This window comes from Brassica napus, chromosome C6 (assembly GCF_020379485.1).
Source record: "Brassica napus cultivar Da-Ae chromosome C6, Da-Ae, whole genome shotgun sequence".
Taxonomy (NCBI): domain Eukaryota; kingdom Viridiplantae; phylum Streptophyta; class Magnoliopsida; order Brassicales; family Brassicaceae; genus Brassica; species Brassica napus.
Genome location: NC_063449.1, coordinates 24312344 through 24420718, shown reverse-complemented (window position 1 = coordinate 24420718; position 108375 = coordinate 24312344). Strand labels below are relative to the sequence as shown.

Here is a 108375-nt window from a genome sequence, read left to right as displayed (position 1 = left end):
TTCACGCCAAAATATCAGACCAAAGGCAAGGGCGTGGTTGATGAAGAAGGAGAAGATGAGGCTGCACAAGCCATTCCAGATGATTCACAACCCCATCAGCTACTCCCATCAGACTCCAGCCAGTACAAGCTGCAAGAGCTTCCACCGAACGCCACTTCGCGCCAGCAACAACATTGGAGAGATCAGAGCATAAAGACAAACAACGACATGCTACACAAGATCTGGGCTGCCATTTCACGTATCAGGCCGTGTCGTTGCCAAAAGGATGATGTAGTTCATCGGGACAACTCTCCATCCACCTCTGGTTCGGGTTCGAGTGGTACACACAGGGTAAGAAAGAGGTCCAAGAGACCCAACGATGCAGGAACATCTGGAGCAGGAGACGAGGAGTAGGAGCTATCACCATCTATTTTATTTTCTTTTCTATTCTAACGTTTTATGGTCTTATTTTCTGTTAATTTTGAACTGAGTTTTTTTTTGGGTTTCTTAATTATGAGTTCGTATTTCTTTTACATGGTTTCTTCGTTTTATTTGGTTGTGTTCTGAGTAGTTTTTAATTCGTATTCAGCTTTGCCTTGCTAGATAAACCAAATAACTATTATTCGAGGAAAGAGGTTATATCAAGTGTTCCTCGGAATTTCCTCGGTATTTCTTTAAAAATAAAAACAAATAAGTTCAATGGTAGTCTGTTTCCGAGTCATCATCACCAGATGAATCTGAATCTGGATCTTCGTGAAACTCTCCAATCACTGGTTCATCCTCTACGTGAACGACGGCTTCCTCTCCAAAGTCGGTTAAATCGACTACAAGGCCAACTCCAGCTAAATCTTCTGCTGCACTTAAGTTGCCGGATGTGCTTGGTTGTAGTGGGTCTTCCAGCTCAGAACTTCCCTGAACTCGGCCTCTCGGGTTGAGTCTTGTAACAGTAACCCATGGATCATCTCTGTTTCTTACCCGGGGGTACTTGATATAACAAACCTGTAACATTTAGAAAAATTATAAATTAATACACATGATGATGAATCATTCTGAATAATTAACATTTAATTACCTGATCGGCCTGAGAAGCAAGAATGAAAGGATCATAATATTGCAGCTTTCGCCTCGAATTTACTGATGTAACACCAAATGCATCTGTTCTCACACCTCGATCTGGGGTGTTGTCGTGCCAATCACAATAGAAAACAGTACAGCGCAATCCAACCATGCCCAAATACTTAATTTCCAAAATCTCATGTATGTGTCCGTAGTATACATCATCTCCTGATGCAGAACAAACGCCAGCATCATAAGTCGTACTCGAACGTCTCCTCTTCTGAGTTGTGAATGCATATCCTCGAGTACAAAATCTCGGATATGACTTCACAACAAAGTTTGGTCCAACGACCATCTCACGTATCCAATCGTCAAATGTTTCACCTCTGGCCAAACCAGCAGACACCTATTAATAGCACATATATATATATTATATCAATAAATGTGAATTAGTATAAATATGTGATAAAATATATTTTAATTTGTTTAAAGCACTCACATAAGTAAACATCCATCCACTAAATTCTCTCTGCTTCATTTCTTCTAGTTCGTCCTCTGTGGCGTATCTATACTCGAACCGCTTTTCTGCCATGAAAATCCTGTATATGATGACAATAATGTAATTAATTAAGATTTAAATTTCAACTTGTTAAAATAAAAATTTGTAAGCTCATTTATTTACCTCTCATATTGAAGAACGTCTTCGCAGTTGGTGAGCAAATATGTTTGCAAATGACTGCGCTCCTGCTCAGTAAGTCGACGGTCCTTTGGTTTTCCGCTAAGTCGTCCAACATCTGTGAAAATGTCTGGAACCGTAACATGATATGCTGCCCGTTCGCCTCTATCATCATGCCGAGCAGGTCTTCTGTTTTTGGTCTGAACTTCTGCTGGAAAGTAGTACTCGGCAAAGTTTGAAGTTTCTTCATTGATCATCTGTGCGACTATAGAACCTTCCACCCTACTTAAATTTTTCACCATCTTCTTCAAATGGAACATATACCGCTCATACAGATACATCCATCTATACTGCACAGGACCACCAAGTTCCAATTCTCTTGCCAGGTGAATAACAAGATGCTCCATAACATCAAAAAATGAGGGAGGAAATATCTTCTCAAGGTTGCACTGAATCACGGCTATGTTAGTCTTCAAATTTTCAATACCTTCAAGAGTCACTGATCTCGTGCATAAATCGCGGAAGAAACCACTTATCCCTGCAATTGCTTCATGAACATTTCGTGGTAATAGTTCCTTGAAGGCGAACGGAAGGAGGCGCTGCATCATTACATGGCAATCGTGGCTTTTCAAGCCAGTAAACTTTCCTTCCTTTCTGTCGATACAGTTACGCAAATTTGATGCGTAACCGTCTGGAAATTCCACATCGTTTGAAATCCAATCAAAGAACGCATCTTTTCCCGCTGCATCAAGTCGGTATATGGGAAAAGGAGCCCTACCATTTCATCAACATGAAGTTCTGAACGAGCACATATATCGACTAAATCCAGTCTTGACTTCAAATTATCCTTTGTTTTACCTTGAACATTAAGGATCGTGTTCATGAGATTGTCAAAAAAGTTCTTCTCAATATGCATGACATCTAAATTATGCCTTAGCAGATGATCCTCCCAGTATGGCAGATCCCAGAAAATACTTTTTTTGTGCCAGTTATGTAGTTCTCCAACAGCATCTACCGGAAAACGCTCATGTCCACCGACTTCTGGCGTCCTTTCTGCACCAAAATCTCTTAGTTGTATCTTCAAATCTTTCCCACAAATTTCCGGAGGTGGACTGTCAAACACCCTCTTGTTCTTCGTAAACAAATTCCTACTCCTACGATATGGATGATCAGGTGGTAGGAATCTCCTGTGACAGTCAAACCAACACGTTTTCCTTCCGTGTTTTAGTTGGAAAGCATCAGTGTTATCTTGACAATATGGACATGATAGCCTTCCATGCGTTGTCCATCCAGACAACATACCATATGCTGGAAAATCACTTATTGTCCACATTAGTACTGCCCGCATTTGAAAGTTTTCTTTACACGAAACATCGTATGTTTCAGCACCTTGAGCCCATAGTTGTTGCAACTCATATATTAGTGGCTGAAGAAACACATCAAGTGATCTCTTAGGATGCTCTGGTCCGGGAACGAGAATCGAGAGAAACAAAAACTCTCGTCGCAAGCACAAGTTTGGGGGGAGGTTGTATGGTGTAAGAATGACGGGCCATAGAGAATATTGTCTTCCACTCTTGCCAAACGGACTAAAACCATCAGTACATAATCCAAGGTAGACATTTCTTCTCTCATACGCAAAGTCGGGATACTTTGATTGGAAATGCTTCCACGCTTTTGCATCTGAAGGATGTCTGATCTCACCATCTGTTGAGTGCTCCGCATGCCATCTCATTGGTTGCGCTGTGCGTTCAGACAGATACAACCTCTGCAACCTTTCCGTCAAAGGTAAATACCACATCCTTTTATATGGCACTGGAACTCTTCCACTCGTATCTTTATAACGAGGCTTTCCACAAAATTTGCATGTAACCCGCTGTTCATCCGCCCTCCAATAAATCATGCAGTTGTCGCTGCATACATCTATTACCTGATACGATAAACCAAGACCAGCTACGAGTTTCTGAACCTCGTAGTATGAACCAGGAGCTACATTATCCTCGGGTAGAATACCTTTTACAAAATCAGCAATCGCATCCACACAGTCTTCAGCCAAATTATAATCTGTTTTAATGCCCATCAATCTTGTAGCAGATGATAAAGCTGAATGACCATCTCTGCAACCTTCGTACAATGGTTGCTTTCCAGCATCCAACATATCATAAAATCTCCTAGCTTCTGCATTGGGTAAATCTTCCCCTCTAAAATGATCATTTACCATCTGCTCAGTACCTACACCATAATCTACATCCGTTCTAATTGGTTCTTCTAATCTAACCGCTGGCTGAGGTTCGCTAGTACTACCATGTTCATAATCAGTTTCCCCATGATGATACCAAATTTTGTAACTTCGTGTAAACCCACTCAAATATAGATGAGTCCAAACATCCCACTCTTTAATAACCTTTCTATTTTTACAATTAGAGCAAGGACATCTTAACTTACCTGTTTTTGCTTCCGGTTGTCGGTGAACTAACCCCATGAATTCGGTTATACCTCGTTGGTATTCTTCCGTAAGCAATCTCGTGTTCGGATCCAAATGAGGTCGATCGATCCAAGAACGGAAATAATTTGAAGAAGACATATTTTTTATGAATCAAATTCGTGTGTAAATAGAGTAAGAGGGAGGATGAAGATATGGAGTGAATGAAGAGGAAGAGGAGTGCTTGTTTATAGATTAAATCCTGCCGACATACCGAGGAAATTCCGACAGAATTCCGACGGAAAAGGCTAGTTCGTCGGAATTTCCTCGGAATTTTGTAAAATCCCCCAACAGCTCTCCAACGGCTATAATATTTCCTCGAAATTCATCGGTTTTTTCCGAGGAACACATTGTTCCTCGGAATTTCCTCGGAATATTCCGACGGACTGAGGTTTCCTCGGAATTCCGTCCGTATATTCCGAGGAAATTCCGAGGAACCCCAATTTTGTGTTACCTCGGAATTTCCTCGGAAATTCCTCGGTATATTCCGACGATTTCATTTTCCGTCGGAATGTCCGTCAGAATACCGCTGTTTTCTTGTAGTGTATGGTCCCTATAGAGTTGTGGAACGCATTGGTGCAACAACTTATACGTTGTTACTACCATTGGCGGCTCGTATTCATCATGTTTTTCATATTTCTCAATTAAAGTTGGCAGTTGGACAACAGGATTTGAGTGATACGCTTCCTCCTAACTGCATTACGGCGGCAGAGGAGATAGTGGTACCAGAAGATATATTGGACAAACGTTTTGGAAGTAAAGGCGAGTTGGAATTGTTGGTTCATTGGCTAGACAAAGCAACTTTGGAAGATTCGTGGGTCTCTTATGAGGAGTTCAAGCAGTGTTTTCCATCGTACCAGCTTGAGGGCAAGCTGGATTTCGTTGGGGGAATTATTGGTAGACTCAAGAAGGGTTATTATCGAAAGAAGAGAGGGAAAGAAGTGTTGGACGTGGAAGAGAAGGAGAGTTGAGTAGTATTGAAGATTAAGAATAAAGAAGTGAAGGGAAAACTTCTATTTGAAGTGGAGTCTCTGCAGTTATGGTTATTGAGTGAAGAGTGGAAGTATAAATAGAAGTGGTAGTTGAGCTGAGCAGATTATGCTTTGATCTTGAATGTATTAGACGATATGAGTCTTTACTTCACAGTTGCTATGAGACTGGTGATTTGTACTTAGTTCGTTATGAGAGCTTGAGTACTTATCACAATCAAAGTGTATCTCTTTCATTGATTCAATAAGAAGCTACGAGCATTATTCAGTTACATAGATCGAGAGTCTATCAAAGAGAAGCTGAGATGATGTGTGAATCAAATCCTAGACAGAGGTTCTAACTCTTTCATCGTCTTATTTTCTTTATGGTTGCATGTTTTACTAGTCCATCAACACACATGTAACTTTAGGAATCATTGGAATGTTTGTTCAAACAGTATCCGAATCTCTTGTTCTAACTGTATCCAACATGCAAAATTCCACGCCTGAAATGTGTTATTCTGGAGTTTGTTGGGTCCTGGGGGAAAGACTTGTTTGTCTGCCACATCGAACAAACATGTGCTTTTTGTGAAGCAACGCTTCCATCCTTTGCAGAGTTCTGCACGCAACCATTGACACTGTGGAGGTACTGCAATCCATAATGGACCCAACACAACATTTGTATCTTGGAAAGGAGGAGCGGTGCCTAATGTACACTTTAGCACGGTTACCATTCTTGAATTATGCATGGCACTGAGATGATGTAAGTAATGGAGACATATATAGGGACTTCTCGACATAAGGAAATAAATATAGAGACACTCGTTACATTCTAGGTAGGGCTGGGATTTCGGGTATTAATTGTTTCCAAATAAGACTCCGTAGACTTTCTGTTCGGACTTGGCTTCCTTCCTCTGCTTCTTTAAATTCAACTTGATCTCTCTCTGATAGAATCTAAGGTTTCAAACACATCTTTGGCTATGTTTGTATATTGTTTAGTGTATTTTGGGTAAACCCACATTCATGGTAACTGTTTCGGCTTTTATGTTTCATGGTGTACACACGTTTGAAAGATCAAAGGGTACTATATCAGATCAAACGGTACTTTATTTACTTCCAATATTAGAATAGTATATAAAGACATGTGCATTCGGGTACTATATCAGATTCAAGATTTATTTAAGATTTCAGGTATTTAGAACTAAGGAATTTGGTACTGTTCGGGTAGTTTAAAATTTCAAATCTGGTTTGGTACCTTTCGGATCCGGTTCTGATCGGTTATATCATAAATTTCCGAAATTTTATCGGATTCTATATATATTAACAAAATTTTAATCCAAAAATCAAATCTATCCAAAATATCTGACTCTAAAGCATAGTTATTCACATTAGAATTGGACAATTCTTAATAATCTCAAAGAAACACCAAATCAAACGAAATCAAATTATCTTAACACAATAACATGCAAAGTTAGTAATAATAATCAAGGAGAATTGAAAATGGGAATAGCATTTAGGTTTAGAAAGTTACTTTACGAATCAATATGTCAGATCTATTCGGATATTTGTTCGGATTCCGAATATAATCTAAACCGATCCGGTACCTGATACATTTTGCAACCCCTATCCAATCAGATATTTGTATATCCGAATCCGACCCAAAAACCGATTTTTCGGATTGATACTAGTTTAGATCTTCGGATCCGGAAAATATGCCCACGCGTAAGTACATACTCACTTAAACTCACTTATTTTTCTGATATTGTGTTATGATTTTTATCTAACTTCAAATCATCGGATATGCAACTATCAAAATCATAAACTACAATGTTCGAAATCAATGTTTTTACTATCAGACCGAAACTCTAATGCTTTTATTGCTTTAATCTATTGGTTGTGGATAATGATAAAATATATCTCGAATAACCAAGTTGTAATTTATAAATGAGTCATAAGTTTGATAGAGATCTCCTTCCTCTATGAAGTTTGTCATAACTGGACCACATTTTTGACAATCACAAACGATGATCTTCTTCATCTTTTTCTGTAGTTGAAGTTTATAAATGCTATGTTCAATAGCCCATGTTCGTGCTTGATTTTTTGCCTAGGTTAGGTCCCCACAATCCCATCAACCGATAGAGAAATTAGTCAAATGATTGATTCATTTGGTTGTCTGAACATTGATTGAAATGTTTCGGTTAACCAAAAAAAACTAAATACTGTATACAGTAATTTTTAGTTGTAGTGATTTTTCATATATCACTAGACACTGGAGAAATATAATCGTTGGAAGAAACACATCACTATAAACCCATAACCGTTAAGACGTTTATGAATAAAGCGATTAGGAATTTCAAAGTATATAATATAATAGATTTCCTTTATCCGATTTTCACATATTTTGCTAGGTTATTCCCATGCCATTAACTTGATTTGTGTAAAGATCCAAGCCTAATAGTTACATACAAGAAAATCTAACAAGAGTTTGAGTGTTCGAAAAGAACAGATTATGTTTGTCACATTTAGCAGATTATGTTTGTCTTGTTCCCCTGCAATTAGAGAAACTCTAGAGGCCCCGGTTACAAGCACAGACATCCAAGCAGCTTTCTTCTCCTTACCGAAGAACAAAGCTCCGGGTCCTGACGGTTACCCAGCTGAGTTCTTTACGCATCATTGGAAAACAGTTGGGCATGAGATGATTATGGCGGTGCAAGAGTTCTTTGTCTCAGGGAAGATGCTGCAGCAGTGGAACGCGACGATTCTGACGCTTATCCCTAAGAAACAGAATGCGGTGCTGGTATCAGACTTCCGCCCCATCTCGTGTTGCAACACTGTTTATAAGGTAGTCTCAAAGCTACTAGCAAACAGGTTGAAGCAAGTTCTTCCTTCAGTGATCTCCAAGACACAATCTGCTTTCATTCCGGGTAGATTGCTGGTGGAAAATGTTCTCATGGCCACAGAATTGATTCAAGGCTACAACTGGAAAAATATATCAAAGCGTTCTCTCCTTAAAGTTGATCTTAAGAAAGCATTTGACTCCCTCAACTGGAGTTTTATTCTGCTTATTCTAAAGGTACTGTGCTTTCCTGAGTCGTTTATAAATCTGATTTCCCAATGCATCACTACCACGAGATTTTCGGTTGCGGTCAATGGTGAGTTGGGAGGATATTTCAGAGGTGCGCGGGGACTACGCCAAGGCGACCCTCTCTCGCCGTATTTATTTGTCCTCGCTATGGAAGTTTTTGCGCAGCTACTGAACAAGAATTTTCAAAATGGCGATATTGGTTATCACCCGACTGCTCAAAACCCGGATATTTCTCACCTTGCTTTTGCGGATGATATAATGGTATTCTTTGATGGACAACATAGCTCTCTGCAACAGATTGTAATGACTCTTGACAGCTTTTCATCTTGGTCTTGTCTCTCAATGAATAGAAGCAAAACAGAGCTCTATGTGGCGGGATTGAGCCCGACGGAAACCTCAGACCTGACAAGTCTCGGTTTCTCTCTCGGATCACTTCCCGTCCGCTACCTTGGTCTCCCTCTTATGCACCGCAAGCTTCGCATTTGTGACTACAGGCCCCTTCTAGACCAGCTCAAGAAGCGTTTCTCTTCATGGACATCTCGAGCACTCTCCTTTGCAGGAAGGCGCCAGCTACTATCTTCGGTAATATTTGGCACTCTAAACTTCTGGTTCTCCTCCTTTATTCTCCCTAAAGGTTGTATCAAGGCGATTGAATCACTCTGTACTCGATTCCTTTGGAATGGTAACATCACAAGTAAAGCGTCTGCTAAGGTCTCTTGGAAGGTAGTTTGTCTCCCTCGCTCTGAAGGCGGTTTGGGACTCAGGGACCTCTGCATCTGGAACAAAACCCTGTCGCTGAAACTTGTCTGGCTACTGCACAGTGAATCTGAGTCCTTATGGGCAGCATGGACAAAGCAACATCGCCTTAAAGGAGCCAGCATATGGAGCTTAGATGCAAAGAAACAGTCATCTTGGATCTGGAAATCAATCTTGAAGCTTAGGTCCATAGCTGAAAGGTTCCTAAGATGTGACATTGGCGATGGAACATTAGCTAGCTTCTGGTTCGATTATTGGTTACCAATTGGGCCTCTCATCAACTTGTTTGTGCCTAGTGGTCCTTCACAGCTTGGAGTCCCACTTCATGCTAAAGTAGCTGACTGCTGCTCTAGTTCGGGTTGGGTCCTGAGACCAGCGCGCTCTCCTCAGGCAGAGCAGCTTCACATCATCCTCTGCTCTATCCAAACGCCATCCCTTTCATCAATCAAAGACAGCTACAAATGGTATGTTGATGATCTTTATCTTGACTATTTCCCCACTTCAAGAACTTGGGAAAGTGTTAGGAATAGGTCTGATCAAGTTGACTGGGTTTCTGTGGTGTGGTTTGGTGGTCATATACCGAGACATGCTTTTCACATGTGGGTTACTCATCTGGATAGACTGCCTACAAGAACACGTATCGCGTCATGGACTCCAAACACAGTAACAACCTGTCTATTGTGTGATGTGTGTGAAGAAAACAGGGATCATCTTTTCCTCAAATGCAAATCCAGTGAGCAAATCTGGAAAATGGCCACTACGAGGCTAGGATATCAGCCATGCTTGTTCCACACATGGACCTCTCTCATTGAGTGGCTTAGGATTAAGGACTCTATTTGCCCTGGGACGCTCAGAAAGCTAACTGCTCAAGCAGTGATCTACCATATATGGCTGGAGAGGAACAATCGCTTGCATAATGCAGTTAACTCCACTCCTCAGCGTATCTTCAAGGAGATCGATCGTCAGGTCAGAAACATAATTCTAGCTCGTAAGGGAAGGAAAAAGTTCGTCTCCCTTATGTGCATATGGCTCAAGCATTCTTAGAAGTGTGTAAGTGCTGTCGAGGTCAAACCACCTCTTCATGAAAGTCTCTTTGATGTTTTTTATTCTTTTTTGGCATCATTAAGCTTTATCTATTTTGTACATGTACAAACCTGTTTCATTTTTAATGATAATTCACATACTTATCAAAAAAAAAATGTTTGTCTTGTTCTTTTCATGGAGGATGGACATTTGACATTAATAAGCAAAAACAAATTCCGTGACAAGACAGAAATAAAAATATTATCTATACAGTAAACGTAACTACCGAGAATTACTAAAATGTTATTTTTATGTGAATCTCATCAAAACTCTAGTCCTATATCTTTTGTTTTGATTAACAATTTTTCTTTGGAGTATATGGGTACTAGGTCTGAGACGGATCGGGTATCCGGACAATTTTAAGGTATCCGGATTCGGATCTTTATCCGGATCCATAATTTTACTATCCTTATCCGGATCCGGGGTTTTCGGATATCCGGATGTCGGATATCCTTCTAAAAATTGTAATATCCGGTGGATATCTGGATCCGGATTTGGATCTTTAAAATAAATAAAATAATATATTAATATATATAAAATATTTAAAATAATTTAAAATAAAAAATATATAATGTTTTTAATTATTTGTATGTATAATATTACACAATTTACATAAAATTTACATATACTATTATAAAAATAAAAATATATTAAATAAAGTTAGTTTTTATATATAGATATTACTATTTTTGAAATAGTTATTAATAAAACTTACAGGTCCGAATATCCGGACTAAAAAATCAAGATATCCGGATCCGGATCCGGTTTTGACGGATCTAACATTTTACTATCCGGATCCAGATTCGATCCTTCCGGATATCCGGATTTTCGGATCGGATCCGGATCGAATCTCGGATCGAATCCGGATCTCAGATAAAACTTATGGTACTCAGTTTATTTCTTACCTTACTATATTTTCTAGCTGACCATAACTAATATGATCGAAAGCATAACCGCTATAATAGTATTTACGATCAGCGATTATCACATAGGTCAAGGAATCTGCTTTACTTACTTTTATCCTTGTCTTTTGTTACCGTTTTTCTTATTACCGTTTTATTTTAATTGCTTTTTCTACGCCTGAAAACTTTTTCATAATTAGATATTACGACTTGCTTACATATTTAAGATGGATTATTTACTGGGATACTTTATTGACTTGCGAGTACTGGTTTACGAACAGAATGAATCGTAGAACATGTTTAACTGGGATTCTTAAGGTGGGTTCTTACCGGAATATAAGAATTTGTCTGTTAACTTTTAATTAAAAAAAAGCTAAGAACCAGTTCTTATATAAGAACCTCAGCCTAAGAACCTTTGTTAAACATGCTCTTAGACCATGATTAACCGCAGTCTCTTAACTGGGGTTCTTAGCTTCGGCTAAGAGACGATTTTTAGCTTTTCTTAGATTTTAACTAAGAAAAGCTAAGAACCGTCTCTTAAATAAGAGATATAAGAGCTGTCTCTTACCCGAAAAGTGTAAAAAAATAAATAAAAAATATCAAATCATGAGTTAAGAACCTCGGCTAAGAGACCGGGGTTAATCATGCCCTTAGGTTTTCCATGCAGCTGAGCTGTTCTTAGGATATTTCCAACTTCACTCTATTTTTCACTCTAAAATAGAGTTTAGAGTAAAAATGCTCCAACGGTACTCTATTTTTCACTCTATAACAGAAAAAAAAAAATGGGGTTACTCTATATATATAGAGTAAGTTGTTTTTTTGTTTGTTCATTACTCTATTTTCTACTCTCACTACAAGAAAACGTGCCCATAACAACGAACATTTACGACGAAAATATTTCGTCGTAAATTTACATGGTGTTTACAACACAGTTACGAGGAATCCAACTTTCGTCGTAAACGCCATGTAAATTTACGACGAATTGTGTTCGTTGTAAAATCCATGTAAGTTTACGACGAATGTACGTGGAATGAGAAATACGTCGTAATCATTACATCGACATTACAACGAAACATGTTACCGTTATATTTAGGTGAAAACATGTATTCAATGTGCTTTAACTTACCTAATTTCGTCGTAAAGTCGTTGTAAATATTATGTTAAAACCATGTAAAATCCATGTAAAATATTCCTTGTAAATTCGTAGTTATATTTCAACTACCCAACTCGAAAATTTCTCTATATATATGTCATTTCCCACAACTCTCTTCCTCACAACACACAAACGGAAAAAAAAATCCGAAAAAAAATCAGAAAAAAAAGATTTCAAAAAAAAAATCTAAGAAAAAAATGGCCGGTGGCGGTAGTATTTACGAGTTATGGAGTTGGATGTATTTGCACAAAGGTTCCGACGGGAGGGTGACGAACACATTTCTGAGCGGGCTAGAGACATTCATGCACCAGGCGGGCTGTACACCGATCACACAGGAAAGCAGTAAGTAAGATGTCTGCCCCTGTCGGAATGCAAGAATTCAAAAATGCACGTAGTGAAACTGTATGGAAGCATTTAGTAAACAGAGGATTTACACCACATTACTACATTTGGTATCAACATGGAGAGGGTTATGGGGGAAATAAAGCTAGTAGTAGTAATAATAATTTTGAGGATGGTCATCATAGTGAAGAACCGAATCATTTGCATAATGAATATAATTATCATCAAGATCATGAGCAGATGGTAGATCATGATAGGGTTCAAGATATGATTAGTGATGCATTTTTAGAAACAACTACAACAATAGCTGATGGAACTGGAAATGTAGAAGAACCTAATTGGATGCAAAAAGGTTTTATGAAATGCTAGATGTTGCAAATCAACCAATCTACACTGGTTGTAGAGAAGGTCTCTCTAAATTGTCTCTAGCAGCTAGGATGATGAATATTAAAACGAATCATAATTACCTGAGAATTGCATGGATGCATGGGCGGAGTTGTTTAAAGAGTATTTGCCAGAAGACAACGTGTCTGCTGAATCTTATTATGAGATTCAGAAATTGGTTTATAGTCTTGGGTTGCCTTCGGAGATGATTGATGTTTGCATCGACAACTGCATGATCTACTGGAACGAAGATGACAGTTAGAAGAGTGTCGATTCTGCAAAAAAACCACGATTCAAACCGCAAGGCCGTGGGAGGAATAGGGTACCGTACCAAAGGATGTGGTACCTACCATTACAGACAGATTGAAAAGATTATATCAATCTGAGAGGACTGCTGCGTCGATGAGGTGGCATGCGGAACATGTCCAGAGAGATGGTGAGGTTGCACATCATCTGACGCAAGAGCGTGGAACATTTCAACAAGGTACACGCAGATTTTGCTACAAATATTCGGAATGTCTATCTTGGGTATGCACCGATGGATTTAGTCCATTTGGAATGTCTGGTAGACAATATTCTTTGTGGCCAGTCATTCTTACGCCGTACAATTTACCGCCGGATATGTGCATGGAACAAGAATTTCTATTTTTGATAAAATCAATCCTGGGTGCGCCGTTTTTTTGAGTAGCGATAGGTTCTGGTAGCGCGCATGTCTGAGGAAGTGTTCGTGCTAGAATCATTTACAAAAAATGGTTTACACCAATCGTTTTATATTCAAATTCCAACAAGATGTTCTAAGTGATTTGTAACAGAGGATTATCATGTCATTACAATGATGACTTTTGTTGTAGATAGTCCATAGTCTGGAATTATGTCAGAGTTCGTAATGCTAAGTCTGTTCTGTTCTAAGCGTACATGCCAGTGCAGTTTGGAACTGTCAAGAAAAATTGAGGTACATCATATTAGCGCTTGAATTGCAGATAAAGATAGGATCAGTGGCAAAATGTCGAGGAATAGCAACAGTACAATATTGATGGTTGGTAACATGTTCAGATGTTGCTGTTGTAAAACGAATGATTCTTAGATGGTTGGCTATGTGGCTAGTCATTGAGATTGATATGGTATGAGTGGCATTATGTTTATTGAACTTCCAAATTGCTCGTGTGAAAATAGACATTAATTACTAGATTGTTCTTTTTGGTTAAAAAAATCAAGATTACGTTAGAACTAGATGGCATGTGGTCATTGCCAGATCTGGTCGGATGCCAATGGCGGTTGAAATCACTGGAAGTAATATGAAGAATATCTATTGGCGAGCAGTCGCTGTGGATGGACCAATTGGAACAGTGATATTCCCTGGCCGATGGTTTTGTTTTTTCTTCAACCGTTGATAGAAGAGCTAAAGCAATTGTGGTCAGAAGGGGTGAGGACGTACGATTGTTCCTTGAAAAACAATTTTACGATGCGAGCAGTTCTGTTGTGGACGATAAGTGATTTCCCTGCTTATGGGATGTTGTCTGGCTGGACAACACATGGAAGATTATCTTGTCCATATTGTTTTGGATCGACGGATGCTTTTCAACTGAAGAATGGTAGGAAGAGTTGTTGGTTTGATTGTCATCGTCGCTTTCCTCCACTTGCCCATCTGTACAGAAGAAATAAGACATTGTTCTGACACAAAAAAAATTTCAGAGACGGTCCTCCTCCATATCTCACCGGCCAGCAGATCGAAGCAGACATTGATTATTACGGAGCTCAGGAAACATTTAAAGTTGGAGGAAATTGGCATGTTCCTGGAAATATGTCTGATGGGTATGGTGTGTCTCACAATTGGCATAAGAAGAGTATATTTTGGGAGCTACCCTATTGGAAGGATCTTCTCTTACGCCACAATCTGGATGTCATGCATATTGAGAATAACTTTTTTGAGAACATCATGAATACATTACTTAACGTCCCTGGGAAGACAAAAGATAACAAAAATTCAAGGATGGACTTACCTGATATTGCTCAAGAAGTGAGTTACATATCAAGAGCAATGGAAAACGTTCCTGTTCTCATCTTCCGGTTGTCATCAGAAGCCAAAACAACCTTGTTTGACTGGGTTGCATCAGAAGTTAAGTTTCCTGATGGTTATGTTTCAAATCTGTCAAGATGTGTTGAACGAGGTCAAAAGTTCTCCGGAATGAAGAGTCATGATTGTCAGGTGTTTATGCAACGACTACTTCCATTTGCTTTTGCCGAGCTCCTTCCAGCAAATGTCCATGAAGCACTTGCAGGTAATTATAATTTTATAATATATATACATATGTTATGAAATGTTATTAATTTGATTACTTTTGCAATATACAGCCATCGGCGCTTTTTCAGAGATCTTAGCACACGTACGTTCAAGAAAGAAGTCATCGAACAACTTCATCGTAACATTCCGATCATATTGTGCAACCTGGAGAAGATATTTCCTCCTTCATTTTTTGACGTCATGGAGCATCTAGTTGTCCACCTATCGTATGAAGCATTGCTTCGTGGACCTGTTCACAACGGATGGATGTATCCGTATGAGCGACTGATGAAATATTTGTAGGGGAAAGCAAGAAATCTTGCAAAGGTGGAAGGTTCAATAGTTGCGGGGAGTTTGACAGCCGAAACATCTAACTTCACATCATACTATTTTGCTCCAACTGTTCGTACGAGAAAAAGAGTTCCTAGAAGATATGATGATGGTGGAGTACCGACATCATATCCAATTGATGGTGTTCCTGACATTTTCTGCGAAATTGCACGGTTTGGTGGTAAAACGAAAGAAGTATGGTGGTCATGTGAATGGGATAAACATAGTGCCCACATTTATATTCTGCTCAACTGCGAGGATGCAGTGACCCGTTACTTTGAAAGGTAAATATTTTTGTAAATGTTAATTATATGAATTGAAGTTAATTATGTATGACTTGATTATTTGTTTAATTTGCAGCATGTTTGTATCTCAAGTTGAAGAAGCAATACCAGGAATATCTGCAACTGATGTGGACATACGTAAAGATAAGCACTTTGTCAAGTGGTTAAAATCACAGGTACGTAATATATCTCATACATTGATTAATTAAGTAAGTGTTTTGATACTTTAATATTAATTAAGAATAACTGCTTTTTGCAGGTTGATTATGACGATCCTTAGTATCCCCTATGGTTTCACGAATTGGTTCAAGGTCCAGTTGCAAAGGTCACCACATCACCTATGTATTTCACACGAGGATTTACCTTTCACACATACGAGTATGGGAGTCATCGGGCAACGAGTAACTACGGAATATGTGTGAAAGGTGAAACGGACTTTTACGGGATCTTGCAGGAGATTATTGAAGTGGAATTTCCGGGGTTATTGAAGCTAAAATGCGTCCTCTTCAAATGTGAATGGTTCGATCCTGTTGTGAACCGAGAGATTCTTTATAACAAATTTGGTGTTGTGGATGTCAATTTTGGGAGAAGATACAACAAATTTAAGCCTTTCATTTTAGCTTCACAAGCCGAGCAAGTTAGCTTCCTTCCTTATCCTCGGCTTCGAACTTCCGGGATAAACTGGTTAGCTGCTATCAAAATTACACCTCGTGGACGCATTGTCGCTGGAGAGGAACAGCCCTTGCAAGAAGAAGACGCTATCAATGAAGTTGAGGTACCAGAACAACCAACTGATGAAATCCTTTTGATCGACCAGCAAAACTTTCAATATGAAGATACCCGAAGATGCGATAGATGAAGCACGTGAAGAGAGTTCGAGAGAAGTGACGATGATGATTGTAATGATAATGATGAGAACGAAAACGATTTAGAGTGATGTAATATTGATGAGAACGAAAACGATTTAGAGTGATGTAATATTGATGAGAACGAAAACGATTTAGAGTGATGTAATATATGTAACAAATGTTGTATTTCTCTATTGTAACGTATGTTTAAAGAAATATTGTTTTTTTACCATCCTAATGTATGTGTAACAAATGTTGTTTTATATAAGTATTTCTTTAGTTTTTAAAAAATTATTTGGAGTCTTAGGGTTTTAGAGTTTAAGTTGGAGAAAGAGCACAAAGTAGTAGAGAAGAGATATGATGTTAGATGATATGTGACTTTGGGGTTTAGGGATTTCATTCTCGGCGTTTAGGGTTAACCGTTGTAAAATCGTCGTAAATGTATCTATTCCACGTAATTTCGTCGTAAATGGAAAAATGCGGGCCTGGTAACTTTGTCGTAAACGCAGACCTGGTAAATTCGTCGTAAACCGACGTTTCGACGTAATTTCGTCGTAAATCGAAAAAAGCGGGCCTCGTAACTTCGTCGTAAATGAAAAAACGCGGGTCTGGTAATTTCGTCGTAATATTACGTCGCGTTTACGACGAATCCTATTCTATATATTGAGACGCCGAGACGAGACTTCCTCGTTCATTCCTCCCAAACTTTTCTCCTCTCCCTCTAAGGTACACTCTCTTTCCTCCTTTTTTATTTTTAAGTTAGTTTAGGTTATTAGTTTAGGTGATTAGTTAGATAATTAGTTTAGGTGATTAGTTAGATGACGGAATACTATAGTTTAGATGATTAGTTAGGTAACAGAATAATTTTTTAATTATGTCGTCATAATTGATTAAATTTATTTAATTTTTTTTTAGATGGTTCCTAGAAGGAAACCAGCAGCACCTACTTATGCCCAGTTGTTTGGCGATGGTTCCGGTACATCTTCTTCCGGTCCATCGTCTTCCGATGCAGTTCCAGACTCTCAGACTTTTCGGAGTGTTTTTTCGAGTCCTCCTCTTCCACCGCAGATGCCTCCACCTCCTCCTCCAGCGGCTGCAACTCAGCCTGTCCCAGAAGGTGCAGTTCATCCGGATTTGCGTGTGCCTTCATATGCTCCCTTCGCGAGATATACGGTGGAGGATTTGCTTGCCTAACCTGGACGGGAGGGTTTGGATGTTCTAGACCCCGATACCCCGAGGAACTTATTGGTAAGTTAATAATTTTTATTACATTAAAATTTAATTAGTTTTTATTTTCTAACGGTTAAATTGTTTTTTTTCAGGTTTGGGGCTAACAACCGTGTTAGCCGGAGCGTTTCGGCGACGATTAAGGGTTACTACGACGGGGCATACCCGAACTGGAGCAAGACACCAAATCACGTTAAGATCACGTGGTTTAAATGTTTTGCGGTAGGATTTTTAAATTTAATTAAATTTTCACTTTTAAATATATATATATATTTTTAATATTTATTATTAATTGTAATTTTTTCAAAAATTTTATGTTTCAGCAAAAGTGGCATTGGTCTTTGGGAATCACCGAGAGGGTGAAGGCGAAATTCGTTGCAAAGGCAAAGATACGCCTCTGCAACACAGTCTCTGATTGGAAGGACAAGTGGGAGATCTACGGGTATGAGGGAAAGCCCACTGAGCTCACGACGGATGTGTGGGATGGCCTCATCGCCTATTGGGAGCACCCCTCTTCGATCAAAAAGGCCAATTCGTGCTCGGCTTCTCGAAGGACGAAGGATAAAGATGGTCATTTGCCCATGCTTCACAGAACCGGACAAAAACCTCATGCAGGAGTCCGTCTAGAAGCTGTAAGTTTTGTTTTAAATATATATTTTAAAATATTCAATTAATATAATTTATAATATTTAATTTAATTTTTTTTTGTAGTTCGAGAAGACGGGAGTCTTACCTTCTCTGTCTGACCTATTCAAGATGACTCACGCCACATCCGACGAAGTTTTTGTGGATCCTGCATCTGAGAAACTCTTCCAAACAGTGGCTGGTCGGATTGAAGAACGGGAGACGCAACTAACTCAGGAGTCTCCCGATGGATTACCATTCACATTGTCCACCGAAGAGGTCGACAGAATCTTCGAAGAGGTACAACTTAAAATTTTTGTTTACATTATTTTAAATATTTTAACATAATTAACTATATTAATATATGTTTTGATTTTATATGTGACTCCTAAAAAGAAGGGACGGGTAGTCGGTATAGGCTCTGTTAACGAAGTTGCAAGGGCAACTTCGTCATACACTTCGAGACGGGATGAAGAGACTGCTCAGATGAAGGCTCGAATGGATAGCCAGCAGGTTCGTTTAGACTCTCTTGAGGATTTGCTAGACGTGATGGCCGTGGGAAACCCGGTTATGAAGAGAATGTTGAGTGAGAGACGAGCCGCTCTTGGAATGCCACCACGAGATCCCCAAGAGTCCGATCCAACCCGTCAACAGCCGAGCAACCCCACCAACTACTTCGAGAATATGTAGTTTTTTTTATTTTTCTGTTTGTATTATGAATTTAAATATTATTGTATGACTTTTTAAAATATGTTTTTCAATTTCATATTTCGTTTTAAAATTTAAATTATTTTAAATTCTGAATATTAAATATAAATTAAAATTTATTATATACTAATTAATAATAATATAATAAAAACGATGTAAACTCCTCGTAAACATTACATGGAGTTTACATCGAATGATTACGAGTGATTAACATCGAAATATTTACGAGGGTTTTACATCGAAGAGTTTACGAGTGATTTACAACGAAAGTATTTACGTGTGCTTTACATCGAAATAATTACGTGGGCTTTACGACGAAAGCTTACGTGTCGTTTACGACGAATCATTTTCCTGCGCTTTACGAGGAATATATTTCGTCGTAAACGTAACGAGTCGTTTACGACGAAACCTCCGTTACGACGGACGTTTAACAACGAAACGTCTTTCGACTTTAATTCGTCGTAACACCCCGTTTACGAAGAGTTTACAACAAATACTACCCTAGTAAAAAATATGTTTTCTTGTAGTGTCTAAAATAGAATATCATTGAAGTATATCACAATTCTATTATAGAATTATTCTATTTTAGAGTAAAATTTAGGATGAACCATTGGAAATGGTGTTAGTTTTTTTTTGGGTACATAAGCTGTTCTTAGGTTATACCCTAAACATTGATTTTTATCAACAACGTGTCTCAAAACAGTCCAATATTTAAAAAAAAAAAAAAAAAAAAAAAAAAAAAAAAAAAAAAAAAAAAAAAAAAACAGTCCAATATTCAAATATTTAATCAAATGTTAGCTGTTAATTGAAGTAAATTATATATATGACGATTCTGAACTTTTTTATTGTATACTTATTTTACCAATTTTTTTTTTTTTAAGGAAATTTTTTTTACAAATTTTTTTTACGAATATTTTGAGGAACTTATAAAATAGAGATGGCCAAGTTTTTTTACGAAGAAAACCGTTTTGTTTTCTTTATTTAACAAAAAAAATACCAATTCAATCCTTTCTTGTAGCTTTGGAAACATTCCAAAGTTAGTGCAGGGGTACTTTACACAAAAGTAAGAAAACGTTTTGTCCCCCGATATTAAAAAAAAAATTCTCTAGTTTAAAAAATTCTCTAGTTTTTTTAAAAAAATTCAAATTTAGTGCATGTTATTTCGAATTACTAATTTAAAAAAAAAACTTCAGTTTCCTTCTTAAAAAAAAGCTTCATTTTTTATATTGTAAAAATAACAATCATAAAAGTAATGATTGCGTGTGTGTAGGCTAAGCCATATAGGCAATATATCATCCACTAGGTGTCTTCCTGCACCAAGTGCAGTAAAAAAGATTAAAATACTTTTTAAGAGATAAATATAAATATATTTTAAAATAAAATTTTATTAATATTATTAATTTTCTTTTTCGTATCAATATTTTAATATAAATTTTATTTAATTAAACATAAAAATTATATTTAAGAATATGCATGTATATATTTGAAATTATAATCTTAGATAGATTTTTCTATCTATTTATTTTAATTAAATATATTAAATAAATTTGTAAAAGTTGTATAATTACCAAAAATTAAAATTAAACAATATTTATAAAATTTGTAGATATATAAGAAAATTTGAAAATTTTAGTAATAAAATTGTATAATTAAAAATATATAATTAAATTATATTTCGAAATTTATAGTGCCATATTTGAATATTTTATTTTAACGATGATTTATAAGTTATTACCATATTCTAAATTTTTTTTCAAAAATATAGATTGACGTTAAATGTAATACTCCCTCTGTTCCTAAAAGATCCATATTCTAGTTTTTTCACACATTTTAATAAAACACATTAAATTTGCATAATTTTTTGTGTTTATCTTCTTTCCACAATTTTAGGCCAATAAAAAACCAATTAGTGCAATTAAGATTTTTGAAGTTTGCAATTAGTTAATAAAACTTGCATTGAAAATGTAAAAAATGAATCTTTTAGAAACAAATTTTTTTTCTAGAATATGTATCTTTAAGGAACGGAGGGAGTATATGAGTTATTACTATATTTTAAAAAGTTTACCAAAAATATAAATGAACATTAAATGCAATTATCCATGTCATATTAATGTATAAGAGATGTCATCAATTTCAGTAGCCATGTTATATTTGTTTTGTGAAATTGATTGTAGGAAGGACATGTGGCAAAATCACTTTGCAAATATAGTCTAGGGGATACCATAAATCAAGAGAGATATATCTAAAACGAAAGTTAAAGATTCATCTGCGTTTAATTTTGTTCTTTTCCATCTGATTTTCAATATATATTTTCATACATAAGCACATGTATAAAATTAGTATTCTTCTCGGAGAGATCAACAGAAATAGTTTTGTCAATGCTAGTTCTGAAATAGTAAACCCAGTTAGTGAAGGCATAGTGAATGCTACTAGTAAAAATTTGCATTTAAATCGTTAGGATGAAACACCAATACTATAGTAGTTAATTTATAATCTAACCGATACGAAGTAACTTTAACGGCTTGTTTCGGGGGAAAATGTTTCAGTCATTAAACCTATTTTTGAGCAATGTGTCGGATTAATTACCTAGGTAGCGAAGGCTGCAAGAATCTTTGTCGTTTTCTAGCTATTAATATTTGGTGAGCTCAAGTACTACTTCCTCAATTTGTCAAAGCACATACTAGTATTTAAGAAGACTTCTCCGTAGGCATGGGCATTCGGATACCCGTTGGCGTTCGGATCGGGTTTTTTGGATTTCGGTTATCTTTTGTAACACCTCCTAAGTCCTATTCTACTAAATTTGCAAGTACGGATCGGGTTGGAATATAACACATCGGGTTCTAATCGGTTGTATCACATCATAGAACTCATAAAGTAATCATATATCATTCGGATGCGGGTTATATCGGATCGGTTCGGATATACCTGAAATAAAATCTAAAATTTAAAAGTAAAACATAAGAAATATATATTTACTTATATATAATTAAGTACTTAAGGTAGTTATTTAAATTTTAAATACTTATTGTTAGATAACATATCAAAATAAAAATGAAATTGAATATTGAAAGTATATATTTATGTTTCATATAATTATATTGTATATTATTTTGGACATTCAGATCAGTTTCTTCGGATATTTTTGGGATTTTTCGATTTTTTTCGGTTTTTCGGATTACCCGTTCGGGTTCGGTTAATAACACTTTGGGTTCAGATATGTTTTGTACCACCTTACAAGATCCATTCAGATATTTTTTATATTTCAGACCGGATATGGACAGGTTTTTCAGTTCGGGTTCAGTTCAGATTTCGAGTTTCGGATATTATGCCCAAACCTACTTCTAGGTACATGATTTGGGTTAGAGGTAATATAAACATTAATACTATAAAAAATCTATACTATTGGGATTCTGTATTTAATTTTTAGGTTATTTACAGAGGAACGCCACTTCTATATTTATTGTTAAAACATTAATTATTATTTACAAAAACAATTAAACAAACGCATTGCCTTATTTAAAATCTTAAACCAAGCGTGTTTACATATACACATTCAAATTAAATTTGGTTTAAATTCGGACATGGTTGATATATTTTATACTTTTCTGTTTTATAACTTAAGGTTCTCATACTGAAATTAGCTTCTTCATATAACATGTCCCAACACATAATGCCAAAATATAATGTCCATCGCTATTATATCACATTGTATATTCTTTTTAAAACATAATAATGTCACCACCATCACTATTTTTTTTTAAAAAACAAACCGGATCATTTATGTGTAAAAAAATACAATGTCCGGTATTGCTTTGTTTTATATAAAATGTAAAATGGAATAGTATAACCCTAAGCCCTAAGTAACAAAACCCTACACTGTAACATGACGTGTAATATGAAGAAGCTATTTTAGTTATAAGCATCCCAACTAAATTGTAAAATATGTAAGCATTTTCTCATTTTCGTTATCATTTATGATTTTTAGCATCAATATTGTGTGAAGATATCCTTACGAATAATTTGAAAAGCACGATTTTGTGCCTTAAGTTTCGAAGATTTACCATATATGAAAATATATAACTTCAATAACTTCAAAGCATATATTACTAGGAATATCTCTTGTGGACGACTATACATCATTAAAGCCACGATTTTTTAAAAATTAAAGTTTGAAAATGTTAGGATTCACAAAATATATAAATTTTCATATATTCTACTAAAATATTACTTAGGAATATCTTTTGCATTTCTAAGATCATCAAATACACTATTTTAAACGTGTTGGATCCACAAAATATATTAACTTCCTGTTATAAACCTGAAAGAGTACGTAAAAGTAAATGTCAATAAACAACGCACCGAATATTGACATTTACGTGCATACGTTTATTATGTGGAGCCCACGTTATTATGCACACACAGTAACTTTAATTTTTTCACTTCTATATAAATCGATCATTTCGATCGATTGTAATACGCCATCTCTTATTCTTCTTATAACACATTCTTTCTTATTATCAGTATTATATTTTTCCTGCGGATATAAATTTTTGCCCTTATTTAAATTTCTCAATACTATAAAATTATAAGTTATTTTATAACATGTTATCAGCACGATCACTCTGTGATTCGGTAAAATTTATTTATATCATTTATACCACGCTATAATGGTCGGTATACCGTCTCTACTATTATTTGTATCATGTTATAATGGCCGGAATACCGCATATATTATTTATTAGTAATTTAATTAATTTATTGGTCGGTCGAGCCGCCTTATATTCTATTTATTGTTAATTGGCGGCCGAGCCGCCGTATAATTTATTTATTACTCTGCATTGACCGGCTGAGCCGTCGCATGATTTGTTGTCATAGCATAAATATTTCATTGCCACAATTTTTACATTTATTAATTTTATGAAATTTTATAGATTTGATTGACTGTTTAATACGATATTTTCAGACTGATTTTTGGTGCACTCGATTTAATCCCAACGGTCAGAAAGAAAAAAATTCAAAATTTTTACCCTTTTCAGACGGCTATGAACAGTATTTTTCATCTATAAATACACTCATACTTCACTCATTTACTTCATCCAAAACATTTCATCTTCTCTCAAATATTTTCAAATCGCTCCATTCCGGTTCTTCATTGCAAGAAAGATGATTCGCATATTTTTGGTCTTATGTGCAATTTTTATTTTTGCTTCTGTGTACGGTCTTTTTATTGGAGAATTTGCTCCTGGAGAATTTACGCTTAATGTCGGTTTACTTTTCGTGCGTTGTTTCTCTTTGTAATTGCATATATTATTAATATAAATGGTTCGTTTTAAAATTACGAAATTCTAATAAAATATATTATTTTGTGTTTTAAAAATACAAATGGCAAACATCGAAAAACTCCAGTTCCCGGCTCTGAAAATAACTGGCGAAAATTACGTCGGATGGGTCACAAACGTGAAACCATATCTGGTGATGAAAAAGATAACCGAAACAATTGTAATCGGTAACAAATCACCACCCGAGCATATAGCCGAAGCGATAATCTTCCTGAAGAAGCATTTAGATGAAAATCTAATGCACGACTATGCAAACATAGAAGACCCAGCTGAACTGTGGCAAGTTTTAAAAGAAATGTTCGATAACCAGAGACAAATCAACCTCCCTCACGCTCTAGAAGAGTGGAAAAATCAGAGGTTTCAAGATTTTCAAAAGGTTGAGGATTACAATTCCGCTGTCCTGAGGATAGTTTCACTCCTGAAGTATTGTGGTAACCCTGTCTCCGAGGCAGAAATGATGAATAAAACATATAACACCTTCCACAAACAGCTTTACTTCTTGCCCGAAATTTACAGAAAATGTGGGTACACGAGATTTTCTGAATTGATGGTTGCGCTCATGTTGGCTGAAAAGAACAATGAGCTCCTGATAAAAAACCACAATTCCCGACCTACGGGAGCCAAAGCATTTCCTGAAGTGAATGCTACGGCGATAGAAAATTCGGAAAGAAGAAACCAGACCAATCGAGGTCATGGTCGCCATTTCAACAACAAATGTGGAAAAACTTAAATCCCAAATGGAAGAGATCTAACAAGTGGGTTAGATCCGAACAAGTTTCTAAGGGTAAAGAAACTCAAGAGGATACCACCCAGAAGCGTGGGACAGTGTGTTACAGATGTGGATGTAAAGGACATTGGTCCCGTGCCCGTCGTACTCCTCCACATCTCTGTAAGTTATATCAAGAGTCCACGAAAGGTAAAGCTAAAGAAGTGAACCTCACTGAAAACTTTGAAGGGACATCGTACCTCGATGCCTCCGACTTCGCTAATGAGCTGGACTAGATTACTCCTGAAGAGAACCGAAATGCCTATAATAAGACTATTGAATAGTTTTCAATATTGTCATGTATAATTATTACATTTCCTGTTTTAAACAAATAATGATGTTTTAACATCACCTTAATGTATAATTATTGTGTGTTTCTTTATGAATGAATTTTATGTTTTCTATTATTAATGTTTATGACAATTTTAGAAATGGATCAGAATGCTAATGGAGCAAAATTCAAGAAACAGATTCGTGAAATATGCATACCAGATAGTGGAACAACGCACACTATTCTGAGACAAAAGAGATTTCTCCGATATAAAACCGACAAGAATTGTCGTCAATACAATATCAGGTCCTGCAGACGTGATTGAAGGAACTGGTAAAACAAACTTTACATTGCCGAATGGAACAAAATTTTCAATAAATAATGCTCTATATTCTCCGAATTCTAAAAGGAATTTGTTGAGTTTTAAAGACATATATCTTCACGGATATGATACTCAGTCTGCAACTGAGGATGAAAAGAAGTACATGATGTAACTTCTGAGAAATGTGGCAGAAAACACATACTGGAGAAGTTTCCAGAACTTCCTTCGGGACTACATCATACTTATATCGATGAGATCGAATCAAACCTTGTAGTAAAACAGAACCCAGAAGAGTTCACATTATGGCATGATCGCCTTGGCCACCCAGGCATTACAATGATGCGTAAAATCATAGAAAGTTCACATGGTCATTCACTGAAAATCCAGGAGATTTCTCAAGGGAATAAAATGACATGTGTTGCATGTTCTCTAGGAAAATTGATCGTAAGGCCATCGCCAACCAAAATCGATAAAGAATCACCAAAGTTCCTTGAAAGGATTCAAGGCGATATATGTGGACCTATACACCCACCTTGTGGACCATTCCACTATTTTATGGTATTAATTGACGCATCCAGTAGATGGTCACACGTTTGTCTATATCATCTCGAATTGTGGCATTTGCGAGATTTCTAACTCAGATAATCAAACTGCGAGCACAGTTTCCTGATTATACTATTAAAAGAGTTAGACTAGACAACACTGGTGAATTCACATCCCAAGCATTCAATGACTATTGTATGGTAATGAGAATTGAAGTTGAACATTCGGTTGCTCATGTTCATACGCAAAATGGTTTGGCCGAATCTTTAATTAAGCGTCTGCAATCGATTGCAAGACCATTGATCATGAGATCAAAACTTCCAACCACTGTATGGGGACATGCCATTTTGCATGCAGAATCACTCATTCGGAACAGACTAAGTGCATACCATAAGTATTTCCCACTACAGTTAGCGTTTGGTCGAGAACCAAACATTTCTCACTTTAGAATCTTTGGTTGTGCGGTATATGTGCCTGTAGCACCACCACAACGTACAAAGATGGGACCACAAAGAAGATTGAGAATATATGTTGGTTGTGATTCTCCATCAATTATACTATATCTAGAACCACAGACTGGTGACGTTTTCACGGTACGTTTCGCCAATTGTCATTTTGATGAGAAAGTATTCTCAGTTCTAGGGGGAGAAAACAAAAATGTAGAAAATGATATCAAATGGAGTGTACCTTCGTTATTATATCTTGATCCTCCTACTAAAGAGTTTGAACTAGAAGTTCGACGAATCATGCATTTACAGAGTATAGCTAATCAGCTACCTGATGCATTTGCGGATACCAAGATGGTAACTAAATCTCATATACCAGCCGTGAATGCTCCTGCTTGTATCAAAAATATCAAATGAGCAAGGAAAAGCAGACGATACACGAGAGTCTAAAACACACTTGCAGCGTGGCAGACCTGCTGGTTCTAAGAATAAAAACCCTAGAAAACAGAAGAATGTCAAGATTAATGACACATCCAAAATAGCAGAAAGTATTTTGGAAGAAACAAATAATGAGGATGCTGAGAAAGTTGAGCATCATGAGTCGGAAAGTAATCATGAAATTTCTATCAACTACATCCATAATAAGGAGATATGGAATAGAAATGAACAAGATGATCTTGATGATGCTTTCTCATATATTGTGTCAAGTGAAATAAATGAAGAAATCGATGATCCAGAACCAAAATCTGTCTATGAATGTCAAAAGAGACATGATTGGGAACAATGGAAAGATGCAATATAAGCCGAACTTGATTCGCTTAATAAACGAGAAGTATTTGGATCTATTGTACTCACACCTGCAGATGTGAGACCAGTTGGGTACAAATGGGTTTTCGTTCGAAAGCGAAATGAGAAAAATGAGGTTATGAGATACAAAGCTCGTCTTGTGGCTCAAGGTTTTTCTCAAAGACCTGAAATCGATTATGAAGAAACGTATTCTCCAGTTATGGATGCCATCACGTTTAGATTTCTGATGAGTCTAGCAGCTGATAAAAATCTATAGATGCGTCTCATGGATGTTGTTACAGCTTATCTATATGGATCATTAGATACTGATATCTACATGAAAGTTCCTGATGGATTTAAAATGCCAGAAGCATTAAGTTCCAAACCTAAAGAGTTATGTTGAATAAAATTGCAAAGATCACTATATAGGTTAAAGCAATCTGCACGTATGTGGTATAATCGTCTCATTGATCATTAAAAAAAAATGATATGTGAATGATCCTATATGCCCATATGTTTTTATCAAGAAAACAATATCCGGATTTGTAATAATCGCGGTATATGTTGATGATCTTAACATTATCGGAACTCAAAAGAAAATACAAAAGACATCAGACTATCTCAAAGAAGAATTTGAGATGAAAGATCTTGGACAGACACAGTATTGTCTTGGCCTACAAATAGAACATTCACAAAATGGTATATTTGTGCATCAATCCACATACACTAAAAGAGTGTTGAAACGATTTAACATGGATAAATATAAATCAACTCCTCTTAGCACCCCGATGGTCGTTAGGTCACTTAATATTGAAAGTGATCAATTTCGACCACCTGAGGAGAAAGAAGAGATACTTGGTCCGAAAGTATTATATCTAAGTGCAATTGGAGCGCTGATGTACCTTGAAAATTGTACACGGCCTGATATATCATTTGCTGTGAATCTTTTGGCAAGATTCAGCTCATCTCCAACTCGAAGACATTGGAATGGAATTAAACATATTTTTCGTTACCTCCAAGGGACCATTGATTTAGGCTTGTTTTATCCTAAAAGTTCAAAATGTCAAATGGTTGGTTTTGCAGATGCAGGATATCTTTCAGATCCAGACAAAGCCCGATCACAAACAGGATACGTTTTCACGATCGGAGGCACTGCTATATCTTGGCGTTCTCAGAAACAAACGCTCGTGAATACTTCTTCAAATCATGCTGAGATCATTGCACTCCATGAAGCAAGTAGAGAATGTGTATGGCTAAGATCAATAAGCCGACACATCTGTTCAAGCAGCGGGATTGGCGAAAATACGGAGCCAACTATTTTATATGAAGATAATGAAGCATGTGTTGCTCAAACAAAGAACGGATATATCAAAAGCGATAGAACAAAGCATATTCATCCGAAGTTCTTCTCATACACTTAAGAGCTCGTGAAAAAGAAAGAGATTGAAGTAAGATATGTCCGATCATGCGACAATGCAGCTGACCTCGTCACAAAATCACTTCCGACTTCGGTATTTAGAAAACATGTCCATAACATTGGAATGCGTCAACATAAGGATCTGTAACTGCTCATTCGAGGGGGAGCTTACGTAGTTGTACTCTTTTTACCTTATTATGGTTTTTCCCATTTGGTTTTCCACGAAAGGTTTTTAACGAGGCAACAAAGACGTCAAGCAAGTAGCGATAGTGACACTGGTCTCCAAGGGGGAGTGTTATAAACGTGAAAGAGTACGTGAAAGTAAATGTCAATAAACAACGCACCGAATATTGACATTTACGTGCATATGTTTATTATGTGGAGCCCACATCACTATGCACGCCCAATAACTTCAACTTTTTCACTTCTATATAAATCGATCATTTCAATCGATTGTAATACACCATCTCTCCTTCTTCTTATAACACATTCTTTCTTATTATCAGTGTTATCTTCTTCCTGCGGGCATAAATTTTTACCCTTATTTAAATTTCTCAATACTATAAAATTATAAGTTATTTTATAACACTTCCCTTATTTTCTGCCCAAATATTCCTACTCATATTGTGTACCCAACTTTATTTCCTAGCCTACACTATTAGTATAAAGTTTTTAGTTGGCAATACTAACTGATTTGAAAAAACAAAAAAATTAAAATTTATAACCCAAAATAAAAATCAATAATTTATGGATATATTCAAAATATTCCAATACCATAAAATTTTATGATTTTAAATATTTATTTGAAATGTCTGAATAACTTTGTGATTTTGTACGAAGTGAGTTGAACAAACATATTAATATATTTAAATAAATTTTGATCAAATGTGAAATGATTAAAAATATGGATTATGTTATTGCATTTTAAATTAATAAAAGTAAAATCAATGTAATAAATACTTTAAATAAATAGATTACCATAATGTGGGTTCGAATAATTTGAATTTTCCAAAAGTTTAGTCAGTCTAAGATTAATTAAAGCATACAAATTAAACAGAAATTATATTATTATTTTTATAAAAATAAAACTATTATGTATACAAATTATAATTTTCATTGCATAAAAATATTTTAATCAAATGGTAACCCCGCGTTTTAAAAGCGCAGGTCTTAATCTAGTCTTTGCTTAAAGTAGGAATCGAATGGAATCGAATTAGTTTAAAAAAAAAGTAGGAATCGAATTTTCAGTTGAGCTTTAACAAACTACGTACGATGGACAAGTTTTCTACTCTATAATTAGGTCACAAGTACAATTATGACATATAATTGACATGTTAGAGGACAAAAAAATCTATCTTATGAATTCGAGTGAAAACATCTTAAACTATTTTTCAAACTTAAGAAGGAAAAAATGTTGTCTGACTTTAGCAAAGTTAAAAATAGATTAATTTTGATTCAGTTCAACCTATAATACCACTTAATAGAGTATAGATTGGATCATAATCTTCAAAAATCATTCATAGATTTTTCGCTCTCCACCGGAACTTTTCCTCTTTAATCTTCCTCCTCCTCAACGGGAGTTGAGCTTCCTTCACCGGCAAGTTTTTGCTTTGGTCTCTTATTTCCTTTCTAAGTTAAAAGAATTTTCCCTTTCCTTTTCGGAGTATTTCATTACTTAGTTTTTTTTTCCTTAAAATTCTTGACCCGTAATCTCAGCAACTTTCCTTTCCATTCAAAGCATTCATGATTTCTCAAAAAATCATTGGTGAACTAATGGCTCTTCCCATTCAATTCTAATTGACCTCTTGCCTCTTGCCTCTAAACGAACCTCAGCGGCAGACCTATCTCTTCGATGAACTCTCAGACGGCCTTTCTATGGCTAGCTACCTCAACAAAGCTCTCAAATCAATGACGATCGAGGATGATGAGCCCATCTCCCTTCCGGATGATCCTCGCTTCAGGGTTTTCGATTAGAACTCTCTGAGCATTCTGGGAAGACTCCTCAACCCGGATTGCCAATCCATGTCAAGAATGATCACAAATATGCCTCGCCACTAGAGAATCTACAATCGAGTAAGAGGCATAGCCTTGTCTCGAGACAAGTTCCAGTTCATATTTTAGCTGGAAGAAGATCTCCTCACGGTCCTTAACGATCGCCCTTGTTCTTTCAACCAATGGACTATGCTTCTTGAGCGTTGGACTGCCTCTCCTCCCCCAGACTTCCTTACCAAGTTTGAGGTCTGGATCCGCATCAGAAACATCCCACACAACTACTACACGATAGAGACTATGGAGGAGCTCGCAAAGGACATTGGAAAAGTTAGAGAGATAGCTTATGACCCCAAAGTCTCACAAAGATCAGACTATATCCGAGCAAAAGTCCTCTTTGATACCTCTAAACCTGCTAGAGATGAGAAAGTTCTTAACATCAAGGATGCAGATCCGGTTATCATCTCTTATGAGTATGAAAAAATCAGAAAGAAGTGTTTCCACTGTTTCCAACTCACTCACGAGAAACCGCAATGCCCTATGCTCAAGAAAAACTACAAGAAACCGATCCCAGCCATCACAGACGTCTGTAACAGAGGGAAGAGTTCGAGACAAGGAGAAAAGCTTCCTCTCATCTTGAATGCTACAGATGGACCCCCTGGATTCCCCATGATGTTCCTGGAGCTCTCTACAAAAGATCGGCAAATGGCTCTCCTATACATATCTCATCCTAACGACGTTGAGAGATCAGCTCGTATCAGAAGAGTCGAAATGGAAATCGAGGATAACAAGCTGAAGGAAGCTAATGCCATCCCAACCCTCACCCATGATCTCAACAAGGACTTAGGCCTCATCTTTGGTTATAAGGAAGGCAGTGACCACATACATAGTATAAGCCTTGGAGGTGCTCATCAAACTCTTTCGACTAGGCATGCCTCAAGTGAATCATCAGACCAAAGCTATGCTTTCTCTTTGGCTGATGGTTGTCCTACGGGTTTCACAGTGGGTACATCTATTGTCCCTGTGTCCAGGACCTCTGGTCAGCTAAAGAAGCCTCGTAACAGACCTCCTCATGGAAAAGAAGAGGCCGCGTTACTCAGAAGCTGCATCCAAGCAAGGCTGCAGGAACGTTTGCTGACAACGAGGTACATGGAACTTGCAAGGGTAAAGCAGAGTTAGAAGAAAGTGTCCCAACCAAACGATCTTACACAAAACCAGAACATACGGTGGCTTCCATTTTGAAACCGTTGCTCCCTCCAATGAGCATATTGAGCTGGAACTACCAAGGTGCGGAGAACACCGAAATAGTTCAACATCTCCGGAAGCTACGCCGTGTGTACTTTCCGGATATCATATTCCTCATGGAAACTAAACAAAAGAAACGCTATGTTACTGGTTTGAAAAATACGTTGGGTTATGATAATGTTTTCAATGTTGAGCCTATTGGATTGAGCGGTGGGCTGGCTTTTATGTGGAAAAATAGTTTGGATGTTGTGATTCTGTCTTACAGTAAAAGAATCATTGACATCAAGGTAAAATTGGGTTCCTTAAACTTCTTTGTGCCATGTGTGTATGGCGACCCAGTGCGTGCTCGTAGGAATGTCGTTTGGAATAAACTCTCCAATATTGGTATGAGGAGAGATGAAGCTTGGATGCTGGTAGGTGATTTCAATGAACTTATGGAACCCTCTGAGAAAGTAGGAGGTGCTGATAGACACGCTTCTAGATTTTGGGATTTCCGTCTAATGGCAGAAAAATAAGAGAAATTCGAAGTACAGGAAACACTCTTTTGTGGGCTGGTCGTCGTGATCTTGTTTGGGTTCAGTACCGTCTGGACCGAGCCTTTGGTAATGACGAATGGTTTAACCTCTTCCCGAAGTGCCAAGCTGAATACATGAGTATGTATCATTCTGATCACATGCCTATTATCACCTGCTTCTCGTTTGAAGAAAGTCAAACAAAAAAAGGAAGGTTTTATTTTGATAAACGGATGCTTGAGAAAGAAGGAGTAGAAGACACGATCATGCAAGGTTGGCTTCAGGGTGGTGAGAACGCTTCGCTCCTAGATCACATCTCAACTTGCCGCAAATATCTAGCTCGTTGGAAGCGCACCAGCGACTTAAAATCTAAGTCCAAGATGGAAAGACTCCACTCTGAGTTTGAACATGAGATATGTCAAGCTTCTCCTAACTTCCAGACTATGAAACATCTAAAGCTCGAGCAAGCTGAAGCGTATCAGTCTGAAGAAAGATTCTGGCGGAAGAAGAGTCGTCAATAATGGTTGAAGTCAGGAGACAAAAAGACTAGGTTCTTCCACAACTCTGTAAAAGGTAGGAAGAATCTTAACCGCATACTGATGCTGCTTGATGACCTCGGGGTTGAACACTTCTCAGAAGGTTCCAAAGGAGATATTGCAGTGAATTTTTTCAAAGAACTCTTTCAGAGTAGCAAACCCTTTGACTTTGAAAGCGTTTTTGAAGGTTTTGAAAGCAGAGTATCTGCTGAGATGAACTCTCTGCTTACCCGTGAGATCACTGACAATGAGATCAAACACGCAGCCTTTAGTGTCAAGGGGAGTAGCGCCCAGGTGAGGATGGTCTCTCAGGCCTTTTCTACCAGAAATTCTGGCACATAGTAGGCCCTGCTGTGCTGAGAGAAGTCCGCCTTTTCTTTGAAACTTCCTCACTCCCACCTGGTTGGAATGACACTCAATTATGTCTCATACCGAAGATCAGACACCCCACTCAGATGAAAGATATGAGGCCGATCAGCCTATGCTCGGTGCTAGGCCTGGGCGTTCGGTTTTCGGTTCGGTTCCGGTTCGGTTCTTTCGGTTTTTGGTTTTTTGGTTATAGGGATATAGGAACCGTTCGGTTATCTATGAAATTCAGTTCGGGTCCGGTTCGGTTTTTTTTGGTTTCGGGTCGGTTCCGATAACAATTATAAGAACCGACTAATATCCTGTAAATTTGTGGTTCCAATTCAGTTACGGTTCGGTTCCGGTTTTTTTGGTTAATTTTGGATAATTCGGGGTAAACAACAATTTGTTGGAGATTTTTCGGATATAAATCTGGTAATTTAGATAAATTTTAATATTTTAGATAAAAAATATTCGGGTAATTAAGTTTTTTAGGATAATTTGGATAATTTAAAATACTCTAGATAAAAAAAAAATCGAGTATTTCGATTTTTTTGGATAGTTCGGTATATAAGTAGCAAGTTTTGAATATTTAGTATGTTCAATACTAAATATAATGAATATTTTTAGGTTTATAAATTTTATTTTGGATATTCGGATACCCATTCGGTTCTCGGTTCGGTTTCGGTTTTTCGGTTATAGGATTATAGGAACCGTTCGGTTATTTTTGAATTTTGGTTCGGTTTTGGATTCGGTTTTTTCGGTTCGGTTCCGGTTCGGTTTTCGGTTTTCGGTTTTTATGCCCATGCCTACTCGGTGCAATACAAGATCATCTCAAAAATACTTTGTGAACGCCTTAAGCTAACCTTGCCGCAGATCATTTCAGAGACCCAAGGAGCTTTTGTGGCTGGTCGATCTATCCCAGATAACATCATAATAGCTCACGAGATGATTCACAGGTTGAGAACCAACGAAAAGATCTCAGACGACTTCATGGCCATACAAACTGACATGTCCAAAGCCTTTGACCGCGTTGAATGACCATTCCTTGAAACCTTAATGGTACGCATGGGTTTTGAACGCAAATGGATCAGCTGGATCATGTCATGTGTCTCTTCAGTCTCATACTCAGTCCTTCTAAATGGGAGATCCCATGGCTTCATACGTCCTGAAATAGGGATCCGTCAGGGGGCCCACTCTCTCCGTTTTTCTTCATCATGTGCGCAGAAGCTCTTGTTCATTCTCTCAACCGATCTGAAGCTTCTGGTAAACTCAATGGCATTCGCCTCTCTACCAACGGACCATCAGTGTATCATCTCCTATTCGCTGACGATAGCCTTCTGCTATGTAAAGCATCTGCTGAAGAAAGCATAGAGATCAAACGTATCCTTTCGATGTAGGAGGAGGCGTCTGGCCAGACCATCAACCTTGTAAAATCTTCAATCATATTTGGGTCTAAGATTGAGGAACCTCGGAAGCAGAACATAAAAGACGTCCTTGGAATCACAGCTGTAGGAGGGGAGGGTACTTACCTCGGGCTCCCTGAGAATTTCAGCGGCTCTAAACGTCAGCTCTTGAACTACATCCAAGAAAAATTGCAAGGAAGACTAAATGGCTGGTTTTCGAAATCACTATCTCTAGGCGGGAAAGAGATTCATTTAAAATCAGTAGCTATGGCTATACCAGTCTACGCCATGTCTTGCTTCAGACTCTCTAAAGATCTCTGCTCCAAATTAAGAAGCGCCATGATTGAATTTTGGTGGGGAAATGGGAACAATCGCCATAAGCTTCTGTGGGTTGCTTGGCATAAACTCTGCAAATCTATAGAAAATGGAGGGCTCACCTTCCATGACTTAGAGCTTCATAACCAGGCCCTTCTTGGCAAGCAGACTTGGCGGATATGGAGTTCCCCTGACTCGTTGCTCTCCAGGATACTAAAAGATAGATAATTCAGAAATGCCTCCTTTTTGGACTGCAGTGTGGGCACTAGACCTTCCTATGCGTGGAGAAGCATACTGCATGGTAGAGAATTGCTGAAACAAGGCTTAGTAACTGCAGTAGGTGATGGAATGTCCTCAAATGTCTGGTCTACTAACTGGATTGTCGATCCCCTACCTAAACCTTCGCACTACCATCTGACCAACCACATCAATCTAGCTCTTAAAGTTGGAGATCTGTTCATTGAAGGAACTAGTTTCTGGAACATACCTCTGGTTAATATTACCTTTGCGCAGGAAGACGTTCCTAAGGTCCTTGCCATCAGACCCTGACCCTTGCATGAAGATAGATTGAGATGGGCTTTCACTGGCTTCGGCTCCTATACCTCGCAAAATGGCTATCGTCTTCTCGAGACCATAAGAGACACCCAATCCCCTGAATCAACTACTCTCCCCCCATAGAGCAGCAGCTCTGGAGAGATCTCTGGAAGACAAAAACGTCCCCAAAAATTTGACATTTCCTCTGGCGCATGCTATCTGGAGCTCTAGCTATTAATGAGCGTCTCCATTCGAGAGGTATAAACGGTAACTCTAGATGTGTCTCTTGTGGACACTACTCTAAAACCATATGCCATGTGCTCTTCACTTGTCCGCTTGCTCAGGAAGTTTGGTCTTTTCATGGTCCCTTACTTCCTCTGCAAGGCTAGTCTCTAAACTCAGTATTCCTCAACTTGCACTTCCTGATGAGAAGCTCTTAAGCTCGATCTGCAGACATGGAAAGCATCAGATCTTTTCCATGGATACTTTGGCATATCTGGAAAGCTAGGAACTCTCTTCTTTTTGAACAAAAGTCCACATCTTCCTCATCCATCCTGGACAGAGCTAGAGAAGAGATTGACATCTGGTTCCATGTTAACTTTCCTGTTACCCAACTAGATACATCTCAGTTACAGAGGAACATTGACATCTCCTGGAAAAACCTGAGCCCAACTCCGTCAAATGTAACATGGCTTCTTCATGGCTAAGTCGCACAGGTATGGGTGGAGCTGCTTGGATACTAAGAAATCACAATGGAACTCCTTTGCTCCACAGTCGAAGAGCCTACTCCAGTGTTGTCTCACCTCTTCATGTTGATATCTTAAGCCTTCATTGGGCCGTTGAAAGAATGCACAACCTTCATCAAACAAGAGTCATCTTCGAATTCTCTTCAGTAGAGCTCAGAGATGCCCTGCAATCACCATCACGTTATCGAGAGCATCATGTTCTCCTGGAAAATATACACTATCTTCTCTCGGACATTGACTCGTGGTGCCTCAGATTTTCCTCCCCGTCGGAAAACACAACTGCAAGAGAGCTAGAGACAACATATCCCACTCCTGTGTAGCGGCTTATGGTCAACGATGGCTCCCACCCTTATGGCCGTGGAATCAGTCTCTTGAAATCTCTTGATTCTAGCCTTATCCCCTCTATTATCTCTCTTTTCTGTCACCTACTGGTGTTTCAGTATCTCTTTTTTGTCTTTATCTCATCTCTGAGTTGTATACTCTGAAACATTTTTATATTTTGAATGAAACCAGCGTTAAAAAAGAGTATAGATTGGATCCAATCCATGACTAATTAATAAGGCTGATAAGTTTCTAAAAAGATGATATGTGATAAGGGCTAAATTAAAAGGTTAAGTAAAAGCGGTCAGTGTAAAACGAATATTCTGGCTCAACATGCAAGAATGTCTCGCCAGTAAAGATTTACCCATTTATCCAGGGGTGAATTGGTGAAATAACAAAAAAAAAACTAAAATTAATTTGTTAGAAAAAAGATAGAGAGAAAAATGAAGAAAAAGTAAGAGAGAGAATGAGGATTCGGTTATTTTGTGAATTATTATTTTTTGTTGGTTATAGAATGCAATTTTCCAAATCCAGATTAGCCGTATCCTTTTTCGTATCCTTTTTCCTATTTACAAAGTCGACAACTAACTTATAATGTACATAGCAATAAAGAAATGTAGGAAACAACCTTTTTAAATTACGTAAAGTAAACCGGTTAATGAAAACATTGTATCCTTTTAATGAAAGCAAAATATAAAAGATTCAGGACATAAAAAAACACCAAACTTGAGTTTAGTAGTAGTAGTTTGTTTTTTTGGGTTATAAATAATTCATCAATGTGTTGATAGTTGTATTAAAAAAAAGTTAAATAAAAGAGACGGGTGCAACAAAAGAGAGGGAGAAACAGAATGGAGAGGAGAGACAAGTGGCAGTAAATTACGGATGCACAGAACTCAGTAAGTTAGTATAGTACCAAACACGCACCATTCTTTTTTTTTTTAACGTCATAGTTTCAACCAACACGCACCATTCACACCTTCCCTTTTATTTATTATATAATAATAATAATATTTAATTTAAATGTTTTAATTTGTCCTCTCATTTTAACATTTTTTGAACTTTCAAATTACGAAGGAAGCCTCCACTTCTTCTTCCTCTTCCTCTTCCTCTCTCACTTTCTTTCTGCAATCATTTGATTTCTTCTAGGATACATTCGATCTCCCTCTTGTCCTTGAGACTCGCTTGCAAACTCTTACTCTAAAATTTCTTCAATTACCGGATCTAAATTCAACGTCTCTTCGTGTTTCAACCAAGCTCCGCGAAATGATCTCGAGTGAGTGAAAGATGAACAGATATCGACTCTCTCAGCACAGTTCCAGAGATCGATTAGCTTCGCCACTGCCCACTTCTCCTCAAGGTTACTCTCTCTCTCTCTCTCTCTCCCACTTCGTGTTTTCTTTGTTGATGAGAAAACGCAAAAACGCACCGTTTTGTTTGGTTACTTCTTCGGGTTGTTCGATTTATTTTTTATTTTTTATTTTTTTGAGATTTATTCTTTTCGAGAAACAACGTAGCATCTAATACTTAGTTTTGTTTGGTTGGTCGTTCTGAATGAAGGTTATCACTGCCGTAATTGGTTCCAGAAGTTAATAGCTGTAGAGATGAATAAAAAAGCATGGTAATTTATTTTCTTGTGGAAAACTACAGTTAAAGCAGTGTTGTTAGAGAAGATGAGATTAGCTGCTTTTATGTTAAAGTAAAGTAGAAGAAAAACAAAAAAATCTTATGGAAAAGTTTGTTGGGTAGCCTCTCTCATGATTTGGTTTGTTTTTGTGTTAAAAATTTCAATACTTTCAACAGTGGTTGGTTATGCTTTTAATTTTTTTTTACATGTAAATGACTAATGAGTGCACTTAACCTCACTGCTTTATTACTGCTTTTATGTTCTTCACCACCCCCACATTTGGTGCTTGACATTACTCTTTCTGTCTCCCAAATTTTCATTTCTTTTTAGTTTCTTCCGATTTCTTCATCATTTATCAACACTTATAAAATTCATCTCATTAGTGGATTCATTTTCCTTCAGGAAAGAAACAGAGTCACAAACTCAAGTCTCCAAGATCCTCATCATCTCCTGAGTTTCATTCTTTCCACTTTGAGAAAGCTCTAAGTGAAAACAAGGTATGTATACTCTTTAAGATTATATGTTTTGGTTCCACTTGTTGTTTGAAAGTGACTTCTTCCTCCTCACATTGTAGCTACATCAAGATTCTGCTCATCAAACCAACACTGGATTACCAATGAAAAGTTTTTTAGCCCAAGAAATGTCAAAGCAGACAGAACCTAAAAGGAGATCACCAAGCATTATAGCAAGACTGATGGGACTCGATGTCTTGCCCCCTCAGAGTTCTTCCCACAGGCAACAAAAGTCTGTAGAGTATCAGCAAGGCAGTTCTTGTGATGGTAATAAGTCTCTGACAAGAAGGAGCTCAAAGGAGGAGCAAAAGTTTAAAGATGTTTTCGAGGTTTTGGATGCAAAGAGGGCAGAGGGCAATGGAAACTTATATCACCAGGGGAGGGTGAAAGCTGCTAATCTCACCCAGGCAGAGATGGCTTTTATAAGGCAGAAGTTCATGGAGGCTAAGCGTTTATCGACTGATGAGAAGCTTCGTCATTCTAAAGAGTTTAATGATGCGCTTGAGGCTCTGGACTCTAACAAGGACCTCCTGCTGAAGTTTCTCCAGCAACCAGATTCTTCATTCACTAAACATCTGCATGATCTTCAAACCACACCTCACAAGCCACATTACAGTCAAGCTCCGTCTCTCAAGTGTCCAAACAGCCAGAGGCATGTTGATAAGCTGCCTCATCGGCACGGTGGTGGTTCTCATACTAGGCATGCTTCTTATGACACACTTGACTTACCAAATGTGGAGCTGGGAAAGAAAAGTGAGTTGCAGCCAACCAATATTGTTGTTCTCAAACCTAACCTCGGTGAGCCACGTTATGCTGGTAGAGCTTTTGCATCGCCAAGCTCTTCTTCCGATGAGTTCAGAGCAGATCGTAGGCTTCTTCCATGCACCACTAATCATGTCAGGCAGAAAAGTAATGAAGACAACGGCCTTTCAAGACGGAGTTCTAGAGATTCTGGAGAATTATCCAAAATAATGTCTAGGCAAAGGAAGGCGAGCTGTAGTAGTGCCATGAGCTTTGAGGCTTCAGGATTCAGAGGATACGCAGGTGATGAAAGCTCATCAGGGAGTGATTCCGCCAGTGAATCAGAGCTAGTGCCAGTAACTTCAAGAGCAAGAACCGCCTTTAACCGCAAGAACTACCATCGATCTTTGCCTTCCAAGTCATCATCAACAACATCATCTGTGAGCAGGGAAGCCAAGAGGAGACTCTCAGAGAGATGGAAGCTGACACACAAGTACGAGCAAGAGATGGAAATTAGTAGAAGCGGCACATTAGCTGAGATGCTTGCAACCTCAGATAGGGAGGCAAGGCCAGCAAGTTTTAATGGACTCAGTTTTGAAGAAGGGATTAGTAAAAGAGATGAGAGAAAGGTCCAGTTGTCTGAATTGCCAGAACCGGTTGGAATCAGCAGTAGAGATGGTTGGAAAGGATCATCTTCAAGAAGTTTTTCAAAATCCAAAACCATCATGAGCCAGGAAAGCACTTATGGTTACACAATAGTGCTTCCTAAGGAGTTGATTAGTAGAGATGGATTAGTGAAGGGGAGCTCTTCTCATCACTCTTTCTTGTCAAGCAAATCTTCTAGACCTGATAGTAATAGTTCGCCAGAGGTCAACAGGAGACCAAGTTTAACCAAGTTTCTTTATATGAACCACGAGATTCATCAAAAAGAGAAGCTCTCTCCTTCTAAAGCAGGTTGCAGTTTCTCAGTAGATGCAGATTCAGACACTGGGGATAGTTCAGCTTCGGGTGATATTAAGACGGCATTGTCTTCTGAAGCTCCAAATTTGTCAACTGTCACTTCGTTAACTGACCCTGTAAGTGAACGTTATGTTTCAAGATCATGGATACATGTTTGTTATAGCACGTGTCTAATTGTTCAGTGTTGTTCTAGGATGTCTCAAAGATGGCAACTGAGGATGTAAATCATTCTTCGGTTCCTGAACCACAGTCTCGTGAAAGCTCAAAGGAAGGAGATCAACCAAGTCCGGTTTCAGTTCTAGAAGCTTCTTTCGATGATGATGAGGTTTCATCGAGTTCAGAATGTTTTGAGAGTGTTAGCGCTGATCTCCAAGGTAGTCAGTCAATCGATGCTTGTTCCTTTATTGATTCTTTCATGCATTATAACATTTTCATATCTTTGAAATTGTTGTGGTGCAACTGCAACTAGCGCTAGTCTAATATATCAAATGTCCGTTGGGTAACTATAAATGTTTTGACGTGTTCACTGTTATCTCTATGCTGCAGAACTTAGGATGCAACTTCAGCTTCTTAAACTAGAGTCAGCCACTTACAATGAAGGTGGAATGCTTGTTTCGAGTGATGAAGACAAAGAACAAGAGGAGGAGTCAACAATAACTGATGAGATTGTGATCAGCCAAGAGGACTGGAAGTCACTATACTTAGCTGATCTTCTAGCTAACTCCAGGTTGAGTGACTCAGACCACAACACCGTCATGGAAACAACACCTGTAGATCCATCCTTGTTTCAGGATCTTGAGAAGAAGTACTCCACCTTGAAAACCTCAACCCGTTTAGAAAGAAAGTTCCTCTTTGATCAGATCAGCAGAGAGCTAATGCAGATACTAAAGCAGTTTTCGGATCCACACCCTTGGGTTAAACCCACAAGGGTTTGCCAAAAATGGGATGTGAACAAGATAGAAGAGATTCTGCTCGATTTGGTGACAAGAAAAGAGGAGAAACCAAGGAAAGATGATGTGGAGAAGAGGGAGTTGGAGTGGCTGAGTTTGGAAGATGACATTGAAATCATAGGTAGAGATATTGAGGAAATGCTGACAGATGAACTCATAGCAGAGCTTGTGGTAGATGCAATCTTCTAGAATGTTAAATATTATCTCTGTTTTAGATACAGCTAAATAAACTGGAAAATGCAACATGTAATATGTAATGTGACAGTTTCATCATATGTGGTGATGGATAAACGAGCATCACTCATCATCAAGTTTTGGCCTTCCTTAATGAACAGTGGAAATGGAGTAGGTTAAGTCTTAAATTTTACCATTGATTTGATTCAAACAAATGGGAGAAAAGAGAATTAGAAATACACAAATACTGAGTGTGGTTTTTAGTTTTCCGGATTTGCACTTGGGAGTGATGATGGAGGCGGTGTCCAGAATTGGGCATTTTTTACTTTTGAGAGGAAACCTAGTACTTCCAAGGGAGTGACGTCTCCAGTCACAGTTACCTTCTTTGATACAAAATCTATGCTGAAAGATGTCACACCTATGTATAGCCAAAAACCATAATAATTTAGCTTAAATGCGGTTTTGTACTGAGATTTATGGAACTTTACGGATCGAGATTAAATGATCAATTTACATTTTTAATCAATTTTGGAGTCGGATGATCTACACATTAACCACTTCAATTTTGGAGGTCAAGACCAATGTTTTATGCTATGATATTTAAACTAGATCCAAAAGGATGTGCATTTCCCATTGGAGTTACAAGTTTATAGGTCAATTATCCCATTTAAAACCAAAACTAACTTGCTATAGTTTGTGTTAATTTTGGAAGTGTATTAAAATCTTTCTGTACGGTATACTTTTTAGGATTAGGTCATTATCATAATAAAGATATTTTCCTAAGAGAAATTATTGGGATAAACCTCTAGATTCACCGATCAATAGTGTTTGAGTATTTGATATTTGATATCTTTTAAGAAATGAAACAAAATTGAATTTTCAAATAAGATTATATTTTTAAAATAAAACAATAAAAATACATAAAAATAATTACAAAAAAAAATAAATAAATATTGTTAAATCATTAGCAAAATACTAAATCATATACCCTAAATCCTAAACTCCAAACCCTAAATTATAAACCTTAAATATTGGATAAAACCGTAAACCATTGGAAAATTTTAAACCCTAAATCATACATTAAAAACTAAATCTTAATAACACTAAACCCTAAACCCTAAACCCTTGGATAAACCCTGAACCCTTGGATAAATCATAAACTCTTAATCAAAAATATTTAAAATTAAACCCTAGAGTTTATTATTTATCCAAGAGTTCAGAGTTTACCCAAGGATTTAGGGTTTAGGGTTTAGTGTTATTAAAATTTAGTTTTTAATGTATGATTTAGAGTTTAAGATTTTCCAACGGTTTAGAGTTTATCCAAAGTTTAAGGTTTAGGGTTTAGTATTTAGGGTATAGGGTTTAGTATTTTGCTAAAGACTTAACAATATTAATTAATTTTTTTTATAACTATTTTTATGTATTTTTATGTATTTTATTTTAAAAACATAATCTAATTTGGATATTTAATTATATATATATATATTTTTAAAGATATCAAATATCAAATACTCAAATACTATTCGATGGAGGTTCATTCAGTGCCGTCCCTACCATAAGGCAGCTAAAGCTTGTGCTTTAGGCCACATATTAATCACAGTTCTTAAGGCCACATATTAATCACAGTTTTTAAGGCTACATTGCAATAAAATGATTGTAGTTCAATGTCTAATGCAACATCTTGTTACTCTTTCTTTATTTCAGTGATGTGTTTTGTTTTGGACTTACGTTCCAATTTTCGTTGGTTAGCGTGGTTTTCTTTTGAGTAATGTTTTTTCTTCTTTGTGTTAGTTGGCTTTTGCTACTATAATATTATCTTTTTCATTCGATTATTTAGATGTTTATCACAATAAATTTTCATCTTTCATATATAGTTTGACAGTTTTATAATTTTTATTTAAAAGTTATTTTATCCTTTTTTTTTATAAAATAACTCCCTAATATTTATTGATGATCTAAATTAATATACATTTTTACATAAGGAAACTTTCAAACAAAAGTTAACCACTATTTTTAAATATGCTTTAGGCCACAGATTTTTTTGGGACGGCACTGGGTTCACTCCCAAGAATTTCTCTAATATAAATACAGATCTAAGGAATTGTAAATTTATTAATTCACATAATCAATACAAACTCTAAACAAGTATTTGATTCAATAACATTTTGCTCTCTTAAATTTCTTTGATTTTTTTTCCAAAGTTAACTGTTGTTTGTTCAGAACAGTTTGCTAACTACATCTAATATACTAGAGGACAAGACTTTACTATGTAAAATATGACTAGTTGTTGATAACAAGAAGCAAAACAGTTGTTGATAAGAGACTGACCTTGCATTCTAGATAGATGTTTCTTCACTTTGCCTTGACAGCCTCTGCAGTTACAGCGAAGAGACACTCTAAGAACAACCACCTGCATCCAAAAAGACACAACCAGCCCTCATGTCTCTCTTTTTCTTACATTCATACTACTCATTGTACACTAAACGACAAACTTTACTTTACTTGCCTGGTCTGAACCAGAAGAAGTCATCTTCTTCTCTTCGTCGGCAGCACCAGAGCCTCTCTTCGCCAAAGAAGGTTCACCCTCCTCCGTTACAACCGTATCCTTACCCGAAGAAACCGGTTCGGATCCAAGAAGATACCTAGTAGAACCAGGAGGTGTGCTTTCAGTAACGTCACACGCAGGTCCCGCAACACATCCAAAACTCTTCCTCGCTAAGCTGATGTTAACACTGAGCTTCAACAACGACCCTGAAGTGCTCTTTCTTCCTTTCTCCAACACCTGAATCATCTTCTCTTCACCGGAGGAGGGTATCCTCGTAACTTTCGAAAGCTGACGGTATGGTGCAATGTAGTCGTCGCCGGAAGAGCAAGGTGCCGCGAAAGATCTCCGACCATCTTTGATAATGGGATTATGACGGTCGATGGCTGCAACGCTCCGTTCGTCATGGCTAGCGGTAGCCGTCGATGCTTGCGATGCACAAAACATATTGGATAGAAACTTAGCAGAAACAAAAGCTCATTAATATATAGAAACAGACATATATTACGTTATAAATGTATGTGTGTCTAATTGATAATGCGTCAGTGTGTCACATGAGTGTAAGGTCAGAGTAACAGAGAGTTGAGAAGAAAGGCTCTTGTATTGTCCACATAAAAACACACATTATAAGTTGAAATGTCACTATTAACTATTTATGTACTCCATTACATTTATTCTCTCTTGGATATATTCAAATGGCTTTTTTGCGTATTTAATTCGACCGATCAGTCTTTGTTCAGAAGAGGTAAAACGAAGATAGAGAAAGGAGTATAAATGAAAGACTTTAACTCCAAGTTTCAAATTTTAGCTTAAGGTAAAAAGTTAATGCATATGGAAAATTATAAAGCTATTAATTCCTTATATGTCAAGTTCTAACAGACTGAACCACTATATCCAATAAACACTCATAGTGGAAACAACTGATATAGGGCTGGTATTTAATCCGTTAAATTTGATACAATTCGTTATTCCTTTCGATTCAATCCAAAAAATGATATCTTTCGTAGCAAAGCATTAAAAATAAATATCTGTTAAAAACAAAGCAAATCACAAATATTAAAAAATTCAGGGTTGGATATCCGCTCCGTTCCGTTTCTAAGAGAAATTAAAGTATATTTACAATTAAATATAGAGTTGTAAATGTTCAATTTATATAATTATTATTTTAACATATAATTTAATAATTTCATTTATAAAATTACTTATAAAGGTAATAAATTAAGAAATAAATAAAAAGTATTCATAAAAGCTACAATTTTTCTAAAATTTTATGTTTTATAAAAAATTAATAAATTTTAAAATGTATGGAACATATATTTTATTGCATGTTTGATACTACTACAATGGAAGATGCGCGCCAGCTTGCAAAGGAGCTTAAGAAACTTGAAAGAGGATCAGGGGGAGGAAGCATTTGGGGAGTAGTGAGCAGAGTGTGGGTTGAGTTGATTTGCTATGCAGCAAATCACTGTGAGTCTAAACAACACGCCGCTCACCTTAGTAAAGGTGGCGATATTGTAAGCTTTGTTTGGCTCTTAATGGCTCATATGGGACTTGGTAAGCATCACCGAGCCTGACTATTTGCATTCGAAATTAAACATTTTTCCACTTTCAAACCACTGCTCAGTGTTAACTTTTTATTGACCGTCAGTAGAAACAAACATTAATAAAAATAAGTAAAAATAAGTAACTTCAAATGATGTTTTGTTATAAAATGTTAAATCGCAATAAGCAATGTAATCTTGGAAAAATAGGGCTTTTTATTATGGGCTTCCAACTTAAAACCAATTGACAATTAATGGATTGATCATAACTCTTTATATATTACTTAATATCCGTTAGAATTCCCGATGTGGAATATATATCCCTAATACTTTTATTAGTTAGAAAATGGTCAACTAGGTCTGTAATCTACCTGGTGTGATCCAAATCAGTCATGGTATTGGTTGCGTTGCCAGAGCAATCACTTAGCTCTACCTTTCTCTTGCACCCTTTTCTTCTACCATTCACATCAACTAAATCAAAGTTAATAAACGGACACAAGCAAATCGGATTAGTATCATTGTAACTATAAAAAATAGTATTAGCTAATACTTATACACAGTAATTTGCATCTTGGTGGATAATAAAGACTTAGCTGAGCTCAATAAAAAGAGACTATTCTTTGTGTGACTCACTTGGAGACCTTTGCCTTCGTCTTCATTCAAGATTCGGTTACGGAAGTCGCTTAGAGAGATTCGGTTACCTTAACCGTCTTCATGTACTTATTCTTCAAGTTCTGGCCTCCATATGCACATTCCTTGCCTCTTTATCCTCCTCCACAATTCCTCTGCTTCATCAATCGTAGTGATTTCTTTAAGACTGTTTGTGCTTGGGATTCCCAAGAGACGCATACCCCGTTGGTGTTGCGCTTCTTTAAAATGCATCTTGAAGCCTCTTCTTCCTTTATACCTTCTGTTCCCACATATCTCACATTTAAACTCATGCTGAAGTTCACGGAGATTCTTGAGCCAATGCGGATGGTAGACTCTTAATTTGGCACAAGCGTCCTGATCCCTCTCACGTTCTTCTTCCATCTCTTTGAACGTCAAGCCTTGTTTCTTCTCAAAGCCTTCCACTTCACTAAACGCAATAACTGGTACTTCCTTTGTCACAAGTGCTATATAGTCCTCACTAGCATCATCATCATCAACAAGATGCCCAGAAAGATGAAGCTTCCTATGATACTCACGTATCTCCTCCAAACGATCGTAAAACAAATCCGTTTCACCAAGCATTGCTATCTCAGTTTCCATCGTCCTATCTTTATCTTCATAGGTTTCAACAAGTTTCTTAGTTTTAAGCATGATAGACTGGACCATGTTACGTACACGATGTCCCTTGACCAATCTCTCCATACCGGACGCCGGTTCTGTCGTCTTTCGTAACTCTTCCACAATCAACCGCTCCAATCTTTCAATCTCCTCGTGTCTGGAGCGAGTTTGCTCGAGGACAGACGATGACATCATCTCTGTTTTCTACACTTTTGGATTCACGATCTCTCTTCTCCTTAAATAGTCTTTTCGTTTAATTTGATACTAGAACTTGATCGGAGGATATTTTTTTTTTTTTAATTATCTTATATAAATGGTAATATATATTTATAAAATTTATACGTAGTTCAAATCTCTAAAATAGCATCTTTCTGAGTTTATATCACAAAAATAACACTCAAAAACTAAAATGACCAAAATAGAACCTTTCTAAGTTTATCCTTTGAAAATTTTAATTTTTTTATTTTTCAAAATTTGAAATCTTATCCCTAAAACCTCATTTCTCAACTCTAAACCCTAAACCCTAAACCCTAAACTCTAAACCCTAAACCCTAAACCCTAAACCCTAAACTCTAAACTCTAAACTCTAAACTCTAAACCCTAAACCCTAAACTCTAAACCCTAAACCCTAAACCCTAAATCGTAGACCCCACCCTTTAACTCTAAACCCTAAGTTCGTGACTTTTGATAAAACATTAAGTGCTATTTTTGTGACTTTTGACCTTGAGTGCTAGTTTGAGAACAAAAACTTAATTTAATGTTATTTTTGTCTTTTTCTCTTATATGTATTAAATAAGGACAAATCTGTAAAATAGCACCTTTCTAAGTTTATATCACAAAAATATCACTCAAAAACTAAAATGACCAAAATAGCACCTTTCTAAGTTTATCTTTTGAAAATTTTAATTTTTTTATTTTTCAAAATTTGAAATCTTATCCCCAAAACCTCATTTCTAAACTCTAAACCCTAAACCCTAAACCCTAAACCCTAAACCCTAAACCCTAAACTCTAAACCCTAAACCCTAAACCCTAAACCCTAAACCCTAAACTCTAAACCCTAAACCCTAAACTCTAAACCCTAAGCCCTAAACCCTAAACCTTAAACCTCACCCTTTAACTCTAAACCCTAAGTTTGTGACTTTTGATAAAACATTAAGCGCTATTTTTGTGACTTTTGACCTTGAGTGCTAGTTTGAGAACAAAAACTTGATTTAGTGTTATTTTTGTCATGTTCTCATTAAATAACTGTTTAATATATTTCTAAACCCATAAATTTTATAATTTATTGTGAATTATTTTATTTTATTTTTTGATCCGTCAATTATTATACCCATATTTTAAAAATATAACCCGTGTATTGGCGTAAATGTATTTTTTTATGGATCAAAAATTTAGGTAAAATAAAAATGTTGGCTATGGTTATATTTGATTTATACGATCAAATGATCGAATATATATTATTTATAAATTTGTGTGTTTTATATGATGTATTTTTTATAACATTTTCTATGTTTTTTAGACATAGTTAATATACCAAAATAAAAAATAACCAGTCCGTATAATGAACATTTTGTTATATTTTTGGTATTGATTAAGTGTAATTTATTATTTAACTTGATTATAGAAGGTATTCCTTAAATAAGTAGAACATAATTTGTTGTATTTCATTTTAGGAAAATGCATTCATTAAACTATAAAAGATAAGAATACTAAAAAGTAGGTAAATTTATTACTTCACCGGCATTGAGATGTAAATAAATTAAAAAACTAAGAGTTAATTTATAAGTGTATTTCTATTTTAATAAAATAGATGTGTTTTATATTATGTATTTTCTTATAACATTTTCAATTTTTGTAGACATAGTTAATATAGCAAAATAAAAAATAACCAGTCCGTATAATGAGCATTTTGTTATATTTTTGGTATTGATTAAGTGTAATTTATTATTTAGCTTGATTATAGGAAGTATTCCTTAAATAAGTAAGACATAATTTGTTGTATTTCATTTTAAGAAAATGTATTCATTAAACTATAAAAGACAAAAATACTAAAAAGTAGGTAAATTTATTACTTCAGTGGCATTGAGATGTAAATAAATTAAAAAACTAAGAGTTAATTTATAAGTTTACTTTTATTAAATAAGATAGATTTCTTTTTTCTTCTATTAACTTTCCTTATTTAGTTATGGTCAGGTAATGATAATTTCGTTTTTTCGTCTCCTTGAATAGTTATAAAATATAAAGCTAATTTAATTATATAAATATTAAAAAATAATAATATGAATATTTTTTAAAAATAGTTTGATATTTGAAAATCTTAATTTTAACTAAATTTTGCAAACACTTGAGTTTTGGTATTGAATCGGATAATCATTTGAAACAAATTTGGACCAATTTTAATCGGGGTTTGATGATCTTATTCAAATCCGGTTTTTAATACAGTTATGAGTTTGACCGGTCCAGTCCAATTTTTTTTAAAAACACTAGTTTTGGTCAGCGATTAATTCTTATATTGCCTTATTTATGTTTTGGGACCCTATCGATGTCTTTGGTCAGCGGGTAATCTTATCTTGCCTTAAATGATGCAGGGAAAAGACGAAATTATCCTTTTAATGGGCTTTAAAATTTAAATAATAAGCCCAATATTTATATAGGTGTAAATCTGAACCGTTGATTGAAACGACCACATCGAATCCTTACCGTTGCATCTTGTCGGTTTCTAACATTTATAGGATATGGGGATCAAAGAGTATCATCGTCCGCGGTTCACTTGCTTCTTTTCGAAACCGTATTAGGGTTACGGCGATTTGGTACGCTCATCCTTCTCTGTTATCATCTCCAGGTATTAAGATTCGTGTAATTGGTTTCGATTTATTATCGTATCTTTTCTCCTCTTAATTATTGGTCTCAATCGATTCCTCGATGTAAACTTGTGTTCTTACGAATTTCTTTTGTATATAGTATTTGATTAGAGATTTATATAGATTATGATTACGAATGATTTCAGATTGAGAATGCCTCGCTTTGATGATCGATATGGAAACACTCGCCTTTACGTTGGTCGCTTGTCATCTAGAACTCGTTCCAGAGACCTTGAGCGTCTTTTCAGCAGATACGGAAGGTAAATTTATCTGCTTTGATTTATTTATTTTAATTTTCGGTGTCTGTGGGGGTTATATTGTTGTGAACTTTATTTTTTCCCGTTGGTATGAATCTGGAATGATTCTTCTTGGGAGATGTGTGCACAATGTTAACACTAGAATCTAATGGGCTTGTTAACATCTATGTCTTGTATTTATAGTGGATAGGTTTAGTGTTTTCTTTCCTTTCTCAGCTTGAATCATATTGTTCAAGGTTGCCTAACGTGGAGATGTTTGATGAGTGTGTGGACTTGGTGGATATTTTCGCCTGGTGTATAGAGGGTGCATCGGTGATTTGGTGTTTTGTTGATTTATTGCATGCTTTTAGTGGACTTGAGAATTTATCCCTTGATTGATGTTTTTTTGGTCTCTTGGTGTTTGAAATTTATCATCTTTTCTTTGGTATGATGAATCTGTAATGATTCTTCTTGGGGGAGATGTGTGCACAATGTTAGCACTAGAATCCAATGGGCGAGTTTACATCTCCTGTCTAGTATTTATAGCTGCGCATATATGGATCTAGGTTTAGTGTTTTGTTTTTTCTTTCTCAAGTTGAATGATGTTGTTGAAGGTTTCTGGGGTGTTTGCCTAACCTGGAGATGAGTGTACTGTGGACTTGGTGTAATTGGTGGATATTCTCTCTCTCCTGGTGTGGTGTATAGAGGGGTGCATTGGAGATTTTGTTGGTTGATTTATTGCATGTTTTACTTGGCCACAAAATCTCAAAATGGTGTTTTGGTGTACGGAAGTTCCTTATATAATGATGGGGCCTTGATTTTCTGGTTCCACAGAGTACGAGATGTTGATATGAAGCGCGATTACGCCTTTGTTGTAAGTTTAATTATAACACCTTTTTAACATTCTTCCCAGGGTTTGCTCTTTTGTATATTCTCTGGCCCTCACATTTTGAGAACAGGAATTTAGTGATCCTCGTGATGCTGATGACGCTAGACACTACCTTGATGGACGAGACTTCGATGGAAGTCGCATCACTGTGGAGGCTTCCAGAGGGGTTAGTTGTTTTCTGTCTCTATATCACAGGTCCATCCACTGGTTCGATGTAAATGACTAATGATGATGTCCTGCAAATAATTTATGTTAAGGCACCTCGTGGTTCTCGGGACTCTCGGGATAATGGTAGTAGAGGTCCACCTCCTGGTTCTGGGCGCTGTTTTAACTGCGGTGTCGATGGTCATTGGGCTCGGGACTGCACAGCAGGAGACTGGAAGAACAAATGTTACCGCTGTGGTGAAAGAGGACACATTGAGAGAAACTGCAAGAACAGTCCTAGTCCTAAGAAGGCCAGGTACTTGTCATTCTTTTAAAGTTATAAACCCTTGTTTTTGAACAGTTTCTTTATTAAGCTTCTTCTGATATCCTTTTGGTTTGTAACTATCCAGGGGTGGTGGAAGCTACTCCAGGTCACCAGTTAAATCACGCTCCCCTCGCCGCAGAAGAAGCCCAAGCCGTAGCCGTAGTTACAGCCGTGGTCGTAGCTACAGGTTAGTTTTAAATTCGAGCCTCAAAAGCATGCGCTAGATAATTATGTAGGTATTTTCTTATTAACTGATGCATCTTTGTTTGACCAGCCGATCACGGTCGCCAGTGAGAAGAGAGAGAAGCGTGGAGGATAGATCACTCAGTCCTAAGGCAATGGAGCGATCTGTATCTCCCAGAGGCAAAGGCCAAAGCATGAGTCCAGAGCGAAGGGTCGTAGATGCAAGCCCAAAACGGGAAAAGCAAGACGGATCAGACTATGAAGGTAGCCCAAAAGAGAATGGTAATGGGAAGAGCTCTGTGAGTCCCATTGTGGGAGGTGAAGAAAGTCCTGCTGGACTTGATGGTCAAGACAGGAGTCCCATTGACGATGAGCCTGAGCTTAACCGTTCTTCCCCTAAAGGCAGCGAGTCACCTTGATGTCTCTACTGCCCCCCAACAGGTTAAAGCTCAATGCCATGTCTGTTCCTTCCTTGACTTACTTTCTTTGTTGGCTCGTTGGTGTGTCATCAGACAGCTTTCAAACTATGTTATCTTTCATACATTTGTTTTTAGCAACACATTTATTTGTCTTTGACTCCTGTAAGAATAAAGCTTCGAGTGTTTATGCTTCTTATTTTTTTTTTTTTTCGTCGACAATATTTATGCTTCTTATTATATTCTGTTTCTTTTTAATCAAAGTTGGTAATGAAAAATATTTTTTATTTTTAAAAATTATTGACTTAATTGGCAGCCTAATTCTTTAGCCTCTTTAATTGCCAAACATTTACGACATAAAGAAAAGTAAACAGCATCGAGTTTGTCTTGGGATGTGTTTGTAACTTTGTATATGTTAATTAATCACTGTGATTTCCTTTTTCTCCTCTCTACTTGAGACCAAAACAAAATGTACGTGAGATCAAGGAGCTGTGTATGTACACAGAGGTGACACTGAGTTGCAGTAACTCAGTTACTAGACCACACTGAGCTTTAGCTTCACAGGGTATTTTCAAGGCCAAGCTCGTCCTCAATTTCGTCACCATCTTCGAACAGCTTGAGAAACCGGGCCTGTTCTTGTTGCCGCTTCTTCTTTCGCCAATACTTGTAACCAACCACAAGACCCACCGTAACCACACCTAACACAAGTACCACAATTAGTACCACGATTGCAGGATGCATTCTGCGCCTTCCCTCTTCCTTATCAGAGCCATCTTCTTTCTTCGAACCTGCAAAACCAAAACGCGCATAATTCAAATGTATAGCAAGCGCAAACAGACAGACATGGGAGAGTTTTGTTGTAGTTGGATGAAATAGTGTTCATCATCCCACTGCTTGTGGTAACTCACCAGATCCGAGCTGTGAGCATCCGTGGCAGAGAAAAGTAGCATTGAACTCCTTGTCCTTTACGTGTGTGTATCTACCCTCAGCAGTGAAATCAGAAGGACAAAGCTCCCATTCGTCAAACGTATCATATTTGAAGGTGTCGTCCTCGTAGATTCCACACCTCTTGCACTTTATTCCGTTAAGTCCGGTTAGTGGCTGAAAACATATAAAAACAAAAAACAAAACACAACATATGTCTCAAATAAAGTGATGATACCCTCCAAAATAAGGCAGCCTAGTCCATTTTAGTGGGTCTTTTGTAAAGGAGCAGTGCAGTATCTATCTACACCTGAGTCCTAAGGACATTAGACAATATCTAAGAACCAGGCAAGGAGAAAGGCAGCTCTTTTAACACTGGTTCAAGATCAAACAAACCCGTTACAGATATCAAAAGTTCTTGCTAGAGCTATGGAATTCAAGATATGATACGTTTCGAACCTGCCAAGATTCGTGGCCTTTGAAAGAGTAGGGGACATTGGTTATCTTCACATCAGGAAGCACCGTCTTGTTCCCTCCTTTGCATTGGAAATAGACTATAGGCTTGGTGGAGAACCACTCGTGCGTCGTGAAGATCTGAATCGTGTCTAGTGTAACTTCTTGTGCTCGTATTGTTCCTGTCAGATCATCACAGTACAATTCGAAACTCCTTATCATCCTCGAGAAAAACAGTGAGATACAAAAGATAAAAGGAAGGGGAGATCAGATTAAGATCTTACAAACGGTGAGAGTATTGTGTTTTTTTTACCTGGGAACGATCCGAGGAAGATGAAACATAATACGAAACCTCGAAAGTCCCAAGAAGCCGATGGGATTCGGATTGACATCACGAATCGCACCGATCAAATGTTAAAAAAAGAGGAGGTGTGTTGTTAGGATTTCGATTTTGCTAGGAGAAGGCTTAGATGCAATCAACACGCATTGATCTCACGCGAGCTTTTTGGCTATGGCGTTGGAGAAAAGCGTCTAGGAACAAGTTAGGAACAGATCGAGCCTTTTCCGTTGACCGGTTGGGTTTGCTTGTTTATAATTTTCTTAATGTGGTCAAATGGAATTTCTAAAATTAATTATTCGACCAACCATCTTATACATAATTTTAAGATAATTTGTAATCCTACACACAGCTTCCCCCTATTTGCGCTATATACCCTATTTCCCTTCAATTTTCTTTCCCCCCATCATTACCATTTTCCCCAATTCAATGGTATTCCACTCTTCTTAGGATATTGAACTAATTTGCTATAATTTTAAACAATACAAAAAATTCAAAGTAATAGAAATATTTGTATATATCTACTTATTTTTTTAGAAGATTACATAAAATAATTAAGTAACATAAACTGATATATGTTTAATTGACTAAAATAGTTTATAATTAGTATTATTGAAGTGTTTTATTTATTTTTCATATATTTAGTTGACTATAATCTCTTTCAATCAAACAAAAAAATATCGATAAAATTATATTTTACTTATATAATATTATTTTCCAAATACAATCACAATTTTGTTTACTGTTATTTTTAAGAGATATTAAAAAACTAAAAATAAAATTTAAAAATAAACATCGTTTGATCAAATAGTTACAAAATAGTTTAATGAGGTAGATATATAATATTTTATCATTATTAAAGTTATTTGTTTTTAGTATTAAATTTGCTTTTTAAATTTCATGTTTTTATGTTTGTGGAACTTAATATAACCATAATCAAAATACCAAAACAAATCTGAATTCTGATTTTAAGATTATTTAAAATAAATTTCAGTTTCCATTCAATAAATCAAAGGCATAAAATTATTTAGAATTTATAAAATATTTAATTATTGTAAATATTGATATGTGTTCATGACCTTCCAAAAATGTATCAGCTACTTATGCATGTAACTTCCTATTGAGCATTGCGTTATTTTCTAATATATTTTTTAAAACATCAACATATAATTTAATAAATATTATGAAAATATGTGCGTATTTAAACGATAAATAAAATTGATTTGATTTGACTTAATTATAATAAAAATAATTATACTTCATTTTGAATTTGAAAGAATATATGTAACTCAATATACTCACAACATGAGTGACTCGACTAATCCAACTTATATCTAAAATCATAGATTTAACTACGATAAAATATATAATTTAATAAAAATAATAATTTATTTTATAAATATAAATCATAGCACAACTCAAAACATATTAAAATATTAACCAACTGTTACAATTTAGTTCTTCTGTAAAATTTATATATGCACGAGACTTCATAATATTATTTTTATATTAATTTATGTAATTTGGAATCAGACACTTTAGTTTATTTTTTCATTTCATTCTAAGCATAATATATATTAAGTTATACATAATCTTCATAAAATACATTTACACATCTAAGACAACAACTACTTAAATGCAAATAAGAAATTAATCAAAATTTTAATATATTTACCCAAATGATAACTAAATTGACTGTAAAAATAACAAAATCGATTATATATAACATATATAAAATCATATGTATAATTAAAGTAATATAATATTATTAATATAAATGATGCATACATATTATAAATTAATTTAAAATTAAAAGTAAATAGCAATCAATTATTATAGCATATTTACTTTAGAAATATTTATACCCGTGCATGAGCACGGAAAAATCACCTAGTGACTAATATTTAAGCAAAAGGCATAATACCAGATTTATTGAACTAAATTTTATACAGATATACCAACCAAAATTTCCATAAATATTTCCTAACCAAATATAAATATTTCAGTGGTAAATTTTTTGATTTTCTTAGCATCTTTAAATATTCCTTATCTCTCAATTAGTTTACATCAATGTTCTAAAATTCAATTTAGATTGTTCCTAGTAGGGGTGGAAACTTCGGTTATTTTCTCGGTTCGGTTTGGTTAGTTCGGTTCTAGTATTTTTCCAACTGAAATAAACCATAGTTAGCTTGATTTGGTTTAGTTTGGTTTGTGTTCAGTTCGGTTTATATTCGATTCGGTTTGTATTTGGTTTGGTTAGGTATGTTTTTTGGATCAGTTTAATTAGGTTCTTCTTAGTTTAAATTTTTTTTAGAGAAATTATGTTTTAAAACATAAATTATGTAAACTGTGAACTAAATTCAATATAAAACTAAAACAAAAACCTTTAAAAAATCACAAAAAAGTATATAATAATTAAAACAAATGAAAGTTTACTAAAATAAAAAAAATTAACATCATTAGTAATATCTCTTATATCATCATTATTTTAAAACATGCAATGAATCATCAATGTCTTTTATATTATTATTTAAAAGCATGCAATGAATCATCTTCCATATGACGTTGTGAAGAAGAACTTTTGTTTTTAATAAAATTTTATTTAGGTTTTAGGTTTAGATTTAACATCCACGTTTACATATATAAGAATATAAAAATACAAACTTTTTTTATTTCTTTTAAATCAAATATTTTAATGATTACATATTCGGTTAGAAGAATATATGTTAATGAATGAAAATGGAAAATATGTGGTTTGGTATTAGAATTTCAGTATATTGGTATTACTAATATTTTTAATTTAAATAATTATAAAAACACATCGGTTTCTCGGTTCGGTTCGGGTTGGAAAAATCTTCAACAAAATGGTTTGAAATAGACTTTAGTTCGGTTTGAATCGGTTTCGGTTCGGTTGGTTCGGTTTGACCCGATTCGGTTCGGGTTTTTTGCCCACCCCTAGTTCCTAGACAGAAAATTGATCATAACCGAAATGATTTACAAAAAAATTAATTTATACAACTCAAGTCAAAACCTGTCTTAATAGCTTAAATTGGTCTAAGTTAGTTCACATTAATGTAAATTAATCTAATCCGGTTAAATCAAGTAACATAAGAATGAGTTATAACTAATTTAGTTATATCGTCTTCACCATCAATTTGTTTATAACCAACTGATGATTTTATCTAATTTTGTTTCTTAATGTAAGCTCACAATTTCTTTTCTAATATATCCAACTTTTATTTTAATCAAAGTTATTTAGTAATTAAACCCATAAAAATTTTAAATTATGTAATATAAATAAAGATATATAATAAATAAACCATATAAATTGATGATATAAATTAATGTCTTAGCCCTAAATAATCAGCTAAACACTAGTCGTATTTAAAATTTCTAGTTACCATCTAACCATTTTTTTAAGAGAAAAAGACAAAAATAACACTAAATCAAGTTTTTGTTCTCAAACTAGCACTCAAGGTCAAAAGTCACAAAAATAACATTTAATGTTTTATCAAAAGTCACAAACTTAGGGTTTAGAGTTAAAGGGTGGGGTTTATGATTTAGGGTTTAGGGTTTAGGGTTTAGAGTTTAGGGTTTAGGGTTTAGATTTTAGGGTTTAGGGTTTAGGGTTTAGGGTTTAGAGTTTAGGGTTTAGGGTTTAGGGTTTATGGTTTAGGGTTTAGAGTTTAGGGTTTAGGGTTTAGAGTTGAGAAATGAGGTTTTGGGGATAAGATTTACTTAGAATTAAAAATAAAAAAATTAAAATTTTCAAAGGATAAACTTAGAAATGTGCTATTTTGGTCATTTTAGTTTTTGAGTGCTATTTTTGTGATATAAACTTAGAAAGGTGATATTTTGGAGATTTGCCTTTTTTTTAAACCTTGGTTTATTTTTTATTTTAATTTTATCTAATTCATTACTCATGAGATGAGTTTAGGGATCGGGTTAAGAGTCTGTTTTTAATCTTTTTTAAAAATTAGGTTAAAAACCCTTCTATTTGGAAGAAAAAAAGAGGAATGGATTCCTCAAGCCACATTTTAATAAAAAGAACTTAAAGCTATACAACAACAACAAAACAAGTTATATGTTTATTTTCACAAGAAACAAACAAACTGTATACTAGGAAGATGAAAATCGCCAAGATCATCATCTTCTTTGGAAATTGAGTTTGCCAACAAAGAATGCAAACATCAAAGCCAATGCAATAGGAAAAGCGATTTGAACAACCGCTGTAACTGCCAAACGGTCATGATGGAATCCAAAATAGTCTTCTAAGAATTTTGAAGCCGTCGTGGATTCTCCAAAGACAATGATCTCTTCATGAATATTTTCATACTGAGCCGAGAAAAAACCGTTGAGTGTCCATGACGTTGGTGTTATATAATATAACCAAATCCACCACCTTGGAACTTGCTGCACAAGAGACAAACACATTATTAGATAAAAAAGTTCTTCCGACATACTCAACGTATTTAAGATAAAAGATCATACCGTTTCAGGAATCAAGAACCCGGAAAAGAGGTTAAAGTTAACAAAGAAGATGGACTGAAGAATCGAGGCAACCATGAAGTTTGGTGTGATGGAGATGAGGAACATTGCGAGATAGTTGTAAGTGAGAAGTGAAGTGAACATAGAGTAGAGTGCCCAAAAGACTTTGTATGTCGAAGGATAGAAACCGATCATAGGATATGTTATGATCACAAACTCGGCTGCTTGTATGAACAAGTAAGGTATCTCAGTCACAACTTGACCTAATGCATAAGCAGTTGCTGAGTACATCCCTGCAAATCTTTCACGGTACATAACATTACGTTCTGTTTCTAAATTCCGAAGAGCTGATGCACAATTGTTAATTCCTAAGAAAAGCACAGCCCCATAGATCGCTCCAACTACAGTGAACACACTCTGTTGAGTATCTCTACAACAAAACAAGCAACATTAAACTTACATAACATATTTGAACATTCTAAGGTATAAATATATCCAAAATCTCATAGTTACTTACATTTTCTGGCCTTGTTTCCAGAAAAGAGCACCGAAGATCAAAGAAGAGATTAATGTGTGAATCAGACGCATTAGGTTATAAGAAGGGTTCCTCCAGTAAGACAAGTTCATCTTCCATAGGATAGATTTGAATTGTCCATACCAACTTTGTGCATATGTTCTTTTAAACTGTAAATCATTTGACCCTGAATCTGGTTGGCTTAACTGTTTCACAAGCTCTGAGTTGCTCCTGTAAACAATCACAAATGTTTTAGAACAACACGTTTTGGTCTAGTGCATAGATTTAAAGATTTACTCACTTGAAAAGAGCGGACTCATTGTAGATTTTAGCGAAATCGACACCAAGTTCAACTTCAGCAGATTGTGAACTAACATCAAGCATCCATGTTGCTGGATTGTGGTTGTCTCTTATTTTGGGAACTCCAGGAACATTCTGTTATTTTATAACCCAACAACATTTAAAAACACAAACTTCTAATCTGTTTGGTAAGAACATCATACATTAAAAAAACTATGAAACTTACCTCAAAATACTCGATAATGTGACATGAGTTTTGGCCTAGTGGTCCTGTGTAGATCATGCGACCACCTCTTTTAAGAAGGACTAACTGAAAATTCAAGTTAATGTTAAGACTTCGTTAGATAAGTTAAAAACATTTGGGGAAAATATGAAAGATATATAATTTTAAGAGAATATTTTGCAATTTTAATTACCTCGTCGAAAGCTTCGAAAATATCGATGCTAGGCTGATGAATAGTGCAGACGATGGTTCGTCCAGTGTCAGCTACGTTCTTCACAGCTCTCATAACAATGGCGGCTGCTCTTGCGTCGAGTCCCGTCGTAGGCTCGTCCATGAAGATGATCGACGGATTCGCCACCAACTCCACCGCGATCGTAAGCCGTTTCCTCTGCTCCGTCGATAATCCGCTCTCTCCGGCGACTCCCACCAAAGCATCCTTGATCTCGTCTAACTCGATCGTCTCCAGCACTTGCTTCACGAATTCCTGTAAAGATTGGTTTGAGATTGGTGTCGAATTGCTCTTTGATTTGTGTGTGGAAGAAGAGAAAGGGAGGTTACGGTTTTGGTTGCGGACTCGATCTCAGGAGCGAGACGGAGCCAAGCGGAGTAGATCACGGATTCTTCGACGGTGATGTTTGGTGAGTGAATATCTGTTTGCTCGCAGTAGCCTGAGACTCTAGCGAACGTTTCTTGGACTTTAGGGAAGCCGCTGATTCTGATGTCGCCTTCTATGTATCCGCTGGTCTTTCTTCCGGCTAGGACGTCGAGGAGTGTGGTCTTTCCGGCGCCGCTCACTCCCATCAACGCCGTTAGGATTCCCGGACGGAAAGCTCCGGTGATGTCTGTGAGAAGTTGCAGCTTCTTGTTAGCAAATCCTTGCTCTCTCATCTCCTGAGAATGATCATCATTAGAACATATCAAAGATAGAATCAAGAATCATTATGTGATTGGTTATGATGGTTTTACCACTGGAGTGTCAACGAAGTAGTTCAGTTCTTGAAATGTCACAGTGAGGGGCTTGAAAGGTAACACCATCTTGCCTGTGGTTAAGCCAAAGTATGAGTGAGAAGAGTATGTAGAACGAGAGGATTGAGAAGAATGACGACAAGGTTTTCACCTTCTGTTTTTACAGGGGAATCTGTAGTCTTTTTCTTGATGGATGAGTAGTCTGTTGTATCTTCTGTTCCTTGCAGCTCAGAGAGTTTTTCTTGTGAGATCATGGCTCGTGATGATGTCGGTGCTGTCGTTTTGGTGAATGAAGTTTATAAGGCTGTTGTGTTTCAAATAATATAACACTTGTGTAGTAGAAGATGAACTTACATTTCAAAAACGTCAGCGCCAGAGTGAAAATTGTGTTGAAGAGCACAGTGAAACCCACCAAGGCACAGAGTGATACCCAATACATATAACCATCGTAGTTCAGTCCACGGCTTTCGAGTATGGTTCTCCCCAAGGTAAGATTAGTACTTGGTTGTATCTACAAATGGGGATGTAACAAGAACAAGCTGATTAGTGTGAAGAGCTTATCTAGGATTTGTGTGATTAAGAGACACTTACCTGGCTCCACCTTGGAGCAAGAAACTCATTTACCGATAGCCCAATCTCACTGTAACTCAATGGATTTGCCCAGAAACCCCACTTGAGCCATGCCGGCATAGAAGCTGCAGCAAATACAAAACCTTAAGAGTCGTCCTTGTATGGTACAACGTTTGAGGCAAGGATTGGGGGCAAAGTCTTACGTGGTGGAATGACAAAACCGGCAAAGACAAATGTGATTAATATACCAAAACTGCCAGCTGTGACTGAAGCAACTACTGTCTGGAAGATTGCAGCTAGACACCGGAACATGGATATCGAAGTGAAGTGAACAAGAAATAGTAGAATGAACTGCTTGAAGAACCTGGAACATTAAACTTCATCATGTTACAGCTGTATGAACATTTTTCTAGGTTTTAAGTCCCAAGCAGCAGAGTAGAAGAAAGCTCACCTGGAGGCTTCAGGGGTGTACCCAATGACATAGTAAGTGAGTCCAGTCCAAACGAATGATTCAAGTAACGAGAGTGGGACCTTTAACACCGTTGCAGGGATTGCATAAGCCCATGCTGGATAGAAACACAACTGCTTCTGTTTGTAAAATACAGCTAAGCGTTGAGCCGTCATAGCCAACTCAGGGAATCCATCAACAAGAAGGATAATGACGGCGAAAAAGAGGGCACTCATGTAAGAGTTTCCATGAAGGATATCAATACCCATCCTTGTTCGGATAAACACAGTCATAGTAATGAATGCTGCCATCACAAGCTGCATACATAAAGCTAGAACGGTCAGGAATAGTATTAACATAGAAAGAAGATCAGAAGGAGAGAAATGAAAACTTCACTGTACCTGACCCGTCTTGAATATATAGACGAAATAGTTTCTCTTCATGAGAAGATACTCTCTTGATATGCAAGCTATAAACATCTCCCAGTTTGGTAGAGAGTACACGCTGAAGGAAAGAGCATCCTTATGGCTTTTTGATCTATCATATGGTTTAGACAGAGCTTCCTCAATCTTTTTCCCTATACTGAAGTCCTTGAATTTCTTCGACAACATGTCTACTGAGACAAAGCTATAAGGTAAATCCTCGTGACGCCAGTATTGAACTTGGTCTTTTCTTGATATAACCTTCGAAGCAGAACAAGAGAGGATCAACAACTCATGAAACAAAAGGTCACTTTAGGGAACGAAGCTCTGGCTATTACCTCCTGGAGATAGTCTGCAACACCTTTCCTTTCAGGGCATTGGAATCCACACTCCTCAAAGAAGTTCAGGACCTCACCACGTGGGCCATGATACACTATTTTCCCCTTGGCCATCAGCATAACGTCATCAAAGAGGTCAAAGGACTCTGGAGCAGGTTGAAGAAGCGAAACAACAACAGTAGCGTTTGATATGTGAGCCAGCTGCTGAAGAGATTTAACAATCTGAAAAGCCGTGGAACTGTCTAAGCCGTTTGTTATTTCATCCATAAACAGTGCCTTTGTTGGACCAACGATCATCTCGGCTGCAAAAAGTTAAAGGAGGTTCAGGTACATGAGCAAAAGTTGACAGTATTGCATGTTCCAAGCTATGAACAAACCTGTGGTAAGACGCTTCTTCTGGCCCCCTGATATGCCTCTCCTCATCACATCTCCAATCAAAGTTTCTGCACAAATGTCGAGTCCAAGAATCTGCAAATGCGACCGAAGACATAAGAACCAAACAAGAAGGGGCAGAGTTTCAGCCGAGCTACCAAAGAGACTATAATACCTTCAAGATGTAATCTGTTTGCAGACTTCTTTCAAGTCCTTCAACAGATATTGCCTACAGGAAACAAAAAGTTCTAATCAACCACAGAGCTTAAAGGTTAGGCTCAAGGGATAAGAGAGTGTTAGAGGAACGTACTTTCATGTAAGCATCCACTTCTGTGTCAGGAATGATTCCTGCTTCCTTTTCTCTTTTACTAACTTCCATCATAATTTCTGTTTCCGCAGGAAACGAAAGAATCATGATACATTTTTCTTAATGCACTCTGAGGAGACATTGATTGGTTGGTTTATGAATCCTACCTGTTCGGCTTCCAACACCCTGACAACGAGCTGAGAAGTCGACTGTCTCCCTCACTGTCATCTCAGCAATGTGCAGATCATATTGGCTTATGTACGCCGATGTTTTCTGAGGAACAAACTCGTCAAGTCTATGCCCATTGTAGGAGATTTCACCTGAACACTGTGGAAACAGAAAAGGTATACACTTCATAAATCTGCAGTAAATGAAATTGATCGAAATAAAAACACTAAAACTATCTGCTTTCATCATTTGAACCTTTAGATTATTTTCTAAGTTTCCTGATAAGGCCTTCAACAGAGTCGTTTTTCCACATCCAGGAGGACCAAGCAACAATGTTAACCTGCAAGAGCAAGAAGATTTATTAAACACACTTTGATGGCATAAAGGTTTGATCAGAACTTGCAAGAAGACGACTACTAACCTTCCCGGTTTTATAATGCCATTGACATCATTAAGAATGCTTATCTTGGCTTCTCGTGTTTTTGCACCAGTGAGCTTCACCAGTTCCTGGATAAAATCAATACAATAAAAATTTCAAACTCGGAGGCTTTAAAGCACTCACAGAATCAAGACAGCAACAGCTTTTTGAGTGTGCAGAAGTTGTTACTCACAGACAAAACACGCGTAGCAGTGTTCCACAGTGTTGGAAGTGCCTTCCCTTCAACAATCTCGCACTCTGCCTCCACTTTTAAACCCTCATACCTCACTTCTATGGTCGGTAACTCCATTCCAACTCTGCACAACCCAGTTTTAATCTCAAAGTCCAAGAATCCGAAAGAGTTAAGATTATTACTTACCTGTCTATTCTTCTCCTGATTTTCTTGAGCAACTTGAGATTATCATTCTCAATGTGTTTGATGAGTTTCTCAATCATCAGATGGCGTTCCATGGCTCCAAGCTTCGTGACATCAACGACTCTTTTTCCTTTCTCAGTCATGGACTCATCACCATCATCAAGGAGAGTCGATCTCATGCGTTTCACGGTTGGCAATCTCTCGATCTCAGCCCATTGCAGAGCATACTCTGCATTAGTATCATTGCCCTCACCATCATGATCAGGTTCATACCTCGAAGAGCCGCTTCTGAAACTCGAGGTGTGTCTATGGAACGATGATCTGATGCTTCTTCCAATCTCTGCAAGCTCCACTCTCAACGACTCAATCTCGTCTGCTCCAGCCATATTAGCCATGGCTGTGGCTTAATGAGTTTGAGCTCTCTGTTATCAGAAACTCAAAAGTCTAATTGATATGTAAGCCTAACTGTTTTGACTTGCAGACATATATATAGTTATACATTGTTCAAACTGATACGCTTCAATGATGTAAGTGAATACATCAGCTTTTCTTCTTAGTTCTTGAAATTATCTGCGACTTTTTTTTTTTGGTCTAAAATTATCTGCGACTTCCAAGGTCAAAAGATATATTGATAATAAAAACACATGCTGTGATACTCAAAAAGTTATTGTGAACAGCTGTGTGATCATGGAGGGTTGAGTATCAATTTTATATTCCTTGATAATTCGAGAGCTGGTTCTGGGCCATGTCTTCGTGCGTTTCTCGTTCTTCAAGTATATGTCTTCGTGAGTTTCAAAAAAAAAGATTCCCCTCTAAGAAAGTCTTATGTATATATATACACATTTACTTGTTATTTTTTTTTTTTTGTTTAAATAAGGGTTAAACCCGGCTCTATTAAAGACACAGACCTAACCCCCGGGTGGGAGGTGCAACCTACGGATGGATCCTCTCCCGGATATTCAAATGGGCCGTAAGCATGGACCCATATCCGCGTGGCCACATGTGGAGCTAATAATTTCGCAATAGAAGAGAATCGATCCCTGCCCTGGACCAATAGGGCAACTCATTCTCCAGTGGAAACCATTAAATCACCACGATGTGGTTTACTTGTTATTTTATGTAGAATGTAATACGTATGTTTTTATTGTGACATTTCCAACCAGCAGATGCAGCATGAAACCCGCTATTTTTTACTACAAGAATAATAAGAAACCACTTGGAAACTATTAATAAGATCAGTCACGTTCTGTACCGTTTGGATTCAAATTTGTGGTTGAAAACCAAGATTCTTGGAATTGATTTTGAAATTAAATCACAATCTTATCATGTCACTATAATTATATATTTTTTGAATCTTGGTTTTAGTAAACTATATATGTAAGCTCAAACTTTATATATACCTATCATGACAATCTTTGCTAGTGCATATGTACAGATCTTTGATGATTCCTTCAAATTACAATTAGTGTATTCTTTTTCTACAAACAATAAATTCCATAAACACTAGCTTCACTGAATAAAAAATATTTATCAGCAGCGAATGCAGTAAAAAAACATATGATATAATTGAATGCTCTAATTAAGGTGAGCAAATGATTTCTCTATACACACACACACATATATATATGTGCATCTTGTTACAAATAAGAAGCAAAAGGGACAAGGAAGATGAAAGCAATGACATAACAAGATGTTGAAAGAAAAGTTGGCACCAAAATCAAATTAATAATCTATGAATAAGCATGACAACGCCCTCTTCAGCTAATCCTCCTTTTTGTTTATTGAACTCATTAATTCATTCTATTTATTTTTTTTTATTTTTTTGGTCTAAATGTCAAAATTCATTATATTTCTTTATGTATATATATTCAAATGTTTATCTTTCACCATTTCCAATGGTATATAATAATTTTCTCTATATTTCATTTCAAAATAAAATAATTCTATTATAAAGTTGAATTTGCTCTAATAGTTTATTCTACAATAGAGTTATCTTATAATAGAGTGAAATATAAAGTAATATAAAGTAAAAAAACAAAATTACTTTATATTTCATTATATTATAAATTTACTCTATTATAGAGTGAATCATTAATGCAGATTCAATTTTTTTACAGAATTACTTTATTTTATAATGAAATATAGAAAAAATCAATGTGTATCATCGAAGATTTCCTAAAGATTAAACTTAAGGTTGGAGTAAATCATACGCATTTCATTAACTAGCAAAGATCGTGAGCATTATTATAATTATATTTCACATTGATCGAAGACGGATCACTATGATGGTTAACTTCTACAAAAGGCAAATTTGTTTGTAAGGTTTCATCAAGTCGTGGCGGACCGGGTTATAATGAGGGCTGGTCCTGAACAAGCTTAATGAAACGGTGGCTTTAGGTTTCCAGAATTTTTGAAAAAAATCTTATATATTAAAATAGAATTCACAACCTTGATTCATGTGTGATTTTTTAAAAATTAGACCTAATTGACCTAATTGACCTATTCCTAGAAAATCATGTTACATTTAATATCTAATCTTATCATTTTAATTTTGGGCCTACAAAAAATGTTTATTGGGCTATTAATAATTGGATTTAAACAATAGATGATCCATTGGACTTATAGATAATATAAATTAAATAGATATCATTTAATGTTGTAATACTATACCTCTATATGCTAAATATTTAAATATTTGTCGATGTTAACTTTTAAAATTATAAAAAAAAAATTTAAATAACAAAAATCATATTATCTAACAATATTTTATTAATCTTTATATATATAGTTATGATTGTAATAATGAAATAATAACCGAAAATATATATATATAAGAAGATACAAATACATGTGAAAGTTTGAAACAATCTATTCAATGAAAAAATATACAGTAAACTTATTATGTTTTAAAAATTTATAGACACATATATATTATAATAAATACCAATTTAGAATTGAAAACAAAATATTTATATAAAAATAAATGAAAACAAAAACCCGCGCGGTTGCGCGGATCGAAATCTAGTTTATATTAAAATAGGTTCTCAAAAAAATATTTTTAGGCCTAGATATTTATAAAAAAAAGTTTAGTTCAAATATTTAATAAATTGTCTAAGGTCCTTAAATTTCAGAGCCATCCCTGGTTGTAATTCAAACTTCATTTCCGTTTTGGATTGAAATTTATATAATATATCTTTAAAATAAAATTAAAAAGAAATCTTTAAAATATTTGTCTCAAAAACATCTTAGATGTTTTCGTTTTGTCTAGTTATTGTAAGAATACTGCATGAGATTTTATAATGAAAAATTTACTTCATATAGTGCAGAGGAAACAACGACAACTTCAAATCGTTTCCTTTTATAACTAAGACATATACTCATATAGTGGTTGAGTCCCACGACTAGGTCGGGTGTCTACTGAAATGTAGCTTTCAGACAATTTCTTATTATTATCATTTAGATCGCCTTTTAACAACTGTCTACCATCTCTTAGAAAATAGAGTAGAAAATACTTGTGATGATAACTTTATAATATTTATACTTAGATTAAACCATAGATACTTGACCAAAAAAGAAGAAGATTAAGCCATAGATCACTTGCTTTATGTCGGGATCTCTAAGAGCATATTTATCTTAACAAACAACGGCCAAAAACACTTTAAGCTCTTGTACAATGAATTTGTTTTTTTAATTTTTAGTGAGTTCTCTAAAAGATATTGTTATTTATCTAAATCATTAAAAATACTGTAGAAAAGTCATAGTTGTACCACTAATTAGAAACTTAATCAATTAACCTAAATTAACTCTTATATGATACTATCTTAACAAAACGTAATATAGATCTAAACTAAATTTCCCATAAAAGTTAAATATATTTATGTTATGCAATTATTGTCTATTGTTGTTAAATTACTAGGGCAAGCGCGGGGTTTGTGAATGTTGTATGTCACAGTAATACTGATTCCCAATATTCTCAATAGAAATGCTCGGGTTCGTGAATGTTGTATGTCACAGTAATACTGGTTCCCAATATTCTCAATAGAAATGCTCGGGTTCGTGAATGTTGTATGTCACAGTAATACTGATTTCCAATATTCTCAATAGAAATGCTCTCATAACATGTATAGATACTGCTGAAGATCAAAACTCACTGGGAAAAGATATGTAGTAGATTAACTCTTATGAAAATTGTAATGTATATTTAGCTTTTTGTCATTTAGACTGATTTTTTCCTTATCAAAATAAAATTTAGGCATATTACGGCTGTTTATATTGGAACTGCTTTTCTTTTCGTTGATGTTACAACATTTGTTTTTTATAGGGAAAATGACAATTTAATACCTAACATATAATAATATGTTCAATTCATACCCGACTTATACCACCATGAAAAAACATATCTGAACTTTCGAAAATTTCAAATAACATACCCCTTGTTTATTTTTTTGGCAAAATCATACACTAATCGACACATCAGCTGTCACATCATCTAATTTTGCCAACGGGAATGCCACGTGAACAATTTTTTTTTATAAAAAAAGTCATTTTATAAAAAATATTTTTTTAGAAAATGTAAAATTTTATAAATTTATATTATTTAGTTAAATTAACAAAAAATAATTAAATAATAAATGCTGTCAAAAAAAAAAATTAAATAATAAATCTTATACAAGCGTTATATTTGTAAATTTTCTGATCCTATCACAATACCGACCTTATAAGAGCTACATATGTGTTGTAATGATTCAACTTGATTTTGATCCGCGCTTAGAAAGCGCGAGTTTATTTTTGGACTTAAATAAAAAAAATGAATGCTATATTCCCTCATTTTCAATTTAATTGTTGTTCTAAAATAAGATTTATGTTTCAAAATAAGTATCGTTTTAGAATTTCAATGCAAAATTTATTAACAAAATTTTTCTGTTTATTTTTCTATTGGTTGAAATATGTTTAGATGTATATGTAATTATGTTTTTATTTTGGAAATATACAAAATCATATGTTTTATTAATTTGTGTGCATAAACCTAGACAATTAAAATGAAACAGAATGAGCATAAGATAGTATATAAGTCTGGGAATACTTATTCGGAGTCGAGGAACCAAACCATACCAAACTGAAAAATGAAATAAAAAATGAACTGAATTTCATAAATAACCGAACAGATCCTATATCTATGAAACAAAACATTGAAATTGAACCGAGAAATGAATGAGTATCTGAAGTTTTAGAATACAAATTATTTACCAACAAATATATTATATTTAATTTATAAATAACCAAATATTTTTAAAATACTATTTATAAACAGAATTACCAAAAAATATTGCACGAATAATTTTTATTCAAAATATAAGCAATTTTTTCAGATCCGATCTGGGCCCGCGGTCAAACGAGTAAACCCAATGGCCGTATATAATTCGGATATGCTTATGTTCTTTATGTAGCATTCTATTAGATGTTCTACCAACTGATATATATTCACAAAATTCAGATGTATGAATTTATTAATTAAAAATATGATAAAACCCAAAAAAAATTCCATTAACCCGTGAACCGACACCGGCTGACCTGGTCAAAACCCAGAAAAAAAAACTTAATATGTTCTTATAAATTGATTTAACCTCTCATATATTTTATAATAGTACATAAAACTAAATAAACTATTTGATTTGTAATATAAGGTAAATGCATTGTATTTATGTTATGTATTTTAATTTATAAGATTTTAGTGATTATCTAAAGTTACATTTATGTAAAATTAGTTATGATTTGGTTTTTCATAAAAAAATAGAACAATGTTATCACACATTTGAAAAAATATGTTATACCATAAAATAGATATGAGAATACAAAATTTATTATCGTGATCATGGTTCTCTTACAAAGTTATTCAACTTTTATACTTTGAATAAGAGTTTATGATATAACGATTGATAGAATATCACTCACGCATGATACAAATACACATGAGTTTTTTTTTTTGGCAGCATACACGTGTGTTTTTATTATATGGTATATAGCGGTATATATGAATTTATGTTTTCGATATTATAATGTGACATTGTCTGTAAATGGAGTAAGATAGAAGAATGTGTTAAGATATATTTAGTTTTGAAATTAAGTAAACAAAACTAAGCACAAATCATAACTGACCGATTTCAATTAATTTGCTTTGATATTATATATTGGATTTATTAAAATTAGGTGTATTAAAAGGCAAAAAATCAAAAGATAAATAAAATCATTTAATATGATATAGTTAGAGAAATATAAGGGAAGAACAAAAAAAAGGTTAGTCTAATAAAGAGTCCAAACAACTTTCATAGGTATATTTTTTTAGCACTACTTTCCTTTTAATAGTATAGATGCAATGCTATTGGTTTTTCATAAGTATATATTTTTATGATTTTCTTAGAAATTTTAGATTTTACTTCGGGTTATCCGAACTGATCTGATATAACCCAGATCCGAATGATATATGTTACTTTATGGTTTCTAGGATGTGATAGAAAACTGATCCAACCCCGATGTATTATATTCGATCCCGATCCATACTTACAAAAATACCATTACGGGTCGTAAGATGTGTTACAAAATATAACCTAAATCCAAAAACCCGATTTGAACCTAACGGTACCCGAACATTATATTTAAAGAATTTATGATGTAAATTGATTATATAAGATTTACAAATATATCTCTCATGTAAGATTAAAATTTATTATTTAAATAATTTTTGTTAATTTTACTAAATATACAAATTTATAAAATTTACATTTTCAAAAAAAATATTTTTATAAAACGACTATTTTGTTTTTTTTTTGGAAAACAAAGTGTACACGTGGCATCTTCGTCAGTAAAATTAGATGGTTTAGCATCCACGTCAACAAAATTAGATAACGTGACAGCTGATGTGGCGATGTAGTGACCGCTGTATAATTTTGTCAAAAAGATAAACAACATGTATGTTGAAATTTTCAAAAGTTTATGTATGTTTTTGCACGGTAGTATAAACCGGGTATGAATTGAATATTGTGATACTTTGGATATGAAATGGTCGTTTCCCATTTTTTATAATAGGGAAAAAAGCGAATATGGAGCATGATTCTCCATTTTCCCTCATTTGTTATACGTCTTCATCTCACTGTTCTTCTTACTTAACGCCCACATTAAGCCATCAAGCAAAATACATAACATAACTTTTTATATATATTCTCTTCTTTCTTATATTAATCTACCTTTTCTCCGTTTAACTACACCTCTTATATTCCAAGGTCTCTGCTTCTACTGCTTCTCTCTATTTTGTATAGCTACCTTGCTTTCCGGTTCTACAGTATCTCCTTGCTTGACAAGAAGCTGCATAAAATGATAAAATCAATTAGGCATATAAACAGCCACAGGAGGAGAACCATAGGAACTAAAAACAACATAAATATTTTACCTCTTGGATCACACCATGGGCTAGCAATATCTATTGTCACCTAAAATACATAGAAGAATCAAACCCAAGTTATAAAAACTACACCAGAAACCTGAAAAACATTAAATATGTACAGGAACGAAACGGAAGAACATAAGAGAGGATAAAGCAAGTAATTGTTTTAACACCTTGTCAGTTTCAATTTGTGCAATAGCCTCATCAGCCTCTACTCTGTCACCAGGTTCTGCAAACACAATATCAGGAGCACCAACAATAAAATATTATTAGATACATACGCTACATGCACTGGAAAGAAACGACAAGATGATAAAGCTAAGAAAAATATATATAGAGCTGAAAATTGGGTTCCATCGTTTGCTAGGGTTACATCGTTGATTGATTCACCCATGTGAGGCACAACGGCTTCAACAACATCTCCTCTTATAACAAATACAAAAAGCCTATCAAAAAGTCTAGAAACACAAATTACGGTAACAATAGAATAAAGACCAAAACACAATTAAGTCGCACACTTCATAAAAGTATGAATCAGAAATGAAATGAATATTGTCGGTTAGCTGAGATGTATCATTTATCCAAATATGAATAGTGCAGTTATAAATGGTCACTTGGCTAAGCTACATGTGGGTCCCAGAGCATGTGAAACAAACATAAAAAACGAAAAACATAACAATATTAAGCTAGAGTGTAACCATACCACTATCAGGTGAAAAAAGCCTGACCCATCTTTGTAGTGTTGTGCCTTGGAAGTTGCTAAAAACAGTCCTGCACACATGGACATAAAAAATCCTATACAATCGTTTCTCAGAAACCTCAGATCATGCCAAAGCCATTTGTTGAGCCAAAATGACTTGCTCAGATTCGTTCACCGCGCAAAATCCAATAGAGAGAGAGATAGGAATCTAGCCAGAAGAGATAGAGAGAGAAAGTTTCACACCGAGTGAGAAAGCTAGGGTTTGCTGAATTGAATGACAACTGGGAAACGCATATGACTTTTCTGTAAGAGCTTTGGGAGACGTCTGTTTGATGGAGTCAAGAGTTAATGTTTGGGAGACGCTGTACCTTTTCATCTAGTAGCATAAAGGTGATACCAATGAACTCACCATTTTTCTTGATGCTATGTGAATCCAAAGGGGAGGAGCAGCCAACAATCATATGAGCAGAGCGGCCAAGACAGAGATCGCCGAAGGAGGAGTTGGGGAGGACTGGGACAGCGGCTTGGGCAGAGAGTAGGGAGCACTTCAGTCCCAGGAAGAATCTCGAAGGGAAGAACGTAATCCTAGGCGATGACAGGGCCAATTATTGCGAATCCCACCGAAGAATAAAACATAGATCCAATATTTGATGCTTACCGGGTCAAATACCACAAAGCCCAATAAAGAATAGAACATAGAGCAAATATTAAAGTCCACTCATTTAAAAAATATATAAATTCGGGCTCGCAATCTGCCCACCTCATTATATTATAGATTATGCCTTTTGTACAGAGGGGATGAATAAACCTTTTTAACCTGTGGTTATCTGTATTATTAAAACTTAAGTACACAATGAATTGTTTAGAAACATGGACAATAGTCTTAATAAAATTTGTTCGGAAATATAGATAGCAGTTTAAAAAAAAAATTTGTTTGAAAACATTAATAGTAATATAAAAAATATAATATTGTTTGGAAACATGGATAACAGTATATTAAAAAAAAAAGCTTATGTTAATAATAAAAATTGGAAGTCCATTATATTATGATAAACTATCTATTTGAGCAAAATTTAAAATATACGTAAATTGACTAATATAATTACCTACAAGCATTTTTTTGTGTAAAATAATCATAAAATAAAATTTAAACTTTATATACATATTTCAAATCAAAATAATAATTTAAAGTTGATTTATATCAAAAATTGATTTAAAATATACATATATTCAAAAATTTATTTTTACTAAAATATTTTCCAATAACCATTATTAAAATAATGTTTTCAATATATATAAGAAAAATACAATAAAAAGCCCAATTTCATATACCAACTTAAATTATGGTTTTTATATTTTACACTAAATTTTATAAATATTATATATTATTATTATATGATGAAACATATAAAATACTATTAATTATATGATAACTTATATGATGGTACATATAAAATACGATTAATTATTTGATGACATATATATGATATATAATAGTGACTAGGGGTGGGCTTTCGGGTTCCATTCGGGTTCGGTTCGGATTTGTTTGGATTTCGGGTTTCCGGAGTCAAAGATTTCAGATCCATTCAGATATTTCTAAATTTTTGTTCAAATTATTTTCAGATCTTTGCGGGTTTGAGTTCGGATAACCTATTAAATTATTTTTTAAAATTATTAATTTATTATATACTTTAAATTTCTCAAAATATATAAAAAAAATAAAATATCACATATAAATTTGAATAACATATGTTAGAATACCTAAATTTAACATATAAATTGGTTTGTTTTTATATTTGGATCGAGAATCAATAATTATTTTAAATATTTTTGGTGTTTTGAGTATACTTTAAATATTTTAGATATTTATTTTTGACTATTTTTGTAGATATTGTCAAGTATTTAAAACAACTTAAAAGTATCATATGTATTCTGGATGTCTTTATATACATTAAATCTAAAAATAATTAATATGTATAAGTATATAAAAAAAATTCGGATATAAACTTTTTTCGGATGCATTTGAGTATCCGAAATACGGATCAGATTTCGAATCTCTAAATATCAAAATTTTGAATAATTTAGATATTTAATCAGTTTCGGTTCGGTTTTGGTACTACTCTTTCGGATTGGGATTGAAATCGGTTCGGTTCTTCAGATTTGGATTTTTTTATCTAGCCCTAATATTGACATGAAAAACAAATAGCAACATATTTTTGAAAAATACACCCGTGCGAGCGCGCGGGTCAAAATCTAGTATTAGTTATTTCTTCTACCTAAGTCTAACAATACTAAAAAGGAGATATGCTCGATGGAGAGGCATGCCACATCATTTAATTAAATCGACCAATAATGGAGAGTATTTTTGCCACTTCAGTTTAGCTAATGTCGATAATGATAAAAGTGAGATTTTGTTTGGGTTTAAATTAATTTGCTATCTTGGCCCAACTATTATCTCATCTACCTTTATCGGTCTCGTTTCCCCTTCTTCCATTAAATCTGCATGCCTAGACACTAATTGCAGCCATTATTCTCCTCTTCATAACAACACAAAAACCTAACAATTTCCTCTTCCACTTCTCCTCTTTCACCCAATATAAACTGATGTAGCGTTCAAGCTACCACCAGGAATCGAATATCTCATGGAACTCCTACATAAAACGAAATCGAATACTGCATGGAACTCAGAAGAACATAATTACATCAAACCTATCTTTACTCCATAGAGCTGAAACGTTTCACCTAAGGGATCTCCTCTCAAAATAAAAAACTCCAAGCCGATTGTAACTGATGCCAGTTTCACGCCTCTTCCCTTGCCGATTCCGCCGTCGCCTCCTCCTCCTCAGCTTTGGCCGCGACGTCAGAGAAATGCGAGAGGTTGTCTGTCATGTGTTGGATCACTTGAGAGAGGAAGGTCCACAGACTACGACGAGAAGGTTGGAGGCCGTTAAAGTTTTGCGTCTTTTAGGTGTGGAACTTTCTCTCAATCGATTTCTATCTCTTGATTTCAGATTTAAGAAGTGATATCTTTTAGTTTTGTTTCTTAAGTTCTTTTGTCATATACTAAATTACTTTGGATATATATATGCAGGCAGGCTTACTCCTTCTGTTGGATCCCCAACTTACGACGACCTCGACCTTTTTTTTATTCCACTGCATTAGTTGATGATTAACCTATTTATATTGTGTTGCAGAGAATTTGATGGTAACAGGAATTTGTTGCACGAGATCACTAGACTTTCACCTAAGGCGAAGACAAGCTCTTTATTAGTTCTCTGGACATATTGCATTACAAGAAACAACAAAAAGAATCTATGGCCTAAATCACGAGGCATCTCCTTCTGCTATCTATGGACCTAATTTATTTAGAATTCTGCTGATTCTGTGTTTTAAAAGGCGAGCGCCTTTTGCGCCAAGGCGCAAGGCGCACTCAGGCGACAGTCCCATCGCCATGCACCTCCCAGGCGAGGGTATGGTCCCTAAGGCGCACGCCATGGTGCGCTTTTAGTTTAAATCTAAGGCATCTAAGGCACCAAAAGCGCTTGAAAGGCGCGCCTTGTAGATTCCTATCAAAACATAATGTTTTGACCTAACTTTATTTATGTCCTACGTTCTAATCGTGACATGATGGCGGCCGTTCTGTTACATACTCTAAATGAAGAAGACGACTAACTGTAACCTAATTAACTCTAATAATAACTCAGCCCGGTTTAATTCACTAAACCATGTGCATTTCAAGTTATTTTAATGAACCAACTCAATTAATAAACTAATTAACCAAGAAGAAGGTTTGTTGAACCAATTTAGAACCAAATGAAACAACTTTCCGGAACTGAGAAACGTCCCAAAGGCGAGCGATTTAATGCGCCATGGCGCAAGGCGCAAAGCTAGGAGCATATCCCCTTAGTGCGCCTAGCGCTTTTTAAAACACAGCTGCTGATAATTAGGAAGAAGTATTCTTGATAGAGTAATATCAATGTTCAATATTTTGTATGTCTGTGTTTTGTCTAGGATTAGTCTCTTCAATTTGTTCCAAGTGCTTCTCTTCAGATTGATCACACTACAAGAAAACATCAATATAGTAACTATTTCTGCAACTCTAGTCTTTAGTTGCAAATATATGTAACCCATCTTTAACGATTTTTCAACAGTTTTGCAACTACAATGAAAACGTCTTAAATAAGTTGCAAATGTGTAACCAAATTTCGTGGTTGTAAATGAGTTGATTTATTGTGACGCTTTTGAGACATATTTGCAATTCTATTACGAAGTCGCAACGTAGTAGCAATAAGGCAACTAAAGGGCAACCACGTTTGTTGTTGGAAAACCGGAGTTACAGATTAGTTGGAAAGATATTTAAATGTTGTAGTTGCAAAATTGTTGCATTTTTGTTGTGATGAATTGTAAAAAAGTTGGTGTACACATGTTTTTTTGCACGGCGTTAGGAAGTATGTACAACTAACTTTAGCAACTATTCTTTTAGTAGTTGTAAAATAGTCTCAAGTATTTCTCTATTTAAATCAATCGTCCATTCTCTTCTCATTTGTCCGAACAATTATTAAAAAAACATTTTCTTTGACGGTTTTTTATTGAAACAATCCACTGTTCGATCTTTGAAGGAAAATATAGTCATAATATTATGTAATTTGGAGAAGATCTTCCCATCTGCTTTCTTTGACGTCATGGAACACTTAGCTGTACATCTCCCGTATGAAGCTAAACTAGGCAGTCCTGTGCAATATAGGTGGATGTATCCATTTGAAAGGTTTTTCAAAAATTAAAAAGCAAAGCTAAAAAAAAAAGATATCCTGCAGGATCGATTATCCAGTCATATATTAATGATGAGATATCTTATTTTTCGGAGCACTACTTTGCCGCACATATTCATACCAAATTAAGGTAAAACTTAAAAGCATTTACTGTGTAAATAAATGTTATTTACATGTAGTTTAATTTTTTTAAGGTTTTTTGGGTCAGGTCCACAAGATTCGATGAAGGCGAAGCTCATGTTTATCATGTCCAAGGAATACCAGATATATTTACTCATGTAGGTCGTCCAAGTGGGAAAAGAAAAGAAGTATGGTTTTCTGAGAAAGATTATCAATGCGCACATGCGTATGTTTTGCGCAACTGTGAATATTTCCAATCATATGAAAGGTAAAATCTTTAGTTTCAGTTAAAAAAAGTACTTGAGTAGTGAATAATATTGTAAAAAAATATTCATTGCTGTGTAAATATTTTTTCTTTTTGGTTTTAGGTTATTCGAAGAACAAATTCGTTTTCAATATCCAGAACTCTCTGAGGAAGATATTTCAAGCAAATGCGATGAAGAATTTCCTACATGGATTAGAGATTTTGTATGTGTATATACTTAACCTTTATAGTTAGAAATATATATATATATATATTGATTCGTAATTTTTAATAATGCAGGTTGCTTCAACAATCAACTCTAGTGGCGCTGAATCTTTTCCTATATGGGTTCAAGATTTGGTTCAAGGTCCTCTGAATAAGGCATCAACTTGACCCATCTATTTCACAAGAGGCTATTTGTTTCATACTCGAAATTATGGACAGAGAAGAAAAACATGCAACTATGGAATATGTGTCAAAGGAGCAAACTATTCAGATGCATCCGATGAAGTTGATTTTCATGGGACCTTAACAGATATCATACAACTTCAATATCCAGGATTGGTCAATTTAAAATTACACTTTTTAAATGTGAGTGGTATGATCTTACGATCGGTAAAGGCACACGAATGAGCATGAATGGCATTGTTGATGTCCTTGCTTCAGGAAAATATAACAAATACGAACCGTTTATTCTAGGTAAATTTGCATATATCATTATATATTAATTACGCATTCAATATAAAATATTTATTATATTAAAATTTTTCTTTTTACACAATGCAGCTTCTCAAGCCGACAAGTTTGTTATATTCCGTATCCATACATCAAACAACCGAAAAAGTTGTGGCTCAATGTTCTTAAAGTCAATCCAAGAGCAAATATTTATGGAAATTATAAATCTAAAGAGCCAACTCTGCTATAACAGGAAACTGATGATGATGCCATGGTAACAACAATTGAAGAAATTGTAGTTGATCATTTGGCAGACAAAAGAAATCTGTTTGAAGACATTGATTTTGATGCTGGAGATGCCGAAGTAGAAGATGAATCTCAGTGTAATCTTTCATCTTCTGATGATGAAGATGGCGATGAAGAATAATATTTGTCTAGTCTATTAACATGTATGTTTATGTAAGATAATAGATTGTGTTGAACTTATTATTTATGAATAATTATCGTTTCCAACTATTTTGTAACCCGCAGTCACAAATCAGTGACAAATTTTCAGATATACATCATTAAAACATTTGTGACTTATTTACAACTACTTTAATTAACGTAGTAGTAAATTAGTTATGGATAGTAGTAATATTAAAATTGACGTTAATTAGATTGATCATATGCACTTAGTAAACTAATAAATGAAAACAATAAATATAATTTGAATCAATTTGAATAATACTATTTTTATGTAATGTCACATGGTTTAGTAAATATAAAACAAATTGCTTTTGCGATATAGGATTAAGTGCAACTAATTTGACACTAATTTGTGAACAAGCGTGGCAGTTTAGTTATAAAACGGGGCTTATATAGTTGTTTTGTAACATATTGCAACTACAAAGATTATTGTCATTGCTCTATAGTTGCAAAGTTTTTACTCTAATAGTCTAATAAACCAAATAAAATCTATATTGCTTAACAAGTTTGAGTTTATTTTATAAAATCCAGAGATCCACAAATTCACAAGAACTAAATATTACTAATTTCATAATAATATAATAGCAAATATTATAATATGTTACAACTTTTTCTTAAAAAGGCTCCAAAATAATAGAAAAATATTTTTTTTAATATTACAGTTTATTTTACGCAAGAAAATCAACCATAATTCATTAGAAAGGCTCCAAAATAATAGGATATTTATTATAATTTGTTACTAATTTGCAACTAGTTGTTAGAAGTAGTTGCTCTTTGGTCTCACAAATTTGGCTCCAAAAATTTATCCCTAAATTTTGGCTAATTTACATTAACCCGCCTAATGTTTTGAGAGTAAATATTTTACCCACCCTAATACGACTACGTTTAATACATTTATATTAAGAAACCCTTAATCAACACCCCTTTCTTCCAACCTAATCTCTACTCACACAAAGGTCACAATGTCTGGAATTGGTAGATCAGTGAAAGGTCGCGGTGGTGGTGGTGGTGCGAGTCGCGGTAGTGGTCGTGGTGCCACTCGTGGTGGGAGTCAAGCTGGTGGCGTTTGTAGCTCTTCCGGAAGAATTTACTTCGCCTCGAACCCTAGCACTTCTAATTTAAGAGACTCGGTGTCTGCCCTGGAGAATTCACCGCCGTCAGAGACTCTGCGTCAGTCCCCAGCCGTGTCTGCTTCTTCACCGACTCGTGATGGTTCTTCTTCCCCGACGGAACAGCACCCGCATCAAACTCAAAACCCACATCCTCCTCCCCCTCAAAATCTGATGACTTTGGATGACCTGCTTGGAATTCCTGGACGTGAAAACCATCTTCCAGTCTTATCTCTAGTTCCAAAAGTGGGAAGTACTTGGTAAAGGATCTCACTTTATACATTGAGTTTGGTTTGTGTTTGTATTTGATTTCATTTGGTTCACCTTAGAATTTCATTTTTTTTCTTTTTTTTTTGCTTTGGTCTCATATCCATAGTTGAATTTCCTCTGTTTATATTTGATTGTTTGATCATAGATTCAAAGTTACGTAACACGTTTTTTTGAACACGTTCCATATTGATTTTTGGTTCTTCTCTGTGTTAGTAACACTTCTGTGAACACGTGTTTACTTTGGTTTCTTACATTTAGGTATTTGTCTTTGGTGTTTCTGTTTTGAACAATTGGATTTGAGTTATGGTTTTGTTCCTTTCATTTTGTTGTTCTGTCTGTTGTTAACTTTGCTTCAATGCCGTATATTTAGTTCTTATGTCACTTTATGGTTTCTATGCCTTTTAATTGTCAAATTGTAAAGAAATCTTGTTTGTATTTGCATTCTTCTCTTATATTTTTATTTCTTTGAATTTATAGCAAACGTTTTTTTACTTGTAACCACTTCTTCTTTTCATCTTCAAGGTTTGATCGTGATGGTGGGAAGCTGACTTGAAAAATCTCAAAGCTCTTGAAAGCTAAGTTTGATGATGCGTATTACTGCTGGACAGTAACGCCTCCTGACATCCAACGTCCCTATTTTGAAGACTTTGCGGTATTATATTATTAACAGATTTTTATGTTACATTTGCTTACTACTTACATACAAATTTGTTGATGTATAGCAAGGACACCACTGGGATCGCTCAATCACCACACTTGTACGAGATGAGTTTGAAATCATCTGTCTTAATCGGATGAAAGGAATGGTGTGTCAAGCAAAGAGGAAAGGCATACGACCAGCTTGGATTGGAGATACATTGTGGAAAAAAATGTGCGCTTACTGGGCCACTGATGCAGCAAAGAAAAAGAGTGAAACCGCATCAAACTCTCGGAACTCTGACCGTGGTGGACTTGGGCCATTCAAGCACTTCGCAGGACAAATGTCCTTCTTACGGATTCAGCAAAATATGGTAACATACATGAACAATAACATTGTAAATTATAAGGTTTCATATTTATTTGTTTCAAGTTCATTTTATTATTGTAGGAAGCAGAATAAGTAGTTGCCATTTGTATAAAACAAAAATCTTAAGTATTTTGTATTTTAAAGTTTAAGGAATTCAATGGATGTTCCAAAATTAGTGTCAAAACTATATTTTATTAATATTCTACTTTCAGATTATAATTTAGCAACTAAATATACAAATAATGTTGTTACAAATCAGTCAGCATAATCCCAACTATATTGCCACAACATTACAAATAATATAATTGCAAATCAGTCATTATACTTTGTGACAATTTTGCAACTCTCAAAAGTGTGTAGTTGCAAATCAGTCGCTCTACTTATAACAATGCAGTTGCAAAATAGTCACTATATTTTGTGACTTAATTGAGACTACCTAATATTATACAGTTGCTTATATGTTACTAATATTTGTGACTAAATTAGGACTGCATTAACCAAAGTAGTAGCTAATTAGCGATAAACATTTTGTGAAATAAATTAGTTGCTAATTGGTAACAACAATATAAATATTTGCAACCTTTTTTCGAGTTGTTGTATAGTGGCTAATGTACCACTAATTTTCGTAGTTGCAAATTAGTTGCAAATTATTAACGGATTTGCAACCATTTCTATTTGCGACGAAGCTTTTCTAACCGTATAAGGTAGTTGCAAATGAGTTACGAAATTCTTATTTACAACCATTTAGTGACTAATATTGTAGTTGCAAACTCAATGTTTTCTTGTAGTGTCATATAATTTGGAAGCTTAATTAAATCTATTATATTGGCTCCGTGTTTGATTATCTTTTCTCTAGGCACTTCTCTCCCAGGATGTTCAGTCCAACATTGCTCCAGCAAGTAGTGAACCTTACGGCATAACAACAATACGAGGTACTAAAGCTGCAACAAGCTCTCAAGCATGACCCCATGGTGCAGCCTTATAGCACTGGGGTTGTTGTCTTATATGCTATGCCATGAAATGAATCTCACCTGTCTTAAGAGCTGCGTTGCTTTTCCTATATTTTCTTCCTTCTCTGCGATCTAATTCTTGCTCGGTTTCCTCCCTCTTCAATCCAAGGGACAAGCAACTGGGTTGGACGGTTTCATTTGACTGAAACTTGCAGCAATGAACATGGTTTCTCACACTCAAATTACCAAAAGAAGAAGAAGCTTCTCTCTCAAATATACACTGCAGGCAAGCATTCTCTGATGTTTTAAAGTGATTTCAGTCTACAGCTCTTTTTTTTGGTATTATCATCAAATCTAATATGTATGTTTCACTGCCACAGAGGACAGAAATTGATCGGGTCTTCTTTTGGAAATCTGGAATACATGGATGGGCCTTTCTGCCAGCAGAATTATCTATGAATGTGGGTTTTGTCTTTTTTTTATAGAGAAGGAATGATGAGAGACGGTATTTTGTTTCAGATTCTTAAATACAGACTGGAATAGGTGAGACGTACCATTTGCAGACCTGAGAGAAGGGGAAAAAATGCTATATGAGTTGAGACTATTTCCCATTTATCTCCACAATTATGTATTTCTCTCTATCTCTCTTTTAACCAAGGAAAGGATTTGTGTTGCAGCTGTTCAAGATCAGTGAGAAAGTAGTCGTTGATGCTACAAATAAAGGGAATATAGCTCGGCTTATCAACCATTAGTAAGCAGTTCTACGACATGGTGTGAATTTTCAAAGTTAGGAGTGATTGCGTTAAGACCCTTTTAGGAGATTTTGTTACACTGCAATAACTCATTGAGACGTTTTTACTTCTACTCCCTCACAAGGTAACACTCAGAAGGCATCTTACTTTGTTCCATGTAGTATTTCTTTTCATTAGAATATATGCTTGGTTTCATCACTCCTCCTTTAAGTGTAAGATGCAGCGGTTTGTGACGTGAAATAATGGTGGTAAACACACACATGCGTTGTGTGAAGAATATTTAATAAACTTTAGTGAGACCGGTTTTATGTAAGCTGGAATTGGTCAAAACCATGTAAACAAATTATAATGTTCATCTAACGTTGTGTGCCGAATATTTAACTATGTGAAATAAACACATGCGTTGTGTGCCGAATATTTAACTATGTTTTATATGTTGATGTCATAGCCAGATAAAAGCAATAAATAAACACAAGAAGTTATCAGTTTCCATGTGAAAATCAGTACAATATAGATTTCAGAACATTTGTACAGTGTGATTGGTTAGATATCGGAGTAAAAAGGTAAAAAAATTTGGTGAAAATGAGAGGGATAAAAATAAATAAATTTGAAAAAAAAAATTATTTCATTAAATTTGAGTTAAGATATACTCTATTTATTGTTTTCTCACTTTTTATAATAAACGAGTTATAATAAAAAAAAATTGACTGGGTAAAATTAGAGTAAATAAGCTAAAAATAAACTGTCACCTACTTTAAATTACTCTAGCTCTATCCCACAGTCGTACCCGTAATGTAATATACTAAAATTGTTAAGATTTGAGAGAAGATTTGTGAGAATGTGTTGTCTATTTCTTATTGCTTACACCACTATATATAGTGGTTCATACAAGGTGGAGTCAAAGGGAGAATTGATTACAAAGATACTCTACATAATGACATGGTCAAACTCATAAAGACATAAGGTTGAATGGGTCTTCCATGTGGCTGGATGTAAACCCCCAATGGACTCTAGTCTTGAACTTGTATGGTCTAGGTTATGGACCATCCACTTCATGATTCATAACACTCCCCCTTGGATGCCATAACCATATAGGGTTTGTAACATGCTAATGTTGCCTCATTAAAACCTCTCCCGGAAAACCCAAAACCCAATGTGGTAAAAATGAAAACCAGAGAAAGGAAAAAGAGTACAACACACATTACTCCCCCTGATTTGGACATCACTGAAGGTCCTTGAGTCTACGCGTGCCAATCTTGTTGCGTGAACTTCCTGAATGTGCAAAAGGGCAATGATTTGGTGAAGAGGTCGGCTGAGTTTTTACTAGACCGGATCTGAAGGACGTTGACCTCTCCAGCTTTCTGCAACTCATGGGTAAAGAAGAACTTGGGTAGAATATGTTTGGTTCGGTCACCTTTGATATACCCGTCTTTGAGTTGAGCAATGCAAGCTGCATTATCTTCATATATGATGGTCGGACCCGTTGGGTCGCATATGGACGCATAATGTGGTCCTATACCTTTTGTTCAAAGATGAACTTCGATCTTATAGCTTATCTTTATGATAGCTTATTCATTCATACTATAGCTTGGTTGGTTCATGCTGAGAATTCGACCAACCATAAGTATTACCAAAATTTGGCTAATTTGTGGTGATTGTCTATAATATTTTCTAAGGTTTAATGAATAACCATTTAACCTATCTTAGACTGGTTAGTTTAAAATACAAGAAATTTAAAATTCCTTTATGGACTGATTTGAATTGTTCTTATAGAACTCTTTACTTTCTTACATGTAGTAATTTAATTCAGTCCATGAACAACTTTAGGAAAATGATGTTCAAGAGAACTTCTTTTCTCATCTTTTGATTCTGAGCTCAATACCGTTTGGTAAACCTTTTGGTACCAATAATATTATCATCATCATCATCCAGTGAGTCATATATAGCATACTATATCTTTTGAATTTCTTCCAGACATCATATGCAGTGAAATATGTAGTAGTATCCACCACATTGGATTATATAGACCTTTCCCGGTCTGTCTCACGATTTATCCTTCTTTCAGGATTTGTATATTCACTGGGCATCATATGGCGTTTACATATTCATGGCCAATACAATACGCCTTTTATATATCACTTTAAACCCCACGTTTCTTTCATTATTCATTATGAGTACTCTTGTGTGAGTTTATGATCCTCGATACATATCTTTGTATTCATGTGCTACATACTTGCGCATTTTCTATGAATGTATGTGTCGACACACTTATATATATATATAGTTCTTTTTAGATCCAGACATGGTATAAATCAATTTGAGATTTCATTATCTAGGACCTTAATAACCTTATAACTTGGCATCCCAAGCTATATGGTATGGTACCTAGTTGTTCAGCTGGCCAGCCTTATATCTTAATGTCTGGAATGATTTCCTTTAATAAAACTCGGATTTTATCTCATGCACCTTTCTTTCTTTCTGAGGTTCCTTAGAATTTATGAAACTTTATTTGGAACATTTATTTGGTCTATCTTATATAGACTTTGTAGCAACTTGGTTGTGTCTTTAAGACATCAAAACCGTGTGGTGCTAAGCTGGGATGACATAGTCATTCTTTCTCTCGGGTCAATGTGTCTGGCATTTTATTTTGCTATCATTGTAGCATGTGGACGTCTATAAATTATTTTCTAGTCCGAGGATCTTTGCCAAGACATTGATGGTTGATACCAGATGGTAGATACCATTCTTTATCATTCTTTATACCAGCTTATTACTTTTCTCCTTTCATTGTTGGATATTCGGATTCATAAACCTTATGTAATCCTTGTTCCTTGGCATATAATTAGATCACCCATTTTGGCTCAAGGTTTTTTTTAAACTTATGGAGAAAGTATATTCATAATATATATCCAACATATATTTTTCAATCCTCTTTATGAGATTCTAAGATCACATGATCTTAGATGGCACATATATTTGTGGTGGATTCTTTCATAATATCTTAAGATGATATATGTCTGGACTCATGACCCGTATCAGTCTGAGGTGAGAATATCTATGATCACTTATATGGCCTGATATAATTACTATGGCATGATGCAGGTTCATTCTTTTATAACTCATGGTGTCCCCAAGCATATGGACTTTTAGAATTTGAACCTTATAGGTAATGGTCTTTATATCGAATTCAACCAATATGTAATATGGTTGTGGACCATGTTTCACGGATTTTAGTATGGCCATGTATCATGGGATTTGTCCTCACCCCCCTCATGAACATACTCAAATTTGTGGTTCTTGGGACAATAAATTCCCTTGTGCATAGATATATTGCACACACGTGAGATCTTATGGGATAACATTTGTGTCCTTTTAAATATTTGCATCATAATCCGAATGGCTAAGTATGGTAATGCCATCTAAGTGATAAATTTCGTGGGTTAATCAAACATGATTTCCCTGGCTATTTGCCTAATATCATATTGATCATTGATCACTAGATCAATAGAGAATGTAGTCTCGACCACTTAGGCGATTTTAATTTAGGTACTCTTATTCCCTTTTGTCCATTGTTGGAAACCATTTTTTCTTCTTAATTCAATGGACCTTATAGGGTGAATATAATGCCATTTAGGCAAAGCCTTGGTCGAGCTTCTTTTCTTTTCTTTCAAGGAATGTCCAGTTGAGTTCAAGAGTATTTTATAACTGAGCCCGGATGGCAGAGCATATCGTGCCATTTGTCAAAGGCTTCTTTGAACTCTTTGGAAAAGTGAGTTGGGGTATTAATCCTCAATCATATTTATCTTGGCACAATAAAGGTATATAGATATAGTTTCTTATCAAACAACAGTTTGAATAAGATAATGATGAACTCAAAGTAATTCATTTTATTAATGAAGTCGTGTATAAAGCAAAGTATCAAAGCAATTCATGAAACATAAACTCAGGAAACATGAAAATGAGAATGTCAAAAGACAATTATATAATATGGCCTTCACAATGCATGTGTTGCCATATGGCGCTCAACTTCAGCTTCATCAGCTATAGGAGGCCTCATCTCATTATTCTTTAGCTCAATGTATCTTTTCTGAAGCTTGTCAAATCTGTTGATGGTATCTTTGATTTTCTGCTTTCTTTGTTCAGAAGCCAAAAGATATGACAAAAGGTCATTATAAGTGGTGAACTTCTTAGCCGTGTGTAGCAACAGCACATCCTTTGGATGGAATGTGGAGTAGGTCTTATATAATAAAGAATAATGTGTTATCCTTTCACCACATAGTTCAAGACTATAAGCAATATCCATCAGAGCAGAATTATATTTGTCCACGGATTCAAAATCCTGGAATCTGAGGATCTCCCATTCATGGTTGGCCTTTTGCCACGATACCGGTTTGAACCTTTTCCTTAACTGTAACCAAAGGTCACAAGGATCCTCAACATGGAGATACATGTCTCTTAATTCCTCAGTGAGATGATAACGAATAATCGTTATAGCTCTATGCCTTTCACTGTCAATGATATCATTGTACTCATTGATGCATTGTCCGAGTCCTCTGGATCTCAGGGCAACAAGAGTATTCTTTACCCATTCTAGGTAATTATCTCCAGAGAGATTTAGGGCAGAGTAATCTGAGGGTTCAAATCTCGACATCTGAATATTTAACGAGTAATTCAAGCACTCAAAATTCTATGTAAGAAATATAATAAATCAATGTATATGATTTCAATAAGGCTTTCCCCCAAATCATATAATCTATTTGCTTAAGCAATCTTAGTATGAGAATGATCAATTGATCATTGCATCTAGTAATCCTTTTAATTATAATTCAAATTGGATTGATTATATATATAGGGTATTAAGGCCCTTTAGAATTTGAATAAGGATCAATCATCATTTTATTAAATGAGATCAAGCAAGATGGATGAAATCAAGCAAATGCATGGATCAAGAAATAGCTGAATGCATGTTCAGAACTAAGCATTGGACTTAAACAATCTATATGTGATTCCTAATGCATGAGGATATTTGGTTTTCAAAGATCATAAAGCAAAAACCGATTCCTTCCCCCTTTTACAGGGTAAACCAAGACAAGAAAATTTTATAATTTTCAGGATATGTCTAGAACAAATTCAATTAGATTTTCAATCAATCGGTTTCAAAGCTGGTTTATGTTTTCAAATTAAACAAACATGCTTAACTTTAAAAATAACCGATTTAATCTAATTAGATGCAAGCAATATGAACCAATTTAGATTTTATTTTAAATGCCCCATGATTAGAATGATCTATTATATGTATGCATGCTCAGTTTTAATAAAACTATATGACAAGCGGATGCATGGAAATGATCAGTTCATGATATGTGTATGATCTAACAATTTACTAATCCATGTTTGATCTAATAGATGCTATCAGGTATGTATATATGATCAGTATATAATTCAATCATCACAAAATCAGTTTTCAAGGTTGGTTTTTAGATCAAGATAAATTTATATCATTTGTTCAAACTATAATGAACCGATTTCAAGGCCGGTTTAGATTTAGATAAATTTTGACAAACAACTATGTGATCAAATGATTTCAACTTAGTATTTATTTTAGCCTATGTCTTAACTATTTAAATCAATACTATATGTTATAATATTTTGATAAATACTACCTAGTCAAAGATATGCATTTAAAACAATCATAAAAGTTTTAAATTTTGATCAGTTACAATATAAAACATCAATGGTCAAAGATATGCATTGATTAGGATTTAAGTTTTGATATCTTTGGGTTTGACTGAAAGATTATGGCTGAAAAGATTGTGGCAGGAAAAGGTCATGGCCGGAAAAATCATGGCCGGATTTGGATTTAGGGGTTCAGCCGATTATTGATTAGAGTTTAGGGGATTGATAAAAATCAAGCAAAAAGGATTTAGGGAATTGATATGTATAATGGCCATCAAGATACATATCCGGTTATAAAACAAACAAGAGGATTTGAAATTTTGATGTGGATAAGGGCCGATTTGGATCGGTAAGCACATCGAATGGGATTAAGATTTTGATGGCCAGCTTATTCATCCGGCTATACAGCCGGTAATACGGCCAAACAAAGATTATGGGTTTCAATCCTTTAGTCAACCCGGATTTAAGGCCGGATCAAAATAGGAGAAAAGGGAACCGATTTTAAGGCTTGCTAGCTAAAAGTGGTTTATGATTTTCTCTAATATCTTTTATAATTTCAAATAGTTCTTAGAAACAAGATTCATATAGATCTTAGATTATTAATAAGTTTTATAAGTTTTTAGAGATTCTTAGATCTTTAGAGATTCAAATAATTTTAGAATCAAGATTCATATGGATCTTAGATTCAAGATTAATATTTGTGATAATTTTAGATCTATAGATTTTTATAAGTTTTATGATTCAAATAGATCTAATAATCAGGATTCAGATATGTGGTGTTCTTAGATTTTATGGATAGATTAGTTTACCTTTTTAGAAAACACCAAATTGATCTGAATGGACCACCGTGAGAGAGAGCTAATCCGCGGATGAGCTGGTTGAGAGAGAGGTGGAGGAGCTGGCCAGAAAACCGTGAGAGGGATAGACTTGGCCGGCGGAGCAAGGCTGAGGGCCGGAAGAGATGGCCAGAAAAGAGATGATCGCCGGCGGATGGGATTGCTCAGGTGGAGAGAGTCTCGTGCTGATAACGTGTTAAGATTTGAGAGAAAATTTGTGAGAATGTGTTGTCTATTTCTTATTTCTTACACTACTATATATAGTGGTTCATATAAGGTGGAGTCAAAGGGAGAATTGATTACAAAGATACTCTACATAATGACATGGTCAAACTCATAAAGACATAAGGTTGAATGGGTCTTCAATATAGCTGGATGTAAACCCCCAATAGACTCTAATCTTAAACTTGTATGACCTAGGTTATGGATCATCCACTTCATCATTCATAACAAAAATCTATTTATAACTGATCACATCAAAAAATAATTTGCTTATATTATTAGCATCGTACTCCAAAATCAATACGTGAAAGTACATATATATAATTACCGTTATATTGTTAGCTGAATAAAACATTACTGCAAACTAAACTAAAGTCATTTATATAGTTTTTAAGGAACTAAAACATCTGAAGCATATCTATGTAAAAAAGTAGTTCTTGAAATATAAGAACCTGCACTCATGTTACCTGATTAAATTTCAACTGGTCTGATCTCCAGATTTAAAACGAATGTGTAACAAGGTGTGCATACGTAAAATTGTACACAAATTTGGTGTTAAAAATTCAGGTTATAATTAACGGGGGCATTTATGTCTCTTCAAATCATTTCCATGCATTTTTTTCTTTCTGAATGCATTATGAATAAGATGTAGCTAATAAGCCAGCAAGAAAACCACTTCGTTAGTTTTGACAACTAAATTTATTACGAAGATCCTAGAGCTCTACTAAGGAATTAAAACCAACCAAAAAACTTTAAAATCTGCAAAAACAAATTCCTGTAAACGGAAGCTTAAAGTTGGATATTAAGTCTCAGAAAATAATTTTACCTCCCAAAAGAAACAATTAAAAAAGAAACAAATATACAAAAAAAAAACGACGAGCACATTGGTTAATAACTTATTACCATGGTTGCGAAACCCACAACCGTACGTCATCCTAAAATAAGTCAAAAACGAGAAAAATAATTTTAGAAGATGTCGGAGTTTTCTCTACTACACCTTAAATATATTACTACTTCTATTCATGTTTATCAATTGAAAACTTCTACTACCAATATTCCATGAATTCCACATATTTGAAAATATGGCATAAATCTAAAACGTTTTTAAAGTCCATTTTTTACAAAGTTACGAAATCTATATAAAGAGAGAACTTACACATCTTGCAAGCATAATTCTATACCTCATGCATACGGTCTCAAGTCAATATTTTATAATTTAATTTTGTTATACTCTAATTTAAATTACGAGGAGCCCCAATTTTGAGATTTTTTCTACGATGCAACTTTTATTGTTTTTCTTTTGCTATCATTATATATTCAGATTATTTTTATTCGGTAACTTTAAAGTTCAGGAAGTGATGGAATCTAAACCAGTTTTTTATTTAGTTCAAAAATATAACCAGAAACAAATTTTAGAGGAACGAGTAGATATAAAAAAGTAGAGACCAATGAAAGATAGGACGAAATCGAAATGCTTCAGGTTTTTTTTTTTATATATATAATTAAGACATCTATTAGTAAGAGATTATGTAAGTTTTGTTATAAAACGAAAATAAATACAAACTTAATTTATATTCAGCTTTATTTTTAATGTTTAAATGACTACATTATAATATATTATTACAATTTAGATATTCATATTTAATAATTTAGTCCAATTACATAAATGTAAAAGTGTAGCTTTCAATAAATTTAAATAAAACTTTGTTTTCAAAAAAAAAATCTTATATAAGAGAGAATTCTAATTTTAATAATTTAGAATACATAAACCGCGCGTAGCGCGGTTAAAAGATCTAGTTAATATAACATTTCTAAATGAGTGGTTTATATATGATTAAATAAACAAACAAAAAAAAGAAATGGTTGATATACAATTTTATCAAAAACAAATTTCACAGAATATAAATTTAAAATAATATTATATAAAAAACAAAAATTGATATAAAAACATATATCCCTTTAGCTTATTTTATATTCTAAACGTTAATTTAAAAAAAAAAACATATATCGGCGCGGACGCGAGTTCAACCCCAATTGTTATTTAAAGCACACATGTTAAATTTTTTAAACTTCTAGCTTAAAACAAATTAACAATTAACAGATTGGTCCAAATCTTAGGCCCGAGGGTTCGGGTAGTTCGGTTTGTTTGTTTTTTGGGTAGTACGGTTTGGGTAAAATTTGCCAAATTGAACCCTAAAAAAGTTTGGTTTTGTTCAGTTCTTGCGTAGTTCGGTTTCAAAATTTTTACCAAAGATTTCGGCTTGTTCGGTTAAATTTTTCAGTTTAAATTGAATAAAATTCAAAAAAATTGGTTAATTTCGGTTAGTTTAGTTAATTTGGTTCTGATTTTGGTTAGTTCGGTTCGGTTATTTTGGTTAGTTAGGTTAGTTCGGTTATTTCGATTCGGATTTTGGTTAGTTTGGTTCAGAATTTCGGTTAAGATTGATATTGTTTGAATTTTTTTTGAAAACATAACTAACCAAACCGTAAACCGAAACTTTTTTTTTTGTTACTGAACCGAACTAACAGAAAATCGAGCCATTTATTGCATAAAGATTAACATGCATGCATGTAAATTTTCTTTACAAAATCATGTAATGTTGTTGTAAAGAACCATCAAATAAATCAATCAAAATAAACCTTCGCATGCGAAACGAATGATCTTACTTAGTTGAGACACTTTCAGAATCTGATCTAAATGCTTACACCATCACAATAACAAATCGACTTTTGCAGTGAATGAGAAAAGGTTAAAAGAAACTATTTCACTTGACAAGAGCAAGTGGTGTAGAAAAAGAGGAATGAGACAATGATAATGGCTCCAACTAATGTAAATTTTGGACTTGTCGGGTTTGATGTCAAAAGTACACACCACAACAAGCGACCCATTTTTTCTCTTTCTTCTTTCCTCTTTCCTCTCGAGTTCTCCAGCAAACAAAACTCTCATTTCTAGCTCCGGCGTCGGTTGACGAAACCCCCGGTGCCGGAGGCTCGTCCTCCCATCCTCTCTGTTTTTCTCTTTGCTTCTCCTTTTCTGATATATTTATGATTATGGGTTAGAATTTCGCGACCGTGTTCGACTTTTGCTCGTGAGGAGGTCGCTCTGGTGGAGGATATGCTTTCTATGTTCTCTTGTTAGCCGAAAAATAGATGTTTGATCTGAGAACTGTCAACAAACTAGTGAATGAAAGAGACGAGGACTCGTCGGTGGGGTTAGGAGAAGTCTTCATGCTGAGCTTGAACTTGATGGAGCTGACTCAAAGAGAAAAAAAAAAAAAGTGTTTAATGGTTATAGCTGGACCCGTCGAAGGGTTGCCTACGTACCCCGATAAACCAGTCGTAGTTCTAAAACAAAGGATCACAAGTGCCTAAAAAACACAAAATTAAAACCAAGATGAAAGAAAGTGTTAAAAGAAGTCAAAAAAATACAAAGAAATCAAAGACCAAAAAGAGTTAAATACCAAAGGCCCCCTTTTAAAATACAATAAAAGAATCATTATCATAACCCCAAAAAAGTCCATCCAAATAAAAAAAAAACAATACAAAAGTTCTTTACACAAAAACAAAAAAAGAATAACCAAAAACTTAGCAATAAAATGAAAAAAAAACATAAAAACCAATGTCCAGACACAAATCCAATAATAAACTAATACCAACCAAAAACTGCACAACAATCAATACCGAAACCACCAACTTCCAAGTTCAACAAACTTCAGGTGAAGCCCCATACAACAATAAAAAATACAAAACACAGTCTATAGAAAAAAAGCACAACTTCGAAAACGAACCACAAAAAAAAAGTCACAAAAAATCCAAACGGTCACCTCAATTAGCAAAACATGAGATGAGAGACTCGAAGCAATTATCAAATCCAACCGAAGAATGATCGAAACGCAATAGACTAAGACGAAGATCAACCCAAACCTAGAACAGAACAATAACAGAAACTACGAACCTCCTGAAAAAAAAACCCAGTACAAAAAAAACGATCACCAAAGTCAACTGAAAAACGATCGATCCAAACGATAAAACAAACCATCAAAAAGACTCCAAGCTCGCTAATTAGACGAAACAAGACACAAAATAACGACCATCTACAAACAAACAAAACGAGTCCCCAAGAACGATCGAGATCACAAAAACGAACGACAAAAAACATCAAAATGCCCGAGAAAAGATAACAAACACAATCAAGTTCAAGTACAGAAACCAGACACAAGACGATTGCGCCCGAATTAAATCACCTCCAGCTCCGAAAAACTCAACAACAAAAACACCGAATGACCACCAAAAAAGTCGAGCGAACTCGAGCGAAAACCCCGAGATGAAAAAAACCTATGCGAAAAACGAAAACACATAAAACACAAAACCTCCTCGACAACTTCGAAAACCACTGACAGAAACCCATCTTCTGAACAACCACAAACCAAAAAAATTGTCGTAGAACTGTAAACAAAGTAGAAGAAAGAGAGAGGATTACTTGAACTTGATGAAAGAGAAAAAAAAAGTGTTAAATGATTATAGCTGGACCCGTCGAAGGGTTGCCTTCGTACCCAAAGGGGATCAAGCCAATCGTAGTTCTACAACAAAGGATCACAAGTGCCTAGATGAAAGCATGGTTGAAGTGTTTCTCTCTCTAGAAGTAGAGAGATGGAGGAGAGACCAAAGAGAGTCCCAGAGAGTCTCAAAGGAGGTTGGCTCCATATTTATAGAAAGAAAGGTCTAGGGTTTCCTAGTGACCCCCTTTTTTAAATGGTTGAGCCCATTATCTTATAAGCCTTGTTGGGGACAAGTCCATGTCCAACAGTAGCCCCCAGTTCGTTGAGAGAGATGGAGTTGATCTCAATGAATTTACGAAGAGGTTTATAAGACAATGGACTCAGTGCTTTTTACCCATGTCGCAGACGATTATCATGAAGGGCCGTCATGGTTAGGTTGCCATAGATGAAGTGTCATAGACGGACCGTCTCGGGCGAGCTGTCATCGACATACTTCTGATTTCCGATCAGACTTCTTGCCCGGGATGGTTGCGGAACGATCTGTGAGGACAGTGTTCTGAACCACAGAGCAAGTTGCCAGGATGAAGTGTCAATTGACAACTCCAGAAAGTCGCCATAGACATCATCATGATGTACCGCCATGAGCGAACCTCACAATCAAATCGTCAACGGGTAGACGTGTCTTCGCGGTATCACGTCATGCTCGAGACTTGCGAGCAATCCGAGTGACTGTGAGAGAGCGATCCAAGCCGAGTAACTGCGAGAGAGCTATCCATGACGAGTAACCGTAGAATCGAGTCGAGTGACCGCAAGAGAGCGAGTCGAGTGACCTCGAGAGATCAATCCGAGTGACTGCGAGAGAGCGATCCAAGCCGAGTATTACGAGAGAGCTATCCATCCATGACGAGTAACCCGCAAAGAGCGAGGGGGGTTGACGTGCAAGAGAGCGAGTCAAGTGACCGCGAGAGATCGATCTGAGGGACTGCGAGAGAACGATCTGCGCCGAGTAACTGGGAGAGAACGATCTGTGACGAGTAACCGATAAGAGCGAGTCGAGTGACCGCAAGAGAGCGAGTCGAGTGACCGCAAGAGAGCGAGTCGAGTGACCGCAAGAGAGCGAGTCGAGTGACCGCGAGAGATCGATCCAAGTGACAGCCAGAGAGCGATCCAAGCCGAGCATCTGCGAGAGAGATATCCATGACGAGTAACCGCAAAGAGCGAGTCGAGTGACCGCAAGAGAGCGAGTCGAGTGACCGCGATAGATCGATCCGAGGGACTGCGAGAGGACGATCTGCGCCGAGTAACTGCGAGAGGACGATCTGCGCCGAGTAACTGCGAGAGAGCTATCCATGATGAGTAACCGCAAAGAGCGAGTCGAGTGACCGCAAGAGAGCAAGTCGAGCGACTGCGAGAGAACGATCTGCGCCGAGTGACGACAGAACGGTCGAGTGACGACAAAACGATAGAACGATGACAGAACGGACTCCAGTTTAATCTTCTTCGAAGATACTTCCCCATGCCCCACGGTGGGCGCCAACTGTTTGATCTGAGAACTGTCAACAAACTAGTGAATGAAAGAGACGAGGACTCGTCGGTGGGGTTAGGAGAAGTCTTCATGCTGAGCTTGAACTTGATGGAGCCGACTCGAAGAGAATAAAAAAAGTGTTTAATGATTATAGCTGGACCCGGCGAAGGGTTGCCTTCGTACCCCGTAAGGGGATCAAGCCAATCGTAGTTCTACAACAACGGATCACAAGTGCCTAGATGAAAGCATGCGTTGAAGTGTTTCTCTCTCTAGAAGTAGAGAGAGATGGAGGAGAGCGCAAAAGAGAGTCCCAGAGAGTCTCAAAGGAGGTTGGCTCGACTCGACTCGCTCTTTGCGGTAACTCGACTCGACTCGCTCTCTTGCGGTCACTCGACTCGCTCTTTGCGGTCACTCGACTCGCTCTTTGCGGTTACTCGTCATGGATATCTCTATCGCAGATACTCGGCTTGGATCGCTCTCTCGCAGTCACTTGGATCGATCTCTCACGGTCACTCGACTCGCTCTCTTGCGGTCACTCGACTCTCTCTTTGCGGTTACTCGTCATGGATAGCTCTCTCGCAGTTAATCGGCGCAGATCTTTCTCTCGCAGTTCCTCGGATCGATCTCTCGCGGTCACTTGACTCGCTCTCTTGCAGTCACTCGACTCGCTCTTTGCGGTTACTCGTCATGGATAGCTCTCTCGTAGATACTCGGCTTGGATCGCTCTCTCGCAGTCACTCAGATCAATCTCTCGCGGTCACTCGACTCGCTCTCTGCGGTTACTTGTCATGGATAGCTCTCTTGCAGTTACTCGGCTTGGATCGCTCTCTCGCAGTCACTCGGATTGCTCGCAAGTCTCGAGCATGATGTGATACCGCGAAGACACGTCCACCCGTGACGATTTGATTGTGATGGTTCGCTCATGGCGGTACGTTCATGATGATGTCTATTTCGACTTGTCTTTGGCAGTTTGTCGATTGACACTTCGATGGTTCAGAACACTGTCCTCACAGATCGTTTGCGCAACCATCCCAGAGTAAGAAGTCTGATCGGAATCAGAAGTATGTCGATGACAGCTCGCCCGAGACGGTCCGTCTATGACACTTCATCTATGGCAACCTAACCATGACGGCCCATTCATGATAATCGTCTGCGACATGGGTAAAGCACTGAGTCCATTTTCTTATAAACCTTCTTCGTAAAATTCATTGAGATCAACTCCATCTCTCTCAATGAACTGGGGGGCTTACTGTTGGACATGGACTTTGTCCCCAACAAGGCTTAAAAGAGGGGTCACTAGGAAACCCTAGACCTCTTCTTTTTATAAATAAGGAGCCAACCTCCTTTGAGACTCTCTGGGACTCTCTTTTGCTCTCTCCTCCTTCTCTCTCTACTTCTAGAGAGAGAAACACTTCAACACATGCTTTCATCTAGGCACTTGTGATCCTTTGTTGTGGAACTATGATTGGCTTGACCCCCTTTCGGGGTACGTAGGCAACCCTTCGCCAGGTCCAGCTATAATCATTAAACATTGTTTTTTTATTCTCTTCGAGTCGGCTCCATCAAGTTCAAGCTCAGCATGAAGACTTCTCCTAACCCCACCGACGAGTCCTCGTCTCTTTCATTCACTAGTTTGTTGACAGTTCTCAGATCAAACAATAGATAGACCGACAGCAGAGACCGAGGAGCTGAATCCAACGCGAGGTGTAAGGTTACTCGGGCCTTACGGTTGTTGTGACTTGCAAGTTACGTGGCCATGTGGCTGAATGGGTCAAGAAAAAAGATGTTTTTGGTATAGAGCCCAATGGTATTACAAACTTTTAGGCTTCTTTTATTCAATATTGTTTTCAAAGACAATAACATAACAGTTGATATGGTACATCACATCAAGAAAGCCAAAACAACCTTTTAAGAAAATAATATATTCCAACAAAAAAATGATATTACAATTACGATTACGAGAGAAATCAATGATGAAATCCAGACCGAATATTTGTTGGATAATGATAATACATTGATATCAAGCTAATCTTGTTTCGCACTTGTTAACAATCGAAGGGCTTTCCCGCATCACAACGGGCTGCAGTCACTTGCGTTGCCTACACGAGAAACGTTCTCTAGATAAAGATAGATCTTTTTTCTTTGGTTAAAACTGTTTCAGAAGAGATCTCTTCCGAAAGTTTACTCTTGAACCCGTGGAACAATCTGCGATAACCATTACAACAACAAAAGGAGCAAAACGAGCACATCTCCGATTATAAAAGCCGGTGGAAAACGAAAATATCCCCGAAAATTCAGGGAAAAAGTCCAAAATAAAACCATAATACTGAAGAACAAAAAAAGAAAATACTATTAGAAAAGAAATCTTAGCGCAGGTGCTCAAAAAGTTCTAATGGTATAACACACTTAAAACTCTCTTTCTGGTTTTACGTGGATGCAGCTCGAAATTATGTCCTAGTCCAAGAATGTATTGAGATAAACCTGAAATTAATAATTTTCCAAGTAGGTTAACTTAACACTTACGAAGGATAAGTTGAAGATCTATGATGGGGCATATCTAGGGCTGGACATTTTATCCGTTAAATTTGATTCGATTTGTTATTCGTTTCAATTCGATCCGAAAATTCCGGATATCCGTAAACTTTCGAATCAAAACAAATACAAAAAATCAATATCCGTTAAAATCGAGGAAATCACAAATATTAAGTTTTGGAAAGCGGATATCCAATCCAATTCGACAATATATAAATACATGTATATCTTGATTATATTTAAAGTTTTTAATATATAAAATTATATAATTATTATTCTAACATATGATTTGATAAATTCTATTCACATTATTACTTATATAAAAGTATTACATAAAAGGAAGAGAACACATTTATGATAATTATAATTTTTTCTTAAGTTTTGTGTTATTATAATTGTTAACTAAGTTCAAAAAAATTTACAAAATATGTAGATTCACTACATCTTTTAATTTTAATCATATATATCATGCAAAAAAATATTTTACAAAATAAATTTGTATCAAAATTTTAAGATTATTTGTATTAATCAAAATATATAAGATACCCGTAAGTATTCGTAAATATCCGCAAATATCTATTTATTTTCCGGATACCCGTTTTTTCGAATATCCGTATTTTTCCGAAACAAAACAAATCGAAAAATTAAATATCAGTGACATACGAAATAAATCACAAATACTTTCAAAAACCCGGATATCCGATCCGTGCCCAGGCCTAGGCATATCAGTCTAGTTTTTTTTTGCTAAAATTTGGTGCGGCATATCAGTCTAGTTGCATTGTTCATTTGGCTTTTACCCTTTTAGTTATGTTTGACCTTCTTACTATTCTCCACTCTCCATACTTAAACGGATACCATTCAGTAAAATTTTCTCAAGTGCGGTAATATAAAATTATTAAGTATATACTGCATAGGAAAATGCTCTCAAATGATCCTAAAATATGTTTTTTCATTAAAAAAATTATAAAGAAAAAGAATACCAAAAGATGTTTCATTGAAGAAGTAAAGACATTTCTACTCCTACTTTATAGATATGAGTGGGTCGTCCGACCCGGGATAAATCCTGGATTCTGTTGACGGTGTTCAGATCCGGTTCTAGTAGGTTATGTGCGAAGAGGCGATATGACATTAGACGAGCTGACGTTGAGGATGATTCGATCGGTGAAGATGAAGAAGACAAGGTGGACTTTTTGCGGTTTAAACTAGTGACACGTGTCCAAAACTGATTGTATGATTCTGTTCGGAAGGCGTTTGCATATTACGTCCACGTCATCACCAACTTTGGGACTTGAATTTCCCGAAGCTGTATGAAAATATACAGAACTAGGGTCGGTTCGCGCTTCGTGCGGAATGTTTACTTCAATTGGTTGAGACGAAACTATTTGTGGTCTAAGTTGTTGGATAAATTGTTTGCATGAAACTACATGTCCTGGGATTTTGGCATATATATCATTGTCCTTTTAAGGTTGAAGGTTGTGATGCTTGATTCACTTAAAAATTTTTGCGTCTAGCAATTTGTAGGTTTGTTAGTTGGTTTGGTTGAAGTTATTTGAATAGTTCTTTACATGGTTATATATAGGCATGTTTCCTTTTTTTTACTCGGCGAATTATTGGACAATGATTCCATAATTGTAACTGTGTTATTTAGGTTACAAAAAAAGTCAGAACGCTCTCTGACCCGGTTCCCTATGCAGAGCTGTTGGAACGTTCTTGGCCGTGCCTCCGTCATGTCTCTGGCGTCACTGACCTCCGTTGAAGCTCCTCCTGAACCCCCTTGCCCTCCTGACCCACCAGACCCCGAATCCCCTCTCACCCAAACAGCTTTCCCTCCCCTAAAGAACTCAAACCCCCACCAAAAACTAAAGTCCAAATCCCTTAACCCGCGCTTCCTTTCTTCCCCTCCCATCACTGCTGCATCTACTTTAAACCCAGCTGTTAACCTTTCTTCTCCTGATACCTCCATGGTTGATTCAAAAGCTACTACCTCGAAACCTACTTTTGGATCTAAAATTACTGTAGATGGACCTGAGGCTACAGTCAGATCTGGTTCTGGATCTGCTCTTAATACTCAACCACAACAAAAAACTAACCCTTTGTTGATAGATTCATCAGTCACCAATCGGGTAGAGTACTCTGTTTCTTCTCCCAAAGGAAACGCTCCACCAAAAACACCATCTCCTTCCAATACTCACCCTACTCAACCCCACCGTCAAATGCCTGCTCCCACATTGGTGGAGAGACTCCGCGCTAAAGAAAATAAAACTCTGCAGCGATTAGCCCCAATATCCTTATCAGAAACTGGTAGACCTAGAGTGCTTATTCCAGATGCAGTGTTCCATAAAGGTGCTGAGATGCATAAGGATTTCATCATCTGTTATTTTAATGGAAGACCCCCTCCTTTTGCTCAAATCCAAAGCGTCCTAAACCATATGTGGGGGAAAAGGAAGAAAACTTGAAATCTACAACAATCCTTTAAACAGGTCTGTTCTTGTGAGAATTTCTAGTGATTACCTTAGAGAAAAGATTCTTGAGAAAAGCATATGGTATGTGGGTGATTCCATGTTCCATACAGCCCTCTGGTCCTCAGCTCATTCCTCCTCTACTCCGCCACTTAAAGCCATACAAATTTGGGCCCATCTTACTGGTGTTCCGCTTGACTTGCGCCACACTGAGGGTCTAAGTCTGGTTGCAGGTTTGGTTGGTCACCCGAAAGAAACAGATGACTTTACCCTGAATCTTGTCAGCCTCACCCTATCTCATGTAAAAGTGGAAGTTGATCTCACTGAACCTCTTCCCAGCGTTGTTGAGTTTGAAAGGGAAAGTGGAGAAGTCGTTGAGGTGCAAGTAGTCTACCCTTGGGTCCCTCCCACTTGTTCTCACTGCAAAGAACTGGGACACATAGTTAGAAACTGTCTCACATATATTCCACCCCCAAAAGACAATGCAAAGAAAGTGCCTGCACCGAAGAAAAGCTCTCAACCTGCTGTTGTAGGACCCTCCCCTGTCCCTGCACCGACTATTGTTAAGGACACTGTCCCAATACCATCACCTCCTCCTCCCCCTCTTTCACCCAGTAACCTCCCTACTCCAGATAATTCTCTTCCATCCACACCACAAAAAACTCTATCCTTCACTTTTGGAACCACCACTACAGAGATCTTAAACCCTTCCCTTAGAGATGCAAATATCACCCTTCCCTCTTCTGAGCAAATAGTCACTCCGCAGAAAGTTCAGAAAAACAAACAAACTCATCTCAAAAACTCTTTTGGTCCCCTTTCAAACCTCCCCCCTTTTGATCCCTCTCCCTTCACTCCCTCTGAAAAACCTTCGAGGCCTTCCCTCAAACGATCCAGATCGTCTCCTACGCTGTCTCCCCCCTTCCCAGCAAAAGTCCCAGCCATCACTTACAAAAATCCTGAAGTATCCTCCTCTTCTCAAGGAACTTTAGTTGAAACCACTTCATTTTTAGCTTTAGTTTTAAACCCACCAAACTCATCCCCACCAAATTCAAACCTTTTCTCTGTTGATCCTAAGGGTTCTCTCCAGCCTCTGGGAGACCCTCTTCTTCCTTCCCAATGAGTGTAAAACTCTTTTTTTGGAATGTCCGTGGACTAAATCATCCGGACAAGCATCGGCCTTTTGTTGATTGGCTTAATAGCCATAAGCCTCTTTTTGGTGCCCTTTTGGAAACACATATTAAAGAATTAAACCTCTCCCATCTTATGTCCAATCTATGTAGAGGATGGAGCGTGTCTACTAACCATTCTTCTGATGATGATGGTCGGATAATCCTCATCTGGCGTGATCCTGTTAAAGTGGTGACTCTTGCCCAGTCAAGACAAATGATGACCTGTGAAATAACTATCCCGAACTCTCTGCCTATAGTCTACACTGCCATCTATGCTTCGAACCTTGGTGAAGAGCGTACTGACCTGTGGGTGGAATTAATGAATCTGCATACATCTCTGATGTTGGATACTAAGCCTTGGATGATAGGAGGAGATTTCAACCAAATTCTTTTCCCCTGTGAGCACTCTTTGAACATCGATAATCACAGCCCATCCCAAATGTACGGATTTAGAGACTGTCTGCTCCAACTTGGAGCTTTTGACCTCAGATTCCAAGGGCCTCTCTTCACCTGGTCCAACAAGCAGTCTGATCAACCTATTGCAAAAAAACTAGACAGTCAGCTTGTAAACAATCATGTCATCTCAGCCTTTCCTCATGTAACTGTTTCCTTCCTCCCTCCCTATCTGATCATACTCCCTGCCTCATAGACCTTGCATTTCAGCTACCTAAAGTGGGCACCCGTCCTTACAAACTCCTAAACAGCCTAACCAAAATCCCAAACTTTGCTCAGGTTGTCAGTGATACATGGACTCAGCTCGGATGCTCTGCCGTTAACCTCTCCACTCTTTGCTGGAAACTGAAACTCATAAAATCTACTTTAAAAACACTTCAAAGAGACAACTTTTCTAATATACAAGAGAGAGTTAAAGAGACTTATAGTTTGCTCCAACTTGTGCAGGTATGTGCCCTCCAAAATCCAACGACTGAGACGTTTGAAGAAGAGCGAATCGTCCACCAAAAACGGTTGTTTCTGCGAGACCTGGAGGAGTGTTATTTTAGGCAAAAATCAAGAATCAACTGGCTCAAAGAAGGAGACCTAAACACAACATACTTTCAGAGGATTTGTCAGACCCGTGCTAGTTACAATGCGATACGTTCATTCCTCACACTGGCGGGTGTTACCATCACAGACCCTATCCAAATGAGCATTCACGCCATCCAGCATTTTCAGTCTGTTCTCGGCCCCCTTCTTCTTCCTCCTCCAGCCATATCGTCCACCACTGTCTGGTTCCAAGCGCTTAACACTTTTGTCTGCAACCTGCAACAACAGACCTTGATGATCCAACAACCTACTACAGAAGAGATCACAAAGGTTTTCTTCAAACTGAACCCAAACAAGGCACCGGGGCCTGATGGACTCTCTTCAGCTTTTTACAAAGCTCCGTGGGGATTCTTGGGGTCTGAAGTTGTTATCTCGATTAAGCAATTCTTTCAATCAGCTTTCCTCCCCAGAGCAACAAATTCTACAATCCTGTCACTAGTACCTAAGTTCCCGGGAGCAACAACTATCAAGGACTACCGCCCAATCTCTTGCTTAAACAATACCTATAAAGTCATCTCCAGACTTCTGGTTTCTAGACTAAAGCCTATCCTATCTGATCTCATTGTCCCAAACCAAACGGCATTTGTCAAAGGAAGACTCCTAGTTGAGAACAATGTCCTTGCAAGTGAGCTAGTAAATGGATATCATAAAAACAAAGGGGAGAAGAGAATTACCATCAAGGTCGACATAGCAAAGGCCTTTGACACTCTGTCATGGGATTTCTTGTTCGCCTGTTTGGAAGGACTTCAGCTACCGGATTTGTTTCGACAGTGGCTAAGGGCGTGTGTCTGCACATCAAGCTTTACACTAGGTTATAATGGAACTGTGAATGGCTATTTTAAAGGGAGAAGGGGCTTGAGACAGGGTGACCCAATGTCTCCTTACCTTTTTGTAATGGCTATGAATAACCTCTCACTGATGTTGAACAAAGCGGCAAGAGAAGGGAACTTGAACTACCATCAGCATTGCGAAAAAACGAAACTAACACATCTATCTTTTGCAGATGATTTGTTAATCTTCATTGATGGTTCCTTAACTTCTGTCCAGAGGGTACTTCAAATCCTCCATGAGTTCGAGCAACGTTCAGGCCTATCAGTAAGCCTACAGAAGTCGAGTTTCTTTGCTTCAGGACTGTCGGCTGAAGAGATCACAGCTATACAATGTTCCACGGGAATGCCTTGTGGATCACTGCCAATGAGGTATCTTGGTGTCCCCCTCTGTACAAAGAAGCTATCGCTCTCCAACTGCGAGCCATTAATCCAGCAGGTGAAGGCTCGGGTTTCATCATGGTCAGCAAAATCACTCTCTTTTGCAGGTCGCCTGTTGTTGATCAAGACTGTAATCTCAGGCATTGCAACCTTTTGGTGCTCCACTTTCATCCTACCAAATTCATGCATCAAAACAATTAACACCATATGTGGAATGTTTCTTTGGAAGGGATCCACAGAGGGGCATCACACAACAAGGGTAGCCTGGGAGACTGTGACAAAGACTAAAGAGCAGGGAGGACTGGGAGTAAAAGACTTACTGACATGGAATAAGGCTTGTGCCCTTAAACTGATTTGGCTTATGTTTTTTCGAGCTGGTTCCATTTGGGTGGCGTGGTTCAAAGATATTGTCTTGAAGGGGCCTGAAACGAACTACTGGAGTGTTAAACCAAGCCAAAGGAACTCATGGTTTGTAAACAAATTGATCAAGTGGAGAGATATCATTTACCCGATGATCAAGAGGCGTTTGGGGAACGGGATGTCAACACGCTTCTGGTATGACAATTGGTCACCTTTTGGGCAACTGGATTCCTATCTCAAGCCATCAACTTCTAGATTGGGAATCTCCAAAAACGAAACTCTATCCAACCAGTATCAAGGAGGCAACTGATTAATACCTCCTGCAAGGTCAGATACTCAACTCATGCTTCAAATTCACCTGACAACTACAGCCCTAACTACAGATGATGATTACTATGAATGGGAGATGGAAGGAAAGGTAACTGAATCTTACTCTATGGGTGGTATGTATATGTATCTGTGTGAGGATACAGGCTCGGTTCCTTGGGAAAAAGTGGTATGGTCTCCTTTTGGAATACCAAGACATGACTTCTTGGCTTGGCTTGTTGTCCTAGATAGATGCCCAACCAGAGACAGACTTCTCAGCTGGGGCTTGACTGTGAACCCGCTATGCCTCCTCTGTAACTCAGAGAATGAATCAAGAGATCATCTTTTTTTCAACTGCGATTACACTCATGCTCTCTGGTCTGAAATTGCCCAGCGATGTAACCTGCTTGCACTTCATTCCTGGAATGATACTCTTACGCAACTGCAGGGTCTCTCTGCGAACCGTTCTATCAGGCGTTTGACTCTCATAGCGGTAAAGGCCACCATTTACTGGATATGGAATGAACGCAACAGCAGACTTCATAGAGGTATCTTCAGAGACAAGGATTCCTTATTCCTGACCATAGACAGGCAGATCAGAAACAGGATATCGTCGCTTCGAGTTTCTCATCCGACGACTTCATCTACTATGATGCAGTGCTGGCTGACGATTGGGTAGTAGACAGCATGGCAAATCATCATCTCTATCTCGTCTGGTGATTTCTTCTCCACCCTTCTCTCTGTTCCGCCAAAACTACGGAGAAACCAAAGGGGCCATCACTATTCGACTAATGGGCTTACACCACTTTAATTTTTCACCTGGGCTGACTTTAATTCATAACTATGTGTTTCCTTTTGAATGGGGCAGGACTCGTTAAACACTAAAGCTGGGCTTGTAATATTTATTTTTTCTTTTTGCTTTAAATATGAATGCCATTTACAAAAAAAAAAAATAAACTCTGTGTTATTTGCTTGAAATTACATTTTGGATATATGATTTTTATTGTATGTAATTTGAATTTCACTAATAGTGGAGGTGACAATCAACACGAACTTTTAACTTGAATTTCATAGACTTCTATATATTTATTGTTTGATAACTTTTAAGCTTATCAACTAAATCTTTCTCATACAGGTTATAGATGCTACGTGTCAACTGACTTAATTACGGATTTAGGTTAGTTTCAACACGATAAAATATTGGTTTTCACCCTAGTGGTGATTAGGTTGCGTTTTTTTGGATAATTTCGGAAAATCTAAGTAAAAGACCGTTTTTAGTTATTTTGGATTAAATATCAGATATTTTATATATTTTAGATATATATTATTTGAGTAATTCAATTCTTTTGGTTAACTGAAATAATTTAAAAACATTATGATAAAATAACATTCGGGTAATTCGTTTGTTTCGTGTATTTCAGTTAATAAGTAGTGTTTTAAAAATAATTGGTAATTTTAAAACTAATCATAATTAATAATTTTAGGTATAACTATACTTTAAATACTCGGGAACCCATTCGGTTTTCGGTTTGGTTCCGTTTTTTTTCATTTTTTTTTATTTTTTCTACTCTACAAACATATGAACCATTTGGTTATTTGTAAAATTTGTTCTGGTTTAAGTTTGGTTTAAGCAACAATGTTAGGAATAGACTAATGTCCAATAAAATATTGATTCCAATTTGGTTCCGGGTTTTCGGATAATTTCTGATTATTCGGATAATAAATGAGTTTTTAGTTATTTTGGATTAAATATCATGTAATTCAGATAGATTTGGATATAAATTATTTGGTTAATTTAGTTCTTTCGGCAATTTGGATAATTTTAAAATATTTTGGATAAAAAAAGTTATGGTAATTCTTTTTTTTTCTGGTTGTGAGTGTATAAGTAGTATTTTAAAAAAATATTGGTAATTTTAAAACTAAAAATATTTGGTAATTTTCTTGGTTCGGATTCGGTTTGGGGTTTTCGCTTACATATATATGTGAACCGTTTGGTTATTTGTGTAATCAATTCGAATTTGAATTCATTTTTTTTTCTTCTGTTTTGGTTTGGTTATCAGTTAATACTAAAATAAATTAATACTAAGTAAGGATAATTACTGTTCGATTTAGTTTGTGTAATTTTATATCTTAAATTTTTACACTGCTGATTTTCTTATATTCTTTTTAAGAATATAAGAACCAATTCTTTATATTCATCTACTACCTTTTGTGAATTTCTCCAGAACTTTGATCATAGCTTTTAAATTCTCGAATTGCTATTTAAGCAATGCCTTCGTCCATGTCACTCATCCACCAGAGTTGTTTATTCAATATCTATCACCTCGTGTAAATCTTCTAAGTCTCGGATCATACTTTTTGATCGCTTGATTCCAACTCAAGTTAGGCTTTTTTCCCTTGAACTTAAATACCTGTTTTTTAGCATCCTCATCTTTGATCTTTTGCCTCTTTTTCAAGTATTGAATCTTAGACTTTGACTGTTTGAGTTGCAACCCAAGTTGTGATTTACGTCTCTGCAACTCACTCACCTATTTTGATACATCTTTTATATTATGCGTTCTTCCCAAGAAGTTCTCCATGTCTCTGCAGCTCAACAGCCAGTTTTGCTTAGTCATATTTTACCATTTGTCTTTGTTCTGAAACCTGAGTCTAGCATTTGTTTGTTTGAATTACGGCTCAAACTGTGAATTTTTCTTCTGGGACTCTGTTGCTTGATTAACTTAGGAAAGAGAGTAAGAGAAGTTTGTATAAATAATCGATAACTCAGGAGTACATCACGTAAGAGTTTCGATTGTGGTGCCTTAAAACTGTTTCAATTGTTGAGAGCTCATAAGAAAACTGAAACATGAAGTCTTTGAGTCTATGTGACTTTTTCAGATCTGGAAGATATTAGCACAATAATAATGCATAATACTGAGAAGACAAAATATAGTTTTAACTGGTATTAATGTTCAGTTTTTTTTATCAATAGTAATCAAGCTCCCTCCTTTCAGAGTGTACAGTTATTCCGTAGGAAAAAATAAAAGTTAACACTATATTGGATTTAAAAATGGAGATACGGAGCAATTCTAGTTTTTAATTTGCCATTACCCACACATCTAGAATATGAGAACCAACACGTGAATGGAATAAAAGACGTATATTATTTATGGAAGAAGAAGCGAACATGGTTCATATATCATAATTAAACTTGATGGAGTAAACTAAACATGGTAGAAAAGTCATAAAACTTGAAGAAAAAATATCATAACGTCAAAGATGGTTCAAGTAAATATTAGGGTCTTCAGTTCCATCACTTAAGCAACTAATCCGTGCGTGCTTTTTAGTGCATTTCCTGCTGCTGGAACCAGATATTCCTCTGCATTGCTTCCGTCAGAAGTGGGCTGCTCTGCAGCGGCTGTTGCATCCGATGCGCCAGGGTGGTTTGAGAGGTTGTCGTCACCTCCGGTGATCTGAACAGTAGCTGTTTTCTCACCATCTGAGCAGTTGCAGTTGATACATGTGGCAGAAGGCATATCACCTCCAAGATAGTTGTGCCTTCCTGTTTAAATGAAAACGTTAAAGCTTCATGCCAATAAAGAGGTGTGATTTCTCTCATTAATTGTGCTTCCAAAGGCTGTTTCAAATCAGAATCTTTTTTTTCTCCTGCAGCTCCAAAGATTGTTTCCTTACAGATTCCACCACCAAATCCATCATCTCTTTGTATTATTTCCACTGAAGTGAGAAGTCTAGAATCCCAGGAGCGGTCTCTGTCACCTGACTCAAGAACGGTCTACTAAATCCTCGTCCAACATCACACTAAGTTCAGTCCCATCAAACAAAAACAGTAAAAAACTTAGAAATCAAGAGAGACCAAACACTATGGCTCTAGGAGTAAGAGACTTACTGATGTTCAAGATCTTCGGTTCGCAACGACCGACACTGGATCCTGCTCCGGCGTAACTCGTGTTGGTGATGACTCCGGTTTGATGTTGATCTAGATAATACGTTATGTTAAAACGAAGCAAAAAAAAAAATCAAAACTTCAAGACTGACTAAGGAA

The 108375-nt window shown here is 36.0% G+C and overlaps 11 protein-coding genes and 3 long non-coding RNA genes across 20 annotated transcripts in view; 8 read left to right on the top strand and 6 right to left on the bottom strand.

The window, feature by feature from the left end:
• Positions 1-31236: 31236 nt before the first annotated feature.
• On the top strand, positions 31237-32223 carry LOC125588421. Its single transcript, XM_048759757.1, has one exon. The coding sequence runs from the start codon at positions 31237-31239 to the stop codon at positions 32221-32223; it is 987 nt and encodes a 328-aa protein (XP_048615714.1).
• A 5813-nt stretch (positions 32224-38036) lies between these two features.
• LOC106402648 (vitellogenin-1) lies at positions 38037-42102 on the top strand. 2 transcript variants are annotated; one of them, XM_048761051.1, is made up of 6 exons: positions 38132-38361; positions 38562-38622; positions 39031-39125; positions 39203-40957; positions 41035-41215; positions 41388-42102. In XM_048761051.1, exons 4-6 carry the CDS (start codon positions 39245-39247, stop codon positions 41978-41980), a joined length of 2487 nt encoding a protein of 828 aa, XP_048617008.1. In that variant the 5' UTR covers positions 38132-38361; positions 38562-38622; positions 39031-39125; positions 39203-39244; the 3' UTR covers positions 41981-42102. The 2 variants fall into 2 exon arrangements, with proteins under 2 accessions (XP_013698876.2, XP_048617008.1); XM_013843422.3 differs by lacking the exon at positions 38562-38622 and having other exon boundaries at positions 38037-38361.
• On the bottom strand, positions 42020-45110 carry LOC106402650 (protein SODIUM POTASSIUM ROOT DEFECTIVE 3). Its single transcript, XM_013843423.3, has 3 exons — positions 44472-45110; positions 44294-44375; positions 42020-42383 (listed from the first exon to the last, which is right to left on the bottom strand). Exons 1-3 carry the CDS (start codon positions 44952-44954, stop codon positions 42226-42228), a joined length of 723 nt encoding a protein of 240 aa, XP_013698877.2. The 5' UTR covers positions 44955-45110; the 3' UTR covers positions 42020-42225.
• A 1658-nt stretch (positions 45111-46768) lies between these two features.
• LOC106403877 (splicing factor SF3a60 homolog) lies at positions 46769-47512 on the bottom strand. Its single transcript, XM_022704332.2, has one exon. The coding sequence runs from the start codon at positions 47510-47512 to the stop codon at positions 46769-46771; it is 744 nt and encodes a 247-aa protein (XP_022560053.2).
• A 2501-nt stretch (positions 47513-50013) lies between these two features.
• LOC106406206 (serine/arginine-rich splicing factor RS2Z32) lies at positions 50014-52580 on the top strand. 3 transcript variants are annotated; one of them, XM_013846826.3, is made up of 7 exons: positions 50014-50160; positions 50326-50439; positions 51250-51289; positions 51375-51470; positions 51562-51764; positions 51859-51960; positions 52048-52580. In XM_013846826.3, exons 2-7 carry the CDS (start codon positions 50333-50335, stop codon positions 52373-52375), a joined length of 876 nt encoding a protein of 291 aa, XP_013702280.1. In that variant the 5' UTR covers positions 50014-50160; positions 50326-50332; the 3' UTR covers positions 52376-52580. The 3 variants fall into 3 exon arrangements, with proteins under 3 accessions (XP_013702280.1, XP_013702281.1, XP_048617007.1); XM_013846827.3 differs by having other exon boundaries at positions 50067-50128; XM_048761050.1 differs by having other exon boundaries at positions 50074-50160; positions 51030-51289.
• Positions 52581-52729: 149 nt separating this feature from the next.
• On the bottom strand, positions 52730-54337 carry LOC106406207. Its single transcript, XM_013846829.3, has 4 exons — positions 54063-54337; positions 53756-53931; positions 53281-53473; positions 52730-53160 (listed from the first exon to the last, which is right to left on the bottom strand). The coding sequence occupies exons 1-4, from the start codon at positions 54139-54141 to the stop codon at positions 52931-52933; spliced, it is 678 nt and encodes a 225-aa protein (XP_013702283.1). The 5' UTR covers positions 54142-54337; the 3' UTR covers positions 52730-52930.
• Positions 54338-58049: 3712 nt separating this feature from the next.
• LOC106406653 (ABC transporter G family member 37) lies at positions 58050-64391 on the bottom strand. 2 transcript variants are annotated; one of them, XM_013847351.3, is made up of 23 exons: positions 64000-64391; positions 63814-63937; positions 63624-63709; positions 63458-63542; positions 63202-63361; positions 63038-63114; positions 62903-62956; positions 62733-62823; positions 62356-62657; positions 61997-62278; positions 61599-61912; positions 61351-61511; positions 61169-61272; positions 60932-61088; positions 60729-60851; positions 60578-60651; positions 60170-60502; positions 59805-60095; positions 59615-59698; positions 59390-59523; positions 59092-59319; positions 58578-59004; positions 58050-58499 (listed from the first exon to the last, which is right to left on the bottom strand). In XM_013847351.3, exons 1-23 carry the CDS (start codon positions 64389-64391, stop codon positions 58233-58235), a joined length of 4350 nt encoding a protein of 1449 aa, XP_013702805.1. In that variant the 3' UTR covers positions 58050-58232. The 2 variants fall into 2 exon arrangements, with proteins under 2 accessions (XP_013702805.1, XP_022560477.1); XM_022704756.2 differs by having other exon boundaries at positions 63202-63542.
• On the top strand, positions 62706-64562 carry LOC106406654. Its single transcript, XR_007325182.1, has 3 exons — positions 62706-63043; positions 63127-63378; positions 63520-64562. It is a non-coding gene; the product is annotated as an uncharacterized LOC106406654 (long non-coding RNA).
• A 6458-nt stretch (positions 64563-71020) lies between these two features.
• Positions 71021-72959, bottom strand: LOC106359561. Of its 2 annotated transcripts, XM_013799236.3 has the most exons (6): positions 72544-72959; positions 72378-72459; positions 72138-72205; positions 71608-71663; positions 71441-71480; positions 71021-71355 (listed from the first exon to the last, which is right to left on the bottom strand). In XM_013799236.3, the coding sequence occupies exons 1-6, from the start codon at positions 72593-72595 to the stop codon at positions 71297-71299; spliced, it is 357 nt and encodes a 118-aa protein (XP_013654690.1). In that variant the 5' UTR covers positions 72596-72959; the 3' UTR covers positions 71021-71296. The 2 variants fall into 2 exon arrangements, 1 of the variants encoding a protein (XP_013654690.1); XR_001272572.3 differs by lacking the exon at positions 72378-72459 and having other exon boundaries at positions 72544-72954.
• A 2560-nt stretch (positions 72960-75519) lies between these two features.
• LOC125588986 lies at positions 75520-78458 on the top strand. Its single transcript, XR_007325181.1, has 3 exons — positions 75520-77033; positions 77112-77491; positions 77568-78458. It is a non-coding gene; the product is annotated as an uncharacterized LOC125588986 (long non-coding RNA).
• Positions 78459-79300: 842 nt separating this feature from the next.
• Positions 79301-82873, top strand: LOC125588985. Of its 2 annotated transcripts, XM_048761049.1 has the most exons (6): positions 79312-79779; positions 80312-80441; positions 80512-80799; positions 81652-81727; positions 81915-82031; positions 82126-82873. In XM_048761049.1, the coding sequence occupies exons 3-6, from the start codon at positions 80584-80586 to the stop codon at positions 82137-82139; spliced, it is 423 nt and encodes a 140-aa protein (XP_048617006.1). In that variant the 5' UTR covers positions 79312-79779; positions 80312-80441; positions 80512-80583; the 3' UTR covers positions 82140-82873. The 2 variants fall into 2 exon arrangements, 1 of the variants encoding a protein (XP_048617006.1); XR_007325180.1 differs by lacking the exons at positions 81652-81727; positions 81915-82031; positions 82126-82873 and having other exon boundaries at positions 79301-79779; positions 80512-80995.
• Positions 82874-99475: 16602 nt separating this feature from the next.
• Positions 99476-101366, top strand: LOC106358762 (proline-rich protein 36-like). The gene is made up of 2 exons (XM_013798564.1): positions 99476-100218; positions 100268-101366. Exons 1-2 carry the CDS (start codon positions 99476-99478, stop codon positions 101364-101366), a joined length of 1842 nt encoding a protein of 613 aa, XP_013654018.1.
• Positions 101367-104433: 3067 nt separating this feature from the next.
• LOC106358761 lies at positions 104434-105012 on the top strand. The gene has a single exon (XM_013798563.1). It carries the CDS (start codon positions 104434-104436, stop codon positions 105010-105012), a length of 579 nt encoding a protein of 192 aa, XP_013654017.1.
• Positions 105013-107457: 2445 nt separating this feature from the next.
• The window catches only part of LOC106360599, a 1815-nt gene continuing 897 nt past the window's right edge, over positions 107458-108375 (bottom strand). The window contains exons 3-4 of the long non-coding RNA XR_001272790.3: positions 108220-108309; positions 107458-108131 (exon numbers count right to left, since the gene is read on the bottom strand). This is a non-coding gene — a long non-coding RNA (uncharacterized LOC106360599). The remainder of the gene's footprint in view (positions 108132-108219; positions 108310-108375) is intronic.

What these genes read in the sequence shown, in the direction of transcription:
- LOC125588421 (XM_048759757.1), top strand. Translation starts at nt 31,237, where the DNA reads ATGCTTCTTGAGCGTTGGACTGCCTCTCCTCCCCCAGACTTCCTTACC.
- LOC106402648 (XM_013843422.3), top strand. Translation starts at nt 38,289, where the DNA reads ATGAACAGATATCGACTCTCTCAGCACAGTTCCAGAGATCGATTAGCT. An exon ending in ACTGCCCACTTCTCCTCAAG is followed by an intron (nt 38,362 to 39,030) that starts GTTACTCTCTCT and finishes ATTTTCCTTCAG; the next exon opens with GAAAGAAACAGAGTCACAAA. An exon ending in TGTTAGCGCTGATCTCCAAG is followed by an intron (nt 41,216 to 41,387) that starts GTAGTCAGTCAA and finishes TCTATGCTGCAG; the next exon opens with AACTTAGGATGCAACTTCAG.
- LOC106402650 (XM_013843423.3), bottom strand. Translation starts at nt 44,954, where the DNA reads ATGTTTTGTGCATCGCAAGCATCGACGGCTACCGCTAGCCATGACGAA. An exon ending in CTTCTTCTGGTTCAGACCAG is followed by an intron (nt 44,376 to 44,471) that starts GCAAGTAAAGTA and finishes TTTTGGATGCAG; the next exon opens with GTGGTTGTTCTTAGAGTGTC. An exon ending in ACATCTATCTAGAATGCAAG is followed by an intron (nt 42,384 to 44,293) that starts GTCAGTCTCTTA and finishes GGCTATACATAG; the next exon opens with GTGTGACATCTTTCAGCATA.
- LOC106403877 (XM_022704332.2), bottom strand. Translation starts at nt 47,512, where the DNA reads ATGATGTCATCGTCTGTCCTCGAGCAAACTCGCTCCAGACACGAGGAG.
- LOC106406206 (XM_013846826.3), top strand. Translation starts at nt 50,333, where the DNA reads ATGCCTCGCTTTGATGATCGATATGGAAACACTCGCCTTTACGTTGGT. An exon ending in CTGTGGAGGCTTCCAGAGGG is followed by an intron (nt 51,471 to 51,561) that starts GTTAGTTGTTTT and finishes ATTTATGTTAAG; the next exon opens with GCACCTCGTGGTTCTCGGGA. An exon ending in CCTAGTCCTAAGAAGGCCAG is followed by an intron (nt 51,765 to 51,858) that starts GTACTTGTCATT and finishes GTAACTATCCAG; the next exon opens with GGGTGGTGGAAGCTACTCCA.
- LOC106406207 (XM_013846829.3), bottom strand. Translation starts at nt 54,141, where the DNA reads ATGTCAATCCGAATCCCATCGGCTTCTTGGGACTTTCGAGGTTTCGTA. An exon ending in AAGGCCACGAATCTTGGCAG is followed by an intron (nt 53,474 to 53,755) that starts GTTCGAAACGTA and finishes ATATGTTTTCAG; the next exon opens with CCACTAACCGGACTTAACGG. An exon ending in ATGCTCACAGCTCGGATCTG is followed by an intron (nt 53,161 to 53,280) that starts GTGAGTTACCAC and finishes TTGGTTTTGCAG; the next exon opens with GTTCGAAGAAAGAAGATGGC.
- LOC106406653 (XM_022704756.2), bottom strand. Translation starts at nt 64,391, where the DNA reads ATGGCTAATATGGCTGGAGCAGACGAGATTGAGTCGTTGAGAGTGGAG. An exon ending in TTGCAGACTATCTCCAGGAG is followed by an intron (nt 62,279 to 62,355) that starts GTAATAGCCAGA and finishes TCTGCTTCGAAG; the next exon opens with GTTATATCAAGAAAAGACCA. An exon ending in TTGCTCCAAGGTGGAGCCAG is followed by an intron (nt 61,089 to 61,168) that starts GTAAGTGTCTCT and finishes CCCCATTTGTAG; the next exon opens with ATACAACCAAGTACTAATCT.
- LOC106359561 (XM_013799236.3), bottom strand. Translation starts at nt 72,595, where the DNA reads ATGATTGTTGGCTGCTCCTCCCCTTTGGATTCACATAGCATCAAGAAA. An exon ending in AACCCTAGCTTTCTCACTCG is followed by an intron (nt 72,206 to 72,377) that starts GTGTGAAACTTT and finishes CCATGTGTGCAG; the next exon opens with GACTGTTTTTAGCAACTTCC. An exon ending in CACAAATTGAAACTGACAAG is followed by an intron (nt 71,481 to 71,607) that starts GTGTTAAAACAA and finishes TATGTATTTTAG; the next exon opens with GTGACAATAGATATTGCTAG.
- LOC125588985 (XM_048761049.1), top strand. Translation starts at nt 80,584, where the DNA reads ATGAAAGGAATGGTGTGTCAAGCAAAGAGGAAAGGCATACGACCAGCT. An exon ending in TACGGATTCAGCAAAATATG is followed by an intron (nt 80,800 to 81,651) that starts GTAACATACATG and finishes TCTTTTCTCTAG; the next exon opens with GCACTTCTCTCCCAGGATGT. An exon ending in CGGCATAACAACAATACGAG is followed by an intron (nt 81,728 to 81,914) that starts GTACTAAAGCTG and finishes CTTCAATCCAAG; the next exon opens with GGACAAGCAACTGGGTTGGA.
- LOC106358762 (XM_013798564.1), top strand. Translation starts at nt 99,476, where the DNA reads ATGCAGAGCTGTTGGAACGTTCTTGGCCGTGCCTCCGTCATGTCTCTG. An exon ending in CAAAGCGTCCTAAACCATAT is followed by an intron (nt 100,219 to 100,267) that starts GTGGGGGAAAAG and finishes TCCTTTAAACAG; the next exon opens with GTCTGTTCTTGTGAGAATTT.
- LOC106358761 (XM_013798563.1), top strand. Translation starts at nt 104,434, where the DNA reads ATGGAAGGAAAGGTAACTGAATCTTACTCTATGGGTGGTATGTATATG.